The 144,179-nt window shown below is 42.2% G+C and overlaps 2 protein-coding genes and 1 long non-coding RNA gene across 4 annotated transcripts in view; 2 read left to right on the top strand and 1 right to left on the bottom strand.

Moving 5' to 3' along the window:
- VWC2L (von Willebrand factor C domain containing 2 like) overlaps positions 1-16,134 on the top strand; it is a 155,789-nt gene extending 139,655 nt beyond the window's left edge. Inside the window, exon 4 of the mRNA XM_020798997.3 lies at positions 10,425-16,134. Coding sequence (XP_020654656.1) covers positions 10,425-10,573 — 149 coding nt within the window. The 3' untranslated portion in view covers positions 10,574-16,134. The remainder of the gene's footprint in view (positions 1-10,424) is intronic.
- Positions 16,135-64,705: 48,571 nt separating this feature from the next.
- BARD1 (BRCA1 associated RING domain 1) lies at positions 64,706-143,831 on the bottom strand. 2 transcript variants are annotated; one of them, XM_020799036.3, is made up of 11 exons: positions 143,249-143,831; positions 140,778-140,834; positions 133,042-133,187; positions 108,738-109,750; positions 91,498-91,578; positions 90,506-90,678; positions 83,663-83,771; positions 77,657-77,792; positions 75,094-75,186; positions 66,942-67,039; positions 64,706-65,688 (listed from the first exon to the last, which is right to left on the bottom strand). In XM_020799036.3, the coding sequence occupies exons 1-11, from the start codon at positions 143,392-143,394 to the stop codon at positions 65,356-65,358; spliced, it is 2,385 nt and encodes a 794-aa protein (XP_020654695.3). In that variant the 5' UTR covers positions 143,395-143,831; the 3' UTR covers positions 64,706-65,355. The 2 variants fall into 2 exon arrangements, with proteins under 2 accessions (XP_020654695.3, XP_078235247.1); XM_078379121.1 differs by lacking the exon at positions 133,042-133,187 and having other exon boundaries at positions 143,249-143,385.
- On the top strand, positions 66,960-75,015 carry LOC144584024 (uncharacterized). Its single transcript, XR_013538017.1, has 2 exons — positions 66,960-67,149; positions 69,500-75,015. It is a non-coding gene; the product is annotated as an uncharacterized LOC144584024 (long non-coding RNA).
- Positions 143,832-144,179: the final 348 nt, after the last annotated feature.

The raw sequence follows: 144,179 nt of genomic DNA, 5'->3' as shown, positions 1-144,179 counted from the left end.
TAAAACAGCACAGCACTTAAACAAAATGGCTGAAATATTGCTGCATAATTAAGACAAACAGCATATCCTTTAGACACAAACTGCCGTAAGTTAAGAAATTTCCATAGGCAGTCGTTCTTCCATCTGAGTCATGCAACTCAGTATGTCACAGGTAATGTCTATGGAAAGTTCTTAACTTACAGCAACTTTTTCCACAACTCCCAATCTGGCAGACATCCTGCTATGCAAGCAGCTGAATGACTGATTTCACAGTCATTGTGTGACAAGCACATAGAAGCAGAGAGCCCACCAGAGTGGGGTCATGCTCACACAATTGCCCTGCTGCTCCACATTAAAGCAATAGCTTAGTGGCCAGAGCAAATATCTAATCCTGCTCCATCAACTTCAGGCAGAAGCAGCCCTTGGATAAACAGAACTATACTGCATTTATCATCATCACTATGGATTAAAAACAACTGGACAGGATCTTGACAGAGTGTGCTTGTGTGCTTTTGAAAGCTCCATCTTCTAGCCTGGAAAATGTAGGTGACCTGGTACGACATTGTTGTTGTTATTCGTTAAGTTGTGTCTGACTCTTCATGACCCCATGGACCAGAGTACGCCAGGCCCTCCTGTCTTCCACTGCCTCCTGAAGTTGGGTCAAATTCATGTTGGTCACTTCGATGACACTGTCCACCCATCTTGTCCTCTGTTGTCCCCTTCTCCTCTTGCCTTCACACTTTCCCAACATCAGGGTCTTTTCCAGGGAGTCTTCTCTTCTCATGAGATGGCCAAAGTATTGGAGCGTCAGCTTCAGGATCTGTCCTTCCAGTGAGCAATCAGGGTTGATTTCCTTCAGAATGGAATACGGGGTGCTATGATCCTTTAAATCGCCTGGAGCCAAGCCATTGACAGGGTTGGCAGCCTGAATAATCTAGTAGTGACAGAACAGACAGTTTTTAAAAGCTGAAAAGTGTTGAGGATATTTGATATTCCGAATATTTAGGCCAGGCTGTGTGGTGGCTGTGTTCTTGGGGGGCAGCAGGTGCAAGGGGCCTGGCTGAAGTGAAACATCCATGGCTTGTGACATTCTGGTGGCAGCGGGGTGGCATGAATAGATGGTCTGGCCCCAGGGGAGTGGATCCTCATTATGTCCAGCTGTGCGGAGGTATTCGTATATGAATACCCCCATCTCTACTTAATATCAAATGTTTTCAATCTTAGATCCCCAGATGTTCTTAGATTAAAATTCCCAGAAGCTTTAATCACTAGCTGTGCTGACTAGGATTTGTAAGAGTTGTAGTCCAAGAACATCTGGGGACCTAAGATTGGGAAGCGCTGCTTTATATTGTTAACGTTCCTTTTCATTAGGAATATTATATGTTAATTTCATACATTAATTTATATTAATATAGATTGTTCTTTATGATCTAGCACTCATGGAAACACAGTGGGAAGAAAATAAATGAAATGATACATTTTGTTTGAGTGTTTCTCAGAAATCTATATGAGTGCATGCTAAAGCTCTATGCCAAAAACATCTACAGTTATAATTTTAAAAAGAGACTGATGTGAACATGTGCAAAGTACCTTTATCTGGCCACTGAATAAGTGCAAAATGTAATCTGGGATGAGAGGGCTAACTTTCTAGGCTGTCTTGTAGTTCACTACCTTTTAGTTTGCCAGACTGTGGTATTCCCTATGCAGCACCAAATGAATCATGTCACATTGATCTGGGTTTTAAATGTATACCGTATTTTTCACACCATAAGACACACTTTTTTCCCACAAAACAGGGGGGTGGAAAGTCTGTGCGTCTTATGGAGCGAAGAAAACAGATTATATTTTCCTGTTTTCTTCTTTTAAAAAATTGGTGCGTCATATGGAAAGGTGCGTCTTATGGAGCGAAAAATATGGTATATTATGTTTATATCCCACCATTCCTCCCAAGAGTCCAGGCGGCATATAATCCCCCCACCCAAATGCACACACCTTTGATCTTCACAGCAATCATGAAAGGCAACAGCACACCCAAGGGCGCTCGGTGAACTTCATGGCCAAGTGAGGGCTCAAACCAGTGGCTCCCTGGTTTGAAAGGCATTGGAAGGTTTGCAGCCACTTTCCCTCTGAATGGATCTAGCCATTGTTAACGAGCCAAAAGAAACCACGCAGGGAAAAGCCAGACCGGAGGTGTGTGTGTGTGGAGGGACTGCAAAACCTGAGAGAGATTGTAGATGACAGAACAGGATGATGTGCAGGACAACAATGACAAGTAAACAACAAAGAAACAGGACAGATGTGAATAGGAATGCAAGGGGAAGGAGCAGTTGCATAACTCAGTGATTTAGGTCTTTGGCTATGGAGCCAGAGGTTGGGAGTCCAATTCGCCACTATGCCTCCTTGACAGGGGCTGGACTGGATGATCCAGAGGGTCCCTTCCAGCTCTGCAGTTCTGAGATGATGGTGATGATGATATCAAAAACACATGTAATGAGAGGAGATTGTGTGGATGTGTCACTGACCTCCTAGGGGTGTTCTTGGCAGGCTAACAGGCCCAATGGGAAGGCCTCAGGTCATCCTCCTCCCCCGTGCCCAGCTTTATCATTGGTTTCTGTTCCCGAGGAAGCCTAACAAGCAACCGCAGTGTGTAATGGTGCCAAAAGCCCCACTCTTTCCAGATGGTGACAGAAAGTTGGCAGGCCGGCTCCATAGTTTCATCTGGCTCCCCTAACAGCCCATGCTAGAAATGCATCCAGAAGACTCCTTAGGTGGCACCGTGTGCCCCTCCTGCATTTTGCTACAGAGAGGGAGGCAACAGGTGTGTGGGTCCATCTAATGCCAGCATGTGTCACCGAGAGGTTTCCCTCGACTCCTGGTTGCTGAATTTAAAGAGAGAATCTTGCTTCCTCATTTTATCCTTTTTTTGGCATAGTTAAATGGAGGCCACTGCAGCAAATCAAATTTTTAAGTGCCAAGAGAATGCTTCATCTCTGTGTGGGAGTTTTAGCAATATTGAATTTTCCAATAAAATAATTAACAGCCTGCCTGAGGGCAACAGCAGAAAATACAGTCCCCTCCCCACTGCTCCTCCCCCCACACACTTTCCTTCGTCACATGATCTCCAGAGGAATAATTTTGTTCTTAAATTTAATGAAAAGGATTTTTCTCTATGTCCAAGGGAAAAGAAGGCTAGCTAGGTAGCTTTCACTGAGACCCACACAGAACAGCTGGAATCTTACTACAGACTTCCCTTACGAGGCTGGCAGGCAATCAGGATAGATCTCATTAAAGTCACACAGGTAATTGGTTTGGCTGCTCACAGAGTAACTACAAACTGTTATTGCCTTTCCTAGACTATAAGACCAGAGGCATTTAGAAGCAGGCAATAAGTCTGCCTAATCAAAACAGCAGCGGAAGAACATGACAAGGGCTTGATTCTGGTAAACCTGTGCCTGGCCTGCACTACCTCACCTTGCTGATAGGGGTTCGAAAACTGAGTGCTCCTTCGTCAGAGCAGGTGAATCGGTCCCTCTAAATGGAAAGCTGGTATAGCGTACAGAAGAGACCTACCTTAGCTTTCTCCTTGTTGTAGTAGGCTTTGAAGTGCAAAGGGAACTGGGTATAAGGCAGGGCATTTAACCATGACAGTTCCCCCACCCAGTTTAGAAAACTTGCTTCGGAGAAACTACAGCTCCCAGAAGGCCATTCTGGCTGAGGGGTCTGGGAACTATGGTCCCACAACTGAATTTTTCAAACCTCTACCCCCATCTGAGGTGATAACCTGAAAACTACCCATGTCTGAGGTGATATCCTGAAAACTGAATTCCCAGAACTGGGCCAAAGTTTTGGATTACTAGATATCAAGAAACGTAGGGCTGTCTGGATGCACAGCCCACTATTGGGAGTTCAAATCCCCAGTGTGCCTCTCAGGAAAAGAGCCAGCCTGTGTGGCCTTGGGCAAGCTACACAGTCCCACGGCGTCACCAGAAGGGGAAGGGTAAACCACTTCTGAGTACAGTGGGGTCTTGACTTGGGAACTTAATCCGTATTGGAAGGCGGTTCTCAAGTCAAAAAGTCTGTAAGTCAAGTCTCCATTGACCTACAGTTCATTGAAAACCGATTAATCCCGTAACAGGCCGTTTTTGTTCCATGTTGGTTTTTTTCTGGTCTGTAAGTCAAATCTCAGTCTGCAAGTCAAACCTAAATTTTGCGGCCAGAGAAGTCTGTAACTCAAAAAGTCTGTAAGTCAAGGGTCCACTGTACTCTCTACCTGGAAAACTCTGAAAAGGGTCGCCGTACGTCAGAATTGACTTGATGGCGCATGATGTTGATGATGATGGTGAAACAGAGTTACAAGCAGATTTAACAAGATATGCTAATGTGACCTCTTAGTCCAGCTGTTCACTTTTCATAGAATATGGAATAAGTCCACTGCCAGTAATCACAGAAAAGATTACTGGCTGTCAAATCCTGAGGCAGTCAAAGGAGGGCTGTAAGAAAGAAACTACCATATTCAGGCATAGCTAGACATGTAAAATATCATTTAAATTATTGTTTATTTATTTATTATTTATTTAATTAATTTATATGCCGCCCATGCTACCCAAAGGTCTCTAGGTGGCTTTCAACATTTAAAATACAATAAAAATTCAGAACAATTAAAATACAATTAAAAATATATATGAATTGCCATCGGACCCACAGCTAATATTATTTCAATTAAAAGCCTTCTCGATCAGGAAGGTTTTGACCTGGTGCCGTAACAGTGGGAAGCTATCAAAATGTATTGCCTGTTTTGGCTGCAAACCTAAAACCCAGAGATGGAAGGGCCCCCTTATTTTATTCATCTCCATAGGGGTCACATTAGTGAAGACTAGTCCCTGTCTGCAGAATCCCACCCTTAGTGCAACTTCAAAATGGACAATATTATTAGAACTCGCTTCTCAAAAAAATAAACAAGATTATGTGTATAGCTGTGTTGTGCACATGAGGCAGCACTGAAAATCTATTCCTTGAATTAGTTGCTTAGAACTTACTGCATTTATCCTTCCAAGGTCAGTAAAATGAGTACCCAGCTCATGGAGGGCGGGGGTGTGTGTCTTCCTTGCATAATTATGTTGTAAGCTATTCAGAGAGTGCTCTAGCACTATGGGGCAGTATATAGGTCGAATCAAAAGCAACAGACAAAATTGAGTAACACAGTAAAATTGTTGGGATTCTCGTGTTCATTTGTCAGCTGGCAAAGACTGTACAGCATTGGGTTGAGGTTTGAATAATAATACTTCATGGCCAACTCATCTGCCGCAAGTATACACAGAGGACAGAGTGGGAGCTATTGGTAGGCAGGCCACTGGGTGAGCTGCAGGAGATTTGCAAGCAGTGTTGATTCCGGAGTTTTTAGCAAAATCAACAACCAAATTCCTCCCATAGTCCTAAATATCATGCTGAAAAGAAAAATGTTTTGAGGTAAGGAGAGAACTAGCGTGGGTGTATGTGTTTGTTTTTGTTTTGATTAAGGGAGCTGTATGAGCTATGTTCTGTTTTTGTACTGTATTAAAATCAAATTCTTGGGCTCAGTATTCCTTTATTTCAAATTTATATCTTTTGCACACGGCACTGGTTCATGGCTCACGTGGTTCCCTTTTTTAAAAAAAGATCCACAAGCCTGACATTTGCTCAGCTTTGCTCTTCTGCACAAAACTCTGAGGCCATAAATTCTGACTTGCAAATGCAAACCTTGAAAACAGTCGACAGAACAACAGTGCAAAGTGGCCTAAAAAGCTGTCATGAAAATTACCCAAGGATGTCTTATTCACATGGTTTTGTGGTGGGTGGGCTATAAAGCAGATACAAATGGGAACAAAATTTATTGTGCTGCATATAAACAAAGCAGAAGGGATGGCTTTAATGTGAGCCGTATCTAGGAGCTATCTATTATTCTACTTGACAGCAATCTAAATTACACTGAGGTAGTTAAGACTGGCAGCTTCAGACTTAGGACATGTTGTAGTCTCAAAAAAGCTGGGCTCTCTGAGAAGTGTCCTAATAAAGCCCATGGTAATCATAAAGTTAATGAGATTTTGCAGTAAAATGCAATATACCTTTGGTGTGAAAAGCAAGCCAGAGACAGCCTACCCCATTTGCAGGAATACATGAGAGAGGCAAACAAAGGTCAGCAGGTATGGTCAAGTTAGCACGCCTCTAGATCTCTTGTCTCCTTAACAGAATACACCTCTCCATTTAATTTCATTCACCAGTCTAGAGATGGAGCAGAGACCAACCGTTGGCCTGCAATGGATCCCATTTATAGGTTAGCATTCTAAGCAGAATTAAGGAAGACAGTATGGCATTTGTCATCATCTTCTTGGCCTTTGGTTTCACATGCACATAGAAAAAAAAAAGGAGAAATGTAAATAACTTTCCTGGATATAAACTCATTTCCAGCATATAAATGAGATAGGGTTTGATCCTATGCTTCAGTGTTAAATTTCCTCAGAGCTTTGGTCTCTCTCACGCACATAGAAAAAATAAATAAATAAGAAAAGTTACACAATATGGGCAGCAGTGGTGAACATATGAATCTCTATGGTTGCATTTCCAGTGCAGAGCACAGAATATGACTTCTAGCCATGACTTTGAAGAGACATGCAGATGAAGTCCTGCTTTTCTTTCTAAGCTTCAGTACTATGTCAGATATACTAGACACAGATGGTGATGAACTATCTTCAAAGTAACAGTGCTCTCATCCAGCATGGATACTGCTGCCTTGGAGGAGTTATGTTATTTGTGGTACATTGTATTGTTATGTGCTTTGAAGTTGCCTCCGACTCGTGGCAACCCTATGAGTGAATGACCTCTCAAATGCCCTATCATTAACAGCCCTGCTGAGGTCATGAAAACAAGGCTGTGGCTTCCTTTATGGAGTCAGTTCATCTCATATCTGGTATTCCCCTTTTCTTACTGCACTTGTGGTATAAAAAGGTAAAGGTTCCCCTTGACATTTTCAGTCCAGTCGTGTCCGACTTTAGGGGGCGACGCTCATCCCGCTTTTCAAGCCATAGAGCCAGCGCCTGTCCGAAGATAGTCTTCCATTGTCACGTGGCCAGCGTGACTAGGCAATGCCGTTCTACCTTCCCACCGAGATGGTACCTATTTATCTACTCACATTTACATGCTTTTGAACTGTTAGGTTGGTGAGGAGCTGGGACAAAGCAACGGGAGCTCACTCCGTTGCGTGGATTCGATCTTACGACTGCTGGTCTTCTGACCCTGCAGCACAGGCTTCTGCGGTTTAGCCTGCAGCGCCACCACATCCCTCGCAGCGCCACCATAACTAGTACCGAACTGGCCTATAATTGCATTAGATCAGGATTCTCCAAACTACAGCCCATGGGCCACATCCAGCCCACCTTGCTGTTTTATCTGTCCCGTTCCCTTCAGGCTGTGCATGTGCACACGTGGGTGTCCAGTTGGACAGGGGTGCGTGTGAATGTCCATGTGGGCAGGTGTGCAGCTGCGTGTACATGCATACGCACATGTTCCTTTGGACCTCAAAAATGTGGAAAAGATACAATGTGGCCCTCACACTCAAAAGTTTGGAGACCCCTTCATTAGATCATTGGCATGTCCTTTTTTTTAAAGCTCAAATGACAATGATGTTCTCAGATTTAAAGGAGATGTCCATTCCAGAGCAAACCGAGTTCTATTGAATTTGAAGTTTTCTGATGCAAAACAATCTGCTTTGTCACTGATGTATGACCTTCCTTTAACATGCCCAACACTTTCCAGAAATTCTGCTAATCCCAGTGAGATATGAATGTCATACAAGATCTTCCTGATGTCTAGAATAGACAAGAGGAGCGGAGACATAGTGGGACAAATCTTTAAATGGCTTGAGAACAAAAGTTTGATGCACCATCAGGTTTTGGTCACTATTCTCCCAATCATTAAATACAAACCGTTGCAGCAACCCCTGCTTTGTAAGAAATTACCTCTGATTCACCTTGCAGTTTTTGTGGTATCAGTTGAGGCACAACACAATTATGTATATGGGAGTCAGATTAACACTGCATGCATGTATATATCAACATCTAGGTCATTGTTTTTAGTAAGCCCGTCATGAGTGTGAGAGTAAAGCTCCTGCTGACTTAGAAGTAAGTTGGGTCTTGATATTTTCTCATAAACAAGTGGAGGCAAGGGGTGGGGAAAGATAATAAGCAGATTAGAGAAATCCTCTTTATAAAATCAGATCCATAATAAATCTTGTTTGGAGTATGAATAAATCATTTTTGCCATACATAATTCATTGTTCTCAAATAACAAGCTCAGGACCCAAGAAAGCAAGCAGGCTGGAGGCACTTTTAACAGCTTTCTTTTCAGTGCCACTTCTCACTGGTGTTCAGGAAAGCTGTGCCCTTTTATATTAACAAAGAATTTGACCCCCTACTCCTTTTGCTGTAATGACACACCAATATAGGGCAATGAAATAATTATATGGGGTGCTAATCACAATAAATTGCCAGTATATGTCATGCTCATTGGTTGACTCCTAATAACGTGACAAAACAAAGCACTATTATTATTATTATTATTATTATTATTATTATTATTATTATTATTATTATTATTATTATTATTATTATTATTATTATTATTATTATTATTATTATTATTATTATTATTATTATTATTATTATTATTATTATTATTATTATTATTCATACTCAGGAACTCTAGACTTCCTACCCTGTACCGTAAGGAAGAACTTGCCAGCCGTAAAATCAAAATTATGCATTGATGAAGAATAGGAGAATAGAACAGGTTGGGCTTGTTCAGGATGTACTTCTTGTGATTTCCTTCTTCTACAAAGCTGAGTGTGGATGAGACTGCAAAGAATGGAGATTAGTCCACAGCTTGGTCTATCATTTGTAGCTACGTCCTGATTAAAAACAGTCCTATCCAAAGTGAAGAGCTTCGTGTGTTTGCTAGCAACTTCATACAGTACATGATTTTTCAAACATGTTTTGTTTGCTTCCTCTGCAACTGTGAAAGATAGAAAACAGTTAGCTTGAGGTTTGTTTGCCTGTTTGTTTTACACAGCAGTGTTCACAGGATTTGGGAGAAGCTCACTGATTTCCATTAACAGCCCTCTTCCATAGTCCATGTCATGATCTCTCTCAGGGGCATCATCTTCACTTTTACCTTTCTGATTGACCCTAATAGGATGGCCAAATTTTTTTTTTAAAAAAAGATACTCACAGTTTCACTGAAATGAAGACATGGGTCATATAAAAATGCATGTACTTATACATGGAAATGCAGATTTTGACATAATTGATGTAATGTAAATAGATATGCAGTGCATCTCACTATAGTGGAGAAGTCTTTGACCTGTGCACCTACTCTGGCTACAGCCTAGATGTTAGGGAATATCTGCAATTTCATGGCTCCTATTTTATCTTTAAACCAGTCATGGACTGGAAAGCCTTCAAATGTAAAGCAGGAAACATGTGTATAGTAGCCATCTTACCAGCCATGTACTTCATGACTATCATAGATTTAAATAAGAGGTATTGGCCTTGAAGATTTTTATACTCTAAAGTAAGAATTGCTTCATGCTTCATTTTGTAATGAGAAATAGCAAGGGAGGTTAGCAGAAAAAGGGGCACCCCTAGAATCTCCCCAGCTTCCTTCCCACACTGCCTGATTTTATGACATAAATTAGTGATAGAACGCATAGCTGAAAATACACAGGCCAAAGCATTACATGCTAAATTGCATGCCCACCTCAATCCCTGCAGCCAGACAAGGAAGAAGGTAATACAGTAAGGCCCCTTTATCCATGGGGGATCTGTTCCATGCTCTACCACAAATGTCTGAAACTGTGGATAGGAGCAAACTCTATACACAACATACAAGGAGGCAGGACAAAGGCCACTAGCACTCCCCTCTTTGATGTTGTATATAGGGCTGTGGTAAACCACAGATACCTGAACCTGCAGATACTGATACCATGGATAACAGGGTCCTACTGCACTCAATTATTAAGGAAATGCAACCATGACAAAGCGCCTGGTGTCATTCTTTTTCATTTGTGCAGATGTGTATCAAATCTGATATGCACTTTGGAGCCTACTTAGAACTCAGCTCAATTGTCTTCTCATTTCGCACCCAGTTCAAGTTTCTTGCTTATTTGCATCAGCTTTTTATTTGTATATGCTTTTTAAAAATGTGTTGACCTGTTTGTTTAGAAGGCCAAACAGGAAAGAAACGGTAGATAATCAGAATGAGCACTATATATCCTGCATACCTGGCTTAATTCTTGCTCATTTACATTAATGGGACTTAAAAGTGGTTAACTTTAGGTGGATGGAGTCCAGTGTAAACAAGCCCATATTTCCTGCTCAGCTTCACCATTTAATTTATTTATGTGTGTACATTTCCAGGTCCAAACTGCTTTGCAGGAACTACCATCATTCCGGCTGGCATCGAAGTGAAAGTGGATGAGTGTAACATCTGTCACTGTCACAACGGGGACTGGTGGAAGCCTGCTCAGTGTTCCAAACGGGAATGCCAAGGCAAGCCGACGGCATAGGGCAAAATCCCAAGCAACTACAACAAGTGCATATCCAACCTAACAGCTTCTACACTGCACATGTTAAAATCTGCCAGCTGCAATAGGGTCACCAGCAAAATCCTTTAGGGTTAAACAAAAGTGACTATTTCACTGAAGAGTGAGTTCCCCCTCTCTCCTTCTCCCTCTCCCTCTTTCTCCTTCTCTCTCTTTTTTTCTTCCTCCAAGACAACATATATAGATATCTAACCTACTATGGCAAGCAGCACAGATTGATGGCATACGTTAGGAAAGGAACATTGTGCAGAGCTTCTACTTCGGGTGATGCCTCCAGCCTGCCAACTAAGTTTGAGCTTATTTTAGCTCTTCACAATCTATGACATCAATATCATGAATACTTTTGAGAGTTTACACATTTTCTCTCTCTCTTTTTTTCTTTTTCTTTTTTCTTTTTCTCGGAGTCAGGGTATTGAAACATGCAAGTTAAACAAGGAAGGTTGAGAAATAAAATGCACTTTTAAAGATCAGTGGGATCAGGAATATAGAAAAAAGAAAACCCTTCAAGAATATAATGGATGCACAGATATACAGTGGCTAGGCAATCTAGGAGCCATTTGTATATGTTATGCTTTCTCCACTACGTGGGGACAATTGAACAGAAGAGATGTACAGCATAATTACAATAGATATAACCTAAAGTATCAGGCTAACTTATCAGGCAATCATGTAGGTAGATGACTTCAATACTTCCAAAAGAGATGATATGACTCAGGAAGTTCAACACTCAATGACATCCCACAACTTATCCTAAAGCCTCCTCTCACAGCACTTTTTCTTTCCACCCCGCTCCCTCTGCTGTCTATATAGCAAAAAGGGAGTGGATGAACTTTCCATTTTGCTGCTTCCCCCAGCCTCTACGCAACCTTTCAGAAAAAAAGGAAAAGAAAAGCCAACTTCAGCTATACAGCCAGATGCCAGTAATGGTAAACTGCAATCAATCAATCAATCAATCAATCAATCAATCAATCAATCAATCAATCAATCAATCAATCAATCAATCAATCAATCAATCAGTCAGTCAGTCAGTCAGTCAGTCAATCAATCAGTCAATCAATCAATCAATCAATCAATCAATCAATCAATCAATCACCTGCTTTGCCAACCCTCACCTCACCCCTCATGCTCAGAGTAGTCTGATATAGAATGTAGAACTCAACACATATTAGGTGACAATAACTAGAATGGTGTTGGAAGAAACCATTCATGTTCTTTGTCAGTGCAAAGTTTTCTCTGTTAATTTTGGGGGGACAAGGTATCCACACTACATGTACACCACCCTGGTATATCCCTTAGGCATTGGGCTTCCTTGAGATTATATGAAGGATCCATCTGACCTAACTGATATATGGAACCAAGATAGTCCAGTGCTTAATTCCATGTCTCTTGCCTCTAGAGCTCAGATGGTCTTCTTTGTGCAGGTTTCCTGTATTGACCTTATTTCCTCACCAGTTTTGCCTCCAACAAATGGTATTATTTGCCATTTCCTGATCTCACTGAAAGTAACAGCAAGGTTTGGGGATAATTCAATAGACTAGCTTTTGCAGTGTTCAGTGTTGCCTCTTCGGGAGCAGATATGAACAGGCAATAGCTTTGAATACAACCTTTTTAAAAAGGTATTAAAATATTTCATTAAAATGTTACAAGTCCAGAGCCTATCATTCCCAAAACCACATTGGAAACCTTTGATCCAACCAAAAATGTATATATTTGCAGCATCATGGAACAAGCAGGAAATATATCCAAACATTTTTCTTTGGTGTCCGCCATGCGCCTTCGCCTCATGTTCCAAGGAAAGAAGCTTGGGCTTCTCAGAAAGTCACCAAAAATCCAAAGCCAGAATTGGAGACCGTGCAGGCAATCAGATTACCTTGATGGGAGAGTTTTCATTCTAAGGTAGGGTGATCCTCTCTCAGGAAAGTTTTACTATACTCAACATACAATTGTGGGATGAAACGATCCTCTATGTTAGCCTTATGTGGAGCAGTTATCAAGACAAGGAAGAAGATGCTATCCAGTGTTTAAAATATACACAGGCAGTGTTTACTATAACTATACTCATAGGCATAGCAGAGTTTCAAAGAGATCACCAGGCCCCATCTTTGACTGTAAGGTAAAGTCATCCACATCCTGTGCCCTGCCCTCCCTCCAATATTAGCCCAAGCCGTGTTGGGTCACAGTATGTCAAGGCAATGGGAAGGTCCGTAGATTAGTGGTACAACACTCTGTCCAAAAGGATCTCAGGAAGCAGGACTGAGAAAGACTCCTGCCTGGGACCTTTCCTGTGCTCTCCTTTGTCACTCAGAGAAGGGATACAGATAGCTAAGTCTGCTAGTAAATCAAACTCCCAACAGGCCTCCCGCTATTCAAACTCAAAAGTGACTCTACGCTTAGCATGAGTGATTCTGTCAGGTTCCCTCTATGTACCTGTCTGAACTTTAGTTCTGCTTCTTTTGCTTAAAGGACAAACTTTAAAAAGAAATTCAAAGTGGCTGAACCCAAATAAGCAGCCAATACAGTGATCCTGATCATTCAAGGATGTCAGCAAATTATGCTAACAGCTATAGGAAAAGGGGGAAAAAATCAACTACTTCCAGCAAGAAAGGAAGCCCAGTGTGACCCATGGAGCATGGGGGGTGGGGGAGGGAGTCTTTCCCAAACTAGCAGAACTCTCATCCAGACCTCAAGGGTATATAATTAGAAGAGAAAGCTTCCCTCCACATAGTCAAAGACCTGTCAACCCTACAATTCTTACTACACCATCCAAACACCAGTTTATGATTCTTTCCAATCCCTGCATACAGGTGCATAGCACATTTTGTGGTTCTGCCCTAATGCAGATCATTTTATCTACCTTGCAGTGGGTGTGGGCCTGGAGCTCCCATTGCCACCTCATCAACAAAGGCCACTTTACATTTCATGGATTAGGCCAGGCTTCCATGCTATCCTAGGAAAACGTGGAGGAGTCCTTAAAATCTATCCTACCACGCACATAGCACTAGAAAGCAGGAGAAGTACGTCGTCCTGAGAGTACAGTAAGGACAGATTCACTAGGTTTTGGACTGTTTGTTTCTTGAGCCAGAACTAGTGTTTTCCCTCAGCAACCTGCCATCAGGCCAAGCAACCCCTCTGTGATACACCGATTTGCAGCCTGGTTGGCACTTTGCTGTTGTGGCCATTAATTCCTGAATGCTCATTTCTAAATCATTTATAAGTCACTTTTCTCTGTCTGCCCCCCAACCCCGCCTTCCCTCGGCTTTGTGATTTATTCATGCTCACAAAGTGCAGAGGCATTCCACGCTTCCCATTCACTGAGAAATGCCTTTTATCGTTTGTTTGTTGTTTTCTTCCCTCTCCTTCTTCACACAAGTGAGCTAAGAAGACCAATGCCAGGCTGAACATTCTCATTCCCCAGAATAAAAAATAAATGACATACCGAAGCGTTTGAAAGAGTATGAAAACCTTAAGTGGAGCCATGAAGCATAGCTGCCCATCTATTATTAAGCAGCTCCCATGTCCTGTGCAATGGCTGGGGTGGGAGGGGGGAATGCAGTTGGCAGAGATTCAGCAAAGGGCAACGATAGGAAGAGCCGTGCACAAAATTTACTGGGACAGAGAAGCTTGAAGGCACCAAGGCACAACCTTAAGGAAGGAGCTGCTATTGGAGCTGGAGGGTGGCAAGCGTGTCACAGGCAGAGCCTTTGTTCATCCCCACCAAAAAGCGTTTTTGTGGAGCTTAACTGCACGTTGTTTACTTCTAGAGTGACTGTCATACGTTGCCCTTTCTGGTGAAGGAAACATGCCCTGAATAGGAAAAAGGGAGCGCAGATGGTCTTCTCACTATAATTTCCCCTTCTATGCTTCTCTGAGAACAAGTCTGAACATTTTTTAAAAAAAGGAATCACATGAGATGGTTCTCCTGTGAATGCACCACTTCTAAATGCAGGGGAAGGATGGAGACCAAATGGTGAAATGCCTCCCTGCCTTGAGACATGGCTGACAGGAGACAACTACAGTAGCAGGAAGATGAGTTTTATTCTAGGCCTTCTCCATCACGTGGAGTTTTAGATGTACAAGGGGATTTTCTTATGTGGGGCAAGCCCTTCAAGATTCACTTCCCACCTACATTCTGAAGTACAACTGTCTCAGAAAAAAACCCATCAGCTGCTATTTTGGAAGTAATCCATATAGCTATAGAGGAGCCATTTTATATCTCCGTTTGGTAAATTTACCAGTATTTGGTAAAGGTGTCCACATAGACCTTCTTTTATTTCCTGAACCCTTCCTGTGGCACGGGGGTGGGGAGAATATCTTTATAGTTTCCACCTCACATGGCCTCCATTTCTCCCTTAGAGTATTAATGCTGGGCAGATTTCAGTAGCAGTCAGGAGTCCTCTGCTATGCTCTATATTACCCAGGTGCCCTCTCCCAAACAGACTCCATTTCCTTTTCAGGCTGGTCAATCTGGTAAACCTGTGAGAAAGCACTGTGTTTGTTGCACCTCACTTGCCATCCTAATACACTAAAGGCCTCAACCTGCTATACAAGCTGCCATGAGTAAATCCTATATCTTCATACATGGGAAGAACTGCTTTGTGAGCCTGATGAACAACACCTGACTGTCCCCCTCAGATGCTGAGTTTCATCCATTTAGGAAGCTCTGCTGCAATTTAGAGGTGTCAGCCATGGTTATTGATTCTTCTGACAACAGTTACATATTTCATTCATGACCTTCCTTTTTGGCATGACAAGTTTTGAGGTACCAAATGTTCTTCTATCCTGGTACTGACCAATTTTGACCTGCTCAGCATCAGCAAAGATGGTATGCCATGTGCCTTCAGACCATGTCCTTGGTGGTCAGACCTGAGAGGGAGAGAGACTGAGAAAGAGGCAGAAGGAGATGCCATGCAATCATCCCCTGTCTGGCAACTGCAAAAGAATCTCAACTCAGATTAGAGGTTCCTGATCATGACCCTTCCCCACATCCTTCTCCAACCAGGTTCCTCTTTGGACTATATAACACAACAATCCTACATTCAGTCAAGCTGGCTAGGAATCATAGTCTGGTTGGGAGAGTTTGCTGTAGCACCTATTCCGCCTCACAGTTCAGATGCCACAACTGCATCACTCTCCAAGCGTCATGTGGAGCTGGGCACCATTCATGAAGGCAGGGTGGACCCTCAAAAGCATCCAGGTACATCAAACACAAGCCACACTATAGGCCCAGATCATCCATTCAGTGTAAGCGACAATATAGCTATGCCAGATCCTCCCTTCTGGAGGGGTGGCTCCAGTAGTCAACCTGCTACTGAAACGAGATTGTCTAGGTCTTTCTAAAAAGGATAATGGTCAACAAGGATCCTGATTTTTTTAAAAAAAACACCTTTAAACAATAGTGTGCCTGAAAACTAGTGAAAACAAAAACAAACACTCTACTGTAAAAATGGGATTCTAGAAAATACTATTTGAAAAAATATATTATTAAAAAATTATTTTGTTAAATATAAAGTGTGTTATCCAGCAAACTGTGTCTCCAGTGTCCTTCCTCATGTCCATACCTATATGCTTATCCCACTAACGTTCTCATTCTTTATGTTGCTTTTCTGTGTATGGTGAATTACTGTGCTGGGAATTACTCCACAGAAACATCATACAGCTATGATAGAGACAATGTTCTTTGGTAGAGGGCCAAACCAGGAAGTAAGGATCGTATTGTTGTGATTAGGGTCACACTCTTCTAGAAGAAAAATGAGTGGAGTCTGGGGTACACCTCACTCAAGTCCTACCCCATGTTTTAGAAGCCGTTTGGAAGATTTCTCCTCTTGGTGCAATGACCGGGATGCTTGAGATTAGGGAAGCTATCCACTGATGGTGATGATGGCGATGACGACGAACAGTGATGAAACAGCAATAGGACTACACAGTCAAACTCACCAGTTTACCTTTTTAACTATGCCATCCCCACCATGACAAGGGTAAGACCAACAAGCTGATTCTGCTTAATATTGTTATGGGCAGGTAAGCAACAGGAAGAGCAGCAAGCACCACCTGGGCCACTGAAACCCAGCACACATCCAACTATATTTGTTCTGCCACTGGGACTGGCCTTGGTCCATTGCCACATTTGTAGGCTCAGGCAGTAGCAGTAGTTAGGGACACCTTTTACTGGCTTGCTTTGATGTGCCAGTGAATCCACCACCTCCACCTTAGGGAAATTTATCCACAACATACTGTTCCTCAAAGATGATCAGTTGCATAAGGATCCTTCCTTATTCATCCAGATTGTCCACATTACCAGTAGCAAAGCTGATCCAGACAGTAGATACTAGATGGGCTCTCAAAAATATGTGTTAAGTATGTACAAATTTACAGACATTCTGAAAATACACAGATAGAAAAGATCTTTGAATATTGACAGTAGTGGTTCTAGTAAATTATGCTCATGCAATGTCATCTCTTTCACAGACTATACATACAAGAAACAAATCATGCAAATACTTGCAATGAGGTATATCATATAATGCTATAGAGCATTTAACGGGAAATCAGTTAACTCGTGGATGACAAAGAGACCAGTACATGCCAAGTGCAAGAAACAAACACTAAAATACAGTTCCACAAACTGAATTTTATTTCTATCATGGAAAATCACTGAAGTAGACATGTTCAGTCCAAGAAAGGCAGTGGGGTCCGCAGCAAGTTATGGCGTCTTTGATTTTAGTTCTTGGAGGGGATGGTCATTGGGCATAGGCAAATGTGGGGTGCTAGAACTTCTAGAGGAGAAGGGAGTGACACAGAAAAACAGACACGGAATTGAGAGGGAGAGGAAGACAGGAAGACATTCAGGTGGGGAAAGGAAAGGGGGCAGAGAGGGTCATGGTATCCGAAGAGGAAAATGGGCATCCCAGAATTACACTTCAAAAACACTTACATTCAAGATATAGTCCTCCTTAGATTGCTCTCTTTTTTCAAACAGGGAAGTAAATTATGCCAGCTGGAAGTGATTGAGATTATATTCTGTGCCATTTCAATCTCTTTGAAAGGAGTTTGGCAGGATAACAGTGGGCATTGGCTAGAGGAGAAGGCAAGGGGAACTGAACCAATGAAGGGAGTCTGACTGCAGTATTTCCACTGGATTAGCAGGAAAGGTCTATTTTGATTGGCTGGGATACAGCCCACAAGGTGGTTTAAAGACAGCATTAATCTTTTTCTAGACACATCCTCGTTACAGGAAAAAAAAATATAAACAGAGTTGGAGCTTGTAATGGGCCAGGAGAATACCCTCTGAAGGTAGATCAAGGCTTGAGTAGTTGCATTCTCCTGTGATTTTATCAGACGTTTTTGAAAGAGGCTGCATTGTTTCAAAAATCCAGTTTCTGCTGTGCAAAATGAAAAGAAATTGGCCAGGAACCTGACCAAATTAGAAGGAGCAGATTAACAGGTTATTCAGGTGCCAGAATTGGGACTTCGGGGAAGGACAAGCTACAGAGTTCCTCTTGCCAAAGCCCTGGGTTCTATCTCTTGGTAAATTATTTTTGACTCTGGGCTGGGCAAAGAAATGCTGTAGCTTTGCTAATGATTTGATTCTGGTAAAAGATAGCAGTCAAGTTCAGCGCAGCCATTGTTGGGTTTCAGGATCAAAAGCAGCCTGTGTAAAACAAAGAACCTGGATCATAAGTAACACAGAACTTGAGCAATAAGGATAATGAACACCAAGGTCTTTTCCTAGCTTGTCCTGCCATAACTGTATACTTTTCCAGTCTCAAACTATACAACATGCCAGCTTAATACATAGAAGCAGCACATCCTTATGAGGTAATGCGGTTTTAAAAATTCTAGCATGAAGTTTCCACAGCATGGCAACTTGGAAATTAGGTTTCATTTGGTCACTGGCCATCAGGAGGTAAACAGTGGGCTTCATTTGGAAGTTGCCTTTGAAGAAAATGCGACATAAATAAAACAAATCTCTGGAAGGCTAGTGTTTCATCACCTTCTAACTTTGAAGCTGCTCTCTCGTATGGTTTGGCCATTAAGCTTTCAACAAATACAAAGACTAAGGAAGGGAGCTGCCTTGACTATGATAGGAGGAAAGCAGGAAGAATAAAGAATCAGCCTGACTTCATCGATGACAGTCCTCCAACCATTTGACTGAAATAAATCTCACTGGGGCAATTTCTTTATTCACACACCATAGCCAACTGTAGCATGTCCTAATGGAAAAGGCTTCTTGCCTGGGCCTACTCATAGTTCCAGGCTAACAAACCTCCTGATCTTCAGAAGGCACCTCACAGAGAGTGGTGACTACTTGAAGTTATACTTTCTGATCCCAAATAAGAAAACATGACCAATTATGGCCCCAACTCTATCTGTCCTGGCAAGCTAGAGCTGGCATTCCTTTCATGATTCTGATATTTACATGCATCCAGCATGCTTAAAGAAAATGGCACCACTGGATTGTGATTCTGTATGCACAGGAATCTTAAAGGACTTTCACAGCCTCCTCTAACAAATAATGCCAGCCTGACACAAAGCCTGTAAGAGGGTAAGCCTGATTATACACAGTTTTGCTAACGAGGCAACTGGGTAACAGAACTGTTGCATACTTTGATGAGGATCCCTTTGAACTTCTTTGAGGAAAGCATTCGGTGAAGGTGAGCCCCAAAGAGATTCCAAAGACCAAAACAGAGTCAGTTGCTTTTCTCTCTATGTACAGTGTTCATTTTTTTCCCTTCCCAGACCACATTTATAATATTAATGCAGACTAATCAGAGTAATAATTTGCTTCCATGCTGCAGAATGCATTTGATACCTCAGGAGAGAGATGGCGATGTGTCATTAATCATTTAAACTAACTAATGGTTTATAGTAATCACTGAGTAATTACCACAGCTACTATTTATACAGCATTTTATGTGCATAACCATAAATATGGTACAAACATTATTATTACATTACTTGGATGATTTGGGGGCACTTCTAAATAAACATACTAGGCAAAAAGAAAAAAATCAGGATAACTGCCCACATGATGCAGAATTACAGAAGCCTGTGGAGATATTTTATACAGTAATGTATAAAATTGCTATGGTGGTCCTTAGTTGGTGATCAAGTCACACATCTGGGTTCCAGTCTTAACCAAGGCAGCAACACTACCATTCAGAGATGGGGAAGTTTGCTTTTTGGGGGGGCTACATCTCCCAGAATCAGAATGGCAAGGGTTGTGCCAGCTGTGGGATTCTGGGAACTGAAGACGGAAAAAAGAGCAAAGTTTCCAATCCCTGTAAATCGAGGGTAAAAATTAAGCCGTGGATACCCATCTTCACATTTGGGCAGTTCCCAATCCAAAAAAGGCATAAGTCTGCTTCTTGTACATATATTGTGTTGTAATGTTTGTTTGTCTGTTTTTAAATACAATGCACTGCTGGAGAGAGCTGCCATCTGCTTTTGGTACACCAGTCTGGGCTTCTATGCTGTCGAATGCATTTAATATGTCAGGAATGAGATTGGACTCCTTGGGCTGGATAAGTTCTGTCTTGGTTGCCCTGCTTCTCAGGGAATATCTCTACAATTCCAAAATTCCATACTGAAAGTTACAGCAGGTCAATTTCCTGCCATACAAACTAAAGAGGGTTAGAATCGGGTGTAAATGCCCCTCCACCTCTAGAATTCTGCTTAAAAGGGAGTGCTTTTTAAGTACCCTAATTATGCCCACACAAAGCTTCTTGGACAAAGATCTACTGATTTTTGTATTACCACCAATAATAGGCCTCATGACGGGGCAGACTGCAGAATCCGCTGGATCCAAAGTCTCTTGCCTGCACACTTGCTTCAGGCTGTCCTAAGTATTTCCGCCTCACATTAGAACCAACAAAAGGGAACATTTTAAAAAGAGAGACTTGTTTCCAAAAAGGTGGTCCCCCCACCCACCCCACCCCTTTGGCATGGACTAGCAAGGCTTTGGAAATGACAAACCATCTGCTGCCACTTCCCTTCACTTGAGGACTATTTATTGATTAATTTATTTATTGCTGCATATCTACGATAGTCTTCTCAGCAACATGCTATATTTTAATTTTGTCATCTGTTTGTGGTATGTAAATTGAAGGGTGATATAAAAAATATTTATGATAAATGAACCATAAATTCTCCTATGTGCAAGGAGGCTCATTCAAAAATGTAATTTCGGCAGCTGGAAACTGTAGTATTTCAGTAAAAAAATATGGCTTTGTAAGCTTGTCGGGATGTGCATGCCTAATTTTGTGGGGCCAACAAAGTTACAGAAGCTGGTGTCCACTTCTGCAAAGTAATGCTTCCACTCCAGGCTATAGTCCAGACTTTACACTAGCTGTTGTGAACCCTGTTCTAAAAATAAGATCAGCACCTTGAGCAGCTCCTATAAAGTTGAGGCTATACTCAGGAGTGGATTCGTTGTCCCCACAAAATCAGAAATCTCCACTTTGCACTCTGGCTCTTATCATTAAGGAATAAATTTGGGGCATTGCTAAAGTTTTATTACCAACTGTGCAAACTGAGCCACGTTGTCTTGGCACATGAGGCAGAGACCCCACAAGTGTCCCTGCCCATAATTACATTGAAATAAAAGCTGTGTGGCCATTACAAAAGAAGAGGTGATACATTTATAGGCCACTAATTACAAACAAATCATACACAATGCAAACTGAGCTTTACCCACAAATACTCAGCTTGCATAGTGTATGATTTTTTTTTTTAGTTTTTATTAGTGGCCTATAAACATATCATCTATTCTTGCATTTGGCTATAATTAATTAATATAATTATTATTTAATTCTGGAGAGAGGCACTTGTGGGATCTCTGCCTCATGTACTAAGGTAACTTGGCTTTCATTGTCTCCCATGTCCTTTGCCAAGGGCTGAGGGGCCCTATTTGCTGTTCAGTTTCAGCCAGAAATATGTCTTGCATTGGTTTTGCAGCTTCAGAGTTGTTCTGCTGAATCTTCCTTTTGTGGAGGGTGTGATAGCAGTGGGAGACACCCATCTGCACCCTAACAGTTACCACATACCTTTCGGTGTGATGCCAAGGACCTATCTGCAACCCAAAAGCGATGTCTTAATTGTCCAACCACATCCAAACATTGGGACATGCCTTTTTACCTTTAGCCCTACTCAGTTCCCAGCTGAAGCCTTTAACCTTCTCTCAGATTCAAGAACAGATGAACTGTACTCCTCTCACCTCCACTTTCCCCTTTCAGTTTGCCCCCTCCCTCTGGTGACCTCTCTTTTGGATCTTAGTCCAGTGCTGGTCTCCCAGACAACACAAAGTTCATCCCCAATTTCAGTCACCAAGGCAAAGGCAGATCTGTTTCAAATTTAAAAGGTTTTTACAGCCTACTGGCCACTAAGGGATCTGAAAGAAGCTTTCAAAGGCACTCCACAGTCACAAAAGCTTCTGATCTACTCAGAAATCCTGGAGAAGTGTTTCACATTGAAGCCGGAGACCTGCTGAAGTGTCTTTGGGGTATAGCGTTACAGAAAACAACTTATATCTCCAATAAAAAGAAATAAAAGGGGGGGGGGACACAGTTAAGAAACATAAATACTGTACTTCAATGAACAAGAAGTCTATGGAACATGGAAAGAATATACTATGCCAACCAAAAACATATTATGAAAAAAGGCCTTAGAATTTAGTCCCCTATACATAACATTAAAGCACTACTACATTTTTAAAAAGAGGTTAACACAATTTAAAGAATTATTTACAGTGTACAGTATTTTTGTTATTCTTCTTTGTCTGTTGGAGCCATTTTGTTTCCTACATCCAATGCTTGCCTTCCTATTGCTGCCCATTTAAATCTGTGGGCTTAATACATATGCATGCAGAATTCTGCCTCATAACTCTTAGCAGTTTAGGATACCTCCTTGACTTGGGCTGCTTCCATTTGTCTCTTGATCACATCACTGTATATATAGTTAAGGGATACCTTATATATATATATATACATATATATACATATACATATATATATACATATACATATACATATACAGTGTGTGTGTGTGTGTGTGTGTGTGTACACACACACACACTGTATATGTATATGTATATATGTATACTGAATACACACACACACACACACATACACACACACACACACACACACACAGACACACACACACACAAATGGAAGAAAACTACTCTTTTGATAATGAAAAGAGAGGTATCCCTTAACTTGAACAAAGGTTTAATTTCCAACAGGCTCATTTCTTCTTCTCCGCGTTGGGTGATCAGCTGAGCAAATACAAGCCAACTTCTTTAACGAAAAGCATAATAAATGATTATTCATACAGTCCTCAGTCTCAATTCAGAAAGCTATCACTCTGCATAGTAATAGTCAAGACCTCCCCAAAAGCAGAAAGCCACTAGTGGCTGAGACATTCATTACCTAGTTAGGGCTGCCAGCAGCAGGACATGGGAATAAACTGACAATGAGGACGTGCAGCAGCAACAATAGTTGCTGCCGCCACTGCAGTCACTACTGCCATAAACAAGTAGGACACACCTATAGGTTGGTGTAATTCAGAGCTGAAGAGACTGGGCTGGGACGCCTGATGTCCCAAGATCCAGTCAACGAAGCTACTCTGCCTCAGTGTGAGCATAGTAAAACCTGCCTGCCTTATAGGGTCGTTGTTAACAATGTGCTTTCAACACTTGAAAGCCCTATAGAAATAAAACATATTATTAAAAGCTTTGAGAAGGAAACAAGCCATTCAGTGGGTTTTTAATTCCCCAGTTTGTCAAAAGGCCTTTAGAGCTGTCTGTTCTCATAAGAAGATGGAGGCTCCTGCGCAATTCCCACCAGCTAGGAATGAAAGTGGGTGGATTTTCACACAGGCCAAGAAATGTCAAGCTCCTTAGCTTTTCAGGCAGGTTGTTCCTCAGACTCTGTAAGCATGGGTGTGCTTCTGTTTCAAGCTTGCCAAGCATAACAGACGTGCCCTCACACCTGGCAGCCAGAGAAAGCTGCTGGCTTCAAATCATATCCAGATGGAGGGAAAGGACAGGGGCCCACTAAGCAGGTTTCTGTAGATGGCTCAGAGACAGCTCTTCTGGTTCTTGCAGGAACAAATCTTGCCACATTTGTGGTTAAAAAAAAACCCAGTGAGAAAAACTCACTGAGTTTTTAAAAGACATGCCCAGTTTTGGGGGGTGGGGGACCTCCTGGGGCAAAAGGGGGGGCAAAATTGCTGCCGTGCCCTCACAGGGCCTGTAGGAGCTTTTTCACTTACTCATACAGAAATTAAGGGTGGGTATGTTAAGTGTCTGATCACAAGCAACAGGAGTGCATTGTCTTAAGCCAGTCCTTATTCATATACTGTGGGTCAAGCCATTAGTTCAGTCTGAATATATTAGTCACCATTACAAACTGAATTGGGCAGAAGCAAGATCGTCAGTAGTCTGTTCATCAAAGTTTCTGGAAATCTGGCCAGGCAGCAAGGAATAGCAGGCAAGAGATGAAATTCCATGTTAACTTCCAGAAAGTCTCTGTAGGCAGCACGCACAGAATTTATAGGTCCTGGCTACCTTGCACACACCCCTCCCAGGGGCCAGCTGTGTCCCTTTAGCACTCAAAGAGCCTTGAAATGCTGGTTGCATTGTTGCTTTAATCTTTTCAAGCTGCACCTCTTCCTGGGACAAAGGGCCTCACATCTACTGCATTCTCTTCATCCACTGGTATTTCCCTCTCAAGTGTTTCTGAAACAAGACTGAATTGTCTTTCCACTTGGGCCTCCCCCACCTGCATCAGATCTATCTCTTCTTCTGAAACTGATTCAGTGAGATGAGGCATGACAGGTTACAGTGCAGGAGTGCACTGAGGTGGTTGGGGTTTGCCTAACCCTACTTTAGTTTGATTGATTAATGAATCACTGAGGCACATATTAGGTGGTCCTCTTGCTTGATAAAAGACAATATTATAATTTTAACTTCATGCCAATATATATTAAATACTTACATGATACAATATGGGAGAACTTTTATTTTTGGTCAAATTCCAGCATTAATGTTTTAAGTAGCAATACAAGAGCTTATGTCTTAGCAAATATGTATACATGGCTCCATCACAAAGGGAAGGCAATATAATTTTGGTGATTTAGAGTAGAGATGTTGATAACAAGTAAGCACTCCATACCTTTCAATTTCTTCCCTGTTCCAAATCTCCCCTTCGTGAAATGGCTCCCCCTCTAATTCTTAAATGACTTTAGTGTTTATCTGTCTGCAGTCTAATAAATTTTTGAATGAAAGTTATAGTCAACAAACATTTTTCTCTTCACTGCTTCCTGGAGCACTTGCAATTAACTTGCAATTTACATTCCTTTGTGTGTGTGAATTGTCTTAATTTGGGTACTTCCAAAGCTATCCACCCAGATTTCAATCTCTCTTTTTAAAATGTCCTTATCCCCTTTTAATTAATTACAGGACTGGACCAGCCAGCCCATTAACTGCTTTTCAAAGATGCCGTTGGAGATGCAATTTAATTTTTTGACCCATGATCAATAGCAATTAATAGCACCTCTTTAATCTCATTGAAAGGTCTGTCTTTGGCTTCCAAGAGCTGTCATCTCAAGAGAGAAGAGACTGATATGTGGGTTGCTAGATCTAAGAGCTTAGCCATCTCTGCCATTGCATTTTCTTTATTGCCGAACAGTAGATTAACAGACACTGGAGAGACCTCAAAACAGATGGGCATGTCCAATAGCTCTTTCCGCGCTTAAAATCCGGGAGGTTTCTCCACAGAAATCTGGCAGAAGATACATCCCAGGTTGGGGGCCAGCCTATGGCTGCTTTTTTTCCAAATACTAGCTGTAAGATTAAGCACACTTGTTTAAATGCATGAATCACATGGCAATTCTTCCCTGTGTCACTCTCTATGAATGGGCCGATATATTAAACAAGAATGTCAAGGCATAAACACTTCATTTAAATGAGTTGGCTTTTCTCCCTAGACTTGTAAGGTTGCTAAAGTATTTAAATACTAACACAAAAGCACAGCAAAAAATAAACTGAAAATGCACTGCCCCTCATCCCATCTGTAATCTTGACTAGGTTTCCATGGTCGTGCTGCCATTCTAGTAGTTGTAGTCCAAGAAATGTAGCTTTTAACATCCCTTAGAGCAGCTGAACCTATGTTGAACCTATGGCATGCGTGCCACAATTGGCACGCGGAGCCCTTTCTGCTGACACGTGAGCCATAAATCGCCAGATTGCTAGTCCCCCCATCCCCCCACGCAGCCAAACCGCAGGAGGCGGCTGCAGCCGGTGCTGGCAGTTCGGCAGGCGGATCCGGAGCAACTGGTGCTGGCAGCGAGGGGCCTTGAGGCACCTCCGTGCTGGGCCCCCCCTTCCGCCGCGACATCCGGTTCCGCCACTTCCAGTTCTGTACTTCCGGTTCTGAGTCATCTGGGTCCGCGTGGTGGCACACCACCCACTGTTTATTGTGGGTTTTGGGCACGCAAGCCGAAAAAGGTTCGCCACCACTGCCTTAGAGAGTAGGTCTTAAATAGCAACTTCCTGCCCCCTCCCACCACTGAAACCAGAGCCATAGTTCTGAGTTCAAATGACCACTGTTTTTGAGCTCAGGAGTAGCTCTGGAGCCTTAAATCCAGATCAGTTTGAATATGTTCTGTGATCCCTTTATAGGAAGATGGAGATATTCTGAAGCTGCTTTATAAGAGAGGAGGTCACTGGCCCATCCCGTCTGGTGTTCAGTCCTCTGACCAGCCCTGAACATTCTGAGATCTTCCATTTAAGGTGTTATTAACTGAATCTGGGATATCTTCCTGCCTTCAGGTGTGACTAGGTCTTTGTTTCTGGTTAGCAATTCCTGGCTTGGGCACTGGCAAAGAGAAAGGGCAACAGATGGCATTCGGCTCCACTGACCTTTGGAAGTTCAGAACTCTTCAGGTCTCACTGAGAAACTGGGCATTTCCCTCCATCTGCAGGTGGTTGATTTCCAGCGCCTTTCAGGGAGCACCAGGCTGTCGCAGAGCAGCCGCACAATAACACACATTCTCTTTCATCTGACCTTCCTAAGGATCAAATTGTTGAAACTACCAGCAGGGAAGACTTCAGCCACTGCAGCAAATGTGGTGTGACAAAGAACAGGAAAGCAGCAAAAGCATACTAGATATTGAACTCATACAAATGTACTTTGATTCATGCTGTGTGATATTTTAGTGTTACCTCTAATACAGTGCTAGTGGAAAAAGGAAACAGTAATAATAATTTTACTACATATAGTCTTCTGGGTTTTTTAATCCTCCGCTCCCTTCCTTACCACTTCCATAATTAATTACTTCTAATTCATTCTTTTCTCAAGAAAGAACCCGGTAACTAAATCACTTCACAATTGTAACTTATCAGTTTACAGTCCCATTCCTCTTTGTGGTGTAACTGTCCTGTTACAGGGTCCAGGGTCCCAGGACCCTGGACCCTTTTCCCTGGGAAGCTGGGCTGAGGGCAAAGGCCAGGTCTGTTTGCATGGATGCCTTGCTGAGGTTTTTTTCCTGGGCTTTCTTTTTGTCTCCTGACCGCATGGCCTGGGGGTGGGGCCTAGGGGTGGGACTTCCTGCTTTAAAAGAGCGTGTCCCAGGACCCTGGACCCTTTTCCCTAGGAAGCTGGGCTGAGGGCGAAGGTCAGGTCTGTTTGCATGGATGCCTTGCTGAGTTTTTTTTCCTGGGGTTTCTTTTTGTCTCCTGACCGCATGGCCTGGGGGTGGGGCCTAGGGGTGGGACTTCCTGCTTTAAAAGAGCGTGTCCCAGGACCCTGGACCCTTTTCCCTAGGAAGCTGGGCTGAGGGCGAAGGTCAGGTCTGTTTGCATGGATGCCTTGCTGAGTTTTTTTTTCCTGGGGTTTCTTTTTGTCTCCTGACCGCATGGCCTGGGGGTGGGGCCTAGGGGTGGGACTTCCTGCTTTAAAAGAGCGTGTCCCAGGACCCTGGACCCTTTTCCCTAGGAAGCTGGGCTGAGGGCGAAGGTCAGGTCTGTTTGCATGGATGCTTTGCTGAGTTTTTTTTTCCTGGGGTTTCTTTTTGTCTCCTGACCGCATGGCCTGGGGGTGGGGCCTAGGGGTGGGACTTCCTGCTTTAAAAGAGCATGTCCCAGGACCCTGGACCCTTTTCCCTAGGAAGCTGGGCTGAGGGCGAAGGTCAGGTCTGTTTGCATGGATGCCTTGCTGAGTTTTTTTTTCCTGGGGTTTCTTTTTGTCTCCTGACCGCATGGCCTGGGGGGTGGGGCCTAGGGGTGGGACTTCCTGCTTTAAAAGAGCGTGTCCCAGGACCCTGGACCCTTTTCCCTAGGAAGCTGGGCTGAGGGCGAAGGTCAGGTCTGTTTGCATGGATGCCTTGCTGAGTTTTTTTTTCCTGGGCTTTCTTTTTGTCTCCTGACCGCATGGCCTGGGGGTGGGGCCTAGGGGTGGGACTTCCTGATTTAAAAGAGCGTGTCCCAGGACCGCGCGCCTAACGGCACGCGAAATTCTCTAATTTTATATCTGGCCTTAATATGGTAAATAGGAAAGCCAATTAGATTTGCATATGCCGGGGAGTCAGGAAAGTTTTAAGGATCAGATTATACTTTTGCACTATTAAAGAGCAGGCCGGGTAGGTGGGGCTCGTCAGCCATGGAAGGCAGCCCATCTAGGAGAAGGAAAACTCCGATTTCAAACCTCCACTGCCTTGTGGCTATATCCACTCATGGAAAAGGCTTCAGGAGTTAACCTCGAGGCAAAATCCGGAGCTGGAGTCCCGAAGGCAGCATGTGTCATTCTGCCAACTCCTGCGACATTGCTGGAACCAGTTGTATTGGCTCTTGCCTTTCCGTTGGACCATTTCAGCAATGTGGAGAGGGGGGATCTGCTGCTTGGGTAACAGCCTATCCTCCATATTACCTTACCCGGGCTTCATGCTCTGGAGAGGACACTCCTCGATTCAGAGCATGTTACCATAGTCTCTCGAGACTGAAGGATGCCTATGATGTCCTGTTTAGTTGCTTTTATGGTGTGTGGCTTCACTAAATGATAGAGAAGGAATATAATAGGGTTCCAGTGCTGGCTTGTGCTGCTGCCAGTTCCTACTCTGTTGCAGGTGTTAAATTGATGCAAGGGGAAAGATGAGGGTTGGAAGCGTCTGGGTACAATTCAACTGAAAAAGATCCATGTCTTTTTACTTTGAAGAGTAGATAAAGGACCTCCTCAGGTTAACTAGACTGTCTTTTACTTGCTCTGACTCAGGATGACCTTCCTTCAATCGTAGGTGAAATTCTTAGGGTTGCTGATGTCACTTCTTTTTCATAATTTCTTCTTGGCCCTTTGTAGGAGAGGACAAAGATACATCTTGGCTTTACATTCAAGAGGTAAGGGAGCAGTCATGGCTCCCTGCATCTCCATCTGTGAGCAAGAACTCACTTCCTATTGTGTCAAGGCATTTCTTTAATAATCGTTAGCTTTTTTCATGTTTCTGAAATAACTGAATTGTTGTGGATTTGGTGAGTAAACTCCTCCATAAATGAGGCTCCTGTAGGTGGTTGAAATGAGTCTTCTCTAATGGTGACTTACTTTAGTTTTCTGAGTTGCGTGTGTGTGTGTTTGTGTGTAATACATATGTGTATGTTTTATCATCATACACGCACACACAGAGAGAGAGAATGAGAGTGTATACACACACACAATATTAACATTGTTAAATGTTGTGTTGCATGTTTGTACATTATTGATTTTACTGAAGTGCACTCTAGTGTGGAGCGCAATATAATTTTGTGTGGTAGATGAGGCTGAGAAATGAAATTGCCCCAAAGTGAACTCCTGATTTGTTCTGCCAAGTAAGAATTTAAACCAAGGTCTCCTGTATCCTGGCCCACATCCATATCCAGCACTCTAATCACTAGACCTCTTGGTCTCTCTGGTGCATTTTATGTTTATTCACTACTCTCTGTCTTGCAACTGTGGTTGCTCAATTTTGGTTCTTCCACCAAGGGAGTTGCGCCTGTGGTACCGATATATATGAGCCTGGAGTTCTGTGAACATAGCCTTGATATTGCCTCCATTTGAGAAAACAAACCAAAATGTACACTTCTGCATCGCCTAACGACCTCAGTTTATCAGCAATACAGAACTGTGTCATAAGTCTTCACTCCTTTTCATGCTTATCTGGGAGTAAGCTCCCTTTAATTAGTAGTACCTACTTCTCAGTAATCAGTCATGTGATTGGACTGCATGACTACACAGGACACTGTCTAATATCTCACTACTCAGTTGCTGAATGACCTTCATGGAACTGTGTCTTGGGTTTTCGTTGATCTCTGCTGACTGTCACACGGATACAGGTTGTGAGGGTGATCTTTCACCCACTGGGTGTACAATATGAGTGTCTGAATGTGCTCATAACAAGTAGCTGTAGCTAAATGTGACACTGAGAGAAGGAGCAGCTGCATATAAATGACTTTGTCCTACTTGTCTTCCTTTTGTTGTCTGTCAAATACATTAACTAAACAAAACATTAAATACATCTATTTACCTCCCCTGCTGAATTCCATTTACTATAGCGTTTTCAGAGGAAGAATATATAACTCCTCCCATGAGTTAAAGTAATATCAGTCAAGTGTATATCCTTTAAAACTTGATCACTTGCCTTAAATGTGGCTTTCAAGACTTGTTGCAGAAAATTGGACTTTGTGACAAAATATTCTTAGCGGTACCTGGGCTTACTGGAATTTATCTGAGGTTTCAGCACAGTACAGGGTAAGTATTATTGCCTTCATTTTACAGATGGAAAAATAATTATGGTAATACATTACAGATGATGGCTTTATGGATTCTAATGCATCTCACTTCACTCTGAGAGCCATTCTGAATTTTGTTCATTTTAGCCAAATAAAATAATACATAGATGTTGGGGGGGGGCATCCTTTGATGTTCTTTAGGGTGATACATTTCAAGAGAGAAGGTGACAAGTTCATTACCAACAGAAAAGAAAGCTTTTAAAGAAGCTGGCATACAACATTAGGCTAGACCTTGTAGAAATCTGTTTTCTTTCTGTGCATATCTGGGTAGAATAGGAACATAATTTAGCCAAGCAGCTTAGTAATGGTACTAGCAGTATTGACTGAAAAGAGACAGCGCACCTCATCCAGACAATTTGGAACTATTTGAGCCTGTGGGATGATGTAAGGCGTAGTTTTCATTGAGGCAATAAACCCATGCTTGGGATGCATCGTTTAGATTGGTTGGAGGGGAGGCTAAGGTTTACACCCAATAGAATGCTCTTCCCCCTTATTTTCACCTTATGCTTAAACATCATCCATGCCTCAAGTACCTCTGATATCCAGAAGGAGACTTCTATCTCTGTTCACCTAAACATGAGTAGAATTTGCAACACCATTGGGAGCTCTGCTCTGTAAGGGTTCCCAGGCATGCAAAGAATATTTATTTATTTATTTATTTATTTATTTATTTATTTATTTATTTATTTATTTATTTATTTATTTATTTACTTGTTAGTTAGTTAGTTAGTTAGTTAGTTAGTTAGTTAGTTAGTTAGTTAGTTAGTTAGTTAGTTGAACTTGTATATCGCCCCATAGTGCAAAGCACTCTCTGGACAGTTCACAAAACAAACAAAATATAGTGTAATATATAGAGACATATCATCAAACAATAAAATCAATCTACTGTATAAGTAAAACCATGGGACTAGCTAAACCTATCTTTAGATAAATCATCATAGAACCTACTTAACAGGGGAAGTTTAAAGACAGCCTTGCCCATCTTAACACATGGCCATATAAGATGAATAGGATTCATTTTGAGTGTGTGTGTAGGTATGCTTGCTTACATAATCTGTAAGAAAAAACAGGCTGCTATACAGAATGTCCAGAACAGGTAGGATAGTGACAGAAGAGGGCAGGGCCTATAAACTGTGGACTACACACAGTAGACAAGCTTTACTTTCTTGCCACGAGCTACAAAATACATTGTCCTACACTTTCAACTGGTCATACTTTCAAATAAGGATGCCGAGGACTACACTTCCAATCAGAGGCCTCAAGCCATTTTTTGCAGCCCTTAAGAACTCAACAACTATTACTTTTTTTAAAAAAAGGGCACAGCTCCCAGTCATGATTATAGCTTATCTGCAGATATTAATCTTCATTGCTTGCTTCTATCTATTGGTCACATATTGTTTTCAGCTGAAGTCTTTCTGCAAAATTGAAGCTCTTTATCTTAATTGACCAAGTTGATTTAGGAAGTCATCAGTCAGACTATTTCCTTCCCGGTTTCTAGCGGCAAAATTACCTGAAAGGAATCAGTGTGCCTAAAAACTTACTAAAAAAAATTAGAGCCTGATCACACCAACCAAATACACTCCTGTTATACCCCAGTTAAATCACTGCATAAATTTCTGGTCACATGACACACAGCCATGATCAAATCATTTTACTGGCCAGCAGTGTATCTGCGGTTTATTTCCTCCTTACTGGGAAGGTTTTGTTATTTTGTTCCAATGACATATTGGATCATTCCTCACTGGTATTGCCTGTGTGAACATCCCTATCAGTTCCTTTCCAATAACAAGTACCCGGAGAAGGTGGAAGCCATTATTGGCTGCCCTGAAATTAATTTTTATTATTATTTTGTCATAGCCAGTATATCGACATGCATGTAAACATATGTCAAAAGCTTTAGAGATAGAGAAGTCCCCCTACTCTGCCAATTATGCCATGACATTGGTAGGTGTAGCATCACTCCACCTCCTGTTTGGCATGGGGGCACAGGCCAATTGTGTGCAGTGCATTTCTCTAAGAACCACCAGAGTCACAGATAAAATGTTTCCAAACAGGAACCACTTATCGACATATATATAGGAAAGGGCTGGTTCCACTGTGTAGCCAACCATAACGTTTCAAATAAGAAGAAATGGATCGGTAACATTAAAACAAATGGGGATGTTCACCCCACCATATATACCATGTGACCGTGATTCAGAACAACAGAAGTATGGAAAGTATTGTTAGAACTGGGATATATTTGGCTGGTGTAATCAGCCCTTAGTTTTAAAAATTAACCACCACTGCCAAGGACAATATTATACCAATAAATAAGTATATATAGTGGTGCCTCGCATAGCGACGTTAATCCGTTCCGCAGAAATCGCTGCAGAACGAAAACGTTGCTATGCAATATTAAAAAGCCCATAGAAATGCACTGAAACCACTTCCTATGGGCTTAAAACTCACCGTTGCGCCAAGATCCTCCATAGCGCCACCATTTTCGCTGCCTCTAAAGTGAGGAATCCGCTCGAAAACATAGCGGGTGGCCATTTTGTTTACCCAGCGGCCATTTTGAAGCAGCTGATCAGCTGGCTGAAAATGGGGGCTTTGCGATGATCGCTTCTGCGCAATCATCGCAAAGCGAATTTTCCCCATAAGGGCCATCTCAAAGCGATCGCAAAAACAGCATCGCAAAGTGATTTAGCCGTAAAACGGAGCGATCGCTATGTGAGGCACCTGTAATATTAATCAGTTTAAAGGCAGAGCAAAGAATAGGGATGCAGCCTGTGCTATATGGGGTTACACTCCCTCTGAAAACACAGTTGTACACCTTAGGAGTGCTCCTGGGTTCATCTTTCAATCTGGATGCCCAGGTTTTGGCAGTGGCCAGGGGTGCATTTGCACAGTTAAAATTAGTGTGCCAGTTCTGCCCATTCCTTTAGAGGCTGATCTGGCCAACATGATGCATGGCTTAGTTACATCTTAGCTGGATTACTGTAACACACTCTACATGGGGCTGCTTATGGAAAACATCAGGAAACTTCAACAGGTCCAAAACATAGCAGCCAGATAGCTTACTGGGGCTGGTCACAGAGATCACAAAAACTCATGTTACAACAGCTCGACTGGCTCCTGATCTGCTTCTGGGCAGAATTGAAAGTGCTGGTTCTAACCTATAAAGCCCTAAATAATTTGAGCCCAAACTATTTCTAGGCCCACATCTCCCTGTATGAGCCTGCCCAGGCTCATCAGGAGAGATCTTTCTCTAGGCTAGGCTGGCCCCATCTTTACTGTCCTTCCACAAACAGGCAAAAACCTTTCTCTTCAGGCAAGCTTTCCTTCAGTCAATGGCTGCCTAAGTGGGATCTTTAAATGGATTGTTGTACCTTAATGCATTGAATGTGTTTTGGTTTTAGCATGGTATTTGTTTGATTTTTTAAGGTATTTATATACTCACTATTGTTAGCTGTAAATACTGCCTTTTAATTATGTGAACCACCTTGGGTTCTTTTTAAGGAAAAAGACAGGGTTAAAATATTATGAATGAATGAATGAATGAATGAATGAATGAATGAATGAATGAATGAATGAGATTGATTAAATGTAATATAGTTGCAAATTAGCCAGAAAGGTTTTGGGAGCCAGACAGCCAATTTTTCAGCATTTCCCAAACCACTGACAGTGGGTCCACCCACCCTCAGGACCTGTGTCTAGTCCGGGTTCAGCCTCAGCCTGCAGTACAGACCCCAGACAGCGCTGAAGGGACAGAACAGCATCCTCTGTAGTTGGAAAAAAAAGGAGATGTAGAGCTGAGTGTCATCAGCATACTGATGGCACGATGTTCTACACCCCCTGATGACCCCACCCAGTGGCCTCATATAGATGTTAAACAGCATTGGGGAGAGGGTCGAGCCCTGCAGAACTTCACAATTGAGGCTCCACGGGGCTGAGTCCCCCTCCCCAAGCTGGACTCTCTGAAGACGATTCTCCAAGAAGGATCAGAGCCAGTCCAACGCCAGTCCACCAATTCCCAGCTCGGAGAGCCTCCCCAGGAGGATACCATGGTCAATGGTATCAAAGGCAGCTGAGATATTGAGGAGGACCAACTGGGACATTTTCCCTCTGTCGACCTCCCTCAATAGGTCATCTAACAGGGCGACCAATGCCATTTCTGTACCATGGCACAGCCTGAAGCCTGACTGAAATGGATCCAGGGCATTTGTTTCATCCAAATGTGCCTTGTACTCTTACTTTGCAAAAATGAAGAAATAACTAAAATGTACAAGGTACGTATATACATGTAGATACCTTATGTGTGAGTACCATACAAAGACATACTTCTTTTTGATTGCAACCCTAATTTTTAACTCCTCTGAAGTTATTTTTTAACCCCTTCAAAGTTTCCTACGCTTCCCAGCCATCCTCATCAGCCTGATGGATACCCATCTTGGACATGTTTAATTTAACTCAGATGGAGGATGGGAGTAGGGAAGTCTACTTGAAAGCTAGTCCAGGGAGAGCAACAGGACCAAGAGGAAGCATAAGGCCAAGGTTAAAGCATGATAAATGCAAGAGTGTACAATACCCAAAGAACCAATTTTCCATTGTATTGCACATCTTCGGCTATTTTATTGGCATGAGCTGAATCTGAGAGCAATAGGGTTGCACTGGGACCAATTTCAATTGCAGATGTACCATTCCTGGCTTTCAATTTTCCCTAACTTTCACAAGACTCAAGGTTACTGCCTTGGATTATTAAAAGTCCCATAGATTCCAGCTAATTATATATCTAGACAAGTAACAGACTGGCATTGATTTTTTGCCCCTTTGCAGACACTGAACCCGTAAAACACTTTTGAAAGTGAAGCACGTTTCAGTGTCTCAAGACCCTCCCTCAGCCTTCAGAGTGTTTCTAATCTGTCTCCCAAACCACTGCTTACACTCATGATGCTGACGATGAAGTACTTAAGGCTTATTCCTCTTGATGAGAGAAACAGGGATTTATAGGTGGAGTGAGGGGGGGGCGGCAAAGCAAAGTCTGTGCAGTTTTGGAACGCAACAGTAATTTGACAAAGAACAAATTCTATGGAAAATCTGGCCCTTAGTAAATCTACACAGAGAGCCAGCATATTGTAGTACATAGACCAGGAGACCAGTCCCCATTCAGCCATGGAAGCTCACTGGAGGAATGGCAGTGGTGAGCTACTACTTGAACATCTCACCTGCCTCAAAAACCTTATTAGAGTTGTCGTAGGTCAGAAACAAGTGGGCAGCACATAGCACAACAAAGCTTTACAATGACATGAGGAATTGTCAGGTTGCCAGAGAAGTGAGGGGAGGGTTGTTCTCTTCACACAGTCATCCCCCTCCCTCCTCCTCTCCTTCCTTCCACCTCTTACAGAGGGGACTTGTACTTCAGCCAAACAACTTTGCACAAAAGGGCTGAATATCCTATTTCTCAAATCTTAGGAAAACCACCCCTTGGATGTAGGCTAGGTATACACTGCATAGGCACTTTGCATTTATGCAGGAGGATGGCATTCCTAGTCAAGGCTTAATGACAATTCAAGAGGCAGTTGTGATAGATTTGCGACCAATAGAGAAACATGCTTGCCAGTCGGCAGCCTCTCCCTAGACAGCAATTGTTATACAGCGGCTTTTAACAAGGGTAGATTATTCCGTTTCATTAGCTGATACATTTCCTGTCATGTACCAGGATTGATGGGAATTGGTATATGGAGCAAATTCATTCTTTGATTTTTCTTTTGTCACTTCATCACAGATTCATTTAAGCAGATTTCCACCATGGAACGGATTCCCTATGGTATAGCATGTCACGTTTCCTCAAATGGAATGAAAACAAGCCCAGAAATATAATGCATTAGCAGAGATTTTCCATCTTGGTAAGGCACAGGGACATCAAAAAGAGGAAATTGCTTTCTTTCTCTAGCCAAGGCATTCTGTGGGATCAATGGTCAGCAATTTAGGGGCTCTGCTTTAGAGAAACCTGGAGTTATCACAGTCCTTCCGTTATCATTAAAAGCTATTAACTGCTCTGTACTGAGAATGCAAACTCTGGGGAGTTGCATTCAGGAAAAGGAAAAGAAATTGAACATTTTAGAAAACAAGTTGGTATTAAAATGTTCCTTCATATGGCCGCAGGGCCGAGGTAACTAACATAACGGTAGGAAAGCAAATGAGGTTTCTACTTCAGAAAAGATGGGATTTTAGGTGAACATTTTGCTCCTGCTGGAGTCAAATAAAACTGCTCAGCAGAGTCAGAATGGGACATGCAAGAATATCTGAATGAGGTTTTGCTAGCTGTTAAAATTATTTTCTCAGCTTAATAGTTTGCTCCTCCTAAAATTAGTACTATTATTCATCACCACTGCTGCCATCATTATCATCATCATCTTTTCTGAATAGTTTTCCATGCACTTACTTATGTGGGATATGTCTATAGTAAACACACATTCTTCTTTTCTTTAGTAAAAGACTTTGGCTTAGTGATAAGAGTGCACATTTCACAGGCAAAAGGTTTCAGGTAGGATTGAGAAAGACCTCTATCTGGAACCATGGAGAGCTCCTGACAGTCAGTGTAGACCAGAAGTGAGCTGCCATCATGTGCCGCCAAAATTTAGCAGCTTGCAACAACCTGAAGTAGAAAATTTATTTATTTATTTATTTTTTATTTACATACCACCCATCTGGTAGCCAAGGCCACTCTGGGTGGTTTACAACAAGTAACACAAAACAACAAAGTAGCAAAATAACAAATAACGACATCAATACATTAGGGGTGCAAATCAAAAGTCATAAAGTGCAGTGAGGATAAAATTACAATATAATAAATACTATTAAAAGCGTAAAAAAACATAAAAACATGGAGCATGGCCGTATGATGGATGTTATGTTATATAACAGTGCATTGTTGCTGTTGTTATAGAAGTCAGGCATTTGGGAAACAAGTGAATGGCTTTAGAGAACTGCACTTCCTGGAGGCTTTAGGGAGCATGACTGTACCCTAAAACAAGATGGTTGTTCCTTAAGTGTGCATTGCTGCTGCTACATTCTCCAGATGACCACAGCCCTTTCCCTATGTCCCTATGGTATGGCATTTTCTCAGTTTTCACAAGATTTTCCTTCATTCTGAAAGACCGAATTACCTATCCTAAAGTTTAGTGGACAAAATCTAGTTGGTGCAACTTTGCCGTGTAAATGTTGATGATGCCATCACACTATACAGTGGTGCCTCGCAAGAAGAGCGCCCCGTTTAACAACGAAATCGCATTACGCACAAAAGTGATCGCTTTACGATGGTTTCAATGGGGGAATTTCGCTTTGCGATGATCAGTTCCCTGCTTCGGGAACCAATTCTTGCAAAATGACGATTTTTGGAGAGTTGATCAGCGGTTTCAAAATGGGCACCGGGTTTAAAAAAATGGCTCCCCGCTCTTTTCTAGGACGGATTCCTCGCTGCACGGGCAGCGAAAATGGCTGCACTATGGAGGATCTTTGCTGGGCGGTGAGTTTCAAGCCCATAGGAATGCATTCATCAGGTTTTAATGTGTTTCTATGGGCTTTTTAATTTCGCATTACAACATTTTTGTTCTACAGCGATTTCGCTGGAACAAATTAACGTCGTAATGCGAGGCACCACTGCACCTTTATTTTTTTAAAATTAAAACCTTTCCCACTCCAGATTCTGAGACTCCTTAGGGCCCCCTTGTGTCCCTGGGAAGCATTTGGGAGCCTTGGCATGGTACAGGGAGCCTACAAAATTGGAAAATTGTTGCCAGTGGCCCTGCTGGTGGATCAGGACCACCAGTGGCAATCCAGCAGTGATTTTCTTATTTTTAAAATCCCAAATGTTTACACTTGGCTCTTTGGTCCCCACCCCCACTCCTACATGCACCAGCAATGCTGAAAATACATAGTATAACAAAAACAACAACATTTGGGGGTCTGAAGGGGTCAGAGATGCCCCTCCTGCCAACATGGCCAAACTGCCTCCTAGAGTGCAAAAGGGTATTTTCTGAGCCATTTTTTTTCTTTTACACCGTGGGATTTGAGACGCCTGGAGGTCCCCAGACCTCTTGGGGGAGCTTATTGGGGCCCTTCAGGGACTATTATGACACATTCCATCCAAAGAAAGAAAACCAGAGAAGTCAGGCTATTAAAATGTGTGAGGTGCATGTCTCAGAAAGCAAAGAGTGGAAGGCTGCTTAACAGGGTTGTGGGTGTCACTCTGCAAGCTAGCCCGATGCCCTTTGGTGTGATGGATGAAACCATCTCATTGCCTATGCGGAAATAAAGTTAATCTGTCAGTCTGCTAGGCTCCTCTACACGAAAGAGGCAGAGGCACCATCTTGTTTTTCATCTCTAGCAACTAATTTTCCTGGGTCAAGACCTGCCAGGAGTAACTCAAGGCACATCAGCAAAAACCAAACAGACAAAAGCACGCACACACACCACACAAAAACAGATAAAGCCCATGGGGCGCTGGACTCACTGTTTAACTGGGACACTTTGTACAAACAGATTCTTTATTTTTATTTATATTTTCAGAATATATAGAGTACCCTTCAGACTACCTTCCCAGTGGAGTTATATAGAAAGAAAGCAACAGAATAAAAAGTAATCCAAACCATGCCCTTAAAACCTACAATTCAAGTACAATAAAACCAGCATGGCAGTGTGTGTGTGTTTCAGTTTTAAAGCCTGGCACTGAAAGGCTACCAACTTGGGCAGGAGGTACACTTCCCTAGGGAGGGAGTTCAACAAGCAGGGCATCAACCATCAAGAAGTAGCATTTGTGAAAGGAAAGAAATGCCTCTTGTTCTTAGCCTCATGTTCTGCTTGCATAACCTTGCTGATCTATAGCTGAATTGAGTCAGAGTGACTGCATGTACCGTAGCAAGGAGCTCAAAGGAGGGACGGAGAAGGGACACTAGACCCAGTCTAAAGCTTGTGTTGTGAATGATGGCTGGTGGACACAGGTGTTGATAAGATGAAGGAGACATAAGGTTGCCAGGTCAGCAGCACCCCATTCTGTGAGACATTGGGGCAGAGCAACAACTGGTCATTTTGGCACCCAGGACAACGGGCACCATTTCATATCACCTTTTCCTTGAGACATATGCCTCTCCAATGGAAAAAAAAGAGGAGGAAAATGTAATCTTCCCTCAGAAGAAAAGTTTATAGTTTTTTTTTAATTTAAAAAGGAAAAAGAGAAGAGTAAATAGGGTAGGGGGAAACCATTGTTTTCTTTTCTAACACTGGTAGCTTCACTTCTCCCTTTTGACACTGTCTAAATTCTGAAGCCCTGGGGCAAAGCCCCAATTGCTCTGCTATGGTCACGACTAGGGATGTAGAACAGGGGTCTCATACATGCGGCCTGGGGGCCATTTGCAGCCCACTGGATGATAGTTTGTGGCCCCCGACTTGCCTGCCCACCCAAAGTGCCCACGCGTCCTCTGCTGTCAAGAGCACCTGTGGGCCCCCCACCCCATCCTGTTTAATTTTGCAGGTACCGGTGGGGGCTTTTCTCCTTAGGCAAGGAGAATTCTGTGAGGGTTTTTAAAAATATATGTCTTGCCCTCCTCCCCACCGCACTAGGCGGTTGCCAGTGCTCCCTCCCTTCTCCACTTCGTCCTGCTGCTGCTGGTGGTGGTGGTAGTGAAGAAGGAGCTGGAGGGGTTCGTCGCTGGCAACGAGGGTTCGCACACCCCTCCTCCTCCTCGGAGCCCCAGCCGGGCTAATTCAACTCCTGGGCTGCTTCCTCGGGCTCTTGCTCCGCTTGGCGGAAAATCTGATGCGGCCCAGCCTCACCCAGACTCTGCCTCCAGCGGCCCCCAGGTAAATTGAGTTTGAGACCCCTGATGTAGAAGTTCAAAATGTTGAAGTTTTGTTTTAGGTTCTTTTGGGGTGGGTGTGCCTCTTTTGTTCTCATCTTTTCATGCATCCGTCCTTTCCTTTAGCAGCCTCTTTCATTCTCCCCCTTTTGTTAAAACACGGAAGTCCGATCTCTTGTTGTGGTCCTGCATTAGGGCCAAAACCTAAAACCAGAGAACAGATTCTTGTGATGTTCCATGAATGGGACAGGCAAGAGCTGAGTCAAAACCAAGTGCAACAAACACAGAAACGTCTTTGTGCTAAATCAATACGCCTCAGTGCCAGCTGGAAATGGCTACAGATGGATTCACCAGCTTTGAACCTCTGACACGATTCCCATTCCTTCACAGCTGCTCACCCTGAGATTTATCTCCCTATCTAGAGATCCTGAAAAGCACAACCATCTCTGAGACTTTAGATGGCCCCCTGAAATCTAGCAGTGAGGACACAAAACATGTATAATCATCCAGTTTTTCCAAACAGTGGTAGGGGCCTGCTAGGGAGTTCAATCGTTTTACCCATCTGAGCCCACACTTGGATGCAGTGGGACACTATCAAGTATGGTTGCTGACAAGACACTTTGCATTTCCCATAGTGCGGGTGTGTGGGTGTAGAGAGGCATATGAATGGGAAAGCCTCCTAGAAGTGTGGGCGAGCAATATTACTGACAGTAATGGACAATAATGTGTTGGCCTGGTAACTCACAACCTACTTTCCCAAGATGCTTTATGTCATCTGTTCCTTGGTCCTGGTGGCTGAAGGTCAAACTAGTTGTTAAGGGGAATGTGTGTTTCCTTTGGTTAACTCGACATTCATCAAACAGGATTTCCTCAGAGATGAGTTGTCTCAGCAACCAGAGTTGCACATTAGGTTCACGTTTACTTTCCAATGACCATCCCAAATGAAAGCAGGATGAATGCAGAATATGTGGGTGTGGAAAAGTGTAAGCTACGGTAAACAGATATCCTTCACAGTTCAGGAAAATACTTTGTTTAAACATGTTATAAACTTGTCACCAATTTGATCCAAACTGAATTGAGTTTACTGACTGTACTGAGAAGATCCACCATTCAATGAACCTTTTTGTCTAAAGCTCTGCTGGACTCACGTTGGCAGGGCAAATGTAAGAAAAGGGTGGCAGCTATACACTTCCTGCCCCAGTTCTCTCTGTGTTTTAAGAATTCCCGTGTGCTGGTTTAAATATACACCAGCTTAAACACTGGCGTAGATCTAGCAGTGCTTCAGCAAAGTGTCCAGTGGGTCCACATTCTCTCCGTGTATACAGTATTCCCTGGTCTCATTCTCCAGTGCCTCAGTTGTGACATCAAAGATGAAACTGACCTGTGGCATTTTCCGTTTTAGTGGTATTTGTGCTGTGTTTGTGTTTCCATCTCCAAGGTGTTATCTTTCCCTTCTTGGGGAGTGGGGGTGTGTGTGAGACTCACTTATACCTTTGGAGGGGGAAATCTCACATCTCTTGAGGCTGCTGAACAGTAACAACAATATGAAGTTGTGTTAAGACAAGAGATGCCCCTTTTCTTCACATGAAACTCAAAAGTAACATATGTGTCTGAATTGTTGCTGTTAGTTACTGTGAAACCTTATTTAGCTGGAAAACAAGGGAAATTTTTTTAAATATATAGTAACAAAAATGAGAAAAGCTAAGCAATCTATTTATGCTAAATGAAAAGACAGATAGACAAAGATGGGAGAATTATCTCTTCTACATCCATGTGGTGTAGCAAATTTCTTCCCAACATTCATTAACTGGTGCAGGAAATCCAGAATAACCAGACTGCACACAAAACTGGGCTGCTGATGTTATCTGTGACCTAGGAGGAATAAGTCATTCCTGCGGACACCCTCCTCGTCTGGTGTGACCCAAGGATTCATTCAAGGGTCCTCTGTGCTATTCCTGTGTGTGAAAAAACACACTCGCAAGGGAAAGCACAGGGCAGTGTGGATTAGCCCCCTTCCCTTTCTTCCTATCCTGTTTGTGCTTCCGGATGAGGGTGGGAGAGCATTTTCCACACTTCATTATGTACTTAGGCAGAGAGAGTCCCTCCACTGATGTGGGCAGCAGGCAAGCGTTTCTGCCACAAGTGGAAGCAAGAGGGTGTGACCTTGGCACACAACGGTGGCAAAGGCAGTTCAGTGAGAATTGCATGAAATCCCCACAGAAACTAATAGTAACTTAAAGGACCACCAGAGACACTTTAAGTATTACCTGTGAGGGAGGAAGGGCTGCAGGAAAATAGCTTCTTGTTATTCCCCCAAACAGAGCTTAATTATAGCCGTGCTTTGCAAGCTTTCAATATAAAATGTACAAGAGTAACTTACTTAAAAAAATACTTTCAGATTCTGTATAAATGTGTGTGTGTGTGTGTGTGTGCATGTGTGTGTGTGTGTGTGTGTGTGAGAGAGAGAGAGAGAGAGAGAGATCTGTTGTGTACAAACATGTGCATACATACATACATAATCACTTAATAAATGTATGAAAAATGGCATGCCAGAGCTCTACATTATTGTTGTGCAATGATCCTTGGTGACAAAGTGTAAGTGACCAAATCCCTTCTCAGGCCCAATGATATTTTGCTTTAGTAGGCTCATGATATATCTCACAGAGCAAAAATAAACCACTCATGCATAAAATTAATACAGTAAGCTCAGAGGACATAAAAATTTAACCCGGTGATCTATTTTGTGGGGGAAATTACTAGGTGGTATTTTGAGTTCTCCTAATGTCGTACCTACAATCTCAAAAATGATAGAATGATTTCAATACGAGTCCAAGGCAGACCTTTCAACATCACAGTAATCCAAGTTTATGCATCAACCATCGATGCTGAAGAGGCTGAAATTGACCAATTCTATGAAGACTTACAACACCTTCTAGAACTGACACCAAAGAAAGATGTTCTTGTCATTGTAGAGGACTGGAATGCTAAAGCAGGGAGGCAAGAGATAAGAGGAACAAAAGGTAAGTTTGGCCTTGGAGTTCAAAATGAAGCAGGGCAAAGGCTAATAACAAGCTGGTCATCACAAACACTCTTTTCCAACAGCACAAGAGGCAACTCTACACATGGACATCACCAGATGGGCAATACCGAAGTCAGATTGATTATGATCTCTGCAGCCAAAGATGGAGAAGCTCTATACAGTCAGCATAAACAAGACCCAGAGCTGATTGTGGCTCTGATCATCAGCTTCTTATAGCAAAACTCAAGCTTACACTGAAGAAAGTAGGAAAAACCACTGGGGTAGTCAGGTATAATCTAAACCAAATCTCTTATAAATACACAGTGGAAGTAAAGAACAGCTTTAAGGAACTAGATTTAGTGGACAGAGTGCCTGAAGAACTATGGATGTAGGCTCATAACATTGTACAGGAGGCAGCAACAAAAAGCGTCCCAAAGAAAAGGAAATGCAAGAAAGCAAAGTGGCTGTCCAATGAGCCCTTACAAATAGCAGAGAAGAGAAGGGAAACAAAATGCAAGGGAGATAGGGAAAGTTACAGAAAATTGAATGCAGACTTCCAAAGAATAGCAGGGAGAGACAAGAAGGCCTTCTTAAACGAACAATGCAAAGAAATAGAGGAAAATAACAGAAAGGTGAAAACCAAAGATCTGTTCAGGAAAATTGGAGATATTAAAGGAACATTTTGTGCAAAGATGGACATGATAAAGGACAAAAATGGTAGGGACCTAACAGAAGCAGAAGACATCGAGAGGAGGTGGCAAGAATACACAGAGGAATTATACTAAAAAGACCTAAATGTATCGGACAACCCAGATAGTGTGGTTCCTGGCCTTGAGCCAGACATCCTGGAGAGGGAAGTCAAAGCATGGCTAACAACGAGGCCAGTGGAGGTGATGGCATTCCAGTGGAACTATTTAAAATCTTAAAAGATGATGTTGTTAAGGTGTTACATTCAATATGCCAGCAGGTTTGGAAAACTCAGCAGTGGCCAGAGAATTGGAAAAGATCAGGCTACATCCCAATCCCAAAGAAGGGCACTGCCAAAGATTGTGTGGGCCACAGCAAACTATGGCAAGTCCTTAAAGAAATGGGAGTGCATGACCACCTTATCTATCTCCTGAGAAACCTATATGTGGGACAGGAAGCAACAGTTAGAACTGGATATGGAACAACTGATTGGGACAGGAGTATGACAAGGCTGTATGTTGTTTCCCTGCTTATTTAACTTATATGCAGAATACATCATGCGGAAGGCAGGACTGGAAGAATCCCAAGCCGGAATTAAGATTGCTGGAAGAAATATCAACAACCTCCGATATGCAGATGATACCACTCTGATGGCAGAAAGTGAGGAGGAATTAAAGAACCTCTTAATGAGGGAGAAAGAGGAGAGCGCAAAAAATGGTCTGAAGCTAAACAGAAAAGAAAAAAAACCAAGATCATGGCCACTGGCAAATAGAAGGGGAAGATATGGAGGCAGTGACAGATTTTACTTTCTTGGGCTCCATGATCACTGCAGATGGGGACAGCAGAAACGAAATTAAAAGACGCCTGCTTCTTGGGAGGAAAGTGATGACAAACCTAGACTGCATCTTAAAAAGCAGAGACCTCACCTTGCCGACAAAGGTCAGCATAGTCAAAGCTATGGTTTTTCCTGCACCGATGTATAGAAGTGAGAGCTGGACCATAAAGAAGGCTGACCACCGAAGAATTGATGCTTTTGAATTGTGGTGCTGGAGGAGACTCTTGAGAGTCCCCTGAACTGCAAAGAGAACAAACCTATCCATTTTGAAGGAAATCAATCCTGAGTGCTCACTGGAAGGACAGATCCTGAAGCTGAGGCTCCAATATTTTGGCCATCTTATGAGAAGAGAAGACTCTCTGGAAAAGACGCTGATGTTAGGAAAATGTGAAGGCAAGAGGAGAAGGGGACGACAGAGGATGAGATGGTTGGACAGTGTCATCGAAGCTACCAACATGAATTTGACCCAACTCCAGGAGGCAATGAAAGACAGGAGGGCCTGGTGTGCTCTGGTCCATGGGGTCACGAAGAGTCAGACACAATTAATGACTAATCAACAACAATGTCATACCAGGTCACCTACATTTTCCAAGGTAGAACATAGACCTTTCAAAAGCACACAAGGACACTCTGTCAAGATCCTGTCCAGTTGTTTTTAATCCATAGTGGTGATGATAAATGCAGTATAGTTCTGTTTATCTAAGAGCTGCTTCTCCCTGAAGTTGATGGAGCAGGATCAGATCTCTGCTCTGGCCACTAAGCTATTGCTTTAATGTGGAGCAGCAGGGCAATTGTGTGAGCATGACCCCACTCTGGTGGGCTCTCTGCTTCTATGTGCTTGTCACACAATGACTGTGAAATCAGTCATTCAGCTGCTTGCATGGCAAGATGTCTGCCAGATTGGGAGGCAGGTGCCCTTGCCAATTTAGGCACTAAGTTACTGACCAAAACATTTCATCTTACTGGGGAGACATTTCCGTGGTAAATAGACATGCAACACATGTGTGGGGCATAATGTTGCTAAGGTTGTTTGGTAATGCCTTGCTTATGGATCTTCCTAAGATACTTGCTAAGCCACTGCCTGGCAGTCATAGATTCTGGAGATTGATATGGAATATGTTTTTAGAGGAGTAGCTGATTCTCCCTAATCCAAAGAGGATGTCTAAAATACAGACTAGCTGCCATCTTCATCTCAGCTTGCTATGCGAGAAAGCAAAACTGAACTGAATAGGTGCCACTCCCTCTCTCTGGCAACTCACTTAAACCAGGTCAGCATGCATTAGAAATCCAACGCAAGGGCCACATAAGCCACAGATCATAAGTTCTTTCTTTCTCTTTCCCACTTTCTCTCACATGCAACCACCCACACACTTTCTCACACACACCTTCTCTTGTTCACTCTCATACACGCACCTGTTCTTTCTCATGTGCCCCCTCTCTCATTCTTTCCTCTGCCTTCACGTGTTCTACATGTGTGGCAAATCTGCTCACACTCTCATATGTGTGCAAGACCAATCTCTCCTCTCTCTCTCTCTCTCTCTCTCTTTCTCTCTTTCTCATATGTATGCATGGCCACTTGTTCTCTTGCTGTGTGTCTTGCAGGCACTATCCTATTCTCTTGTTCTTTCATGTGTGTTTTCATACTCATCCCTTCTCTTCTTTGTTCTCATGCACATGCCCGCCTATTCTCTTGCTTTTACCCAACCACACCTGCTTTTTTCATCTGCATTTCCAGTTAGTTTGCAGTTTACAAACTGTCTGTGGGCTGGATAGAACTTGCAGTCCCAAAGGCAAACAGGAAAAAAAGGCCATGTTTGAAAACATTGCCAAAATGTTCTTTGGTTAAGTAGGAGGGATGTGTTCAAATAATGTGCACAATTTATTATACATTAATGTGCACATAAGGGGTAGGGAGGAAAAAGGAGTTGATTTTGCCTGGGGGAAAAAGCAAGGAAGGCAGCAAAACTGGACATTGGATATAGAAAAGGGAAGAATTCTGTGGATGTGCCTTTAAGATCTGCACACCACTGACAATGTGACCACATCCTGTTTCTCCTGTGTGATTGCCTTTCCTACCTAGGTCTAAAGCTTCCTGCTCCTAACAAGAGCTCCTTGAAAAACATCCCATTACTGCATCCATGCAGTCCAGCCACCTAGATGTGTCCTTCATTCTCTCACAAATCCCCACCCCAACCACAGCTGAGTGGTAGATCTTTATCTGAATTGTACCATTCAAATAAAAGGTGAGTACTCAAGCGATGGAAGACTTCTGCTTCTGTTCTGGGGGAAATGACATTTACTTGCACAGAAAACAAATGTGTCAGGGAGAAGGTTTGGCCAGAAACCTGACCATTTTTTATTTACAGGGATGATTTTTAGAGGAAGATAACATATTTTTAATTGAAAAGTGAGGAGCAGGCCTGAGGGCCAAACTAGATATCCCAGGTGAGCTATGTGTACATTATCTACATATTTGTCTCCTTGCATATAAAACAGCAGCTAAGCATCTGCATTTTCCAGATAGTTACACATACACACACACACAAAATTGAAAGAATTACTATGAATGCAAATACAATTAATTATGCTATTAGAAATCTATTAAGCAGCCATTATTTAAAGGTACTAAAGAAAATCCCTTAAAAACCTTTTAAAAATACATTACATTTTACACACACACACACACACACACACACACACACACACACACACACACACACACACACACACACACACACACACACACACACACACACACACACACACACACACACACACACACACACACACACACACACACACACACCCCGCTTCTCCATTAAAATATCTTCCAGAACAGCAGTTTACATTTTAAATAATAAGGAAAAAAGGGTCTTTGCCTACCAGTGGAGGGACAGCAGGGAGGTAGTCAGCCTTGTGTTCTGTGGGAAGATGTTCCACAACCTGTGACTGAAAAGGCTGTCTCTTGTGTCCTCACCAAACAAGCCTGAGGCAGTGGTGGAACAGAGGGAAGGCCTCCCACAAATATCTTAAAATCTAGGGAGGCTGATATGAGGAGATACAGTCCTGTAAATAGCCTGGTCCCAAATGGGAGGCCAGTCCTAGAGGTGCCCTAGTTTGTCCATTCTGTAGAACACAAGATGGCTACCCTTGGGTTCTCATGCCATCACTTATCCACTGAGCAGACTCAGAATCAGGAAGCTACAGCCAATGTTTCGGTCTACATCTGACCACTGTTCAGCATTGCCCAAATTAAAGAGGAGTTCACATGTACATTCTCAAGTGCTGAAAGTACATGTGAAAAGGTTACAGGGCTACAGAAGAATGTAAGAGCCATGCTGGATCACACCGAAAGCTTATCTAGTCAACACGGTATTCATGCAGTAGCCAATCAGGTCAATACTAACCAACCCGGCCCATGGATGTAGCAGCCCCACTGTCTGCTGTGTGTAGTGGCAACCTGACAGGCTGACCCAGGAATGAATACATGAGCCCTTCATACCTATGTATTGGTTGGTGCACATGTATAGGTGCTGGTGGGACATGGTTGGTCAGACTTATTAGCAGTAGGCAGAACCAGACTTAAGTGGTATCCCTGCATCCCTTTACATGCTCATTCAGTGTGTAAGGTTTGTGAGACTTATAAATGTTTTGACAACAAGTTTACGTTAAGTGCCCAAGGTGTGGGCGGCACAAGAGCTTCATATACCTTCTAAATGTTGAGAGCAGCAATTAAGAAGAAACTTAACTGAGGCTTTCTATCAGTGGAGAATCTGATGTACCCTTCACACTCTGGGGAACTAGTTTCGACTTCCATCCCTATCTGTCTACACAGGACACAGATGAACCTGCCTTGGTGACCTCTGGGAATTTCAAAAACAACATGGGTCAAATAAGGCTAAGCAAGAGCCTACATTTCACCAGTCTGTTCCTTTCATAATTCATATACACACCAACTGCAGTTTGTCCCTTCTCTCACTAAAGATTTAATAGCTGCCATGAAGCCTCCTATTACTAAGGTTCCATTACTTTGTGAAATACTGCAAGGTATGCCTTCTAGAATGCTAGGAGTTGCACCCATAAATAATTAAAACAATGCCGTGATGGTCAGAGCAAAATGAAGAAATTATATTTGGTGAGGAATAATTCTTGATTGTTAATTATTTATGTGAGAAAAGAAATGTGAAGTTCTTGCTCAGCTTGGGAGTCTATTTTAAAAACTCTGTGCTTAGTTACTGCTCCAGCGATCTGATACGTTTCAGGAGCACACTAAAAACCAGAATGTGAGACCCAACACAACAGAGTATGGATTTGCCCGCACCCAATTTGTTTTGTCGGTCGCTCTGTCTGTCTGCCTGCCTGCCTGCCTTTCTCTCTCTCTCTCTCTCTTGTGTGTAGCTTTTATATTTCTGGACAATTTATATCAGTGATGAATAGGCAGTGTTATCATTGGTAGCTTAGATCAGTGGTTCTTAACCTTTGTTACTCAGGTGTTTTTGAACTGCAACTCCCAGAAACCTCAGCCAGCAGAGCTGATGGTGAAGGCTTCTGGGAGTTGCAGTCCAAAAACATCTGAGTAACAAAGGTTAAGAACCAGTGGCTTAGATCATAGTATAGCAAATGTTAGCCTTTATTTTAAAAATCACCCTGAAGGACCCTGTTATGGGAACTGGCTTCATTCAAAGAGACTGGTGGGAACTGCAGGGAAGCCTTCTCAATGCTGGGTCCCTGGGTTCAGAATGCTCACTATGACATCAGGTCCAAAACACCTCAGGTTCAGTAAAGACGCTACTGCTTTAGGCCCTTCATTGTAACACTACTGCTGATTTTCTTCTTTTATGAATTTGTATTTTTACACACTGTGGCTGCCATTTTTGTTTCCTGTTGCTTACATGTGCCTAAATATTTGTTTAAAAAGATGCCGATATTTCAACATAAAAATGAAAGAAGGCAATAATCACCCTGGGCAGCAATTATACAGAGATACTGTACTTCTTCTTCTGGAGAAGACAGGACACAGTAAGTCCAGGCAACAAACTGAAGTTCCGTGTAGCTGCTGGAATACTTCCCTAAATCTAATTGCATGTTCCAGCAAAAGGAGGCCCATTGAGCCATCCAGCAACTGAGACTAGCAACTGGATTTGTGCCTTTATGTGTCAGAGTGTGCTGAACAGTGGCCGGGGGCGGGGGGGGCAAGAAACAAGGCAGAAGAAGTGGCTAGGAAGGAGAAAGGGAGTAATAAGCTACTCCCTGACTCTTCTGTCTTCCACACACATGAATTTATTTGTATTTTTTTTCTTTTTTACTCACAAGAGTAAAGGGAAGCTATAGATTTAATCCTCTTGCTCAAAATTAAAAAGTCTCCTTTTCCCCTAAAATAAGACCTACCCTGAAAATAAGCTCTAGTATGATTTTTTTTTTTCCAGGATGCTCGTAATATAAGCCCTACCCTGAAAACAAGCCCCAGTTAAGTGAAACCCTGACCTCCACCATTGTGCAGCAACCAGAAGAAGGTGACATGACTATAAAATAAAACATCCCCTGAAAATAAGCCCTAATGTGTTTCTTGGAGCAAAAATTAACATAAGACCCTGTCTTATTTTCGGGGAAACACAGTACCTTCCCTTGGTTCTCCCAGTTTAGCAATTTGAAGTATGCCCCTTCTAGCTATCAGTTTTAGTCAAACTACAATTAAGCTAATCTGAATCTATAGCAGAAGAAAGAGCAGCAGAAGGAATAGGAAAAAAAACAGACGCTGGGGAGGGGGAGATGAAGAGAGACAGCAGATTGTTCCATGTTCCTTCCAGGGAATGCATTACTTAGATAGCGTATGCGTCACAAAGCATCAAAGGCAGCATCAGAACATGACAGGAATTAGACATATGTGATTACATCCTAGATGTCTAATGAGACATAGAGTGCATGTTCTTCTACTTCTCCACTCTCATAAGCACATTTGTCATGAATATTGGAATCATGTTGTGTCACTACCCCTACTCATCTACACCTTAGTGGCAAAAATGATACATTGAAAGACAAGCACCTTGCATAGTTACTGTGTGCTCCAGAAACCATTACCCGGTGTATGACCCTGACCTTCAGTACTTACAATATGGAAAAGACAGAAAATAGGGACTCTGGAGGAAATGAAAAACAAACAAACCTAGCTGCTTTCTAGCATTACTAGTAACATCCTGCTGTTCTGGGTATGTTTTTGTAATCATGTAGCTCTTTAGGGAGATTGTTTTGAAAAAAGGTTATTTTGTTTTGCTAACAGAGATGGCTGGAGCTAGAATTCATACAAACTGGTCAGAAAAAAAAACCAAGATAAGGCTGCATGGTCTTCAAAACAATACAAATGCAGGAACAGGTAATATGTTTATTAGAACATTAAGAAAATAAAACAAAAAATAAAGCTAGCTTTCAATGATAATTCACCTTCGTCAGGCTGTACACCAACTTCTTGTGAGTAGTTCCAAAATGATTTGCTTTTATTAAAGTCCCAAGTCTTATGGCTGATGTAGAAACCAGGTTAGCTTCTTAGATGGATATAGCTGCAGTCTGCCAGAGCCTGTAGTGGATGTCAGGAGCTCGGTGACATGTTATACCCTGTTTTCCCGAAAATAAGACAGGGTCTTATATTAATTTTTGCTCCAAAAAGGCATTAGAGCTTATTTTCAGGGGATTTTTTTTTTCATGTACAACTATCTACATTTATTCAAATACAATCATGTCATCTTCTGGTTGCTGCACAAGGGTAGAGGGCGGGGTTTCACTTAACTGGGGCTCATTTTTGGGGTAGGGTTTAGATTATGAGCATCCTGAAAAATCATACTAGGGCTTATTTTTAGGTTAGGTCTTATTTTAGGGGAAACAGGGTAGAACCCATGCCCCACCCCATTACTAGTTCAGATACATCACGGTCTTTGCTAAGCCCCAGGTAGTTTCACCTCTCACCCTGAGATGAAGTTTGCTTGTTTGTTTTGATCTTTACAAGTTGATCCTATAAACAGTAAAGAAAGGCTGCTTCCACATTTTGTAACTATCGTATGGGTTTGCATAAAACTTGTAAATGGTTCCTTTAACCCCCACAGCCCTCATTACACCTTCAGACTCCTTTGCTTCGGGTGCTTTTGCCAAATAATTCTCAAGATTATACCATGGTGCATCCTTTCTAGACATTTCCTACTTACGTCTTTTGCATTTGAAGCTAGTAACGGGAAACCTAGTACCAAAAGGTTAATGTATATCCATTAGTTCCGTCAAATGTGCTACTAGGAGATAACTGATTTCAGTAAATTCATTAGGCCTGAAAAGGCACAAGAGACACTTGAAATCCTCTCTCTGAAACAGGAGATGCTATTAACACCATCTTGCCTGGATATCATTGATTTTTCAGATATGGAAGGCCTAGTCTGGTGGGGTGGGAAGCCCTGCCAGCAGGATTTTACAGCAACTCTTGCATGTCATTTACCAGATACAGACAATAGAGGTGGCCAGCCCACAGGATAACAAGTTGAGATTTTAATATTTCTGTTCTGTAGGACTATTCTAGATTAGATCCTCACTCCCTCATCTTATCAAAACTTTCTGATTTCAACATTTGGCAGATGAATATTTTATTTGACAAAGACTTTGGGGGGGGGGAATCTCTCAAACCATGCATTCAATAATGATACTATCCAATCAATCATGTGAATTTATTGTCATTTTGTAACACTGGCAGCTTGTTTAAAAAACCATTTGCAACAGTTAAAACTGGGACTTGCCATGTTATGGTAGCATTCAGCACAGTTAATCCCTGCTTTCCTGTAACACCACAAAACACTCAGGCTGGGACAATGTGCCTGTAGAGATGATTAAGGCACGGCAATTAAAAAACTAAGACAAAAACAAAAACCCTAATAGAAGTGCTTTATGCTTTTCAGTGAAGTGGCCCAACCTAGAGAGGGCAGGGTCCAAATACAGTCATTCCTATCAATGGGATGTAAGTCATTACTAACTTAAGCTTGTTTTATTGCAATTGGCCAGTTCTGGACCCAACTCTCAGTCAGGATCATAGCAACCACTGAGGGACTGAACATGTTAGAAAGCCTCTTTGTATATAATCGCTAGATGGTGAAATGCAAAATGAATGGTTAGCACTTCTCCTTTACATAATCATGATCGGAGCTTGGAAGTAACTAGTTAAGAGTTAAATAGTTAACTATAACTATTACCTTCTTTTGTGTGAAGAATCTATCTGATAGTGTTAGAAGCTGTTCAAAAGCAACATAATAGCTGAAATCCAGTTGTATGTTGCAACTGAAGTAGGCCTACTGAATGAATGAAACTTATATAACTATTGAACCATCAAACCTCCATTGATTCAATGGGCCTACTCGACTTGTGACATATAAGATTTCAGTCCGAGGAGGATTGAAGTTACTCTTGTAACAAGTGTCATTTTCTAATTATGTTCCAATGTTATTGCAGACCACTTGAAGGCATTTTAGAGCATTTTGACAAATAATGCTTCTAGTTTTACACTGTTCTTTTATCAATCTGACGGGGTGGAAAAAATAAGAGAAAAATAACATTACAACATAAGCAGGGGGCATGAACTCCTTTTTCAACAATATAAGAAGTAACAAATGGCATAAAAAGTAAGAGGAATTGAATATTCTTAAAAAGTAAATTGCCAGGCTTTGACCATGACACAGCACGATCAGTAAGTGATTGTATTCTGGACACCTTTTATTTGGAGCCGAAACAATGCTGGCTCTGATGAGCCGCGCAGGCGAACAATAATTCAGCCAACGTCACGCTGCCTGAGTGTAGAGGGCAATGTTAACATGGATGGCATTTGTTCTTCTCAATTCTCCCCAGGGGAAGCACTGGTATTTGTCAAGCTTCCGAGGATATTAATTTTTATTAGAAATGAGCTGAGATTGGATCCGGATTCAAGCAAAACATACAACCGCTGCAAACTGTGGGACTCAAACGTCCTTCCAGGCATGCCTTTCATTTTTGCACGTTTGTCCTGTTTCCTTTGCATAATTTTAAGGGATGGTCCACTTTCCACTTTTACCCCACACTCCCACACCCCATTTCCTCCCTCTGGAAAAACTGCACCATGTCTTTGATAATGCTAGGAGCTGTCCATTTATAAGAGCTTTTTCCTTGCGGTTGTGGACTGTGAGAAACAGGGGCTGATTGGGCAATTTGTTTATTTTGTATTTGCACCATTTATACTCGGCTTCCCCTTGAGACAACTGCCCACCAGGATAATTCAAATGGCAATGCAAGAGATTGAATGTAAGAAATGTAATTCATTTGGGGTCCCCAGCAGTAGAGGACAGATATACTCAACCATGGAATATATTTCAGTAGCAATATGTTTTGTGTGCCCTGCAACAAGTCTGGAAGTACAGGATGGCTTCAGGTCTCATTGGAGAGTTCAACCAACTGCCATCCTTGGAATTCCTGTCGTAATGGCCCCTTTTCAAGGGAGTTTGATGTTGGACTAGTTCCACATGACTTTGAGGCCTCTCTAGACAAGAGGCTGATCAAGAAGAAAAGATTATCCATTTATTGCAATATGAGTGTGCCCCAGCCTGCATTTGGCAAATTAGCTTGCTTTTGTTTTTAACTGCTCCGACTGGGAGACAACACAGCTTTGTTTCCTAGTCTGATTGCTGAGTACGAAAATATTTGCTTGCCCAAAGGGACAGTTTTGTAAGTGGAGGGAATCCCTCTGTATTTATATATGTGGGGGGTGGGGGTGGATCAGGGTTGTACAAATCAGAACAGCCCACTATTAGAACTACTGTACATAAGGCCACCACTGCAACCCCTTCCTAGTCAGCCAGGAAAGAGTGGTTGTGGACATCTTTTTTCTGGTTTGGGTGGACAATCTGATTGGGCAATAAAAGGTCGAAACTCTTTGGGCAGATTTCTGGATGCATAGAAAATTGTTTCAAAAAGATGCCCTGGCTCTGCAACTATCTCTAGACATTCTTCCAATTCATGGAAGGGGTTGTGTACAACCTTCTAGAATTAGACGGGATCTTAGAGATCATTTAGTCCAATTGCCCACTCAGGGCAAACTCAGCAGTATAGGATGCAGCCTTGCAGATGACAATACAGCATCTACTGAAATACTGGTGGAAAAACCACCATCATTAACAACAACACCTCTAAACTGTCTGTTTCACTGTCAAATATCTGTTTCCATTAAATATTTCTCCTGCTGATATCTGCTCCCCTGCCATTTTGATCTATTGGTTCTAGTTTCACCTTCAGAGAAGCTAAGAACTCTGCTGTCTCTTCTACATGACAGCCTTGTAGATATTCCCCTATCACTTCTTTCCTTTAGTGACTCAGGATATCATGTTATTTGCACTCCTGTGATCCACCAGATTGATGTATTTGTTTTAAAAAGACAGAGATGAGGCTATTCTAGCATGATTAACCCTATGTTGGCTTCTAGCAAACAGTGCAGTATATTCTAGATGGACATTGACATGCTGCTTTGATGTTATAGTCAAGAGGTGAAGAATCTTTGGCCCTCCAGATATTCAGGCTGCAGCTCTCACCATGCTTTACCATTGGCCAAACTGGGTGGAGCAGGTGTGAATCATGTGTCAAACTTTCTCAGGAGTCAAACTTTGTTCTAGGGTTCCAGCCAGCATAATCAGGATAATGGTCTGAACGTGCCAAGTAATTTAGCAGCATCTCAAGTGCCTAGCCATATTTGTGTCACCTAGTGTGAATCTCATTAGGCTGATATAAAGGTAGGATAGAAATCTGGACTCTGGGTGCATTTCATGATGCTTGAAATGGACAGAATATCAGATGAAGCTGAAGAGGAATCAAGACTGCACATACAGTATGCAATAGCTGTTCTCTTCTGCTTGACTTTGTAGATTAATAAAACTTAATAAAACTTATTATTTCAAAAACTTGCCACAACAAAACTGCTCTTGGAAGAAAAATCCTCATGAACCTTGTCCCATCATTGTCACTATAAATTGCTAAAGCGTACTATTTTTAATTACAATAATAAGTATTGGGGTGTCCTGATAAGAGCTCATAGTTCATTTATGCATTATTAATTATACCCTGAGGTCTAATTATAACAGACTTTTGTGGCTCTGCTCTTGGTACATGTCAGCGAAAGTGATCAAATATTGTAAAATGCAAAAAAAAAAAAAAAAAGAGCGATCTATTTCCCTCCAGGCAATGAAGATAGCTACAATTCAACCTCATAAGTAATTATAATTTTTAGAGGAAAGAATGTGGGCAAAGGAAGAATAAATGTAACTTAATTGGCCACCACAATTCTCTGGGAACTTTACAAGGGCTGCAAATTGTATATGCAGGCAGCAGCATCAAGTAGTGGAATAAACTGCACCACTTCAGACTGGAAGTGAGGGCATCCTTTTTAAAAAGTTCCTTAGTTTAAACAGAGAGTTAACATGATAGAGTAGATAGAATGTTGTACTACACACATTTCAGGAGACCAGTATGCAAATGTCTGACCACTCCCTGAATACCTCACATAACTTAAACACACATATATATAAGGATTGCCATGAGTTGCAAGCAATTTGATGACACCTCACAATGATTTTTTAAAAAATATTAAACCTAAGATCCCAGTGAGAAATATTTCTGTTGAGCCTTCTCCTTATGCAGTGTTCTGGGTGCAGATGTTTATTTATCATATGGTGGTGCTTTCACTAATCTACTTTTAGAGTAGATGCATGGTCACATGCGATGGGATTTGCTCCCCTAATAAAACAGGTAAATTCAAAATATATTTTTAGTGTCTGCATCATGTACAAGGCTAATTTGACTTGGCTAGAGCGGGGAGAAGGAATTCATCTTTTCATCATTGTGTGTTTAGTCCGTGTTGTGTGTAGTGACCTGTTGGAAGAGGAAGACCCTGTTCTATCTGTGTAGGCCAAGAGTGGGCACTTGCAATCTGCAGGATGTACACACTCCTCGAGGTCATTTTGTGGCCCCACAGCCCCAACATTTCAAAAATATTTTGGGGAAAAAATGTTGGCTGAAAAACCTCTCTTGGGGGCCATTGTGGGCAATTCCACCAGGTTTTGAAGAGTCCCAAGCACCCATACCTCCCTTGAAGAAAAAAAAAAGCCCCATGGCAACTACATTTCCCATGCATAGCCTCTAGAGGAAACTTGTCCATGGAAGTCTCTCCCTCCCACCTGCCCCCCTCCCCCCAATCCCTTATGGCGCTCCACAAGCCAAGATGGAGCTCTCAAGCAGGTTGTAGGCTGGGAAAGGAATCAGGCTTAGACATTGCCTTTGGAGACAAATACTGTAGAAGGAAGCCTGTACTGTCCCCAGGTTTGTTTTGATTTCACAGGGATAGCCGGCTCTTCCAGTTCAATTAGTGGATGTAAGATTTGAATAACTGTGCCTTTATCTCCCTAATTGCAGAGATACAGGAACAGATGAATATTCATGATGCTAGCATTGCGCTGAGACTGGCAGCATGAGAAAGGTAGCACTCAGTCTCGGGAACCAACCAAGAAGTGCTCGCCATCAACAGCACTAATGAGACGCCACGCTGACAATGCTGTTGCCCTTCACCTGACTGATGAGGAAATAAAAGCTAAAATAATGGGCTTGCCTTGGCCCTTGGAGACAATTTATCTGAGGGGTTAGAACAACAGTAGATGCAATTTGCAAAATGCAAATAAGATCCTCGCTTTTCATATAGTTAATTTGAGTGGAGCTTTCTCTACCTCATCTCTGCTACAGTGGTTACAACAGCATGAAGCTGCGAGCAGAAGAATATGCTTCAAAATGAGTTAATAGCCTCATTGCTTTCAACTGTATTTACTGCTGCCACCTCTTTCTCCACCCCTTTGAACCCTCCTCAAATTTCCCTCTTGCAATTCCTCTGACTTTAGCTAATTTTCAGTAGGCAAGACCAGAAGAAGTGTTAACTACATGTATAATGTGAGAAAAGAAATAGCCTTCCCTTTAGCTAGACATTGTCAGCTTTGACAGATGATCATGGGTGTGCATAAAAAGAAGGCACCAGGAGTGACCCATCACAAGCCTAGTGATAAATCTAAATTTGAAACAAATGACCCTGGGTGATCCTGCTGCAGAAGAGGGAGCTTGCAGGTGAGGCAGGGGAGGCTACACTTAGCTCCCTGAACAGCACCAGGCCTTGTTGCTGGAAATAGGGAGGTCTTGGAATGGATAAGAACCTCAGGCATTGCATGATCTGATGACTTGGCAAATTTTGGCCAGAAATCTTGTGAGATGGTCGACTAAGGCAAGCAAAGCCTGGGTAAGTATGCCTCACATACTGCCTTGGCCATTTACATTTAACCTTAAATAGGGGCCTTTAGTACTGGTTTCTCCTCTGGCCTGAAAAAGAGCAGGATATATGGCTACCTGACTTTCAGGCAAGTTGACTGAACAGATTTGCTCTATGGAGATCCAGATCAAACTCTGTAAAGCTATGGACAGAAGAATGTTGACTTAGATAGCATCAGATTTACCATATTATGTCCAACATTTGAAACTCTGCAGCATGTTGATGCATTCTCCTAGTCACAGTGTCACCTAAACTGTGCCCAAGCACTAGGTCCTTCTACTGTTTGTGATATCCAATGACAGCCATTCAAATACACCTCCTTCTTTTGGAATAAACATGGTTTTCACCATAAGAGTAATCAACGTTCTGCTGGCTTTGACTGCCGTGTCACTCCCATTTGCATCTTCCCCCATCTACACAGTGGGTAGGGGGTGCAAGGTTTACAAACCAAGCAGCTGCACCCCAATTATAATTATATTTATTCAGGAGTCAGTCCTGTTGAACTAAGTCAGATTCACTTGTGAATGCATGTGTTTAGGATTGCTGCTTGTGCATGCACTACCTTGGAACAGATTTTGGAGGTACATGCGTGCACACGCAAATGCGGCTAGCCCTAAGCAATAATGGACTTAAAATTGGGAATGACCGCCCCCATTGCTTTTCTACAGTGACACCAGCTGTAATGAAGTCAGGGCCTTTTGTTTCTTTCTTTGTTTTGAGAAGGACAAGGTGGATGATTTTTGCAATAAAGTATGATCTCCATAAAACAACTGTCTGAACAGTTAGTGGATACAGAATTGAATCTACTGCTGTCACAACAGAAGTTTGGCTTGTCAGAACTATTAGGGTGGATAAATGACTTGTCTTTTTAAGCAGCCTGAGTCCGACGCAAATTGCATAAAGTTGGTAGAATTAAACATTTGCTTAATTGACAAATAATGGTTTAGTCACTTGAGCATGCATTGTAAAATGTGGTTAATCTTTGGCAGAAGACAGAGTTGCCACTAAGAGGAAAAGTTGGAGGCAGGACATGGAAGCCAAAGAAAGCAGGGCGAAGAGAATTTCTGAGTATAAATACTGTACCAATGCATTCTGATTTAAAATTCTTAAAGCAGAACCTTCTCATCTATAAGCTTTTAAGCAGAAAGTACTTATGCACACAGCCTAAACACTTGCTTTGACAGCTGAAAGTCTCAGCTTTCTATAGCAGCTGTCAGATTGTGTTAAATGACTAGATTTACTATAACACTGAACTGCAGAATCACAGATTTCTCAGCCATGAATAAGTTGCAATCTGAATTTTCAATAAACAGCCGGCAACTTGCACTTGGACTGGCACCTTGAGAGAGTTACAACAGAGCAATGATCCTAGATCATAAAAGCAAGCCACGTTGTTCTGTAATTTAGGGGTCTCCCTACATCTGCATAGAACCTACAAGACTTTTCTATAACCACAAATGCCCATCCCCGCAATGGGAACCACACAGCTCTCCCGACCCTCCTTCCCCCACCCCCACCCCACTTCTCCCAGCAGGTATTGACATTTCTAAGACACATCAAACTTGACTTCCTGCTGGGACTTAGATTGAGACAGAGAAACTGCATCTTCCTCCATGGAATGAGACACTGCACATTTTCTCTCTTTTTTGGGGAAAATGTGGTACTACATGCATCCAAAGCATTTTGTTATTTCTTTAGGTTGAGTTAACACTAGCTAAATTACTGGCAAAATGAAGCATTTGGCTTTACTTCAAGATAACTTGTATTTGAACTTCAGCATTTAAACTGCTTATTTTTACAGCATATCAACAAGAAACACAAAACAAACAAAAGAAAAAAGATGTGGCAAAGACTTGTATTTTAATGTAAACTTTCATGGAATGTGCCCACTTCATCAGACATAAGAGTTGTTAGGCGAGAATCTTACAATAAAGGGCCACCTGTGGGATACAATTTAGACCTATAACTAAAAACTATTACAAGTATTCATTTTTAAGAAAGTTCCTTTATGTTGTGGTTGGTCACTTTAAACAATTATACCAGTGGTAAAATATGGCCGTAAAATGACTTTCTGTCTGATCTATGACTTTTGACCAAGTAGGTGTATGATAGTTTTACTTCAGAAATCTGGGCCACATTTTTCTAGAACTAGCAAATCTCTGCATGAGCTATATCACTAAAATTAGAAGTGCAAGCTCATGTGAAATGTTCCTACAAACAGACTGCCCCCCCCACAAAAAAAAGCTCCAAAACACCTAGCATGTCAGAAAGAAGCATTCTTGTCCTAGAGAAATGCCTTATCCCAGACCATACAAGTTTTCTACTTGTATGAGCAGGACATCTTTTGTATGGTGGTGAGTCATTCCATTATCTTGGTCCCACATTATCAATGGGAATGAGTTCAGCTCAGACACATCTCTGTGAGAATTAGGTTGTTATCAGTAGCCAGCAAACAGTACATGAGTACTACATATTTACGGTGTCATGGATGGATGCTCACTTAGTATCCATTTATTGTTTTATTTATTTAAAACAGTTACAGCCACCTGCTCCATGCTGCAAGATCTCAGGGCTGATTAGAGAGTCATGTAAGACAAATGTTAAAAATACTGTCTTTTAAAGTTTAAACACAAAAATTTAAAATATTGAAACTGTGGCATTAAAACCTGAGCAGGCCAAGACCCTCAAGCCTCAGAGGCTGTAAAAAATCGACATGTTTTGACTTGGCAGTGAAATGATGCCAATACCTATGTCAGTCAAGCTTCCAAGGGAAGGACCTGCCACAGTGGTGATGCCACCACTGAGAAAGCCCTTCCCCACGTCTCCACATAAGGTACACTTCTCAGTGGATGGACATGGAGGAGGACGTTCCCAGCATATCTGGTTTGTATATGGAGAGGTGCTTTGTAGGTCATCATCATCAACACCTTGAAAACTCAGACCAGAAAAATACTGGCAGCCAGTACAAATCCTTCAGAACTGGTGCTACGTGGGTTGTGAAAGACGATCCTGTTAGCAATTAAGCTATTGCATATCAAACTTGCTAAGGCATCTTTGTCATCTTCAAGGGCAGCCCGTGTAGACTGCCTTGAAGTAAACTGAGAGGTCGCCATGAAACTTCGGCCAGATTGTCCCTGTCAATACTGGCAGACCAGTTGAAGCTAGCCCCAGGCCCTCTGAGCAATGGAGCTCACAAGTGTCTAGAGATGATGAATTAGGAATACCTCACGTGTCAGACCAACCAATGAATTTTTAGTGGTTGCCATGGTAACCATGAAATCCTGAGCTAGGACAGCAGTGACATACTAGATGCTGAAGTCCTCCAGAACAAGAGTTCTAGGGTTATCCATCACCTCTTCCAAGACTACATCGGCTAATTCTGTCAGGGAGGCTGCTGGGCAGCAGGATGGATAGTACATCATCAACAGCCTTCTTGTGTCTCGTTGGCCCCGCACAATATATATGCCATCAAAAGTGGTGCCAGGTGGATAGGATCTCCTTCCCTACCCCTTCCTTGAGTCACTCCTGCACATATATAGATAAAGTGGCAAGTGTAAAAATGCAGGTCTATATAACAGCATTTCTCAGCAAGTATCACATCAATTACATGGAAAGCCACTTATAACTGAATGGAGCGTGGACAGGTATATTTAATGGCTTTGGTACCAGCAGCTAGCCAAGCTCTTTAACTCCCAGATATGTTTTCCCTTTGAACCCTGGCTCTGATGGAAGGACTCAGGGGCAAGGAGCAGCCTCCAATATAGTGAACCAGGGTGTGTGTTCCCATTCACTTTATTACACATGGAAAGGCGTCCCTACCCTCTAACTATCAAAAGGGGTGAATGGCAGGCTCTGCCCTCTTTTATCCTCAACCACTCAGGAAGGTGAAGGTCCTGGGGAGGAACAGCTGTTTTTGGTAAGACAGATGTTTGAAGGCTGTTCACTGTTCTGGCACTGTGACCAACTGCCAATATCGAGGTAGGCAGTTTAGTTGGCCCTCTACTCTGAACCTGGTCCTGTTGAACGCCAGGTCTGCAAATCCCAGCTTATTCAAGATCTTATTCTGGAGGAGGATGCAGACCTGGCATGCATAACTGAGACCTGGATGGGTGGGGAAGGAGGGGTACCTCTGACCCTTTCCTGTCCTCTGGGTTATGCAGTCCAGCACCAGGGCAGACTGGAGAAGCGGGGGGGGGGGGGGAGTTGCCATTGTTTAGAGAAAATCTTTAGAGGTTACTAGGAGCTCCTCGGTCGTGAAGCCAGGTTTGGAGGCCCTTCATGTGCAGATTGGGGGCAGGGATGGTACTGGGATCTTGCTGGGTTACTGCGCTCCCCGTGACCCAGCCACCTCCCTACCGGAGCTGGTGGACTTGATTTCCGCGGCACTGTTGGAGTCCCCGAGACTTTTGGTCCTGGGTGACTTCAACATCCATGCGGAGGCGGAGGTATCCGGTCCAGCTCTTGAGTTCTTGGAAAGCATGGCTTCCTTGAACTTATCCCAACATATCAACGGCCCCACAGTATCCTCCTGGGGAGGCTTTCTGAGTTAGGAATTGGTGGCCTGCCACTTGCCTGGCTCCGTTCCTTCTTGGAGGACTGCCCCCAGAGAGTACAGCTTGGAGAGAGTGTCTCGGGCCCGTGGAGCCTCAATTGTGGGGTCCCGCAGGGATCGATAACCTCTCCAATGCTGTTTAACATCTACATGAGGCTGCTGGGTGAGGTCATCAGGGGGTGTGGGGCATTGTGTCACCAGTATGCTGATGACACACAGCTCTACATCTCCTTTTCATCTACCTCAGTGGATGCTGTTCTGTCCCTTCAGTGCTGCCTGGAGACTGTACTGGAATGGATGCAGTCGAATGGGTTGAGGCTGAACCTGGACATGACGGAGGTCTTGAGGGTCGGTGGTCCTTCTATCAGCGGTATAGGTGACTCCCTTTCGTTTGGGGGGATGACTCTTGCCGTAAAGAGTGAGGTCCGCAGCTTGGGGATACACCTGGACCCAGCACTTACCATGGAAACCCAGGTGGCATCCGTGGTCCGCTCCGCCTATTTTCATCTATGGCGGATTGCCCAGCTGCGACCATATCTTGATGGGGGAGCCCTCACTACTCTAGTCCATGCGCTCGTAATCTTGAGATTAGACCACTGTAATGCACTCTACGTGGGGCTGCCTTTGAGGCTGATGCAGAAGCTTCAGATGGTCCAGAATGCGGCAGCCAGGCTTCTTAGTGGGGTGAGAAAACACCAACATATCTCCCCCATTCTGGCTGCTTTGCACTGGTTGCCCATCCGTTTCCACGTTGACTTCAAAGTGCTAATGATTACTTATATAGCCCTAAACGGTTTGGGACCTCAATATTTGACAGATCGTCTTCTCCCACCTAGATCTACCCGAATCACCCGATATAGCCAGCAGGGATGGCTGAGGGGTCTGACGCCGAGGGAGGCCCGGAAGGAAAAACAAGAAAAAGGGCCTTCTCGGCGGTGGCCCCTCGGCTGTGGAACACCCTCCCAACTGAAATACAGCTGGCACCCTCGCTGGGTGTTTTCAAAAGCCAGCTGAAAACTTGGCTATTCAAGCAAGCCTTCCCTCCAGTCAATTAAGTGATTCTTATTTCTTTTTCTTTTGACTCATGCCATCTTGGTAATGTTTGCTTCAAATTAATTGTTACAATTGTAATTTTATGATTTTATATATTTTATATAGTTCTGTTTTTATCTATGTAAGCCGCCCTGAGTAGACATGATCTAGAGGGGCGGGGCAAAAATCTAATCAATCAATCAATCAGACATTCAGTCTTGGATGTCCCCGGGGCAGACGGCACAATCCCAATTCAGCGGGGAGCAGAGACGTCTCTGGGAAAGGAAGCAAGGCAAAAACAATAAAAAAAATTCCATGCCTGCTGACCTGGTTATCAGCACCCACTGTCAGTAAGGGTTAAACGTATGGTTTTCAGGGAAGATGTATGAAAGATGGAGAAGGCCTGAGTATAGAGGGATGGAGAATCTGTAGCTCCTCAGATATTTTAGACGGTAACACCCATTGTTGTGACCATTGCACATGCTGTTTGAGTCTGAAGAGAGTTGTAGTCCACTAAAAGGAAGAACGAGGACTACTGCAGTGTAGTGAGCAGTGTTGAACTCTGAGTCAGGAAAGCTGGATTCAGATTCCTGCTCAGTCATGGAAATGTGAGGGAGTGGTATCATGGTAAACCCCTCCTTGAACATTTCATATACTGTACCTGGAAAACCCTACTCAGATCACCGTACGTTGGAGGCAACTTGATGGCACATAACAAGAACCACCTAGAAGACTAGAGGGTGCATGCCCTCCTCATGACAAACATGTCAAGGTCATCTGCCATAATGGTGGGCCAGCAACTTTGAACAGTAATAACTGAACACCCCAGTAGCATTTGATATGTGAATTAAATTGCTACGCATAGGTGGGTGAGAGACTGGTTAAAGTCAGTATTCACCTATACTGTAATTGGGAAGGACTGTATTGTTGTAAGTATGTTCCCGTTTCCCAATGGGACAGATAAAGATCACATAATGCTTCAAGTTATGATTTATCATTGATAATATAAAATGCATAAAAATTGCAACAGATGGAAACAGAGAAATCAAGATTTTGTTCAAAGAACTGAATACAAACATCAAGAATGCTATACACTATATACAAATAGCAAAAAAAGCTTTAATAATTATTTGAATAGGTTATTTATATTATGGTTGCTTAATAAAGGGATTATAATAGAGCAATATTGATGAAATTTTCAGACACAGATGTTAGACTTCATAAAATGAGTAGGATTTCAGAATATTCCAATAAACAGAAGAGGAGTTACATATACATACACAGGCTAATGCTTTCAAATATGTTACAATCATAAACCGACACCCATGCACTTTTTTAAGCCAGTACTTAAAACACGCAAATAGTTTATAGAAATCAGGATCATACATTACTAAAAGTTAGATGATTCTCACTATTGACACACCAGTTTCCAAACTTAAGATTTTACACATGATAAATGAATCCTGACTACAGTTCTCTCCTGCTGTCTCTAGCCCAAATTTTAAAAAATGCAACTGAAGCAAATCTGATGTTTAATCATTATTTTCAGGTTAAAGCACATGATTTTAATTTGTCTGGAAACCAGGTTTTCACAACTGGTTCTGGTGCTGCAGCACTGGGGACTTCATTGCTTAACAGGTAACAGTTGAAAGGATGTCACACAGTCTATAAGCCACTTAGTTGGCACCTCCCAAACTTTTCCTTGACGAATTTTTTCTGGCTTGTAGCTAGAAGATCCATCATAGATTATATACACAGTACAGAAACTCTGGTCAGAAGTGATCTCAGCATGATAGGCTACTGTATTGATTGTCTGTGTCACATCATTATCTGATTTAGGTTTCCTCATGAGAATCTGTCCACCGCCGGCTTTCACCAATTCTTTGAGGTCATCTTTGTTGTGCTCCTTAAACATTCCCAGAAAATAGAAGTAACAGCCATCAAACAACTTTGGTAACTGAAATAAAGAAAAGAATGCTCAATAAGGTGGAAAAAATGTTTGTGACAAAGCCATGCTTCACTTCCTCAGAATACATTGTGATTTCTAGAACCCTTTCAATGGACTCTTCTGTCATACAGTAGGTCCAAATAGTTCTATATTTTGCCCACCTGTCAGCTATTAATCTTCCTAGCCATTGGGTGACATGTTTAGATGTGAAGATATGTTCCAAAAAAAAAAAGGAAAATGTCAGCAACAGAAAATGGACAAATAGTGCAATATTTATTTGGAAAGTAGAACATCCATTTGATGTGGGGGAAAAATTCCCAATTCCAGAAAACAAAGACTATGCTGTTGAAAGGAAGTGGGAGCAGGCAGGAAAAAATAGCTCAAAGGTAGCAGGAAGGTGAAAAACAGGACAAGAAAATGAGTAGGAAAAGAAGCCCTCTGAATATACAAAATAGCTAACAAAGAACCTAGAAGCAGGATCGCTGAGAACCAAGGACACAAATCAGTATGAACTTCAATATGACAAGGGGCAAAGACAAGGACATATTGGCTGTGGGGAATATGGAAGTGAAGCAGACGAAGAGAGCAAGGCAGCCTACAAAAAGCCCCACACAGTGCCTCTAGTAACTGGAAGAATGGTGTTGTGCTGCAGAACAGGAGCAAATATAAACAAGGTTTGAAACAGTAATAGCTCTTCGTGGAAATGTGTGGGGAAGTGAGAGTGGCTGTGTTTTATACATTGATTCACAACATACCAAGTTTGTGTCTGTATTCCTCTAGTCATAATAAAAAAAAACACAAAATGGTTAAAAAATAATCTTACATGGCCCAATTACGTTGGGGGGGGGGGGGGGAGAGAAAGATTCAGTAGTAAATTTAAACTGTTGTCCAAGTCCAGATACGACTGTTTCTTCACTAGGAAATGAAAGCTGCTACTTCACCAACCCGTCTGGTAGTTGGAGTACAAAGGGTTAACAAAGGGCAAAACCATCTACCTTGTGTTTCAGATAACATCCTGAATAAATGTTTCCAAGACATATGAGAAAAGCACTGAAAAGATTTAGCAGCATATATGACAACAGAAATCCATTAACAGTTTGAAATTGCTTTTGGAAGTTAGCAGTTGTCTATCACATCTCAAAAGCAAGGCCTGAAATGAAGCACACACTTACACCTTCCTTATTCTGCAGAGGTGGCAAGGGGTAAAAAGTCACAACATATGGATCCAAAGGCAATTTAAAGACCAACAAGCAAGTCCTCACCAGCTGTTCTTTGTTCCGCCGGCCTCGTTGTGGACCACCATTTACTTCGTACTTCTCTTCTTGCTCCCTAGCTCCACTCTGAAGACAGGCTTCGACCCCTGGAAATACAGTATCGCTTACGTGTCAACATTAAGACAGCATTCTGAAGACCAACAATACCTTCAGTTCTCAAAATACTGCTAGCTTGAGGGGAGAACTAGACATCTAGGTAACACAGGATTCTCACTAAGAAATGTAAATGGTTGTTGTTAGATGTTACACTCACGAGAACACCACAACAAATATTATTTGCCATTCTGAACACAAGAGAAAAGTAAGCAAGGCGTCGACAGCTAAGTAGCTGAAGACTACTGAAGAAGCTTAATTTATGCTTCTTCTAATTCCTTTTCAACCAAAGACTGGATTTCAATCGCAGCTGTCTTCAGTTTAGTTGTGCCAGCTTTAAACAATGATACTGGTTAAAGTCCTCTTGCTTAGTATAACAAATTGCACTCTATCAAAGAGAGTCAACTCCTCCATGAGTTCCACTAATTCAAATGCATTTACTCTAACTGCAACTTATTTTACAGGTAACAGTTAGAGTAGACCCATTAAACCAGTGGAACTTAGGGTGCAGTTAACTTATTAAATCTCCAGTGACTCAGTGGGCCTATTCCAATGCAATTTACTATGCTAAGCAACAGAATTTTGGCCACCATGCTGCATCCAAACTACTCTGTAATGATTTTTTTTAAAAATCAAACACAACTTTCTTCTTCCTCTTTGTTTTCCTTTTCCAATTTATTTTAATTGGAGTGATCAGTGGTAACAATCTGCACTCCCCCCCCACTCCTACATGACCGAAATGCTCGAGCCATCTGCATTTTGTATATTTAATGATATATTGGACCTTTTACCCATTCATTTTTGTACTTCTCTTTGGCCACCTCTCAGTCCAATAAATCATTAGCATACTGCAATAAATCTGTATTTCAAACACTTCTATCCTTTTATAGTTCCCTGTGTTAAAGTGCCATAAAATGTACATTCTCAAATCCAATTTTAAGTTTTTGTTGCATATTACATTCTTCATCTTAAGAAAGCTACTCCAGACCACCTCTAAGAATTTTACTGCTTGGCCCTGAGTGATAGTTGCTTCAACCAAATCCCAAGACACACATATTTGTCAGCGCACTTCATACTTCCATTTGGAATCTTGAACTGCGTATTGGGAGCTACCATGAACTCACATTTTTTTTACATTCAGATTCCTGTTTCTTACTTACTTCCCTACCTTCATTAAGCAACCCCCCAAGGGGGGGTCACAAAGTGTTTTCTGGGGGCCTTTCAGAGTGGTATATTAAAGTTAGTGTGTGTGTGCATGTATGAGAAACAGGCCCTTTGGGGGAGAAAGAAGCCTCTACTTGAGAAGAGATGACTTTACCCTATTAAAATGCCTTTTTATGCAAACATGGTGAGGGGTGGGGGTAGTGTCCACGGGTTACTTTTGAGTTGTGGCCCCTTATAAAGGGGGCCACAACTCAAAACATGCTGGGAACCACTAATCTAAACTGTCAGCTGGTAATACTGTATCATCTGATGCTGATGACTGATCCATCAATGATACCATCATCTGAATCCATGATTATTTCTTTAAAGATGTTCTGAGATGTTCTGTTGGCGAAAGTAAACACATTTATTATGATACTCCTCTTTGTATCTCTATGTCTATTATCTGATTTTTCACTGTAACCATCTGTAGCCAGTACACGCTGTAATTATACAACTATTTCTTTAACCTTTCTATAAACCTTTCTTTAATGAACCACTTAAACAAAAAACATGCCATGTACAAATAACCTTGGATTCTACCCTCTCCAATTTTTATTTGCAAGAGTGAAGGTTAGAAATGCATAACTTTCAAACAGCAATGAATCCTAACAATAGTGAAGACTTTCACAAAAAATCAGTATTTTGTATGATAGCCTATGAAAATATATTTTCCCAGTAAAACTCGTGCAGACATGAAAACAGATGCCTTACAGAGAAAAATTAAAAGTATATACTGGGAATGGAAATTGACCATTATACTGCTAATGTAAGCAGGTGGTCTCTTGAGTAAGTCAATATTAGTCCCACAAACATCATTTGGTGTTTATGATTAATGAGATAGTATCTGATAAATGAGATAATTTAAAAAAATGTTACACATATTTAGAAGGCAGCTTGGGCACGGTACATATTTTTAACTATTTTGTTAAAATACTCTCTCCCAGATGAAAGACCACACACAGTAAAATTTTCACCTCAGGGCCTGTTCCAGGTATCTTTCATATTGGAACAGCTTGGCATTTATCTTGAGTAGGGCCTTTAAAAAAAAGTGTCATGGGAGTTGGTTTCCCTCCAGAGTCCACAGACTATCTCTTTGTTGGTGTTCTGGGGAGCAGATGAAGGCCTTTCTCTCCCAGCAAGGTTTTTATTAGATTTGATCGATGTTGGCTTTTTTATTGCAGCTGTTTTAAGATGTAATTTTGCTTTTTTTTCCTGGAATCTACCTCGTGTGCCTGGTGGTGGCAAAGCCTGCTGATGAAAATAGAAGAAAAATAAAAATACCACCTTCTGGTAAACTACGGTGGAATCCAGACTGCGAAGTATGTAAATAAAGTACTCTCATAAGTAGCAAGCTAAGTGTTTATTACACCTTCTAGTTGAAGCCCTTACAAAATAAGCTTTTAAAAATGAAAACAACTGAAATGGAAGATTGACTCTCAGAGTTTAAGATCTCCATGAAATTCTGCTTCCCTTCCCCTAAACCCTGCTCAAGCATTTTGTTAGCTGGTATAATATACTTAATATTTAAGTAATGAAAATATTTAACTAAACTGGTCTTCAGGGATAATCCTGGAGACATAGAAGTTATTTTTAAATCATATACATTTATTTTCAGGAAAAAAAAATATTTAAAACACACAGCACCTTAGGAATTTGTAAGGAGCATTCTTAGCTCTCACTAAACTAGCAGTCTTTCTAACTTTCTACCTGTACAGGGTTTGTGTATCAGCCTCTATACCAGGGAACGACTCTGCATTAGCAAGGATTCTGAAACATTTTGTAGATTCCCCTCTAATCCACGGCCCAAGCCTGCTGTGTCTATCCCTTGGGTGCTCCTTAGAAAATACTATAGTCTCAACTCCTCTATTGCTGAATTTATAGAGGGATCAGTATAGCTGACAATGTTTTCCAAAGACGCTTCTCTGCAGTGATAGATTAGAGATATTCTGAAGGTTGAACTTTATATTTCAGATAACTTGTCACCAGAACAGAGAACTCCTTAAACACCGATTAGGTGGAATGGTCACAGCAATAGCTTTTTTTTCTTCTCACAAACTGCAAATTAATTTATTTTCACTGAAATCCAGCACTAAGTTGCAACTAGAGGAGGCCAATGAATCCATGAAATTTATGGAGGAGTGGACTGATTCAATGGGCCTATTCCAGCTGCACCTTTACTGGATTTCAGCCGTTGTCTCCACATCAGTTGGATGTAAGTAATTTCCAGGAAGACTAGAAATCAAAGAAAATTGAAAGCACAGACATGAATCCTACTGATAACAGAACTTGGATCAAGTTCTGCTTACTAAAAGAAAGCACCAATTTCATAAACTGGGCCTCATCACTGTACTGCCAGAAAGATCTACAACCTTCAGAAGTTGTTTTTGGGAGAGCAGCAGCCCGTAAGGAAGTTGGAAGGCAGGAAAGTGGTGCACTGAATTATTGCACTGTGATTTTTTTATTTCATACTTTGCTCTTAATAGACTCTGGCACAATAATAAATACTTTCAAACTTAGAAACATGTCAAGTGAGGATGGCTTAATTAATTGACAACAGTAGAATGAACACCAATAACTTGAAACAACAAATCATACAAATGGCCCAACTTTTTAATTCTTACTCATTTCTAGATAAACGATATCAGAGACGTAACTTCTAAAAGGTGCATAAAATTCATTTGCAGCAGTGTTCTCTGCCTCGGTTGCCTTGGGCTATATCTTCCATTTCTTTCCATTATTTCATTGCCTTTGTCATTTTTGTGATTGTAATGAAGGTAGGCAATAGCAAACCTTATTTTGTTACATGTGGGCTGAGATTAAGTTTTACATATGCAGAGTTTTTACTGAAAACGGAGACTGTCAGGAACACACATTAATGATAAGTGCAGACTTCTTTGGTGCTCTTGATGGAAGTAAAGCTTTTTCTTCCTAAGGAATGCAGAAGTAACTGCACTTTAACTCTGAAATTTTAGAGAGCACTAGTTGTACACTTCCATTATCTAGTAATCTATATATTAAATAAAATCAGTTATAATAATTGGATTGATTTAGAAAGTATCCCAAAATGTCAGTTAAGAAACTCTCCTATAATATCTGAAGTACATAGCAATGGCTTGCAGCGTCAACAAAGTCAGATACCAGCAATCAAAGCAGGTTTGTGAAAAACAGTTTGGCATAATATCAGAACTGACAAATCACATGTATGGCCATTGTTTTGTCTCTGAAGGGCACGCCATCTATACACTGGAGTCCTAACCAGACAGAAAACACAAACAACTCATTGCTGTGAACCATGGGAATGTGCCTACAACACATCTGAAAGCAGAAACTATGGTTGAATTTTGTGTAGTATAAATCTGGCATGATACCTGAACTAAATTACAGCATGGCCTAGGACAAGAGGGGAAGCTGGTCAATCTCTTGGAGAAGTATAATTCTTAAAGCAAATTGGCAACCCACTAGGTAACCAGCATGAAGTTCTGAGGCATCTTCCAATCCATGGCTTAGGGACCACAAACAGCTTTCCAAGACTAATTATAATTTTCATTCTCTGCTTGTTAGTTACTTTCTGATAGAAGAGTGATAGCAGCTATGCCAATTCCCAGATCATTAAATCTGGTGTTTAACATGGGTATTCAAAGTACAGATAGCTGAAACTACTGCTAGGGCAGTGTTCCGTCTTACATACTCCTGTCTACTACTGATGACTAACGGCTGTCCAGAGTGTTAGGCAGAGATCTCTCCCAGCCCTGCTGCATTACATCCTTTTATCTGGAGTTATCAGGGTTTTTCAAAATACTGTCATGGTTGGAATTCATTTACCAGAATCCAGTTCATTGCTATGTAATGTAAAGTTACACAGGTGTAATTTTCCCAGGTGTTCTGCCCATGCAATGCAGATTGGATAATTCAATTGTGCAACTGATCACATGGTACCCATTCATGACCAAATTTGCAATGCACTGGTAGAAGTGCTTCAGGGATGGCACTTCTACCTTAGAATCATGAAGTTGGAAGGGGTCTATAAGGCCATCAAGTCCAAGCCCCTGCTCAATGAAGGAATACAAATCAAACGATATATGCCAGGCGGTTGTTTACACTTCTCTTGAATGCCTCCAGTGTTGGAGCCCTCACCACATCTCACAGTAACTGATTTCACTGCTGTAATGTTCTGACAGTAAGGACGTTTTTCCTGATATTCAAACAGGAATATGGGCTTCCTGTAACTTGAGCCCATCGTTGTGTCCTGCACTCTGGCCTGCTCAAGAACAGATCCTGCCTTTTCTCTCTCTGACAGCTGTTCAAGTATTTGAAAAGTGCTATCATACCCCTCGCTTCACAGATTGCTGCCTTGTTGTGGTGAAGGGGCTTGAGTAATTTGGAGAATCTATGGGCTAGCCATGCAGGGACACCCAAGATGGACAGGTCATAGTGGAGAGTTCTGACTAAATGCGATCCACCTGGAGCAGGAACTGGCAAGTATCCTTGCCAAGAAAACTTCATGGATAGAAAGAAAAGGCTAAAAGATATGATGCTGGAAGATGGGCCCCTCAAGTTGAAAGGCGTCCAACATGCTACTGAGGAGAACAAGTACAAGTAGCTCCAGAGCTAACGAAGTGGTTGGGCCAAAGCTGAAAGGATGTTCAGCTGAGGATGCGCCTGGAAGTGAAAGGAAACTCCGATGCTGCAAAGAAAGATATTGCATAGGAACCTGGAATGTAAGATCTATGAACGTTGGGAAGCTGGAGGTGGTCAAACAGGAGATGGCAAGAATAAACATTGACATCCTGGGCGTCTGTGAACTAAAATGGATGGGAATGTATTAGGAATATAATACTAGCTGGGATCACATGCTGGACTTCTGGGCTCCTTCTCTCATCCTTTACAAGCTGGTTCCAGCATTCCAACTCTGATGTGTTTAAATGTGAGCTCTCCCCATTTAAATGAGAATCAAACCAATATTGAACACTTCTCCCTTTGCCAGGCTGGCATAATGTCATATTTGGGAATGCAGAGGCCAGTGAGACTGAGGAACAGTCTCACTAAACATTAAGCTGCAGATGAAACAAAACAACAACAACCCACCGCTGCTTAAGCAGTGGTCTCAAAGAAACCTAGCCAAGAACCTCTCCAGGTGGCACCCACCATGTCCTCTCCAACGGCTGTTATTCTGCTGAAACAGCAACTCTCAAGACTAGGCTATAAAATATTATGTGTATGCTCTGCTGAGATTTATTCCTCAGTTATTTGGCAATTGCCAAACAGAAGGTATGATAAATAAGCAAGAGAGGGGAAAGACCTCTTTTCCTATACAAATGTTTCATCAGCAGGAGTCCAATTATTTGTTATAACAATCTTTAACATGTAATGACTCTGAAGAAGACTAATAACCAAGACTGGTGGGAACAGATGGAGTCATGGTGTTAATTACAGGCCCTTAGCTGCATCAGACCCTATGAGTTATTCCTAGCATTTCCCACCAGGGAAGAGACTCACTGGCTTTTTTTAAAAAAAGTATGTTGCTTACTAAGCTGGGGATGTTATGAACTAAGACTATACTGATAAGTGAATTCGTAATTTACTGAATGAAGATAAGGGATAGCTAAAGTATTCACCAAAAAAAAAAAAAAAAAAAAAAGATTGGTTTTCAATGTCACTGTGCTACATTCAGCTTTGTGTGTGAAATTCCACATACACAATGGAACTTTCCTGTTGCCCTGCAGCCCACACCCAAGTCAGCTCCAGAAGGTTCCTCTATGCTCCTTATCTGTGGGAAGGACAAAACACAGTTTCAAACTGTTTTCCAAGCTTCCATGCATGTGAGAGTTCCTCCTCTTCAGAAAGTTGCCCTCCACATGCAGAAAAGAAAAGAAAAATGCAAGCAGGGCCATAGGGCTAATGCAGTATTTCCCAACCTTGGGTAACTCAGGTGTTCTTGGACTACAACTCCCAGAAGTCTTCACCACCATGTGTCCTGGCCACGTTTTTTGGGGGCTGCAGTCCAAGAACACCTGGGTTATCCAACACTGGGAACCACTGGGCTAGTGTGTTCCCCTTCCATGTTAAACCCATGTGAAAAGGGCACAGAAAAGACTGGTGAAACACAGAACTGGGTTCAAAAATCATATAATTTTCCCAGTCTCTAAAGAGGCACATGAAGTCTTCCTGGACAGATAAGTGATAGGAACAAGCTTCAAAACATACAGTAATGGGAGGAATGACCCTTGAATGCGCCACAGCAAGGACAAAAATAAGGCCCTGGAGAGCATAAAACAAATAGGCTATAACTTCTAAACTGGGCTAGTAATCTATGATAGAATTACTTATTTTATTTTAGAAGATGAGTGCTTCAGTTCTTTCCCATGCTAGTCGTTACACTCTTCAGTTGCATGCCACATTTATTCTTATGGTACTGCTGAACTATACTGCCAAAACCAAAGACAGCGAAGTGAACATTTTTTAAAAACTCTTTATGTAAGTTAAGAGGACTTGATCACCATACAATTCTTGCTGAGACCATCAAGAGATGTATTATTTTCAGACTGCAATGCCGAAGTGGTCCAATATTTAATAAGTAAGGCTGTTAACAGCTGCGTATCCTTCTAACAAGCAAAAGCTCTTATTAACTCAGTGGCATCTCATTAATACAAAGCACTACAAATTTTGAACAGATGGAGTAATATTTAGCACTGAATTCTTGTCATCCACCTAACAAAGAACCAGGGCTTTTTTTTTTCCTGACAGGAATCTGAGAAAAGAAAAATTACAGCACATTTGTTTAGTCTATAGTCCTTATGCCAAAAAAGGTACTTTTGTGCCACACGGCCACCTCCTTACTTACACTTGAATGTCAAGATCCAGGAACCAGCCAGGACTGCCAGCAGGCACTTCATAGTACTCCGCAGAGGAGGGTCAGGGATTATAATGTGTGTCACTAGAAGAGAAAACAGCTTGCCTGAAATTTAGTACTACTGCCTTTACATTGTGCAGCATGTAAAAAACAATAAGGTGCAAAGCTAGTTTGTCCCCACTTGAAGAAATCATCTTGACTCCTTTACTTCCCTAGGGCAATATGGTCTCATGATCAAAACCTTGTGCATGAGCAGACACATCTTCCACATACAGATGGCAGAGTAATAGTTTTTTTCTGCTTGCACTTTATGGGGAGTCATTCTGAGGGATCCTTGCTCCTGATGGTATGGGGAGAGCTATGTCTGGTAGGGGAGCCTTGTAAAGATGCCATACAGGTGCAGATCACCATACATGCCCATGTGGAACTCTGCCATGATTTTAAAGATCTCTTTTGAGACCCAGGGTTAAATTACTAGACAACTTTCTAGTTGCTTCTGAATGTAAGAACAGCAATCATTTAAAAACAGGAGGAAATTAATGATGTATACCAGTTCTGAAGGCACCCTTCCCACATCTTATTTTGTTTCAGTTCTATTAAAAGCATCATTATTCACACTTGGAGAAAACCGTGTACGGGCTAAGCATACTTACTAGGAAAGTAAGTGCCTCTTAAGTGCAATTACTGTCTGCAATCATTTTCTGAGAAACAGTTACTGTAGGTAAGTTGTATCTTAGAACTACAAGGCATTAGCCACAATTCAGACATTCATATAATTAATTCCATGTATTTTCTGTGGAAGTTCTCTGGGTTGGGAGTGGGGTTCCTTTTCATCAAGGTCCCCCCCTCCGCCACATACACTGCTTTTTGTATTAAAACTCATGGAAGTCTCAAGAGCATGTTGCATAGGAGAGGTCCAACTGGAAGGCGCAAAAAAGCTCCCAAAAGCCACTAGGCATACACAAAGCAAGGGTTTTTTTGGCTTTACAGTGTAATCAGTGCCTCCTGCTGGATTTAGGGTTGCAAACTTAATATTGTTAAGACAGAAAATATTGCAAATAAACACATGGACCAAAAATATACCCTGTACTCCTTTAATGTCACCAAATCCATGTCTAAATAAAAAGCCATACACAGGTCAGGATCCAACTTTGCCAAAGGGGGGAGCCTTCTGGATGGGTGCACAACAGGAGGGAATATTTCTTACAACAACAGTTCAGTGCACCTTGTGGCATACATCCTCCAAACTTTATTCCAGTCATTTCTGCCCAGGAGTTGGGAAGGGGGAGCGGAAAAGCCCACAAGGGTGAAAGACATGTCCACTATTTGGATCGCATCTACAGTGGTGCCTCACAAGACGACATTAATCCGTTCCACAGTTAATGCGGCCCAGTGAAAATGTCATCTTGCAAGGCACGGTTTTCCATAGGAATGCACTGAAATTTAATTAATGCGTTCCTATGGGAAAAAAGTCCAAAATATATATAATAAATCACTTACCTCAGAACAGCAGGAAAAAGAGTGCCAAACAGCTCAGAGCCAGCACCCAGCAGGGAGCCTGCAGCCATTTTCTGCTCTTCTCTGCTCCAGCCCTCCCCCTCCCTGCCTCACAGCTGATCAACGCTGGGTTTTAGAAGCTTCATCAGGCTTGCCCAGCAGGTAAACAGGCAGTGGAAATGCACCGGGGAAGCCTCTGAAAGCTGCACTTTGCTGGAGTGGGTGGGTGGGTGGGTGGAAGGGGCAGGTCCACCCCCCCCATGGCAAAGCACTGCTTTCAGAAGCCTCCCAGGTGCTTTTCCAGTGCTGAACAAGCCCTGGGAGGCTTCTGAAAGTGGCACTTTGCCGTGGGGTGGGGGTGGGGTGGGGGGTTGGGCCTGCCCCACCCATCCCTACCCTGGCAAAGCACCGCTTCAGAGGCTTCCCCGGTGCATTTCCACTGCCTGTTTACCTGCTGGTAAAGCACAGAGAAGCCTCTGACACCCTGGGCCGATCAGCTGTGAGGCGGGGAGGGGGGCGGGAGTGAAGAAGAGCACACACACCCCGCCCCCCACCAGCAAAGCACCACTTTCAGAAGACTCCCATGGCTTCTCCTTGCAAAACAGGGCCATAGTTAAAATCGTCTTGTGAGGCACCAAAATCCTCGCTGGACCCAATCGTCCCGCGAGGCAATCACCTTGCGGGGCACCACTGTATATTTGCCCAATAATGGAATATCTGAAGCTTGAGAGAATGCCTCTCTGCCTGTCCTCAATGGTTTAGGGAGAGTGATCAGAATGAAACATGGAGAAGGCGTTTCTCAGAGACATGGAAGGTAACTGTCACATAGAGCTACCATTCACCACAGCCACAAACATCAAAGAAATATAGGCCAAATCAGGGTTGTACAAGTCACATAATGAACCTTACAAGATGGTGCATGGGAAACTGTTTCCGGTCTGCGCCATATGGCCCCCATTGAGAACGGTTGATCGAAATATTATTTTAAAAATAAGCTTTTAAGTCTATGTACAACCTACATTTGGGGGGAAAACTAAAGAAAGATAGGAATACTCACCTGTGCTGTTAAACTCTGTACATAGTCTAGCTTTCAGAACCACAGCCAGTTTGCTCAATAACTGTTGCTTAACTGGATCAAGACCACTTCCAAGGAGAACAACAGGCCCATCTCTAGGGTTATTTAAGTTTATGTGCTTTGCAGGGACAAAAAGAGGAAATTGTTAAGTGCTACAAAAAGCTGTTTTTTAAAACATTTTTAAAGGACCAACTAATCTTTGCTTGACGTTTCTATTAAATAAGAAACAACTATTTTGACATGAACACAATTCATAGTGGTATTGCAGGACACAAACAGATTTCATCAGCATTCCTATTTCTATCTAATACAACAGAACTAAAGGGACAAAAAAGGCTTTATGGCCTTCAGAATAGTTTCTAGTTGCTTAAGAAATTCTGCATAGTTGATCTATCAGCTGACCAATAATTTTCATAGGATTTTTTTTGAAAACATCCTTCCAAAATAGCAGACAGCTATGAGGCAACAGAGTAAACCAGGGGTGTCAGACTGGGTGCCTCCAAAGCAATTTTGACTGCAGTTTAAACAGAAGGTCAAGACCCACAGTCAATTGCTGTCTTTCAGAAGACTGCGTGACATGAGCCACTATCCCCATATTGAGATCTGTGAGAAATGGTAGCTCTATCCAAACACTCCAGATCCATCAAGAGAAATCACCATGTGCCAAGGGACCTGCAGTACCTCACCTCTGCTTCTTTTTCACTGTCCTCTATGCACAGAGGGCTTCTAACCATAAAGGCTGGCAGAGGTCTGAAGTAACTCTCACAAGTACCGTATTTTTTGCTCCATAAGGTGCACTTTTCCCCCCAAAATGTCTTATGGAGCGAAGGCAGCAATTTCGTCCCCGCTGGCCCTGTGGAGGGGAGCCTCGCAAGATGAGCCTTCCAGGACCCTTGCCATGCTCCCCCCACCCCCCACGGGGCCAGCACGGGCGAAATTCCAGGTTATTATTATTATTATTATTATTATTATTATTATTATTATTATTATTATTATTATTATTATTATTATTATTATTATTATTATTATTATTATTATTATTACTATTACTATTGTTGTTGTTGTTGTTGTTAGTAGTAGTAGTAGTAGTAGTAGTAGTAGTATTCATACATAGAAAACATACACGACAGAAAACTAAGACCTAACAAAAATAACACCAATAACAAAAACAGCAAAGCTAAACATCCATACTACAAATATAGATCAGAGATTTCGCCATCGTCTGGTCATCTAAATATCATCAAAGGATTTTAGAGAGCACTGATTCGCCATAACTATTTCTTCCCCCACGTTCCTGTCCTTTCCTGGACCCAATTATATATCCACTTCCAGCTTTCCTTTACAAAGCATCTCAGTTGATCCCATAGTGCCTCTGAAAGCATATCTAGTTTTGCAATGTCTAATAGCTTCTTTAATAGCTCATCTATCGTTTGTATCTCTCCATTCTTCCATTTTCAGGCCCAGAGTAACCTAGCTGCAGTGTATATATACAGTAGACTATATTTTGTTTTCTTATCAATAATCTCTGGCATTATATTCAATAATAACAATTCAGGTTTAAAACTTAATTTCTGCTGAACAATTTCTTGTGACATTTCCTTTCAAACCTGTAACCAATTTTTGTTTGCTTTTTCGCATGACTACCATACATGATAATAAGTCCCTGGATTTTATTTTATTTTTACATTTCCAGCAAACATTACCGATCCCTTCTGACATTTTTGCCAATCTTACCGGAGTAAAGTGCCATCTGTGAAACATTTTAAGGATGTTTTCTCTAACTAAGATTAACTGGTATAATCAGCTTATAATTATCTTTCCACATTTTTGTCCAGTCATCAATATAAATATTATAACCAAAGTTTTGTGCTCATTTGACGATCACTTCCTTCACCCTTTCATCTTCTAGATCAGTGGTTCTTAACCTGGGCAATATCACCTCCCAGGGGGCGATTTCATTTTTCAGGGGGGCAATGGAACGAAAAGGGGCGACATGGGGAACAGAAGGGAGTGATAGGGGTGATGGAGCCAGCGCACCGCTGCCGTTGAGGAAGTTATCATCGCCCCCCCTCTCCTCGACTACCATGCCACCAGATCCAGAACAGCTGGTGCTGGCAGCAGATGTGGTGCCACCAGCGCTGCTGCCGCCATTGAGAAAGTTATTATCGCCTCCTCCCCGTGGCACCGCCTTGGTGACGCCACACTGCCGCGGGGCGATGATAACTTCCTCAATGGCTCAAGGGGGTGTTTCTTTCAAAAAGGTTAAGAGCCATTGTTCTAGTTCATAGGTAAAGGTAAAGGTTCCCCTTGACATTTAGTCCAGTCGTGTCTGACTCTAGGGCGCAGTGCTCATCCCTGTGTCCAAGCCGTAGAGCCAGCGTTTGTCCGTAGACAGTTTCCGTGGTCACATGGCCAGCGTGACTAGACATAGAACACCGTTACCTTCCCACCGAGGTGGTACCTATTTATCTACTTACATTTACATGCTTTCTAACTGCTAGGTTGGCGGGAGCTGGGACAAGTGATGAGAGCTCACTCCGTCGTGTGGATTTGATCTTACGACTGCTGGTCTTCTGACCTCTTGAGGCTTCTGCGGTTTACTGCAGTGCCACCACATCTAGATCATACTCTAATACAGTGGTTCTTAATCTTTGTTACTCGGATGTTTTGAACTGCAGTTCCCAGAAACCCCAGTCAGCACAGCTGGTGGTGAAGGCTTCTGGGAGTTGCAGTCCAAAATTCCTGAGTAACTCAAGGTTAAGAACCAGTGCTCTAATAGATATGAATACTTTTTTAATTATTATTTTCTCCTTTGTGTAAATCCATAGTTGATCCACATGAACTTTCCCCTCAAAAAGCCCATCTTTTTATCCTTTTTAAAACTTGATTCTAATTTCAGCATTGACCACCAATCTGTTGCTAGACCCAGTTTCTCTAAGTCTTGTTTATCTTTCATAGTTTGATCTTTAGTTAACAAATCTTTATACACGAGTAAAACTCCCTTCTGATTCAATACCTTCAATGTAAATGTCTCTATTGGTGCCACCCATATTGGGATTTTCTTATAAGTTTGCATTTAGAATTTTTGCCATACTAGACATAACGCTTTCCTCACAGTATATATGTTCTGAGAAATGTGTCTGTTCTTTGAATTTTCAGTACCACACATATGCATGCCAGACCATTTTTCAATCATAACCTTCCAATTTCAACAGTCTTTGATTTTCTAATGTTATCCATTCTTTTATCCAAACCATACTACAGGCCTTGTAATATAATAGCCAATTCGGCAGTCCTAGACCTCCTCTCTCTTTTAAATCTTGCAATGTTCTAAGTTTTATTCTTGGTTTTTTGGTCTTCCATACAAATTTCAAGATCAGGCTGTTCAGGTCCTTGAAGTATTCATAATTTAATAGAATTGATAAGTTTTGAAACAAAAATAACAATTTTGGTAAAAGAATCATCTTTATTATCGAGATTCGTCCCATCACTGAGATCTGTAGCTTATTCCAATCCTCTAAGCCTCTCTGTATTTCTTCCTGAATTGTAAAATAATTTTCTTTCATCAAATTACTTGGGTTTTTTGTGATAGTAACTCCTAAATATTTCACCTTTTGTACCTACTCAAAGCTAGTTTTCATTATCAATTATTTGACATCCTCTTTATTCATGTTTTTAGTCAGGAATTTCATTTTTTGGTGATTTAAGACCTGCGATCGCTCCACACTCTTCTATAGTTCCTAATAATTCTTCCATAATATCCAGGGATTTTTTTAAATATCAGTACTAAATCTTCAGCATATGCTTGTAACTTAAATTCTTCTCCCCTGATTCTAAGTCCTGTAATTCCATTATTTCCTCTTATTTGTCTATTCAAAATCTCTAATGTTAGAATAAATAGTAACAGAGAAAGGGGGCAACCCTGCCTCGTGCCTTGTTCGATTTGGACATCTTCAGTTGTTTGGCCATTGACTTTGATTTTCACATATATTGCTTTAATTGTTTGTTAAAAAGTTCCTTCTGCTCCCATCTTCTTAAATTGCAATAACTTAAACTCCCAGTTCACATTATCAAAGGCCTTTTCTGCATCAAGGAAGATCAGCATCACTTGTTTTTCTGGATGTGTTTCAAAATATTCCAAAATGTCTATTATTGACCTCATATTTGACATTAGTTTCCACTTGGGGATGAAGCCTCTCTGGTCTTTCTGTATAATTTCCATAAGCATATTCTTTAATCTAGTTGCCCAGATGATCACATATATCTTGTAATCAACATTCAAAAGAGAGATTGGTCTATGGTTTTTAATTTGTTTCTTCTCCGTCTCTGCTTTAAGAAAACCTGTTTTCTGACTGTTTCTGTGACCTTTCGTTATTCCACAGCTTTCCCTGCCCATGAAGCTGGAACAATATAACTACTTTGCAAAGCTCTAGCTGGTAAGCCATTCACGCTCTGTTTATACCAAAGTCATTGTTTTTCCCCTTTGAAAGACCTTTGTTTGAGGATCTATATTTCAACACCTGCAGCTTGGATCATTTCCAAATTAAAGAAAAACGACTCAAGGGTCAATCAACACAAATGTGCCCTGAAAACCAGGGTGGGCTTGAATTAAACCAGGTCCATTTAAATCACTAGCACGGTAGATAAAAAAATCAATTAAAATAAAATAAAATCCAATTTAAATTTTAAAAATCCAATTCAAATTAAAATTTAAATAAAAAATTTGGCTAAAATTTAAAAATCTGATTTAAAAAAAAGATTTTTATCCAGTGACTAGTGATTTAAATTATGATCTAATTCAATCTGATTCAATTCAAATCTATCCTGCTAGGAACATACAAATTGCATGAGAATGACAAAAGTGACCCTGTGAATGCTGACAAATATACAGTAACAGTGAACATTATGAGCAAATGGTAAATTCATGCATGGTTTCTGTTGTTGCTGAAAGCACTAATCCTTCTCTCAATATATAAGAGAACCTAATCCATGTAGGCTATTACTGTGATTTGCCCTGAACATTATATTTATTTTTCCATGCTTGAGGAACTGAGATTCTGTCAAGATTTTAGTGAAAAAGCCAAGCTTCACTATAGTAAATCTTTAGATGACATGTGATTTTTCAAGTGCTTAACTCCAGGTGAGCACCGCAGCATCACTGCAAATAGTTAAAGAACAGCTATTCTCCTCTACTGCTCTCCTACTTGCTTGCTCTACTCCGAAGAACTGCTTTATTTTGTCAGAGCGGAGGAGCACTTGTGGTGTTTATTTTTCTCTGACAAAGAAAAAAGCAGTTGTCCAAATAATGATCTTTCCTTTCTCCGGCATAAAGAAAGAACACAACAGCACAACCTCTGAGCCACCAAGAATGCTCTCAATCCCTTGGCAATGTCCGGTAGTGCAGGGAGGAGCAGACAAAAGAGGCTCATAAAGGAACATTTGTCTACTCCCCTGGGGTGAACTAAGGTAGACAATATCCAGGTGAATAGACATGCACCTCCCCCCTCCCCCAAGTGGAACCCTAGGGACGTTCAGGCTACAGGTTTGTAAATGGACTAGTGCATCTGGCTATTTCTCTGACACCTTTAGTGGAAAGAAATTTTGTAGGTGCTGGATAATATTTAATAGCACAGCTATTTCATTTTATTGAGGCACTCAAGTGTGCTGTTGCCTTTACTATGGAACTTTTTGCCTACTGACACTGTGTAGATCTTTTTAACTTTTTAAACTATTTTATTGATTGGTTACTCATTTAAATTGGGGTTCTTATTGAGACTGCTATTCAAATTTAGGTTATATTACTTTTAATTTTTATTGACTTTATTGTTAAAACAGCCTTGGGTCCTCGGACACAGAGGCAACAAATGTGAGAAAGAAGAACTTTTAATATTCTTGTATTATCCATAATCGGCAAAGCTAAATCTAGGTTACTGAACATCATACCCATGTGCAACTTATAAAATGAAATAAAAATGTTTTAATACTTACTTCTGCACACTGAGTAAGTGTAGAAGATTCATTATTTACTGATAGCATCAGAAGTGACTTCATCTTTTCCGTTTCAGCATAATCCACAGGCTTGTGACCAAATATATTGCTAGTTAAAATAAGGACAGATGGGTTTTACATAAATAAATGGGTGTGACTAGACTCTTAACTACTTGGATGCAATTGTAATGCAGATTTTCTACCTTCTCAGTATGCAATATCGAGGAAAATTGAATGAAAACTCAATTAAATCACTACATATACTGTAAGAGAGATGGATACAGAACAGCAGCTACACTCAGTATAAAACCAAGCTTATGTTAATTTCCACTCAGGCTGCATAATGTGGCTAAGTGTAATTGTAGATCACTAGCAAGGACCAACTGAAGCTCTATTCTAGCATTAAGCCTGAACCCATGTAGGGCTGCGTGTTTGGGTGAAAGGGGGCCGGCATGTAGGCCCCATCCCTTAGGTCCCTTATATTGCCCAGAAATCTTTCAAACTTTAACATTTTAAAATCAAAATCTTGCAGTGGAGGCTTACAGCACAAGCTTCTGATCACAAAGGTACTCCACATATGTCCAGCTGAAGCACTTACTACTTCTCCTGCAGATCTTTAAAGTTAAACCTGCAAATCTGCAACAGACTGAGAATCGTCCAGATTGCAGGAATGGACACTGAAGGTGTGGCTTCCATCACCTCTATCATCCACTGAGCACTATACAGATCCAGGCTTAATGCTTAAACAAGGCTTCAATCAGTATTTAAAAGTGAACATTGCATGTTCAAGTTGGTCTGATAAAAACTTTTAATATGATGAGGGTTCAAGCTTTCTAATTCAGATCATGGGAAGCAAAACATTTCTGAAACAACACAAGAACACTTTCCACAAGAATGCTGCTCTCATTCCTCGTGGCACAGTGGTTAAACTGCTGTACTGCAGCCAAAACTGTGCTCACAACCTGGGGTTCAAATCCCAGGTAGCCGGCTCAAGGTTGACTCAGCCTTCTATCCTTCCGGGGTCGGTAAAATGAGTACCCATCTCACTGGGGGGGGGGGGAATGTGTAGCCTGCATAATTAAATTGTAAACCGCCCAGAGAGTGCTTGAAGCGCTATGGGGAGGTATATAAGCAGGATGCTTTGCTTTGCTTTTGTTTGCCTGTCCTACCACGATTTGGGGCAGTTTGTCTATTCACAATGAGGGTAGGGTTTTCCAGACACTGCTGAATTGCAGAATCCATCAGCTCGGCCAGCAAAGTGATGTTGGGATAGGATGGAGTTTGCAGTCCAGCAGCATCTGGAGGACCATGTCTTCCCCTTCCCTGCCATTTGCTGTTGTCTGGCTGCACTATCACCTCTGTGCTTCCTTCTTCCTGTTGGTCTCTTACATAATCAATAGCCCATGAACTCTGTTGCTGCATAGCAAGTTTATGTGCTGCCAGTCTGCAGGGACACCAGTCAACTGAAGGCCACTGTGACATTCCACCCAGTGTTCCCAGTTTGTTTTCCCGAAACCCAGGTTCACTCTTTGGATGTGTTTACTCTTTCTTCCGCTACCACCAGTGGATCTCTCATCCACACTGCACCATATATACATCAGACACGTGCTGCCAATATAACTTGTTTATTTATCTTTTGGTTTTTAAATCACAGATGTTCCTTTATTATTGTTTAGGATCACTCATTAAACTTTTTATATTTGATTACACGTTTGCTTATTCAGGTGATGGATTCACATATTCACATTAACCAACTCATTAATATTCTCTGACTATCTATTTAGCTTTACTATCCAATTTATCTCCTTCACATTCTATCTAACTCTCCAACTTTCCAATTCTCTCCCCTGAACTCTCCAATTCTCCTCTCTCTTAATTCTCCCTCTGTCTCACTGTCCCTTTGACTCCGCCCCTCCTGTCTTCTCATAGGCTCCTGCACTTGAGCTTCAGCTATGATAGACAGGAGTGACGTGGACATTCTGCCACAGCCACATACTACAAAATGCCAGATGAGGAGAGAAATGTTAAATCCCATTTTGAATCCTGGGAGTTTCAAACCAATAAGGACCATCACATTGCCTTGACTGAAGCGCATATCCCTTGGGCAGGCATGTGGCCTCATCCTATTAATTGAGGGTTATATTTAAAGCCAACTGCTGTAACAGACCTCAAGCATCACAGCCAGTACAGAAAGCAAATATTAGCTTGTGCATAAAACCACTGGCTTTCCACCATAACAGATGGCATGATGTAGTGTGTTGCTTTTACAGAGTTTTAACGTACAATGACAGAATCTTTTATTTAAGAAAAGAAGATGGGGGAAAAAGAGAAACACGCAAAGTCTCCTTTCCAGCCATAAAAGAATGGGCAACTAGCTTTACAGGAGTACAAATGTGTGGTGGGCAGAAGGGCCGGGGTTCAGCCCCTGGCATTTCTGTTAAAAGATCTTTAGCAGAAGATGTAGGGCAGACCCCTCTAGGAAACTCAGGGAAGCTGTTTTCAATGAGAGAGCAGACAACACTGGGCTGACCATGGGTGGCACAGCTTCATATGTTGCAAAAATACAGATGTTTTAGAGTGAATAACTGAAGAGACCTGTATGGTGCCATCCATATCCACCATAACTTGCTTCATGAGATTATCTGAGAGGACAAAATGGAGGAAGAGCCAGCATGAATGTTGTCCTGAACTCACAGCATGAAGTGGCTGGGGTGGCACAAAAATGTAATACAATAAAAACATTTACCATCGATAACTGCTTCCAAAAGCTAGCCCACAGAAACAATATATACGCCATAGCTCTAAATAGCATGGTGGGACAAAATGAGAGCAATGAAAACACTGGCATTGTTTAGGCAACAGAACATAATGTTACGAGAATTTCAAGCACAGAAATAGAGAAAAACTATAGTTCTGAATGTTTCCTGTCAAAATAATTTTGGCACTAGTCATTATCAGAAAAAGTCTCTTGAAGAAAGAGAATTTATGGAATTAGATTTTTGTACTATAAGGTCAGAGATAATTAGGAGGTGCATTCTTGAATTGAGTTGTAATATAGAAGCCAACAAAACGGTAATGGAAACAACGCACTTGCCATGATTAAAAGATTGAATGTGCATAAAAACAACTTTTAAGAGATACAAAAACAAATGCACAAATGCACTGGACCACTTTATTCATTTTGTTAAACAAGAAACACCATTCCATGTCCCAGGGCATTGCATTTTCCAAGTGATCTATGAATGGATATTGAGCAGATTAAATGATCTTATAAAACTAATGAAAGAGACTCAGAAAGATTTTTTTTCCCCTGAAAAACTGTGAAAACTCTGATCTGTATGTGAACATACAGTGGTGCCTCGCACAGTGAGGTTAATCCGTTCCGGATTAACCCTCGCTGTGTGAAAGCATCGTTGAACGGGGCAGGAAAAGCTATTGGAACGCATTAAACATGGTTTAATGCGTTCCAATTGGGCCGAATACTCACCGTTCAGCGATGCTTCCCTATGGCTGGCAGCCATTTTTGCGCCCTCCCCTTGCTTAACGAGGGCGCAAAAACGCTGCGCGCGGCCATTTTGGGGCTTCCGGCGGCCATTTTGTAGCCGCCAAGCAGCTGATTGGCGGTTTGCAAAGCGAAGGTCGGTAAGCGAACCGCTTACCGCCCTTCGTTCTGCGATTTTCGCCCTATGCAGGCACCGTTTTGCAATCGCATTTGCGATTGCAAAACCGGCCTCGTAGAGTGAATTCATCGCTCTACGAGGCGCCCATTGTGCGAGGCACCACTGTAATTCCAATACAGGTACAGTACATTCCACTATGTCTTCTAGGACCTGCATTTTCTACCAGTGGCAGCTCCCAAAGTGACTCTACGAGTGCAAAGGCATCCAGAACCTGGGCATCCTGGATCGAGTTCAATTCCAGGAATGCACTCAAGCTGCAAGCCTAACCTTTCAAGGGGAATATAACCTCATTCAACACAGGCTGAATCTGGTCTGCTGTTCAACTGACCAGAAGACTCTATATCTTGTCTGTATTAAATTTCAATTTGTTTGCCACAATCCACTTCATTACTGATGTTAGACTACCATTAAGAACTGAAACAACTTCCTTGGAGATAGACTGTCAATGCAATGTATGCCACACTTTGCTCATTGCTCTACCTAGTCCTAAAACAAATGTTCCCATACCTCACCTATATTCAGACTCAAGACACAGGATGAAGCCTTTTATTCTCTGCTATGAAATAAGGGAGGAGGACAGTTTTTAGTAATGTAAAACATATTGTGGATGGGGAAAAACTGGCAGGAGAGTCCGCCAGAGTGGAAGCCTTTATGAACAACTGAAATTGCAAATGCAAATAGCTAATTTTTCACGTCACTTGGTTGGCCGTGAAGCAAAACAGGCAAGAAATCCAAGAGAGCAAACATGGGGGAAAACCAGCTATAAAATATAAATTAGTTATGTGCAGGGGATTAACTTTAAAAAAATTAACTAGGCCAACAGGGCAATTAATAGGTCCACTGGTCCACATAATATTTTCCATTTGTAGCTTCACTTCTTTGCTAGTCAGAGAAAAGGTTGAAAAAGTAGGACTGCAACCACTAAATCTTGCAGATTCTCACAGAAATAGACATTTCCTACCTTCAGAATAAAACTTCCTGAATTTTCTTCCATATGAAAGAGAAGATGTTCATCATTGTTTCGGTAACATCTAAAATTACACTTTTGTTTTTTCCACAGAAGACATTTTGTTCAGAAGAAAGGGAAATAATTGAACATTTATCAAAAGGATTATACTTGCTGAAAGCTTATAATGGGGATGGAGAACAGTTTGGAAGCAGGAGCTAGATGATATCAAGGGACATAATAGCTATTCCCCCTGATGTCACTGGATTCCTGGCAGAAGACCAACCTTTGTTCCTCCCTCCTCCCCCTCCCTCGGTTCCACAGCCAGGAAGGAAGGAGGAACGGCATGTGGCCAGTGGGTGCTTCTAAGAGATGATTTTTTTCCTCAGCCAGTGCTTCCAAGAGCTGCTTGGACTCTGAGAGGACTGACCAAATGACTGGCCGGCTTAATGCACTAGTCACCCTCCTGATTTAATGTTTATAGGGAATGGTGACAGGGTGAAGATTTCAACTAGAAGAATCCAGTCACTGGGCAAGGAACAAAGGACCCACCTCTAGCATATATAGTATGTGACAATAATATGTTACATATAATGGAGAAGAATCTAAGGAACTACTTCCACTGCATTGAATAGTTTGGATTTTAACATAATTTTTGATACTTCACGTCTGAACAGTAGATCCACACACCTTCTGCATCACAAACTGCTCCCCTCAGTTTGACTACTATGGCCAGCAAAGTGGACTTGGTTACATGGAATTTGCTTCCGTTGGCCCCAACCATTACTGTGATGTTATAACAATTTCTAGACTTAATTCTGTATTCTCAGAATAATTCTAAGATATCAAACACGCCTGAACATATGGGGACGTAGACAAATGCACAAAGGTTCAACACATATGTCTCTCTCCTGTCAGTATATCCACAATCAACAAACAGATGCTGACTGCAAGGGGCAGCCAGTTTTCTTATCTCCATAAGGCAATTAGAAGCCACTGGCATTACAGATATTTCCCAGCCTGTATTAAGAAGTAGAGAGTATTAAGTAGAGAAGTATTAAGAAGAGAGAGCAAGAGAGAGTGTGTGTGCATGTGCGTGCATACACACTGTCACCAAATGAAAACTAAGGCAATTATTGAAGTGTCTTTTATGTCACAATGATGCTTGAAGGAGCACACCACTGAAATAACAAAAAACTGCATAGAAATAGCCACATAAAAAAAATCAATGCAAGGACATTTTTTGAGATTAGGAGGCCAGATTGCTGTTTGAGGAAACTAGTTTTCAGACACTTGCAAATGCTGGGAGGCCTAAAAGCTTCAAGGGGACTGGACAGCAATATATACCCCTAAGATAAAAAAAACCTTCATATTCTCCTAAGCATTTTGGGCATTCTAGGTTAAATGTTATCAGTTTATTTTAAAGTTTTAAGGATTGCCTTTTAGGATAACCCCCCACCCCGAGCCATAAAACATGTAAAATCAACACAAAACTATGGCTGAAATCCTGTTATGTAGTTATGCAAAAGGCATAACTTTTAGCAGTCAGTTGTTGCAAGTTAAGAAATCTCAGTAGCCATTACCTGGTGGATACCAAATCATGGAACTTTCAGGCAACATATAGTGCCTATGTAGATTTCTTAACTTATAGCAATTCACCACTACAAGTTATACCAACACCACTAAAAGTTAACTGCACAACAGAATTCTGGCCCATGTGCCTTAAGGGTACAAGTCTTCCTATGTGGATCATTATCATGGAGAAAAGAAGTTGCACCAAAAAAGAAAATGAAATGTCATGGTGTACTGTTTTATCTTCTCTTCCTTGTGTATAAAATCTTATTACTAGAGAAAATTCCTCCTTGTGGAATGTCAGGGTACAACCCAGACATAGGCCTACCTCTGCAGATGACAAGGCCTGAGAAAAAGCTGATCTGCAACGGGCTTCCCAGACAGCTTTATGATTAAGTAGATTTGAAATTGTATTTCCCTAGTCCATCATTACTTGTTGTCTACTGGCATTTTAATGGTTCTCTGTGCTTTCTGTAGTTTTAAAAGAAAGATGCCTGGTTAGATTAATTTGGGTAGATTTTGCTTTTTTTTTTTTTTTGTATTTGTGATAGAACGACAGTCTTTGGTCTCAGTGTTTTCTGAGCAAGCCAAGCTATATCTCAGTTCGTTTGAAAAGAGAAATGAACAGCTTTCCACTCTACTTACACAGCATCTCGAGAAGCTCCATGCAAAAGCAACAGTTCAACAACACTTGTATGCCCATTCTTGACAGCATCATGAAGCGGCAAATCATTCTGATACCCAGGTGCATTCAGTAGTGCCCCGTGTTGCAGCAATAACTCTGCTACCTCCTTATGTCCATGATTGCAAGCTTCATGCTAGAGGTTGAAATGGAGAACAGCAAAGTAACAATTTGCACAATTAAAAAATGAGTCTTGTAACAAAATGATATATGCGAAGAAATTACACATTTTATTGATTACAGTTCTAGCACTGTTTCCAGCCAAGAACAATTCCCAAAGCAGCTTACCACTGAAATCCATCAGTTCCAAGGATCTTTGCGATGACTGATAGGAAAAGCAGGTGCATATGCTCACTCTTGCAGTAAAAAATGAAGTCATTCTAATACAGTATCCATCATAAATGGATTTTCACAGCTAGAAATAACAAAAGGACTACTTCTAAACTCTGTTTTCCTTGTATTTGGAAATGCAGTATATGGAACATTGGCAGGCGCAGACATTAGCTTCATTCAGATATAAAAATAAAGTTCATTCTGACATAAACAGGAACAAGTAACAGAAAAGCAAGAAAGAGACAGGTTGTCAAAAGTAACAAAGTAAATTACAGCAAATATAGGGTTCTTTTTTTCCTTCTTGAGGACAATCAAAGAGAGATAAAGAAGAAAGTGTCCATGTCTGGACTTTTTGGCTCTAGATCATTCTTCAGGTTACATCTCGTACATTCATTTATATCCTATTATTCTCCTGAAAAATGGTGCTCTGTCTGCTTACTAAGATAAAATCAAATAATACCAATATAGTTAAAACATAAAACACGTTAAACATGTATCAAAAGAACATTGTCTGCCCAGTTAAAAGGTGTTCCCTATTTAGTGAACAACAGATGAAGCAAGAAAACAGAACTGGGGAGGAATAAAAAACAAGGAATAACATTTAAGAAAAAGTAAGGTTTACCAATGGTGTCCACCCAGCATAATCTTGAACATTGGGGTCTGCTCCACTTTTCAGCAAGTGCTCAACAGTAGAAAGATTCCCCTAGGAAAGAAGAGGAAAAACACACCAGGACATTTACAATTCTTAAGGAAATGCAACACAAACATTAGGAAAACATTAGGAAGCATCACCCAGGATATTAATAAAATAAAATAAAATAAAAATTCTATCAGAAATGGCTTAATACAGAAAATATATAGATAGCAAGATAAAATTCTGTAACTGTGCCCTGACAATTGATAAAAATTCTACCAGAGAACATGAAAAATAAGAGATCAACATTGGTGAAATGTTTGACTTAACCTTCTCTGCCTTGAGGAACCATAGACAGACCATATGATTACTTCTAAATTGTTCCCCATGTCCCCATTGTCCATTTCATGATTTGTTTACATAACAGCTGGATGCAGGCACTTTCCCTCCTTGTTTGTTTTCTCTCTCAAACAACCAGAGAATGAACTTAAGATTCACGAAACTACACTGGTCGCCCTGTTTGATGACCTATTAGGGAGGCTGACAGGGGCAAAACGTCTCTGTTGGTCCTCCTCTATATCTCAGCCACCTTTGATACCCGTCGACCACGGTATCCTCCTGGGGAGGCTCTCTGAGTTGGAAATCGGTGGCCTGGCGCTTGCCTGGTTCCGATCCTTTTCAGAGGACTGTCCTCAGAGAGTATAGCTTGGGGAGAGTGTTTCAACCCCATGGAGTCTCAATTGTGGGATTCCGCAGGGCTCGATTATCTCCCCAATGCTGTTTAATATCTATATGAGGCCACTGGGTGGGGTCATCAGGGGGTGTGGGGCTTTGTGTCATTAGTACGCTGATAACACCCAGCTCTACATTTCCTTTTCTCCAACCACAGTGGAAGCCGTTCCGTCCCTTCAGCGCTGCCTGAAGGCTGTACTACAATGGATGTAGGATGGAGTGAGGCTGCGTCCAGACAAGATGGAGGTCTTGAGGGTGGGTGGCCCCTCCATTGGTGGTTTGGGAAACTCCCTCTCTTTTGGGGGAGTGACTCTCACCATGAAGAGTGAGGTTCGCAGCCTGGGGGTCCATCTGGATCTGGTGCTCACCATGGAAACCCAAGTAGCGTCAGTGGTCCGCTCCGCCTATTTCCGTCTCTGGCGGATTGCCCAGATGCATCCCTATCTTGATGATGGGGCACTCACCACTCTAATCCATGCACTTGTAGTCTCAAGATTACTGTAATGTGCTCTACGTTGGGCTACCTTTGAGATTGATGTGGAAGCTTCAAACGATGCAGAATGTGGCAACCAGACTTCTCACTGGGGTGAGAAAATATCAGCATGTTTCCCCTACTCTGGTGCCTTGCATTGGCCCCCTGTTCATTTCCACATTGATTTTAAAGTGTTAATGATGACATATAAAGCCCTAAACCAGGCTTGTCCAACCTTGGCCCTCCAGATGTTCTTGGACTTCAACTCCCAGAAATCCTGGCTGGCAGAGGTGGTGCTGGCCAGCAGAGGTGGTGCTGAAGGCTTCTGGGAGTTGAAGTCCAAGAAAATCTGGAGGGCTGAGGTTGGACAAGCCTGCAACAGTATAGAACCTCAAAATCTAGTGGAACACCTCCTCCCACCTAGATCTACCTGAATCACTCGTTCTAGCCAAGAAGAGCGGCTGAGAGGCCTAATGCTGAAGGAAGCCCGGCGAGAAAGAACAAAAAAACAGGCCTTCTTGGCAGTGGCCCCCTTCCCTCTGGAACAGTCTGCTCATAGAGATCTGCCTGGCTCTCTCACTGGGTGTTTTTAAGAGCAAACTTAAGACCTGGCTCTTTAGGCAGGCTTTTCCTCCTGTCATCACCTGATTATTTTCCCCATCTTGAACTATATTATTACTGATGTTTTTATTTTATCATATTGTTTTTACTTTTATCTATTATTGTTAGCCACCTAGAGTAGACTTCAGTCTAGATGGGTGGGGTAGAAAATTAATTAATTAATTAATTAATTAATTAATTAATTAATTAATTAATTAATTAAAAACTCCACATGTGTTTGACACACAAAACCTCCTGCCCATAGAAGCAAACAGGATGCACCAGTAGACCTCACATAGATACTAACACAGGCTTCCTGTACATAGACCTCTGGCTTATCCTGCTGCACAGTTGTGCCGCCTAGAGTGGTCCCGAGTTGACTAGATAGGCGGGATATAAATAAAATAAATAAATACTCTCATACCCCTAAAACAGTGGTTCCCAATCTTGGGTCCCCAGATGTTTTTGGACTACAACCCTTAGATATCCTTGGCAGCATAGGAAGTGGTAAAGGCTTCTGGGAGTTTTAGTCCAAGAACATCTGGGGACCCAAGGTTGGGAGCCACTGCTTTAAATTGATTTCACTTTTATCAGTACTACATGGCATTTGGTATCTTTACTGATGGGGAAAATGTTACCTGGTGAAGGAGTACAGGACGGAAAAGGGACCACTATATGACACAGATGCCCAACCTGCTAGACAAATACGATGCATGATTCTAATCACTGGTGATTTCCAACATGTCTGGGCTAAATCCCAGGCCTGACCAAGACAGGTTATGCTCCTGACTGAGCCTCTGGTGCTACTCAGGAAGCAACGCATAGAATCAGAGAAGCTCTACTCAAAGGCACCTCCATGGCCAAGAGGACTGCATGAGGTACTGCAATGTTCACTAAAATTAGCAGCTAAGCATTTCATAATACTTCAAAATGGACTTGCTGCCCATATTCCAAAACGACTGGTCACTGCCAGTGCAGAAATCTGTTATTAACCCCCTTCGGGAACAAGTGGCCAAACCAAACCAACCCCCCAAACACTTGTAACACAAGGGAGAGCACCTATAACAAGGACTGTTATTAACAGGTGACTGAAAGACAAACTGTGGTCTTGTCAAAGGGAATAGAGAGGAAAACAGCAAGTGAACACTTAGCTTGGGAAAGTTAAACACAGCCAGGCCACAAGGTACTCATGGAACTCAGCTAGGGTCCTGGAAGCTGACTAGCCTTCACTTCTAATATTTCTGAAACTTAAGTAGAAGCCCCAAGCTAACAATCGGAAGTCACAGGATGAGACCTGATGCAGTCCCTGTCCCATGACGTAACAGAGGAATCTCCACCTTCAACTCTATAAGGTAAAAAACATTGTGCAGCTTGCCACCTCTGTATTCCAGACCTATCACTGCCATCACCTATGAGAGAAATAACTCTTATTTATTGATTAATAATTGTGAATCAGGACACAATGGCATCATAGATTAAGGTTTAGGTGCCTGCAGGACAGAATCCTTTTCCAGAGGTAAAAAGGTCAGCATGTCTGCCAGACGTCCAGTTGGGAGTGAGGTGAACCTTAAAGTGAGTTGGGAGAATGAAAATCAATATCAATTTTCAGCTGCGTATATGTATATACAGTGGTGCCTCGCTTAGCGACATTAGTCCATGGAGCAAAAATCGCTGCTAAGCGATTTTGTCGCTAAGCGATTTTTAAAAGCCCATAGAAATGCACTGAAACCCCTTCAATGCTTTCCTATGAGCTCCAAAACTCACCTTAAGCAAAAATCCTCCATTGCGGCAGCCATTTTCGGTGCCTCTAAAGCGAGGCAAAACAGCGGGCAGCCATTTTGGAACCGCCAATCAGCTGTGCGAAAGTGGGGGCTTTGCGATGATCGCTTCCCCGCGATCACTGCAAAGCCCCGCCGATCAGCTGGCCGAAAATGGGGGCTTTGCGATGATCGCTTCCCTGCGATCATCGCAAAGCGAATTTTCCCCATAGGAGCCATCGCAAAGCGATTGCTGTTGCGATCGCAAAAGCAGCGTCGCAAAGCAATTTCTTCACTATGCGGAGCAATCGCTATGCGAGGCACCACTGTAAAATCAAGAACAATGCAAACAGGAATTCAGAAATGCTCGATTGCTTTTAAAGCAAAACACAGAACTGACAGTCAATTGAACACAAAACAACCACTGATATTTTCCTGTGTAGATCTCTCAGAGATGGATTAGAAGTTCAAACTGCTCCAATAGCCTGAAGTGACCTTGACCATGTCTCCCCTCTGATGATTCCTGTATATCCCTATTAAAATAAGGTTGATGGATGGGAAGGGATTTGGAGCAGCGAGAGAGGCAGCCCTGAATGTGTAATAATGCAGATTTTGCTGCCTAGAGCTGCTGGGCATGTTCTTTGTTCATAGATATTTCCAGAAAGGCAGGGGTAAAGAGAGAATGCATTCATCTCACACGGGAATAGAAGCTTGCAAATAAAGCTTTTTAGAAAAGCTGAAAGTTGAAAAGCTGGGAATGCAGCACAGTCTACATTTTACTATTTGAACTGCAAGTCAAATCTGTAAAAGTTTGAAATGTCATTGAGCCACATTTTATGCATCACTCCAAAAATCAATCTGAAAATTCTAATAATTCAGAATTCCAACTGGACAGGCTAGTACAGATCAACAAGATTAAAATTTACCATCATGTTGGTGAATGATTTCCCTAAAAGCAAGTACTCTTCCAAGTATTTTTGCCCATAACCAACTCAGATGCCAACAGAAACATTTCCACACACTAAGCAATGAGTTGAATCCTGTGACTAAAATACTGGAAGAAGAGACAAGATTATATAAAGTCCCTGCTTAATATTTCAGTGACTACCTGCACTGAGATGCATGTATTGCTTATCTTACTGGCAGTTACTTTAACCAAATAAATTCATTTCTATCCTGTGATAACAGAACAAAATATTTTCAGGATAAGTGGAAGCTCAGAGTAAAAAACCAAGGGACGGAAATAACTATATTCTCAAGAGATTGTTATACTTAACCTATTTAAAACACATTAGTATTCCCCAGTCTAGTCCATTAGAGATGGGCATGAAGTATTTCGTGCTGAGTTGTCTTAAGTTGTCGGTGTGGCACAACGGGTGCCATGGGTTCCTTCCCCCCCCCACCAGCTCCCCCATTCACAAGCTGGTGCATGCTGCTCGTTCCCTCCCCATCACACGATCTTCCAGTCCCAGCAGGAGCACAGATTTCCCTTTTCTGCCTCCTCCAGCAGCTGCCCACTCACAAGCAGCGCTGCAGGAATCCCTGCCCTGCCTCCTTGTCTGAGAGGGCAGCTGCTGGAGGAGGTGAGGAAGGGAAGTCCATGCTCCTGCCAGGAATGGAAGATTGCACCACAGGCAGGGAAGGAACAGCACATACTGGCTGGTGACTGGGAGAGCCGGGGGGGGGGGCACACACACACACAACAATGACATAGCATAACCTGGCATGAAGCGCTTCATGCTCATCTCTATTCAATATCTATCAATATTCAAACTGCCCATATAACTTTTGGTAGCAAGAGATTAAATTAAAATCAGTTAGTGAAAACTTCTGAAAATGATGTCTGTTTAATTTTTCAAATACTAGTAATTCTTACAAGTCTGCAGTGACGAATGTAAAAGCTCTCTGGTCCAAAATTTTATCTCAGCTATTAACTCTGTCGAGGCCTCACTGACAAAGCCCAGCTCACTTCTCTGAAAGATGGGACAATGAAGCTCCTCCAAAGAATAAATCTCTCCCCTTCCTTTGTCCTTTGGCACTGCACTTATATGAATTTGAACTTGAAGACAGGGGCAGCCCTAACTTTTTAGTGGCTTATTTTTTAATACTTGGTGCACGACTTACACAACTCTAGGTGTTTCATAACTAAGTAATAAAATGATAGTGTTTCTTATACAAAGGGTTACTGAAATACATGAAAATACAGTGCAGTGTAAAGTAATAAATGCAGCCTGTGGATATAATTAGGAGGGGAAAAAAGAATCATGGGCGAGTTCCAAATAGATGCTGGCTGGTGAGCAAGAGCCTTGTCATGTAAAATGCTGAGTTTCTAGCGACACAGAACACAGAAAAGCATTCATCCTGGCTCTTCATCACAGTTCTCTTAAGAAGAGCCTGGAAGAATTCCAAGAAACTGTGAATTAACTGGGTGAGCTAAAGCAAAGAAAAAAAGCATAAAGCAATCTCTGGGCAGTTTACAATTGAATTATGCAGGCTACACATTGCCCCCAAGGGGGATCTCAATTGATCAGTCTCAGGAGGATGGAAGGCTGAGTCAACCTTGAGCTGGCTACCTTAGCCTATCAAGATCAAAGTCAGGTCGCAAGCAGTATTGACTGCAGTAATGCAGTTTAACCACAAGGCTCCTGAGCCAAGACAGCCAACTATTCTCCAACCTTCATAAGTTATAAAAATGAACATTAGAAAATCATAATGAATTACTATGATGGCTTCAGACCACATATCCCTTTATGAGCCCGCCTGGGCTTTAAGATCATCAGGGGGAGGCCATTCTCTTGGCCCCACCACCTTCACAGGTACATTTGGTGAGAACACAGGAGAGGGCCTTCTCTGTCGCTGCTCCAAAATTCTGGAATTTCCTCATACAGGAAATCAGGCTTGCCCTGTCTTTGCTGCCTTTCTAAAAGCCTTTTATTTTGCCTAAAGAGGGTGACTGTATAAGAAGAGGTTCAAAAAGGGTGAGGAGGAACTGGAATTTCTAATGCTGTTATTGTTTTTAATGTCTTTCAAATGTCTTTTTACTACTGTTTTTAATCTACTAATCTTAATGTATTTGTTTAAATCTTTTTAAATATTGCAACAATTTATTATTTTAGCTTTTAATATTTTTTCTTTTAATACTGTAAGCTGCCTTGGATCCTATTTCGCAGAAAGGCAGCATATAAATAAATATCTTAAATAAATAAATGGCTTGCCTTTTCAGTAAAAAATGTAAGAAGAACCATACCCAATCACAGCAAAATCCTATCTAGCTGGGGCAGTTTCTCAGTAAGAATGCATAAAATGCTGTTCTACTGTGACTGAGCCTCAAAATGGAATTTCCCCCTTCTACCACAACTACACCATGTGTGGATATTTTAATTAAGCTACCCATCATGTCCCCAGATTCCCTGTCTTTCCACTTGGCTTATATGATCTTCCCCTCTCCCATAGCCAGGGTGATGAATTTTAAAGCCTCTAGACCCACTTTTGATTAATTGAAGTTTACGTATAAACTCCCCACTTTGAGCAAACTGCATAATCCCAGGGCACCCCAGAAGAACGGTAAATGGTAAACCCCTTCTGAATACTCTATAGCTAAGAAAAGTCTGGCAGGGATTACTATAAATCAGAATCAGCTTGATGGCACCATACAAATGGGTAGCTCAAACAACGGAAACAATGCTCAGCTTAAAATTAGAGGTGGGCAACATGCAGCTCCCCAGCACCTCCACACCCCGTTTTTTTAAATTTAAAAAGTCCCCTCTAAAGGGTAGAGAATAGTGCCATGTTTTGAAAGGGGCCTGTTACCCTTTCATTCTCACACCCCCAAATTAAAAAAAAAATAACAATTCCTGGCCATTAGTGGGTAGAAGGGAGGTCTTTATTAAAGGAAAACCATTTTGTAAGAAATATATTTCAGGGGTGAGGGTCATGGGAGTGGGCTCAGCCTTCCAAGGTCCTGGTATGAGTGCGTCCAGAACTGAACCTCTGACAATCACCTACCTCTACAGTGGTTTAAACTAGTTGTAGTTAAGATTAACACCTCAAGGTTGATGCAACATAACAAGTCACTGTTATTAAAAGCAAATGCTTCCAAACTTTTCCCATTTGTGCAGGTGAAGAAACTCTAAAACACTATTTGCACTTAAAGAAAAAAGAGCATTTATTGCTACAGATATTGGCATAATTTTTTTAGACACTATTCAGTTTCAGCCACCATTTTCATGTAGTATTACCAGACCTCTTGATGGCTCAGTTAGGTCCCTCACCATTTTTTTATATACACACTCCAAATTCATGTGCATAAATACTCTATTTTCATTTTTATTCAAGTAAAAACATTGACCAGATGATCAAAACATCTTTAAAGATGCAGAAGTTCAGGCAAATATTTCTAGTACAAATGAAAAAATAAGCAGCTCTCAATCTATGATAGAAATTTTTTAAAAAATTACTTTTAAAAAAAACATCATCTGTCATCTAACCTGTAAATGTGGCTAGGGCTACAACCCATTAAAAGAAAAGCAGTGTTCAAAATACAAAGAACAGGTCCATCATGCCCATTGATTGGAATTACAGAATAGCCTAGAAATACTTGTTTGAAACCTTATGTTTGAACACTATAACGCAGCCAGAAATTCTATTTTAAATTAAGGGTTACTTTGGCTGTTCAGCAGAAGTGTAAGAACAATTTCCATCTCAGAATATGTGTGTGTGTCAGTTTTCTGTTTCTCTCTCAGGAGGGAGAGTATACAAGGGTGAGCCATTTATCCTTTCACTGCTGCGTTCAGAAAATGTCACACCTGACCAAAACAAGGAGAACGAAAAGCTTTGGAACACATTAACGTCCACGAAAGCCCTTCCTTTTTAACTCTCTACACTTTCAACAGGTTTTATTTACAGAATATTTATTTATTTATTTATTTATTTATTTATTTATTTATTTATTTATTTGATTTATATCCCACCCATCTGGTATATTCTACCACTCTGGGCGGCTACCAACATATGCTAAATATATGTAGGATAAAAATATATTATGCACCTAAAACAGAAGATCAAGGGGGATGTGCAAATCAGGTCTTTCCTGCTCCTCTTTTTTATGTTCTCTTCCAATTCTCTCAGCATAGAGAGTGAAAAACAAAGAACTAGGAAACATGGTTATCTAGCGGCCACCCTACAAGCTCCCAGAAAGACCACAACAAACTACCTGACAACATGTTACAATAAAAGAGGCCTGGTCTGGGTAGACCAAGATACGGAGGTGGTTATGGAAGCAGACCAGGCAACAACCCATCCTCAGGGCAGGCTTGATTTTAATGAACTTTTGGCTGCCCCAGAAGAAGGAATGGGAAACCCCTTCTGAGTACTCTCTATTTCAAAAAAAACTCTTAAAAGGGCTGCCATTTGTTAGAATGGACTTGACAGCACATGATTATCATTAAATATATGATGTACTGTATTGTATTACAGTTTTATGTTGTCCAATGCGCTCAGGGCTTTGGTGGTAAAAATCAGGATATTTCATCACTAGATAAATAAATTGTATGTTGGAAAGACAAGAGACCATCAAACCCTGCAAAGGAGTTTTCCCAGGGTGCCTGAGTTCTCAGTATGGACACTAAGTCCCCTTAAGACCCCCACTTCCCAAAGCCTCTGCTGCGCTGCTTGAACTGTAGCCACTGCAGTTGTCAGTGGTCCCCAACCTTTTTCTTGGACTACAACTCCCAGAAGCCTTCACCACCGCCTCTGCTGGCCAGGATTTCTGGGAGCTGAAGTCCAAGAACATCTGGAGGGCCAAGGTTGGGGACCACTGGTCTACATGACACAAAGGGATGGAAGTCTTACTCCAGGCCACCACTGCAAGGTAGGTTGTGTGGGGCTGCTATAGAAAAGAGCTCAGGGGAGCATCGGGGCCTTATCATACTCCTGAATGCAAGCATGCTGGTATCAGTATTTAGGAAGAGCATCAGAGGAAAAAAAGTTATTTTCTAATGAAGAGATAGGAAAACAAAGAAAACAATATGAATTGCCCAACCTGTGAGTACATCTCATTTTAAAATGATGTACTGTATATGAATACAGCAGAAGAAAATAGCATTCTGTCCTTAGTTTCAATTCCCAGTCTCAGAAAAAGTAGAAAAATCATTTATGACAGATTCAAAGCTGATTTAAAACGTCTGAGAAAGCAGTAAGCCCATCTCAAATGAAAGCAGCAATTGGGAGAAAAACGCATAAAATGATGGGAAGTAAGCACTGGTATTTGGGAATTGAATGCTACATTTTTAGGTCTTCCATTCCTAAATTCCTTCTGTATTTTTATAGATACGATAAGACAGTTCCTGGATGCCGCTTTGATCCAAAAATGACTAAAATTATAACTCACAAACCTGTTTTATCTCAGCACAACCTAAAAATGACAATATCCACTTAATGGCACTCAGCTTTCAAATACAATTGGTCTTGTCTGAAAAGAGGAAAGCAAAATTGGGGAAGCAAGGAGATTTTCTGGAGGCTTCCGCTATTTTTCTACTGAATTTCATGACCTGCCATTAGCCAGGAGCTACTGTTATCGCCCAGAGGATTTAACTTTTTACAGAAGACAACTGATTGCATAAACTGTTTGCAAAACAAGGTGAAATTAGCCTGATGAAAAAAGGAGAGCTTTCCAGTTTTCTGCAGCACTTTTAACACAGCTCACTTAAGGAACAGCTGTAGCTTTGTAGCTACAGTACCACTTCCATGTGGGGAATCTCCCCTAGCTGCTGCATACACAGGCCACGGATCTGAGTCCTCTAGCCACATATCTGACACAATGTGGATTCTCTGCCTCGGTCTCCCTTCCTCCGACCTGGGTACCCAAACAAGTAGGCAAAACTCATGTGATTATTCCAGAAGCATAGATGTTATCTTTATTCCACAGCCACATGGAAAGAAAGGAGGAGAGTGATCCTATACAGTTGTAGCTACTTACAGCAGGGCAGAAAATCTCATTATTGAACTATGATATGAGGTGGGAAGTTTTTTTCTAGCATTTAACTTTTCCATGGAAATTTTTGTATTTCTTTAAAAAAATCATTTCATAAAATCCATTAGTAACAATGAATCCTAACAGCCTAACTGTTTCAATCTGAAACTGAATTTAGTAGGGCATGTAATTTTAAGGACAGTGGTAGTGAAACTGGAGTTGCCCTAATGACTTCAGTGGAAAAAGTTGGAAACACATACATAGACAACAGCAGGTTTGTGCAGTTTGTAGAGTATGCTCAAGCCACTGTGTCAACAATTTTCAGTGCCTTTTCTCCTTAAATTTAAACGAAAATTGTAAAGGAAGTGCATGTTTTAGTAAAAACATAAAGCAGTCTAATAAAAATAAAGTAGAACATAATATTTAATCAACACATTTTATTTTCCCCAAATCGAATATTTCAGTTCAAATTCATATGGGCTGTTGGGATATTATACAGGTGAAACAGACATGCTAAATCAGACCAGGTTTTGTGGCATTAGAAAGTTTTCCAATTCAGGGGTTCAGAAAAATCAACAAAAACTGTGATTCATCAGAAAAGATCAAGGGAGGAAAACAGTGCTCCGGGTGTATCAGATGGTGCATTTGTCTCCCAGCTTAGGAAACTGCAATTGGGTAAGATGACTGGCAACGTTCTGAAGTAAACCAAGGTGTTTCAGAACTTGAAAGTGGAGACAATTAGTGCTTTTAATAAGATATTCACACAGTTATGCACAGTAGGTGGCATTTCAATACAAATGAGCAAGAACCTTCCAAAGCAATGAGATACTTCCCCCTCAGAAGATTAAAAGCACACACACTCACACAAAAATTTAAAAGCTACTCTCTAAGTAAGATGATTAATGATCATGCCAGAACACTGAGGAAAATGAGAAGCCACACAGATTGTGATAAGAGGCACAAAAGCAGAGAGGGAAGTGATAGAGGTGTCACTTTTAGCATTCCTAAATAAAAGGTTATGGGCAAGTTGCATGCCACTGACTACAAGGCACTCTCATTCCCCTTGGAACAGGGACGGAGAAGCAAGAAAAGCAGAGGCATCTACACTTTTTACTGCTTCTTGTACTTTGCAGATCAACTCTGCGGCTAGTTTAGGATGTTATTTTGTCAGAAACAGCATGAGCTCATGTGCCTACTTTTCAGCATTACTCTGTTTAAGAAGACAGTCCTAGGGCAGGACTCAGGCAACAACAGCCCAGCAAATCTTACCCAGAAGCTTCTCTGGACAGTGTGTGTAACTGTCCGTTCCCCAAAAGAAGAATTACCTTAAAACAAACTAACTAACATCTAGTAATAGTAGCTGTAGTAGTGGCACAGCCAGCATGTACGTAGTAATAGGGACAAAGGGCTTGCAAAAATTCAATTGCACAAACATAAGTACAGTTTTTATGAAGGGTGTTTATAGACTTAACTTTGTACTTAACATCAAATATATATTTTTTTCTGGTTACAGATATAACTACAGCATTAAGAGAATTATGGAACAATACACCCACTTAAAAGCGGAGGAGACTGTGACTCCTCTCCAAGAGGACAATGGGTTTTTATTTATATTTTAACTGCTTTTCTCTTTCACCTTTAATGAATATGGTTGATAATAAAAAGCAGGGATTCCAGTTTACTAAGAAAATGGCTACATTTGCTTCTATTTATTAATGCAGTTCAGATGTAAACTCATCTAACTCTAGAATCCTTTTTCACAGCCAGTGTACTTTTAAGATGTTTATTATGAGTGTCAAAGTAGTAAAATGGGAAAGACCTTCTTGCAATTCCAGTTTAGATTGATCTGGAACAACAAAACACATTTAATTTTAAATGCCTAGTGTTGTTAATCCTCTTTTTAAGAGTCCAAAACGTACAACTCATTTAACTTTCATTAAGTTTGGTGTATTAAGCCCTACAAACTAATGAAAATAATATGGATTTATTTGATAATTAATGAAGTCCCAGAAGAATTAAGTGTAATTCTCATCTACACTCCTGCAAGATTGTTTCCATTACACTGACAAATCGACAAACATAATTGGAGAAGAAATTCAGAAAACTTTAATGGGGAAACTAATAGGGGGAAACAAAAATACTTTTTTTGCTGAGGATCCGAACCAGCACCTGGGTTAAATCTTCAGTGAATTTTAATGCTCAAAAACCAGTTATTTTATTTCAGCAGAAAAACAAGAGATAAAGGTAAATAGTATTTAACCCTGTCAGGGTAATATTGCCTAGCTATTTAACACTGTGTAGCTGGCTGGAGGCCAGAGGATGGAGAATCGGACTGCAGGACCTGAATGCCGTCCCAGGCCTCCCAGGAGAAGAGTCAGGCTGCGTGGCCTTGTGCTGGCTCCACAGTCCCAGGGCACCATGAGAAGAAGGGACTGGTGAACAAACCCGGAGTGCCCAATACCTACAATGCATTGAAAACGGTTGCTGTAAATTGGAATTGACGTGGTAGCATATAATTATTTAATGCAGTGGTCCCCAACCTTGGGCCTCCAGATGTTCTTGGACTTCAACTCCCAGAATTCCTGGGAGTTGTAGCCCAAGAATGTCTGGAGGCCCAAGGTTGGGGACCACCAATTTAATGGACTTCTAGCTTGACGCTGGGACGATACGGAGTTCTGTGCCCTGGGCTGAATTCCGACCTGTTTGGGAAGCCTGTTGATCACTGGGGGGTGGGTGAGTATGGCGGTTATCACAGTTTGATCCGGGAAATTCCTCAAACAACTAGGGGGCGGAATCAAGCAGCTGGAAAGCTTGCTTGCAAGTCGTCAGCAGCTGGCAATTGAGAAGCGATAAACCAGCTTAATTAAAATCATCTGTTGTCATTGGGTGAGAAATATTTTATAACTATATGGCTTTATGACTATCCCTGGACAAAACAATTCCCTATAACAGAAATAGCGTCTCTCAGCTTCAACATTCACGGAGCAACGGTGGATCTGGAAGGAGGAAGAAACGCAAAGAAAATAAATTGGACACCAATTAGAGATTTAATTATACTTCAAGGAAAGACGTTGGGTATTTTTTGGAGTTAGAAACGTAAGAAATCTTTCTCTTATTAGCTAACAACCCTGGAGTTATATGGGTTATGTTTTGACTACAACTATCTACAGCATTGGCAAAAATCCCAGAACTGGTGAGCAAGTGACCTTCAGCCTTCCAGGAGGGGAAATCCTCCAGGTCTGAGACTGGATTTTAAGTTTAACCCTAAAGATGACCAATCTACTTAAATGGACCTATGGAAGCAAGCACTGTATTCATGGAATTGGACTGATAACTACTAAGCAACTGGACAATGTTTACTTGGAATACAATTGTTTGATATCTGGGATATAATGCTACAACAAGAGAATTTTTGGGACGAAACAAAATCCACCCTTCAAGCAATCATAGAAACACTGAGAGCCCACAATGAAGGGATGAAATTATTCAACCAGCAACTAAAGAAGGACTATAGTCAACAAGAGACAGGGAATAATGGACAAGGAAATGAGAGGGTGGTGGATGATGTATGCCAATCAAAGGAGGGGCTGGAGGGAACTAGAGTAGAACTTTTAGGATATCTAATTTCAACCATGGAGCTGAGGAGAATTTTAGGTGTGCTAAGGGAAGATATGGAGAGACAACCAGCAGATTTAATTAAAAATAACCTGGAAGATCTATTGGTTATATATCAAGTGCAAAAAATGAACACAGATGGTACTAGGGATGGCAGAATCTTTAGAGAGCTAGGAATGAGAATTGGGAAAAGACAAATAAGGGAAGGAGTCGCTTAGAAAAATGCAAAGGGAAAAAAAAACATTAAGATGGTCTTCAATATTGAAATATGTATACACCTAACCTCTGGAACTGTAAGGAGACACATCTTACAAGAAAAGGGAATCAAACTGAAATAAGAGATCACTAATCAGTGTCATAACATGGTGGCTTTTAAGGTAAATTGAAGCTAGATATAAGAAGAGGTAAAACAAATAGTACTCAATTAACATAGATATGATATCTAATATATTTTAATTATAGATATAAGAAGAGGTAAAACAAAGAGTACTTAATTAACATATATTAGATATGAAAGACAGGAGGGCCTGGCGTGCTCTGGTCCATGGGGTCACGAAGAGTCAGACATGACTTAACAACTGAACAACAGCAACAAGATATGATATTGGTATAGACATAGCAGAAAATGTGGAGATAGAAATGACTAAAATCATTTATTATGTTTAGGAATCTATTTAGTTATCACTAATAAAAAAATACAAAGTTGGTTGGTTAAATTGCCACGAAATTATATAGATTTGAAACCAGAATTGCTTTTATGAGGTATCTTATTAGAAGATTTTGAGAAACACTGTATAAGAAAGAGAGCAATATTATGATAGTACCAATATTGTACACTAAAATACATATATGATTGGTTCAAATGTTTTAAAAATGTAAAGATTTTGAAGGAACAACTAAGACACCAAGATGCAAAAAAACCCCAAATAATTAAAAGCAACCCATGTGACATGATGTTTAATAAGCATGAACTGAATGTAGATAGAATGAAAAACCAATAACATGTTTTTAAAAAATAAAAATAATTAATTATACACTGTATGTGACATCCTAGAGAGGTCTCTAATCTGCAGTTGTTTATACTATGCGCCATACAGAGCAGTAGCCTAGCTACTTGTTGGGCGGGATAGAAATGTAAATTAATTGATCATTAAAGGGCTGGAAGGTCATGCATGACCTCTGGTCTTGCATACTTCTGCTTCCGGTTGCCAGACTACTTCCATTTTGCCCCTCTACCACTTCCTTTTCTGTTTCTCACTGCCACCCTGACAAAGAACAGAAGCTTGCTAAGACAGGGCTAGAGCATAAGGACCACCATGGCCTGAAATAATGCCCATCTCTCCTTCCCATTTTCTGTTTGACAGTGGCCTGTTTGCTATGATGTCTAATTTAGAAAACAATGGTTCACACTTCCCCTCCAAACTTACTTAAGTTTAGAAGATTTTTGAAGCTCCCTATCTGCAAAAGAGTCATTGATTCTCACCAATGGTTTGTAAACCACTGTGTCAGTCCTCCGTTACTAAAGGCCACAGAAAACAGGGCTGACAAAGACCTGCCCACAGTTCACTCCTCAGAAATACCCTTGCATGTGGAGGAGTACAATGACGCACATTACTTTCCCATACCATGCATTCAGAGCAATCTCTAAACAGTCCTAGACAGAAAGGACTTCTTTTGCTATTATAGATTAGGAGACTAAATAGGAAATGATGCATCCCAAATCACGCAGAAAAAGCTATTAACAGAAACAATGCAATACTAATTTGTCCACTTGTTTAATGTAAATTCTCCCTGACCAAAGGCTGAATATTAGAACAATAATAGGAATATTCTCGTTTCTCATTCCCATCAGAATTACAGTACTTCATTCTTTGAAATGTAGAAACATATTGCAAACCTCAAGGAAAGGGACTCTCATTAGGAGAAAACTGCAAAGGTAAGTGAGTTTTTCAGTATAACCTCGCTTAACAGCTTCCTTTACAAATATCTCTGTGGAAAGAGACCAGGGATAGTTTGCACACGGTATTTTAATGAAGAAAATGCTGATTTCAATGAACTGAAGGAACAGCAATTCCCTCCAAGCAGAAGCACTCTCATCAATACAATTTCCCCCCCGAATGACTAATTAAATATAAGTGATTTTAGATAGGGAATTTGTATGCAATAACGTGCAGCTTCTACGTCCATTAAAATAGAAACTTATTTCAGCAAGAATAACTGTATAGGGGATATAGATACTTAGATCAAAATTCAACTACAGAAAGCAAGTTACACCAAATTCATTCAGACAGATCTTATGAAGACAGATGGGGTTTCAGGAAAAGGAATGTATGTGAGTACAATATGAAAGTCTATTTTCCTTCATGAGCTGCAGCAATTTCACTCGCCCTTTCTACCAACCACCAAGCTGGGTTACAAATCCTCAAACATTTATACAAACCAAACTTGGACATCCAAAGAAGAAAAACATATAGTTATTCAATGCCTTTGATGCAAATAGCATTCTAACCACCCGATCAAAGTATCCAACAATCAGATGGAGACAAGGATTTTTTCCATGATAAAATGACTGACAGTTTTTTGACGGGGAGCTGGGAAAACTGCTGAGGGAGAGAACATGCAGAAGTGATTATTTACAGCAAAACCTTCTGCAACAGTAGTTACTTCTATAGGTAGGATTTTAAAGTAATTATTTATTCTCTTGTTATTCAAATGTACCCAAATAGTTACTTTTTCAGAAGTACCATCAGCTGTTGGTCAGTTATACAAAACACACCCTGTAATTATTGAAGCAGATTCTTAAAAGCTCCGAAATCCAGTTACAGTTGCACTACAAAAGGAGTAAAGCTACAGTATCCCTTCTTATGTAACAACTGTAATGTAACATACTAGTTATTGTAAAAAAACAAAAATCTACAAGTGACTTGTTATTTATAATGAGTTACTTCCAAATTTTGGGAGGATAAAATGTGCATCATTGCTACTGATCCTTGCAGTATATAAACCATATCCATACGTATGTTGTCCACAGCATGACAAGCACTTTGACATTCTGTTACAGAAAGAAAGAGATGCAGCCTACCTCAATGGAAGCAATGTGGAGTAGTGTCTCTCCTTTATGATTTCTCTTGGCTGATAAATTATTGGGAGATTTTTTGGAGAAAAGTTGGACTCCCTGTATTGCTCTTTGAGTAGGATTATTGGTCCAAGGTGGTGTTTCTGGAACTACTTTGTTACTTCCACTGTAATTTCCAGCGCTTCTCAGTGTGAAGATGGTGCTAACAGTTGGTGTAGACTTTACACAGTCAAAGGTAGGAGAGGTTTTACCAAGGACATGTTCAGATGACTGCCGTGGAGACCCTTTTACCAATGACATTCTCCTGCAAGAGCTCTGCTCCTTCCTTCTGAGACGTTTTGAGAAAGAAGTGGGAGATCCAGTCAGTAGCCTGCTCCGTTTCAGCCAGGGTGTTTCCCATTCAGAGGGGAGGCACTGTTCAGAAGTCAGGCTCTCCACATCAGCACCACATGTGCCAGACAAGTTATCGCTGCTCTTCCTCCCTGTGTATTTCACAGATGTACTGCTACCACCTGTACTGGGTTCGTTTGCATTTTGCACATCACCTTCTCCCATTATAGGCTTGTGCATTGGTGGGCTTTGGGGGTCAGGACTGGGGATGACCACTGTTTGACTGCAAAATGACACTGATGTTTCCTTGGTTTCATTCGGGCTGCTCTTTCCACGTCTACTGATGTTCTTCTGTCTCCCCTCAAGCAAACCCCATTGTTGGTTAATGTCTCTTAAAGTTCTTTTCTTCAGTTTCCTCTTACATTTCGGCAGAGCTTTTCGACCCTCTTTGAAAGGACCTTGAGAAGGAGGAGAGGAAACAAAGTCATACACTGAAGATGGGTCATGAGGCTGGCTGTCCTTGTTTGTCACCACCTTGGGTGTCACAGGCTGTTCTGCCCTCTCCGACTTCTTCTTCAGAGTAAATCTCATCTTCCTACTACGAGGACTGAACCACATTTTTATTTCCTTCTTCACAATTCCTGATTCACAAGTTACTTCTTGCGGAGCACAAAGATTATCACCAGAACCTGACAAGGAAAATTGAATGAATTAATTACAACAATGCATGGACTGTTTATGGTCCAAGTAATCTTTAACACTAAGTAGTTCTTAGTGAGATAATAATCCTATGTCTGACCTGTCCTATTGTGGACTGCATGTGGGAGGTTAAATGACAGAATGTTGCACCACACACAAACAAAACCTTTGGTAGGAAATTTTCTGTAAATTTTCTGTACAGTTTTTCCTTCTGATTTGCCAGCCAATCCCAGAGGGTAGTACAGTGGTGCCCCACTTGACAACGATAATCCTTTCCAGGAAAATCGCTGTTAAGCGAAATAGTCGTCAACCGAAAAAAAACCACATTAGAATGCATTGAAAACCGATTAATGCATTCCAATGGGGGAAATACCTGCTGGTGCAACGAAGATCCTCCATAGGGCGGCCATTTTGCAATCCCTGTCTTGCGGAAATAGCTCCGGAAAACAGCGGGGAGCCATTAACCAACAATCAGCTGTTTTTAATCGTCTTGCGAGCAATCGGTTCGCGAAACAGGGACCTAATCATCGTAAAGTGAAAAAAAACCATAGGAAGATCGTTTTGCGATCGCTATAGCAATCGCAAACAACCTCATCGTCAAGCGATTTCGTCGTCAAGCCCGGGTTGTCATCAAGTGGGGCACCACTGTATGTTATTTCAGACAATCAGGCCCAGTTGCCATTACTCCTCCTTAGCTACATACAGACAGTCTATTACAGTCAGAAATACAGTGGTGCCTCGTATAACGAGTGCCCCGTTTAACGATGAATTCGCATAGCGATGGCATTTTTGCCATCGCTTTTGCGATCGTATAACGATGTTGCCTATGGGGAAAAATCGCTTTGCGATGTTTTCCCCATAGGCACCATTTTCCCCCAGCTGAGCGGCGGGAGCCTCCGAAGGAGTGCTCCCGCAGCTCAGCTGGGGGAAAATGCCTGCGGTGGCCTCGGAAGGACCCTTCCGAAGGGTCCTTCCGAGGCCACCGCTGGGATTCCCCTTCCCCGCGGCTGGCTTCCCCGGCCATGGTCGGACTTTCAGGAGTCCGACCATGCATGGGGTAGCCTGCCGCGGGTGGGATCCAAGCCGCGGGGAGAGGGTGGGGGGATCCGGATGGATCCCACCACCCTCCCCCCACGGCCTGAGGAGGGTGGGAGGCATGGCCGGACTCCTCGCCAGGCACCGCGGCTCCGATCCGATCTGAGCCGCGGTGCCTGCCAAGGAGTCCGGCTATGCTTCCCACCCCACCCCCACCTCCTGCGGCTTGAGAAGGGTGGGAGGCATGGCCGGACTCCTCGCCAGGCACCGCGGCTCCGATCCGATCTGAGCCGCGGTGCCTGCCAAGGAGTCCGGCTATGCTTCCCACCCCCACCCCCACCTCCTGCGGCTTGAGAAGGGGGAGGCATGGCCGGACTCCTCGCCAGGCACCACGGCTCCGATCCGATCTGAGCCGCGGTGCCTGCCGAGGAGTCCGGCTATGCCTCCCACCCCCACCTCCTTCGGCTTGAGAAGGGTGGGAGGCATGGCCGGACTCCTCGCCAGGCACCGCGGCTCCGATCCGATCTGAGCCGCGGTGCCTGCCAAGGAGACCGGCCATGCCTCCCACCCACCCCCACCTCCTGCGGCTTGAGAAGGGGGAGGCATGGCCGGACTCCTCGCCAGGCACCGCGGCTCAGATCGGATCGGAGCCGCGGTGCCTGCCAAGGAGTCCGGCTATGCTTCCCACCCCCACCCCCACCTCCTTCGGCTTGAGAGGGGTGGGAGGCATGGCCGGACTCCTCGCCAGGCACCGCGGCTCCGATCCGATCGGAGCCGCGGTGCCTGCCAAGGAGTCCGGCTATGCTTCCCACCCCCACCCCCACCTCCTTCGGCTTGAGAAGGGGGAGGCATGGCCGGACTCCTTGGCAGGCACCGCGGCTCAGATCGGATCGGAGCCGCGGTGCCTGGCGAGGAGTCCAGCCATGCCTCCCACCCCTCTCAAGCCGAAGGAGGTGGGGGTGGGGGTGGGAAGCATAGCCGGACTCCTTGGCAGGCACCCCGGCTCAGATCGGATCGGAGCCGCGGTGCCTGGCGAGGAGTCCGGCCATGCCTCCCCCTTCTCAAGCCGCAGGAGGTGGGGGTGGGGGTGGGAAGCATAGCCGGACTCCTCGGCAGGCACCGCGGCTCAGATCGGATCGGAGCCGCGGTGCCTGGCGAGGAGTCCGGCTATGCCTCCCACCCACCACCCACCTCCTGCGGCTTGAGAAGGGTGGGAGGCATGGCCGACTGTGCTTGCAGCAGCGGAAGAGGTGCCCTGTGGAGGAGAAGGCAGGAGCCGATCTGTCATTTCTCCTCCACCGGGCACCTCTTCTGCTGCTGCAAGCACAGTCGGGGCAGTCCTTTGGGAGAAGCCGGGCTGCTCCGAAGAAAGGCAGAAGCCCATCCGATCTCCCCCCCCCTCCACACCGGGCAGCTTCTCCCGCTGCTCCCGATGGTTGGGAGGGGAGATCGGATGGGCTTCTGCCTTTCTTCGGAGCAGCCCGGCTTCTCCCAAAGGACTGCCCCGACTGTGCTTGCAGCAGCAGAAGAGGTGCCCGGTGGAGGAGAAATGACAGATCGGCTCCTGCCTTCTCCTCCACCGGGCACCTCTTCCGCTGCTGCAAGCACAGTCGGGGCAGCCCTTTGGGAGAAGCCAGGTGGTGGGGGAGAAGGCAGGAGCCGATGCCGTCTTCCCCCCCTCCCCCGAGGCTTCTCCCAAAGGGCTGCGCCCGATAGTGGGGGAGAAAACCGCATAATCCATTCCTATTGGAACGGATTATCCGGTTTTCAATGCATCTCTATGGGAAAACACGTTTCACTTAACGATGTTTTCCCATAGCGATGTTTTTTTTGGAACCAATTAACCTCGCTATGCGAGGCACCACTGTACTCCACTCGACCACCTATAATGCAGGGCTAATTCACCAGCCGTGTCGAACTACAGCTCAGCACTCTGGGAAGAAGCCTTCAGTGGGAGGTCACATACTTGATATGCTAAAAGCATCCATTTCAAGACGTGGCATCTCCAGGTAGCATTAGTAGAAATCCCCATTTGTCAGTTTGCTTTGCTCTAAATTTCTAGTTTGGAGGGCAATCACACTTTACAGTTTGCTGGCTCAAACTAATTATTAAGTATGTTTTGCTGCAAAACAGGATTAACCCACTCAGACTGTGCCAACAGCAGAGGAGGAGAGAACACATGGGCACAGGGCTCGTTCCCTCAATGATGGATTATGGTTTGTTTATTCATTTTTAACATGCTACCTCTCTTCCAGAACCGACACAGCTTACAATGCAGTTTTTAAAAGCAACAACAACAATAAGATAATGAAACCCATTGTACTATTATAGCACAATTAAAACACTTTAGAACAGCTCTGTTAAAAGGGAAGTCACAGATCACATAAAAAATTCAAGAAACTCAGCATCCCTGGTCCCTTAACAATACAATCATAGAACAAGTAAGATGGAAGGCACTATAAGGCCATTGAGTTCAACCCTCTGCTCAAGGCAGCAATCCAAATCAAAGGGTATCTGGCGGATGGTGGCCCAATGTTCTCCTGAATGCTTCCAGTGTTGGAGTGCTCACCAACTCCCAAGGTAATAGGTTCCATTGTCATACTGCTCTTAATAGTTAAGAAGTTTTTCCTGATATTCAGCCTAAATCTGGCTTCCTGCAGCTTGAGCCCATTATTAAATGTCCTGCAGTCTGGAATGTTTAAGAACAGATCTTGCCCCTCCTCTGCATGGCTACCTTTTCCAAGGATTTGAAAAGTGTTATCATATTTCCCCTCAGTCTTCTTTTCTCAAGGCTATACATGCCCAGGTTTTTTCAGTATTTCCTCACAGATCTTGGTTTCCAATCCCCTGATCATCCTTGCTGCCCTCCTCTGAACTTGCTGCAGTTTGTCAGCACCTTTCTTAAAGTGTGATGTCCAGAACTGGACACAGTACTAAAGATGAGGCCTAAGTAGTACCAAATAGAGGGGGTCTGGCACTTCACAGGATTTGACTACTCTACTTCTGTTAATGCAGCCTAAAATAGATTTATTTATTTATTTATTTATTTATTTATTTATTTATTTATTTATTTATTTATTTATTTTGGCAGACATTGCACTGTTGGCTCACATTCAGCTTGTGGTCTACAATTCCAAGATCTTCTCACTTGTAGTATTAGGGAACCAGGTATCTCCCATCTTGTAACTGTGCATCTGTGTAGCACCGAGCTAGATGAATCATTGGTCTCACTCAGTATAAGACTGATTCATATTATCAGCACATGAGCAAATGCCACAGTATCTCTAATACCAAGCCCCATTTTGGCATTATATCTGAGTCTGGCCATTAGTTTCCTCTGTTCCACAAATGTTCCAAAATCCAGGTAACAAGGCAGATACAAAAATGGGAGGACTTAGCATCTGTGAGAGGTTTGCAACTATATACAGTGCTATAGAAAACCCCTGCTGCTTACATCATATTTTAAGAAGCCAGCCAGCACATAAACAACTCTCCTAATAATAATAATTTTTTAAAAAAACTGAAGAAGAGAAAAAGAAAGATATTGGCACATTATGTTAAGGAAGATTTTAGGAAGATCTTAGCTGCTTAACATTCTGAAAACAGGGGCGTGCAAATCAAAATGTGTAATACAGTACTTGAAAATAAAGGCAGTCTTTTGAGACTAAATGTAGTTAACATTACTTCTACCTCACTGGATTAACATTTCAGCTATAATTTTCTTTTCTAAAAGACATAATAGATTTTTAAAAATCTTTTTACACAACTAGAGGAGTACACTGTGCACGTTATCCAGCAAAGTGAAAGACAAAATCTGTACTATCAAAATAAAAATGAAATCTTGTAGAAAAATCCATAGAGCACAAGGCATCGCAACCTTCCCAAGTTCCTACATGAATTTTAATCTGGACGATGGGAAGCTAGTCTCACTCTTCTTCAACTACTGCATTAGTTATGAAGAAGTTGTACCAGTATGTTTTCGACTAACTACTGAATAAAATAGCCTTAAATGACAATAAACTGAGCCTTAAATGACAATAAACTGAGAAATACAACTACAGTACTCTTGTGGTATGGGCAGTTTGCTTACTTGTAACTGTAGCTCTTTTGAATAGTCTTTTGTGAACTCACACATATGAATTTCACACCTGTGTAGAAGCATGTCCAGAATCTTCTAGAGCTCAGTAGTTTCTGAAGAAACACCACTGCACATGCACAACATATGATGATCTACCCAGAGAGTGGCAACACTAATGAGGCAGTATGGAAATGGAAATGAATGAATACTTCAACTCTAGCCCTTCGGTTCCTGTTGGATGCCAAGAGGAAGGAGGAGACAGGAAAGAGAGAAAGCTGATGTCAGTTCACAGATGATTACTTAAAAACCAGCTACAGGCAAACAACCTGTCTGCCATCTTCATGGTTTCTTCAACTCACACATATGGGAGACATGAGGGATATAAAAGCAAGGATGGCAGGTAGAACCACTCAGACAAAAAAGGCATCAGCACATAATAATGCTGAATGAAGGTTGATGGCTAGGACCATGTAGCTGCCCCCCCCCCCACAGGCTTCTGCCAGGTATATAACTCAGAGGTCAGCAGTCAATATGGCCACTGACCTACTGGAGTTGTTCTTGAGGTGAGGAGACATAGGCAGGTAAACCATTTAAGGTTACCATTTAGAGTAAACGATTATACCAAGATGATGGAATCAACCATCCAAAACACAAAGGGCTCAAACGTTACTGTGGAAATTTCATAATGCACAAAGAATTGGGAGAAATGTAGACATGAAATAATTCTTGTAACATAAAAGGGGAATTCCCTAGAAATATCCAGAGAGAGCAGAAAAAGTTCTAAAGAAAAGAAAGGATTCTGCAAAAAAGTAGACAAGGTGATGCCCTGATCAAGGTGGAAACGGGATAACACTTTAGGAAGAAACGTTATGTCAGGCAAGAGAACTGCCCTCATTCTGTGGACGGCAAGGGAGAGGAAGTCAGCACAAAGTGCACAAACCCCAATGGCCAGACCGTTCAGCTGAGGTCAACACTAGAATGGCAAGAGCAAGCATTTCAGAGCGCTTGCTAAACACCTTATGTTTAGCCTTTTTTTTTTTTCATCACAGCCTTGGTGTTCTTCTGTGCTGGTATGGATAACAACCCAGACATCAAGGAATTTGAAATCACCAGTCATGATGTCACTGTAGAGGAAGGGGATGATGATGAGGAGATGATGGATCCAAAGGTAAAATTTGGAAAAGTAATAGCTTCTCATAAATTCGGACAAAAACAGTGCAAATTGGCCAGTTAAGACTGGCATTGCCAGCAGCTTTTAGGACTTCCCTCAAAGGAAAGCACACAATTTAGGTTGCTGACGCTTGAGGCCCTGCTTTGCAGATCAGTTTTGAAAGATGGTTCTCTCAAAGACTGTATATATATATGGCTGTCTCTATGGATTTTCTTTCCTGCACGGGCAATACACTTTTCAAAGAAGGCCTTAGAAGTAATTAGAAATGGGCAAAAAATCCAATTAAAATGAAAAAAAGAAAAACATGATGGAACAGAACTGAGGTAGCACATTTACAGTGAGAGGGGAGGGAGGACTCCTCACAGAAACCTACTCAGTTCCAGAATATTCCAGCATGGCTCTGAGTGGGCATAAGACTATGAGGTGTGGGTTACAAGGACCATGAAGAAAAAATTGAGGCTTACCCACAGTTCCCACTCAGCTTTCTCAGAACCAGAGGGCAGAAGGGAATGCCGCACTAGAAACAAATGGTTCCATTTCCAATAAGCCTGCCTTCCAAATATAATCTTAGATCTAATTTTAGTCTAACAATAGCATCTAGAAAGCATGATTGCCAACAGATTGAGGAAGAAAACACTCTGCAGATGATATTTACTCACGCCTTCTTCTCTGTTTACACTTTGACAAGACTAATTGCAAAATATTTACCTTGATATAAATATTCACATCCATGAAGCATAAGAGGCTAAAACTAGCTCAGGGAAGGGGGAAAATGTTTTCAGATGAATACTCATTCAGCTTTGTTTCTATTTGTCTGAAATGTTATAAATAAGTCTTGAGATTGAACATTTCCACACATGAAAAAGTCTGCAGAGAACCTGGGTACTAGTCAGAGAATGCGGGAAACATCTTCTGCATGTGTTAATTTTATTTCAAAGGAATTTCAAGCTCTTATTGTCAGCATACTGGCATGATGCTGTGGTTTGATTAAAACTTATCTGTGGATTTTGACAGCAGACAAATTGGGAAATGTATGCTGTCAGCTGGCAAGCTAGAATTTAAAAGGGAAAAAAAGAGGATTTGTGATATCTATAGTTTGTCTTGAGTTCTCACTTTAGCAAACCAAGTTATATTGCTCTGTCTTGTAAGTATAAAGCAACAGAGTCTGAACTATCATATTTTTGGACCACATGTCATAGAGCCCACCAAAATTCTCTCAGTCAGAATTCTGATATATGTAGCCAAAAAATCCAAGCCATTAGAGGTGTTTCACACCCCTCTGGAGCAATGGCCATTTGCCTGAAGAAAAAGGAAATGAGTGGCAGTGGCTAAGCTCCATGGGAGCTGCAAAGAATTAGGGGACAGAAAGCCACTACTCTTATTAGGCTCTGTAAGGGTACCTATCACAAAACTATCAATCCCATAAATAATGTACCTCCCATACAGCTAGCCACTTCCACCGATTTTCTTCTTCAGGTAAATGGCAAGAAGGACTTGCTAAGGCACCTCTAAGGACTTAGATTTTTTTTGACCACAGATACCAAAATTCTGGCTGAGGGAAATTCCTGGCAAATTCTGAGACATGTAGTGAAAGAAATATGAAAGTCGCATGCTTAGTTATTTGTAACTGTATAAGAAACTGGTTGGTTATGGTGTCTACTGATTTCCACCATGACAAGTGAGACCAGTAACAAGATGCTGTAATTACTCAGGATTCCAGCTTGCCAACCACTCTCTAGGGGATTTCATTCAATTTCCCATTTCCATGCTTTTCCTTCCTCCACTCCAGCTATAATAATAGTCACTATTCCAGGTTTAGTGAGATTGCTCAGTTCTTTTTAGAAGCATTATCAAATCTTCCCCAGCAGGGGAATTAATAGTCTTTCTGGGAGAACAAATGCGGGGGGGGGGGGGGGAAGCCCAGCAGCCATGCAGGAGTGCTCAACACCTCCAAGCATCCCTTTAGCACATTAAACTGCAGTCTCTACTATCTAATTTAGATGCCAGATGAAATACATCTGAAGAAGACATAAGATTATTGCCATCATGTTTGATGGTAGTAATATCTTAAAATAGTGCAAAACATTTTTACAATTGGCAAAGAATACTCAACTGCAGGAAACATCTGCACTGTATTTTATTTATTTATTTATTTATTATTTATTTAATTTATATGCCGCCCACTCTACCCAAAGGTCTCTGGGCGGCTTAAATGCATTTTAAATGCAGATATAATATCCTCTTGCACAGGAAGATCCTAGAATCTGTTGGAGCTTTATTTACAACCTCACATGCTGCCTGTAGCTTGAATGACTGAGAAGGACATTTCTGAGCTGGGGTGATTTTCTATCTTATCTATGAGGCTCTAACCAATTGTTCCTTCCAGGTTTTGAAATTCTAAGAGAGCCCCAACACTCTGCTGAGTGTTCTATCCCTTTCTTTCAATGGTTGGCGGCAGCTGTTCGTTGCTATTGATCTGCTGTTAGTTGCTAGTACAGTGGTGCCTCGCTTAACGAGTGCACCGTTTAACGAAAAATCCGTATAGCGATCCCTTTTTGGGGATCGCTATACGGATCAGCCCCAATCGCCGCACTCGCTTTGCGACGATTGGGGCTCCGGCGGCCATTTTGGAGCCGCCGATCAGCTGATCAGCGGCTCCAAAATGGCCGCCGCATGACCCGAAATGGCCCCTATCAGCGTTTTCGCGCCCTCTCCTTGCTTACGGAGGTCGCGAAAACGCTGCGTGGGGGGGCATTTCGGGCCATCCGCGGCCGCCGGACGCGAAAACATCGCTGGAGGGGTAAGTTTGCACACTTATTGGAACGCATTAAACTAAGTTTAATGCGTTCCAATAGGTTTTACTTACCCGCACAGCGATGTTTTCGTATAGCGAAGGTTAATCCGGAACGGATTAACCTCACTATATGGGGCACCACTGTATATGTATAGTAAAGAAAGTAATATACACACGTGTGCAATTTCAAGCAACTACTGTACAAGTACAGAAACATTTTTTATTAGTTCTCCTATAAATGTCTGAGTGAATTATTGACTTTTTAAAAAAGTGCCAGTTAATGAGAAAGGGATGAAATGTGGGGAACTGATAGCTATTCTCCTCTGTGCTCTACTGTACAGTATAGCAAAAAAGAGAATTTTATCAGAAATTCACAACTCTGCAACAGAATCAGCTCTACCCAAACTAAAGAGGATTTGCTTTTTACAGAAGAAAAAAAGTTTCTTACAACTGACATTTGAGACAATACTTGATATTAAAAATACCTCGGAGAAGCCCAAAATTGAGACCTAGAAAGATTGATAGTACAGGCACTGCTTATGTACGATCTTCCTGTAGTGCATCAACAAGCCATAGAGGAAAAAAGCAGCATTTAGAAAATGTGGTTTAACTATCATTAATCTGTATCAAAAGAACATAATGATGCACATTGTGCAGGGCTGAAATTACCCTCTATTATGGGTTTCCAGAACAGAAGTTGAGAAATCTCTTTGAGAAACTAGTCTCTTATCAAAACCCAAAGGGAAGTGCTTTGATACCATCTGTGCAACATTAGCGTCTTCACCAAAGAATGATTAGTTTGTATCTTAAGCATTCAGCACTGGGGGAATAAAAATTAAGAGAAATTTCCAGCTATTCAAACACTTGTTTTGAGCTATTATGAACACTCTTATCATACACATAAGAAGCTGCATGAGCCACAATAGAAAAGGGATCCCTGCAATGTCTAGTTTGTCGCCCTGTCCACCTGACCACCAAGTGTTTAATACGATGCAGCCGGCACCTGTAAAGCCATTCTTGTTTTCTGTGCAGAAATAAAAGTATCTCCTGGTTCTTCATTGAAGTGAAACTCTGTTATGAAGAATAAGGTAGAATTATAAGCAGTTGTAACTTGTCAGGAATGTTTGCAAGAGACAATTGCTTCTCTTTAAGTTTAAAGTATACTAAACCAAAAGTAAAAAAGAAGAGCTAAATGGTTGGGAAGCTCAATTTGAAACAGAAAAAAATACTGCAAATCAGAGTTCTTTATCTCCAGCATGCCACATATTATGTCCCTCAATTTAACAAGTTTCTTTTCCCTAATTACCCACCTTAATTACAATAATTATATACTTTGGGTAAATGTAGGTAATAAGGTTCACTCCAAAAGGATACTGTCAAAGGCAGTACAAGCAAAAGCACTGCAGCATACAAAAATGACAAAGTCAATAATGACATTAAATTAAGAGCACTCTTTACCTTTCCTGGAGGATCGGGGAGGGGGGGCAGAGGAATTTGGCAAAGTCAAAAAAGAGGGGAGAAGGCAAGAGTCAAAAGAGAATGGCTACCCATAAAAGCAGCTCACGGAAAACAAAAAGGAGAAAACTGAATGAGCAAAGTATCAGTAACAGGCCTTTAAAACTGGTTGAACTACTCCTAAGTCTGTTGAATCACTCACATCCTGATTTTTCTTTGGAATCAAGGTTAAAACTGCAAGCAAAGCAAGAGACCTCTGAATAATCAGGGTTGCTTAAGACTCAACACATCTTGGATTACCACAGTATTGTGGCCTCTCAATTATCCATCCATCCATCCAATTAACTAACTAGTGGCACAGCCACTACTCTTTGCGGCAGACAAATCACAATAATGCAAATACAAACAACCACATACACAGCAAGCAAGGAACATACTCTGTTTCCCTGAAAATAAGCCCTAACCTGAAAATAAGCCCTAATATGATTTTTCAGGATGCTCGTAATATAAGCCCTACCCCAAAAATAAGCCCCACTTAAGGGAAATCTTGCCCTCCACCATTATGCAGCAACCAGAAGATGATATGACTGTATTTGAATAAATCTAGTTTGTTGTACATGGGGAAAAAAACATCCCCTGAAAATAAGTCCTAATGCATTTTGGGGGGAAAAATTGATATAAGATCCTGTCTTATTTTGGGGGGAACACGTTAATATCTGAAAATAATTAGATATCAAGAATTCTCTAATCTATTAGAGAATTCTCTAATTAAGAATACTATAAAATGATTATAAATATTGAATACAATAATATTAGGCTGCAAAAACTGGACAAGCTCATAAGCACACACACGCACACAAAAGCCCAATCAGTAGGGCTTAAAAACTAACCAAATTAATGGCTTACACTTTTGAGAATTTTGGTAGTACCAAGGTTCATGAAAACGCATCCAGACATGGCAGGTATGGATACAGATAAGTGCAGAAAGGAAAATAAGTGTAAAAAATACAGATATAAATTGCAAAGGAAAGGAAAAAAATGAAACAACCTTCTGCAACATATCCACTAAGGCCTAGGTATTAAGAACACTTAACAAGAGTTCCAGCCATACACAGAAGCAGTATATGGCAGACTGCTTTAGTAGTACTACTGAGGCGGAATCACAGAATTGTATACAGTAGTTGGAAGGGACCCTGAGCTTCACCAAATTCAACTGCTTCGCAAAGCAGGAAATCTACAGCTAAAGCATCTTTCATAGATGACCTACCAATTTCTCAGGTAGTTCATTCCCCTGTTAAACAGCTCTTACTGTCAGGAAGTTCTTAATGTTTAATCCATTTTGGTCCAACTCTCTGAAACACTCATAGCAGAAAACAAGCTGATTCCATCATCCACGTGGCACTTCTGCATGTTTAAAGATGGCTATATCTTCAGTCAGCCTTCTCTTTTCCAGGGTAAACATACCCAAATCACCTACTCAACCATTCTCTCCATGCAGCAGACCTACCACTGCTTTGGTCTTTCTCTTGCATCCTTCTTGATTATCAAAAAACCAACTTTACAAGCCTTTTTGTCACTTTTAACCACTCCTGCAAGTCTGAGCTCAGCTCCAGAATAACTGATCCTCTCCTGTTGTTTCTTCCATCTTCTTGAAGATGAAATCAGCAAGGGAAGTGTAAATGTACTAGATTTGTACTAGAGGAAATGTACTAGAATCTTACATTTTTGGCAAAGCTGAACTTCCAACAAATATTAGGTTAACTGAAGTCTCCCATTACTATCTCTCTCTGCTCCTTTGAATTTCTGTTAAGCTGATCTAAAAGGGGACTATCCAAATTTTCAGTCCAGTTAGCTAGTGTCAAATGTATCACTGTTGCTTCTCTCTAATTTTTTTACCCAAATACTGTCGACCAGCATTCCCTGCTCCAAAGTATGGATCTTCTTGCCACAATGCACATCCCATACATACAGTCCTAATTAGTACAGTGGTACCTCGTATAACGAGTGCCCCGTTTAACGACAAATTCGCATAGCGATGGCAAAAATGCCATCGCTTTTGCGATCGTATAACGAAGGTGCCTATGGGGAAAAATCGCTTTGCGATGTTTTCCCCATAGGCACCATTTCCCCCCAGCTGAGCGGCGGGAACCTCCAAAGGAGCGCTCCCGCCACTCAGCTGGGGGAAAATGCCTGCGGTGGCCTTCGAAGGACCCTTCCGAAGGGTCCTTCTGAGGCCACCATGGGGGGAGGGTGGGGGGATCCAATGCCTGTCAGGCATCCTGGGCTCGGATCCCACCCGCCGCCGGTTACCCAGCCTTGGGTAACCGGTGGCGGGTGGGATCCGAGCCCGGGATGCCTGAAAGGCATCCGGATCCCCCCGCTCTCCCACTCTCCCCCGCGGCTTGGATCGGACCCGCGGGGGCTAGCCCTGCCATGGCTGGACTCTTGGGAGTCCAGCCATGGCAGGGCTAGCCCCCGCGGGTCCGATCCAAGCCGCGGGGGGAAGGTGGGGAGATCGGATGCCTGTCAGGCATCCTAGGTTCGGATCCCACCCGCCGCCGGTTATCCAGCCTTGGCGGTGGGTGGGATCTGAGCCCGGGATGCCTGAAAGGTATCCGGATCCCACCGCTCTCCCACCCTCCCCCCGCGGCTTCTAATTGCTAGCGTGCTACGAAGAGTCGGATCCAAGCCGCGGGGGGAAGGTGGGGAGACCTGATGCCTGTCAGGCATCCTGGGCTCGGCAGGGACAGGGTGGAGGGGTCCCAAAGGTTTCCAGGCTTTTGCCTGGAAGCCTTCGGGATCCCCCTCCACCCTCTCCCCTTCGCTGGCAGCCACCCCCCGCTGCTTTCCCCAGCCTGGATCGGGCTCCTGGGAGTCCGATCTTGGCTAGGGAAGGCAGCGCGGGGCGGCGGGAACAGGGAGGAGGGGTCCCGAAGGCTTTGGGATCCCTCCCACCCTGTCCCCTTCGCTGGCAGCCACCCCCCGCTGCTTTCCCCAGCCTGGATCGGGCTCCTGGTAGTCCGATCTCAGCTAGGGAAGGCAGCGCGGGGCGGCGGGGACAGGGAGGAGGGGTCCCGAAGGCTTTGGGATCCCTCCCACCCTGTCCCCTTCGCTGGCAGCCACCCCTCGCTGCTTTCCCCAGCCTGGATCGGGCTCCTGGGAGTCCGATCTCGGCTAGGGAAGGCAGCGCAGGGCGGGGGGGACAGGGAGGACGGGTCCCGAATGCTTCCAAGCTTTTGCCTGGAAGCCTTCGGGATCCCCCACCCACCCTGTCCCTGCCAGTTTTTAGTCCATTGGAACGCATTAACCGGGTTTTAATGCGTTTCAATGGGCTTTTAAATTTGGCTTTACGATGTTTCCGTATAGCGACGTTAATCCTGGAACGGATTAACGTCGCTATACGAGGCACCACTGTACAGTGGTGCCTCGCTTAGCGAGTGCTTCGCTATGCGATGAATTCGCATAGCGAGGGGGTCCGGGCCATCGCTGGAGCGTTCGCTCAGCGATGGCCCCTATGGCGATTTTTCGCTTTGCGATGATCGCTAAGCGATTCGCTTAGCGATCTTCGTATAACGAAGCGGGGCAGAACAGCTGATCGGCGGTTCCAAAATGGCCGCCGGAAGGTCCGCGCCGCATTTTCGCGCCCTGCCCTCGCTTACCGAGGGCGCGAAAATGGCGGCGCTATGGAGAAACATCGCTTAACGCTGAGTTTTCAAGCCATAGGAACGCATTGAACAAAGTTCAATGCGTTTCTATGGCTTTTTTATACCCGTTTAGCGATGTTTTCACATAGCGAAGGTTAATCCGGAACGGATTAACCTTGCTATGCGAGGCACCACTGTATATTCCTTTTGAATAGTAATAAATACCTGCACTGCATTGTATGCCATCAAGTCAATTGACTTACAGCAACCCTTTCCAAGGTTTTCCAGGTACAAAGTACTGAGAAGAGTAGAAGTTTGCCATTCTACTCTTCTGAGGGCATCCTGAGACTGTGGAGCTTGCCCAAGGCTACAGAGGCTGGCTCTTTTGGCAGGTATAGCGAGGAGGAGTACATTAGGAATCCATTAAGATGATTAAAGCCAGAGATGAGAGAACCTATCTTCTTGATAAGTTGTAATTCAGCAATTTCATGCAGCAGCCTCTCTGTGCCATTGCTTAGTTCAAGAATAGTCCTCTCTTTTTCTTATTCAGGAGATCTAGTAGTTTTAAACAGTACAAGAAAAGAAGGCTCAGATCCTCTCTTTCAAGGTGCTGCTGTTCTAATCAAAATGTGATACTGTTTGTTGTTATAAGCCATCAAGTTAGAATTGACTTAAAGTGATCCTAATAGAGCTTTCAAGGTAAGTGAATATTTAAGGAATGGCTTTACCAGTTCCACACTCCCAGTCAGTTTCCATGGCAGAAAAATTCAAACACAGGCCTCCTGAATCTTAGTCCATCACTCTATCCACTGTACTACACTAGGTATTATACCCCATAGCCGCTCTAAAGTGAGAAATATTAGGGAAGTCTAAATGTAAGAGTGGTTGATATATTTTATTCGACTACTAAAGTAATCAAACAAATTGCAAGCTTTCATGAAAAAAAATTGACTTCTTCAGGCTTAGCAGAACCTCTTCAAGGATAGTGCAGAAAAATTGTAGACAAGAATCCAAAGATCAATGGTATATGTCTGTGAGAATTCATGTCAGTTCTCTTGAGGCTGCAGTCTCAAGCCTCTCTGCTTCTACCTTTCCATATCACTAACAATAATAACTTTGTGCCATCCAGTTGATTCTGATTTATGGTGATTCACCAACCTGGTTTGCACATCATACTGAAATCGTGGCTTTAAAAATCAAGATCTTTTTTCTGGAAAGCAGCAGAACAAGTTGAGATTCAGCATTTAAACATAGTTCAATATACAAAGAGGAAACTGAATGCTTCCAAACAAATTAAACATGAAGCTACATTTAAGTGCTGAATCCTGGTCTGTCTTCCCACCTACCTGAAGGGTGGCGCTAAATGAGAACAAGATGATTGCATGCATTGGGCAGCATATTCTGTGCAAATATGGCCAAAGTTACAGGATTTTCATGAGTCACTGCATTTCTAAGATAGGGTCTTTTATTCAAGAAGAAAGAACGATTTTGCCAAAACACAGCTTTATTTGTTAAAGCAACAGCATTGTAATTTAATACTAACTAATCAGAGAAGATATTTAAGTCTTTTCTTTTTTTGACTTTAATTAAATGTAGATTAAAAGGAACCTTCCTGTTCTAATTAGTTAATTAACATATTGTGATTGTCACCTAAAATTAGTTTTCTACACTTTCCAACTTTCATTTTCAAGATACATAGCAATTATCTTTTAAAGGTAAAATCTAAATTCAAGCACATGAACCTGTTAAGCTGAATGAACATTGCTACAAGTTAGATTTAATACTGGAATCTTCACAATAGCAAGCTATTAATATTTTTTAAAAAACTCTGCTGGGGGGGGGAGTCCTAATAAAGGGGTCATGAAACATTTATTCTGATAATGAAAAGTATGGAGGCAAGGGTTGAATTCAGTCACAGCTTTTCTTCAAACACAGGCCAATCAAGTAAACTTTGAAAAGTATTTGAGACTGCCTGGCTCTAATTTATATGCATAATGGAATCAAAAACAATTTTAAAACAAAACCAAAAGGTCTGGAATCAACTTAAACTGTAGATAGAAGTCCTCTTGTGGCATAGGCAAAAGGCATGCAACCATACAGGGTCTAAACTCACAGAAACAAATGGGAAACAGCATCCACAAAAGTGCTAAGAGATGGGGCTTACAAATTAAATGTTATTTTACACACACACCTGCCCCAAACAGAAAAAAAATGCCTACAAACCAGACCGCAGCCTCTGAAAAGGCTATCTTAGGCGTCTATCAGGTCTGGAGATGAGGCTGAAATAGCTTTCCACTGGCAAATTGTACCCTTGCAGCTTCGGTAGAGCATTATTTGCTGCAAAGCCATGCAAGAGGTAGTCTTGAACTAATCAATTAAAGTTCAAGCATTATGTTAAATAAGTACAGTGGCCACTCACAACAACAGAAATTAGCATTCCTAAATGAATTAACATCTGTTGTAGGCCAGGAAGCCATAGTTCCCTGTTCAACTGGATGGCTATTTGAATCCAGGCATTTTGTGCTGGAACTTCCCTTTGTAATCCTTCTGTTGGGAGAACTGCAGCTCTCAGATAAGTAGCAGAATGTCTATGGAGAAAAAAAGCATTCAAAGACTGCTCTGTATATGTCAGATTGGTAACCACTTATTCTGCATGGAGGCTTATCCATTTTCCTTGGAACAAAGAAGATCGCTGTGATAGTAGGCAATAGGATATCTCACTGGATGATGAACAGGCAAAAAAAAAGCCTCTGTGGTTGATGTTATTAAGCCCTCTCCTCAAGTTCATGTTGGTGATCTGGTTGGAGAACTGAATATGAGCCAACAAGATAGGGTGGGGGTAACACGTCCGGTGTCTGATGAAAAAGGCAGCTTCTGCCTTTAATAAATGGGTTTGTCTCGAAGGTGCCACAAGACTGTTGTTTGTAACAAGCAACAGAGCAATAGAGTAACCTCTCTGGATACTTGAAGTAGTAGAAAAGCCTCAGGCAATGCAGAAGTGGGATTGTTTACATTTCTACATACAGTTTTCAAGGTAAGAAACACTCAGAAGTAGTTTACCATTGCCTTATTCTGTGCGGTATTAACAAAAGTTAGCTTGAGGGCCACACTGCTACTGTCTGTGAAAGATCCTCTACCACTGTCATTTCCCACTATTGCGGCTGCTTACCAGTTTCCCTTCAGGGGTTTCTCTGCCTCCATCACTACTGGAATTATCAGTTCTCTTCTGCTGTGTTAATTCCTGAAGAGTGTGTTCACTATTGCACCATGGCTGATCCTGCTAGGAATCCACACTCGTGGCAAGAGTTTATCTTCCTGACAGCATTGCTTTCAGCTTTTCTAACACATTCTGATCCCCTCACCCGTTAAGGTTTGCATCCAAGAATAAGCTCATCTTGGGGCACGTCATGAGAAGACAAGACTCAATGGAAAAAGATATGAGTAGTAATACCATGAAATGCTGAAGGCAATAGGAAAAGAAGAAGAAATAAATAAGCAGGAAATTGGAAATATTTTTTCCCTCTTTATCAAGAGAAAAAGTGCTGCCACTGGAGAGAGAGAGCCAATGCAGGAGGTGAACAAGGGAGTCATGTCCATGCATTCAAAGCGATGACCGTTTTCTCTCTGCCAGAGCCCAGGAAGGAGGGGAAATGGGAATGAACTTTCCACAGAGGTTCAGGTGGAGACCAGCCTTTCATCTTACTGAGTCAGTAACTGAGTAAAAGGGGGGGGGGAATGAGGAATCCCATAGTGTGTTGTGTGTCTATGCATGCGCACATATCAAAAATATAACATCATGAAGAAAGTTTCCTTTTGATAGTTTCCTCCACACACAAAACTGGCAAGACAGAGAATCATAAAAGGATTTGATGACAGAGGAAGAAATGATGAGCACAGGTGGAACCAGCCGAAAGAAAGAAGGGATTATGGGGGCTGGAATGCAACTTGCATCGCATCCAGTGCAAACGGTGACATCCCAAAACATTCCACAGCCGTGTGAGCACTGATTCCAATTTAAAACATAATACAGGGCTCGAATCAAGTCAAAGCCAAGCTGAATTGTTCTGATTCAGCATTCTAGTATAGTTGCACTCCTCTAATTCCATAAAGGAAGCCACAGCCTTGAGTTTGCAAGAGCTGATCAGGGATCTTAATGATAAATGTTTTGAAGATCACAAGTTTAAAAAGTTGGTGTCAGTCAGAAACAACTTAATTTTATGTAACAGCAACAGCACTTGTTTTAAAGTACTGGGAGTGAAAAGAAGGTTTAGCAGGGTTAAAAACTTTGCGGAGACAGCCGTTTACTTTCAGTTATTCAGAACAAGAGGGCAGCAAAGGATATATATATATATGCAGCAAAGTTTTTTTGCTAAACACCCTTCCATGGGTGACAGAGGAAGAAATGATGAGCACACGTGGGACCAGGTGAAGGAAGGAAGGAAGGAAGGAAGGAAGGAAGGAAGGAAGGAAGGAAGGAAGGAAGGAAGGAAGGAAGGAAGGAAGGAAGGAAGGAAGGAAGGTGTGGGCTGGAATGCAATTTGCCCTGCATCCAGTGCGTTACCATGTTTTCCCAAAAACAAGACAGGGTCTTATATTAATTTTTGTTCCAAAAACACATTAGGGCTTATTTTCAGGGGATGCTTTATTTTTTTCATGTTCAACAATCTACATTTATTCAAATACGGTCATGCCATCTTCTACTGGTTGCTGCACAGTGGTGGAGGTCAGGGTTTCACTTAACTAGTGCTTATTTTTGGGGTAGGGCTTATATTACGAACATCCTGAAAAATCATACTAGGGCTTATTTTCAGGTTAGGTCTTATTTTCAGGGAAACAGGGTAGTTATAAACAAAAATAATCTACATTCAAAGACACATGGAAGTCCAGGGAGTGTAAACCAACAATGACTTTCCACCAGTACAAGCAGCTTATCTCTATTTATTCCCCACCCCCACGTGTGCCCTTGCATCTCCTAAAACTACTCTTGAGGGTTGAAAGACCATGTGAAAAAGAGGTGGGCAACATGTGGTTGTACCGGAGTACAACTGACACCAGCTTTCACACTGACTGTGCTCAGGGCTTGAAAAATTTTAGAATGTCTCACCAGTCAGTCAAAAATTTCACCAGTCAGCATGACTGGGATTGGGAATCACTGATTTATAGCCTTTCAATTTATTGGGATTGGGAATCACTGATTTATAGCCTTTCAATTTATTGGGATTGGGAATCACTGATTTATATCCCCAGACACTGGTTGCTTTATTACCTGCATGCCTGTGGGGCCATGAAGCTTGTATTTTGAGTGCTTTTCTTTGGAATGTCTCCAGCAAAAATAAAACTGAAAGCCAAAGTGCCAGGCCTCCTAAGGAGACACGGTTCCCTCCCACCCCAGGATGTGTCCTCATTCGGTTGAAACCGGGAGCAGGGAATCTCCATATTCTCCAGCATGGGACTGCTCTACATTCTCCCACATAGCTATATTTCTATGTACCACTCAAACTTGCTTCTCATGAGAAGTGGGCAGTTTTCCTTTTGCAATGGGAGGCGGGAGAGGAGGACTGTACAGAGAGAGAGAGAGAGAGAGAGAGAGGCGGGGGGAAGGAGACGGGCAGGAAGGGAGCTGTGACTCATTGAGCAACATTTTTCACTCATCACAGATGAGTGCATTTTTCAAGCCCTGACTATGCTGATTAGGGCTTATGCATGTGCTTCCTGCTAATGCAAAATCATCATGAGATGCAACTCCACTAGGGCAGCTGCAGCAACGGCCCAAGGTGACACATCTATACAGCAGGTGTGCTTTTTGTCAGCATTGCCCCTGTTCTCTAGAAGCCAGAGCCATTGCTGCACAGCCACAGTACAACAATTTGTGTCATCTGACTTCAGTAAGTTGCCAACGGGGACTACTTCAGAAGGTTCTTGTTACAGTTTAGGGAGCGGTAATAAATGTTCAGGCACCAATCGGCAGCTAATGATTCGGTATCAGTCAACAAAATACCTGTCCTTCTCTATGTCCTTCCCCACTCATAGCACAATGCTGGTTCAGACATCAGTTCAGCAGATGGTCTTGTTATGTGATTAAGGGTGCAACTGCCTTGCAGGAACAGAGCAAGCTCAAGAAAGGCGACTTCTCTAAAATGTTTTAGCTCCTCTTCTATGATTAGACAAAAGACACATCGACACTAATGCTTCCTATGTTCTTTTGCTCCCATGCAAATGCTGGGAATTTATTTGAAAGGCAGAACCCCACGATCTGATGTCCAATGAGGAACACTGTACAAGTGGCAACTCCTTAACTAACAGTAATTCACCGCTGTGATTTATACCATTGCACTTACACTTGTGTAAACAGACTAAAGGATTCACTGTGATAAAGTGAGTGGTATAAATATACCAGATGGGCGGGATATAAATCAAATAAATAAATAAATAAATAAACAAACACAATGAGTGTGACCTAGAGAATGCTCAGTTGCATTCTCAGTGAACTAGCATAGTGAACTAGCATAGTGCCTAAAAAACCTGGTACATATCCAGGTAGAAAAAGCAATCCTTAAAGAATATGTACCTAATAAACCATACTGACAATCTAAAAAAAAAAAAAAAAAAGAGAGAGAGAGAGAGAGAGGCAGCTGCAAACTCTTGGTTTGCCATTGATTTTTGCTGGGGAGGCATGCCACTGATTTTCAACAGCAGATCCTGCCTACAATTTTCAGCTGTTGTGTTTTTTAAATAAACATTTCTTGGCAGTCACACAAACACATTGGACACTGCACGAGCCATACCACTGCCTTATAGGCTTGTTATCAGGCTGCAGGATTTTGCATTGCCCCTCCTCCACATTGGACATGACCAGAAGTCCAAAACAGAGAGCAGCCACAGGTCGCATGCTGCACAAACCTATAGAAAGTCTCATGTGATAAAAGAATTTCCTTCAAACACTCAAAAGTAGAAGACTGTAATTTTAATACTGAACTACTGAAAATATTATTAGAAAAACATTTTAGTATGTAATCCATATGATTTACAGTTTTATATGCCATTCTTCCCCAAACAGACTCAGAGCAAATTAGATGAGATTATTTTGTCCTCCCAACCATGGCTTGAAACAGAGAAGATGACTTAGGGTGCAACTGACAAATATGAGAAATGCTCCAGGATTGAGTCAGTTAGATTCACATTATTTTCCACTAATTGCAGAATGCAGCATACACAGACACACACACACATCTGTGGGGCTTCTCCTGCTGGGGCTTCTCCTTTTTTTGAAAGCAAATACATTTGCATCAGTTCAAGTAGTGTCATAGCTTGAGCCAATGCAGAGGAGTTTGTACCCATTGAATCTGAAGCCATTCCACCTAGCTATGCAGCAGTGAGAGAGGCAGAGCAGCAGGGAAACGGGCTAACATTTGAATCTCTTCCTCTAATGTCCAGGTCTGTTCTCTTCTCCTCTTCCCTTCTCATTCTGTTTCTTTGTCTTATTCCTTATTTTTTTAGTTTTAGGGCTTGCTAATTTAGTGCTAGGTCAGCTAGGTGATTAAAAAAATAGCAAAGATCCAGCAGAGGAAGTTATAAATCAGTCTTGTTTCCAGCTTAGGATAGCTTTGCTCTAATCATGCTTCCTTCAAATTTGGAAGGCCAGAGCAAAGGTACCTTCACTAGCTGCAAACAAGGCTTTTGAATGCCAATTTCTTCCCCTCTCTCTACTGACTCCTGTACGGTGAGCTGAAGCAAATAAACTGACTTTCTGGGTGTGACTTCACAGTGGACACATCCACATCTTTCCTTCTGTGTAGTCACACCCTAAAGTTACCAGTGAGCTTCCTGACCAATGGGGAGGGGTGGGGTGGGACTATTAATGAGTAGAGATATCACTATTAAGTTACAAGATGTAGCATATCTCTCAAGGTTATATAAAAAAAGTTTCTAACTACACTCTTTATATCAGCTTCCCCACCACTAACTCAGTAAACAGATGTTCTACCTGACATGGTCTGAGGTCAATTGTAATGGGGTACCTGGAGAAAGTGCATATACTCTAGTACGAAATATGCTTAGGTGTACTGCATCCCAACTTCTGCAGCAAATCTTTTCTATGAACTGAATTTATACAGTCTGGAATCTAATTATCATGTATCTTTTTTAGGGTATCCAGACAGGATAATAATGAAAGTTACTTTGTGTCTGGAAATCATGAGATATAGGTGTCTAATACAGTGGTGCCTCGCTTAACGATGTTAATTCGTTCCAGCGAAATCGCTGTAGAGCGAAAACATCGTAAAGCGAAAATAAAAAACCCATTAAAACCCGGTTAATGCGTTCCAAAGGGCTAAAAACTCACTTCCAAAGGCGGCCATTTTCAGTGCCTGTCTAGCGAGGAATCCGTCCTAGAAAACAGCGGGGGGCCATTTTCTTCAGCCGGTGCCATTTTGGAACCCGAAGATCAGCTGTTCGTTGATCGTCATAATGCAAAAAATCAGTTCCCGAAGCAGGGAACCGATCATCGCACAGCGGATTTTGCCCATAGGAAGCACTGTTTTGCGATCGCTTTTGCGATAGCAAAAAAGGCATTGTTAAGTGGATTCATCGTTATACGGAGCAATCGTAAAGCGAGGCACAACTGTATACTCATTTGCCTATGAAACGTGTCCCTTGACATCCTACTCCCAACATCTACAACATAAAGGTCTGTTGAAAGCACATCTTACTTAACCATAGGACTGACATGGGCACACAGAGAGGTAACTTGCAGCAAACATATGCAGTAAACATAATGAGAAAACTAACCCTCAGAGCCTTAACTTTGAACAGGAACAAAGATAATATGTTATTTTGAAGAATTTTGTCAGGCAACAATCCAACAGGAGCTTTCAAATGGTAACATTTTCATCTAAATTCAGTAGAGATTCAGGTAAATTCCAAATATAGTTGTTCAAATGTACTCTTCCCCCTCTATTTTAAGGAAGATCCCCAGTGGATTTCAGAAGGTATGTTCTACAGTAAAACTTCCAGGTCTTTTTTTTTGTGCGCACACGTAGACACACGCATGCACACACACACACATACACAGACTTGGTCCAAAAAGAGGCATTCATTCTGCTTACCTGAGAAATCCCTGCCCTGCAGACTTTGCAATTTGCTGTAGATTTTGATAATGTTGTCCAGTTGTCTGTTTACCTTCAGGTCTTGTACCATGGCCGGCATATGACATACTGGGCAGGCTGTGCCAATGCAGTCACCTATGCAAGTTCTGAAAATCAAATATATGCACTGAGGACCAGAAGCCTGTGACACATTTCTTAAGAGTAGGGTGGGTCAGAGCAATTTTGGTTCCTCAAAAAGACATAGGGAGCTCATATATCATGTAACAGAAGAGAATTGTGCCTCCCTGGGGCTTCCGGAGACACAATTTCTTTCCCCCCCCCCTCTCTTTTGCCAATCCCTCTCTTTCTTGGCAATAGGGGCTCGTGTGTGTTTGTCTTGAACACAGAATCTTATACTATACAGGCCTGTGGCTTGATCCAACACAGTTTCTCTCAGGTTCCTGAACACAACAGCGGACTCCTCATTAAGCCTATTCATTCAATTTTATACCTTTATTTTAAAAGACTCTCAGTAGTTTTTTTTTTCTCTCCTTGAGTGAATATGGCTGACTCCAAAGGTTCAAGTAAACATTTACTGCCTCAACTTGTCTTCTGACAATAAATGACATATTTTTGCTATCCACAGCTGTTTGGGATTTTCAGCAACACTTTGTCCAGCTAGAGGAAGTCTAAATGAGGTCTTAACCTCCATTAGATCCTCCTGGCATGACTACAGTGATTTTAAAACCAAGCATTCAACAACATACTTAAGTGTCAGAATATGCTTGATATCATGAGATATGCCATCTCTACTAATTACAAACAGCTTTCAGAAGTTGCTACCAAACTGCGTTGCTTGGGAATCCAGTCTCACCCAAGCTTTGGTAAAGCTGCCCCATTGATTACTGAGCCCCTATGGCTCAGTTACTGCTGTTGCACTGGTTCCACATACTTCCCTTTAGATTATCAGCACCATCTCGCACTTTCCTGCCCTCTCCCAGCTCATTAGCGGTTCACTCCACGCTACTATTTTGGTCTGACCTGCCGCTGACCTGGTTTGGAAGTTAACTGCAGCTGACTGAAGAACCCTAAGCAATATTCAGAGTGTGCTGCTGTGGGGGGAAAAAAAACAGCCATCATTTCTAAACCACTACATTTACCAACAAGGGCAACAGACATAAGAGAGCTCGACTTTTCAGACCAAGAGGACTCTTGTTGTTAGAAGGACTGCTTTCTATTCAAGGGTGTCTACTAATGGACACACTAGAGGACAGGTGCGCTAGGATCTCTTCCTCTAGACATCAAGGGAAGCAAAAACACTCTGCTAAAAGCGAGCCTTCACAAGGGGTTTTAATCTGCTGATTCAGAACACACTTGCAAGGTCAGTTGGGCACTCTCCCCACCCCACCTACCCACCAGCCACTAGCTTCTCTCTCTGAAGGCTGATAAACCATGTGCTGAGAAATTTATCTTCAGAAAGCTGAAACCACAGCTCTAGCTTTTCTGTAAGAATGGCTTTTATGCAGGACAAATAAAGAATCTCCACCACCACTTTGCGAGACTGGCCAGTACCTCTGCATGGAAAGACGGCCACCTTTTTTTTTTTATAGCAAGTATCACAGCTTGTTGGCCATTCAGACTTTTTTTAGAATTAGGATGTCAGTAAAACAAGATCACTTACTGTCACTCCACACAAGCATAGAATGATAAAACAATGGAGCTGGAAGAGGCCTACACTGCGATCAAGTCTACCCCCTGCTCTATTGGTTAGAATCAAATCCAGGATAGCTAAAACTCTAGTTCCCAGTTTTTGTAGGAGAATATTATTAGCAACAAAAGCCAGGAATTTCTTGGAAGGGCCATATTTTTCAGAATTTGCCTCCCAACAGGGATCAGGATCACTGAAATCTCCCACTGCTACTGTATTGTGTCTCTCTGAAATTCGGTTTCATTCTCATCCTCTCCTTAAACTGGATGATCAGTAGTAAACCCCAACCACCAAATTCCTTTTCTTTTTCACTCAATTATATTAATTCAGATGCTCTTGATAGGCCAACCAAGCTTATTCTCCTATATTTCTACGCAGGGATATGTATTTTGACATATACTGCAGTTCCACCTCCCTTCCTATTTTTTCTGTTCTTTCTGAACAGTTTATTTCCAATTGCTGTATTCTTGCCATAGGAATCATTCCATCAAGTTTCAGTTATCCCCATCAAATTGTATTTACTCTCCTGAACTAAGTTTTCCAGTGGTGCCTCACTTAACAATGTTAATTGGTTCCCAAAAAAAACATCGCTATGGCAAAACATCGCTAAGCGAAACACCATTTCCCATAGGAATGCATTGAAAACCAGATAATCCGTTCCAATGGGAACGGATTACCGTCCTTAAGCGAAAATCACCATAGGAAGCATCACTAAGCGAAACACAGTTCCCCCATTGGAATGCATTGAATAGGTTTCAATGCATTTCAATGGTTTTGACAGGTCTGTTTCCGCTATTTTAAAGGGTCTTAAAATGTTCAAAAACTGTTTAAAATGCTTGGAATCGTTAGTGCACCCTGTAAAACCTTTGCAAACTTAATGTGGCTTTGTTCCGAGTCTTCGTTAATTTTTGGTGAATTTTTTCTCCCATTGAAATGCATTGAACTGTAAGTTTGACAGCTGTCAATGCACTCCAATGGGGGGGGGGGGAAATTCACCAAAAATTAATGAAGACTCAGAACAAAGCCATATTAAGTTTGCAAAGGTTTTACAGGGAGCACTAACGATTCCAAGCATTTTAAACAGTTTTTGAACATTTTAAGACACTTTAAAAATAGCGAAAACGAACATCGCTAAGCGAAACAGGGGGACCCAAACTGTCATTGCTATGCGAGGCATGGTCCCGAACATCGCTATGCAAAATTCCCCCATTGGAAACATCACTAAACGGAGCGCAAGATTGCTCCTAAAACCTCATCACTAAGCGAATACATCGTTAAATGAAGCAATCGTTAAGGAAGCACCACTGTAGTCCATCTTTCAGAAGGCGATAAATGAGGCCCATGGTCCCAAAATCTGAATTTCACACATCAGCACCACCTTTGTAGCCAGTTTTTCACCTAGAATATTTTCTTTTCCTTCCCTGTTCCTGAGTATGAAAAAGAGAATGAAAAAAGAGAATGAAAAAGACTATGTGGACTACAGAATCCTTGAGTTTCCTTTCCAGAGTTTCAAAGTCTGATGGGATTTTTTCATGGTTCCTGTTGGCTGGGTCATTTGTTCCAACATGGATGAGAGGAAAGTGTCAAAGTATTGTAAATTTTATAGGCCTGAACAGGTCCAGACTGTAGTATTGATGAACTGCCATAATGAGCACCTGTGTAAACTGCTGAGTCACAGTGACTAAGAAGATGATGCAACATCTGGGGATGATGCAACACCCATGTAAAGGAAGATGATGCAACCATTTAAGTGATTGGACAGAAGCATCAGTTCAACTGTATATAAGGAAACATTGTGAACATGAATGTATCTCCTTCTTTCTATCCTCTATGTACTTTGCCTCTATTTTTGCTGCCACGCCGAAGGTCTGCTGCTTTGTATATTTGTATATATTTGTATATATTTTGTTAATACACGTGTCTTTTTGTAGAAGAAGAGCGTGTGTGTTTTTCTTCAATCAGAGAATTCTGCACATTAAACAGCAAGAAGCTAACAGAAAGGGAAAGTGCCCTGGGAGTGTGCAGCTTTCCTCTTTTTCTTTTTGTAGCGTGTGGGTTCAGTGACTTTGCTTGGCTTAGCTTCAGCTTCTCTAATTGTCTCATGGGCTCTCTCTCATGCTGCCTGGCAGATATCTCTTCAAGAATCTGAAAACAGGTTTGCAGTTCCACTGCTGAAGAGCATCATCTCTTTGTTTTTCTTCCTACTGTGACTCTTTTCCATGGTGCTTCCTCCACTACATTTGCTCTCTCCTTAGCAATCGCCTCCTCTGCCTAGTCTTGCTGTTTCTTCCACTTAAAGTGCCTCCCTTCTCAGCTCCTGCAGCTTGAGAGTTCTATGTACTGGTTGGTCATCTTCTCTTATAGCCTCAAGCGTGGCTACTCACTCCTCTAGTTTTCACTTTGTCCTCCAAAAGTGTAACCAGTTTGCACTTGCCACATGTGCACACTATGTTGTTCTGAGGCATGAAGATAAACATTCTGTAGACTTTGCATGTCACCACCAGGGAAGTGTCTCTCTTTTTTTTAAATTTAATTTATATGCCGCCCACACTACCCAAAGGTCTCTGGGCGGCTTACAACATTTAAAATACAATAAAAATACATGCTCCATGTGACCTTTTTACTTCCTTCTGTTTGTCTATGAATACCCTCTGCTTTGTCTTCTCAGCCTTGAAGGATGTGGGGAGAAGGGGTTTCCACGAATACGTAACTCTCTCTCTTTGTCTCCTTTTGTTTTGCTTCTTCCTCCACTAGACTCTTTCTTACCACTTCTCTCGCATCAAACACCTGGTTGCTCTCCCTATTTGCTCAGTTCCTGGGGTCTGTCTCAGTTTTATTCCTCTGTTGTGCTCTCGTTGTTTGATTGCGCCCTTCCATTCCTCAAGCACAAGAATTTCTTTGAGAAAGTAACACTTCACCATTTACAGCACACTCTCTCACAGAAAAGAGAGAATTCCTTGCTCTCCTGGTGGAGCACACAATCTGTATGGAGAAAGTCCCCGATTCAATTGTCTTGGCAAGGCAGAGTGGGGGGGATGGGAAGGGTGGAAAAGGCCACTGTCTAAATCCCTGTAAGTCAACAAAGATACTTTACTTTTTAAACTTTTAATTGATTTTTACCCCGCCCCCCTAGACAAAGTCTACTCAGGCCAGCTTACACACATGGTAAAAACATAACAATGTAACAAACATCATAAAATCATCCAAAACATCATCAAGATCAGGGGGGGGGGCAAAGTGTGGCCCTTCAGACATGGGTGGTCTACAATAGCTATTAGCCTTAGCCAGCATAACCCATAGTGAAGAATAACAAGACTTGCAGCCCTATAACACCTGGACAGCTGCACATCCTTTTGCCCTAGGAAATCACTGGGAGCTTCAGGACATATAGTACTGGTAATGCGTGAATGTGTTTCACCAAAAAACGTTCTCACCTTTGAAAAGAGCAGGGTGAAGTCAACCCTGAGCAGTGCTTGTGCTAAAGCAGCAGTGCAAAGGAGAACACGGGTTATGAGGATGAGCTGGTGACAATCTGAGGGAGGAAAACCCATTCCAAAGTTTGTGAGGTGGAACACAAAGGTAGAACACCACGTGGTTATATGAGCACCACAACAACATCTTACAAGAGGCAGGTTCTGCCCCAGAACCAACAACTCCCTTTCAAAATCACAACTACAAGCCAGCTATAGACCCTAAAACAGAAATCAGGTTTGCAGGAATGACTGTTAGGAAGTAACCAAAAGAACACTAATTTAACTGTCTAAAAACCAAAGAAAAGAAAAACTCAAGTCTATTTCTGTGTCACTTTCACATGAACTCAATCCTATGCCTCATTCTGTTCAATTTCTGTAATATTCTGCAGTTTTCAAAAAAAAAAAAAGAGGCACAAAACATCACATGTACTTTTGTACACAGGAGTTTTCTCTAATATTTTTGTATACCACTTCTACACTGAAAACTACATCACACAATCTGGAGTTGTACACAACCTGAAGGAAAGCCGTGTTCTAATCCACACAGTCAACTAAGAAAAGCAAATCAAACAAAGATGTCTCCCATCCCTAGTCAAGGCTAGCCTCAGATACAATAGGGAATACTTAGTAACAATTTCCAAAAACAGGACAAAACAATTATAAATGAATTACAGAGAAAGGCCAGATCTCTGTAGCAGATAACCTGTTTCGCCCCAGATTCAGCCCCAAGATACACCTGTTAAAGAGAATATTGTGTTGCATGACAAAGAATTTAGTTGGAGGCCTTCAAAAGCCAGAAGTAAACAGTACCATGTTAGGTGAATCAATGATATATTTGCCTTAAGATAGTTGTGCCTCTTCATACAAGTTTTTATGTGCGTTAAAGCAGTGGTCCCCAACCTTTTCCCACTGCGCACTGGTTTAGCATGCGTGCAGGGGGCACCCATGCATGCGTGCGGGCATCCATCCATCCGTGCATGGATGGGGCATCCATCCGTGCATGGGTAGGAGGGACATCCGTGTGTGCATGTGGGAGGGCCATGCATGTGTCCATGTGTGGGCAGGACGTATGTGCATCAGTGTGCGTATGTGGGGGGCCATACGTGCATGGGGGGGCAGGAGATCAGTCTCCACTGCCCAGTACCGGGTCAGGGTTTGGGGACCCCGGCTTTAAAGGCCTAGCGTCTTCCAATAGTGGTGGTGTAATGGGACATCATACCGCAAAAATACAGAAGTATTGCACCAGTTCAAACCCTTAGCCCACCTAGTTCAGCAACTCTTAACTAGCAAACATTCTCCAGGATTTCAGGCAAGATTCTTTTCTTAGCTTTATCTAGAGATTCCTGGTAGTCCCTGGCATTCTCCAGTTCAAGTACTGACAAAGCCCAATGTTGCTTCACCCCTGCCATCACATGAGGGCACACCTATTCAGGGTAGCACGGCAGCGTTAAAAGACTACAAAGCATACCTGGGTTTCAGTACTCTCGTCAGGAAGGGCTGCAGTTCCACCATCCTGGCGAATAATATCCCCTGCCCCTACACCTTACTGAGTGCATGGTATCAAGAACTCTTAACCATTAATTAGGTTTCTTTGGAAAAAGTGCCAAGGTATTCCAAGCTGCTTATGAGAGCTCCCTCCGGAAAACTTACCCAAAAACCAGCACTGAAGATTATAAAACCACACTGGTTCTAAAGATGCAACAGAGGCACTTCTCTCTATCAATAAGGCCAAAAAGCAAGAGCAGCATCTGGAGTCACTTTGGAACCTTTCCAAACAAGGAATGTTGATGAATGTTGCCAGGTGTCTTAAAGACAGCGTTTAATTGCTACTTTTTAGTTAAGCAGGTTTCAAAGCTCTTCTCCTGCCTGTTCCTTACATGCATCTTAACGGTGCTTTTTGGAGCACTTCCAAAGCGATACTTTCCTTTTAATCGGGTTCAATACCTGGGATAGAGAGAAAAGTCATAGTGCTATATAGGAGACTGAATATACCGAACCAGAGAGTTGATAATATCTGCTATTGGATCAGCATATTTTGATTTATTAAAGGATGCCTGTTGATTCAAACTAGAGCATGTCTTGATGTAAATATTTTAATTGCTCTGGATTGACAATAACCTGAATCAATAAATAACCACAAGTGCATGTAATTCATTAGCTAGCAGGTATCCACTAAAATGATCAAAGCAATCAAAAACACAATTTAAACAACTCAATATTGCATCTAGCAGAGCCCCACATTGTACTAAAAATCTGCTAAGGGAAATTACAGATGAGGATATCATTATAAACATGATCACCTTTTCCCCCTTTTTTTAGTATAGAAATACAGAAAGGTATTTTGCTTTATTTACTGTACGGTTCATAATCAAACACAAAAGAAAGAAAGAAAGAAAGCATAGAAGTAGAGTACAGTATTTAAAGACCTATAGGTTGAAAGCAAATGCACAGGAAACGAAAATAATAAAGTGACAACCTTGAAGCAGAAAGGGCTTAAGGAAGGATCTTGTGCATCAATCAGGTTGGGGAAGGTAAGGAAGACATTTTGCATGGCAGCTTAATATATAAAGACTTACAAGCAGAAGACATGTTCGCAGCCTCCTATGTTCACAGGTTTCTTCAGAATGTCACTGCTGTCAAGAAAAAATAGATAGGAAAAATGACTGAAGGGAAAAGTATGCCTGAATTATCAGAAACATTTGTGGCACAAAGCCAATAGCAAACATTACTTCCATTATCTTTTCATGTATTTCTGTTATCAAGAGAAATTTTAATTCTCAGTTGTCATTTCCCACTAAACATATAATGCTCAAGGTGAGTGATTAGCGCTAGTATTCTTACATGCAGCTGGTGGTGATAGGATAGTTTGCAGGTAGAACAGGGTTTGCCTGCAAACCTTCATACGGTCCTTTACATGCCTAAACACAGTTGCATTCACAGTGAATTTGCCTAAGAAAGAGAGACATCCCTTAGAGCAGGCAGCTGTCTTCTTGGCTATCAAGGTAGCAAACCTGGATTACTTCAATCAAGTCAGAAGGCAGTAACTACCTGCTCTACTACTATCAGCTCACTTGGGCATCATTTAGAACCTTCCTAGTGTTACATTTAATGGTGCAGCAAAACTATACACCATTAAGAACATCCTTAGAAATTTATGGAGGGGATTGGTTCTTTAGACACACTAAAAGAATATTCACACGCTTGGTTTCTAGTATGATTTTCAAGAACAAGGAAACTGAAAAACAGCTTTGTTATGAGCATGACACATCCAGAAGTCACACTCTCTGTTTCTGTAGCTGTAGTATGCTGGTTTGCATACTACAGCTACATAACGTAACAAGAACACATCTTAGTGTCTCAGATATATTCAGAACAGCACTTGGAGTCATCTTTTTCAGTGGCACACTGTCTTACATATAAGAAACAAAAAGCCAATACATTATCATACATGCACATATATCATGTGGGAAGCTTCCCAAACTTTGCCATGTAGCCACAATACCCAAACAACCTTTATTCTAAAGAGGGTCTTTATTTAAAAGAGCTCAACATCACAACACATTATTTGAATGCAAAAGATCCCAGGTTCCATTTCTGGTGTCTCCCATTAACAATATTTCAGCCAGCAGGACTGGCCAATACCTTTGTTTTAAGAAACCCAAGCACAGTTACCAATCAGTAGACCAGAGAGGGCCGTGACCCTCCCGATATTATTGGACTGCAATTACCAGCATTCCTCACCACTGGCTATACTGGCTAGGGTTGATGGGACCTGCAGGCCAATAGCATCTGGTGGTCCACATTTTGCCCAGACCTGCAGTAGCAACAAAAGGCTAGATTGACAATTAGTCATTCAGATTATACAGCAATTTCATGTACTTAGCAGGCTTATTATATGTTCAAGGCAAGAACCAAATTAACTGGATTTTCAATGTGTATTTATTTACCTACATAATACTATATACTTATATGACAAATATATTTTCAAAGAACAGGTCCCAGCCTCAAGGGTCTAAACAGACACAAGGAAACACAAGAGAAAAAGGAAGGGCCTAGAGACAGAGAAAAAAAATGGGGAATCATTTCAATTGTGTACACTATGGCTTTGTTTCAATAGGCTACTGAACTGAAAAATGCCATGTGAATGTGATTTTTGAGATGAGAGCCAAAGGGATCGAGGGACATTGTCTTGCAGAAGCATAAAGGAACCTGCTGAAAAGAAGAAACAGAAATTATTCTGGCATAGTTTGGCTGGATAACTCATTGAGCTGGGAGTGCCTGGCTGCAGGGCCTGAAATTGAAAGTTCAATTCCTCACTGTGTCTCCCAGGAGAATATCCAGTCTGCGTGCCCTCAGACAAGCTGCACACTCCCAGGGCACTTACATATAGTGTGGGTATTGTACACAAATACATTTATTATTTTATTTATTTATTTAAAATATTTTTCTCCTCAAAAGGATGCACCACAGAAAGCCTGCCTTACACTTCATCCATCTGGTTCAGTAGTTGATCCCAGCTTGCAGCAGCACTACTGGGTACATGAAGTCACACCTGTCACAATCTAACACCAAGGACTTTGGCCTGTCACACCCCATCACCCTGTTCCTGCCAAGATTAGCTTAAATCCACAGGCATTTCCCAGGAACAATATACAGAACTGCTGCAAGGGATCCTTTTTGTACAGGTACTGCGAAGTGTTTGCTGGAGGTTTGCTCTTGAATTAAGCAACCAAAGGCCATTACCCTTGCAAAAGACGTGGCTCTTCCTTTGCTGGTACCAGCTGCTGGCTCTATTGCAACTCTCTTACCGGTCCCCGGCTATGGCAACCATCCTAATAGGCGCCTGCACCTTCAGATTCACACGTCCAAGGCTACACGCGGCAGAACGGCCCCCGTTTTAAAGCGTTTGGCTAATCGGACCTAGACCCTGACGGGGTGCCAGGGGGAACCGACTTCTTACCCCATCGATCATCTGTTCAAAACACGCGCGCGTCCACAAGGTCCCGTCCCCCCCCCCCCAAATCCCACGCTTGGTCCAACGCGTTACCATCGGGAGCAGCTCAGGCTCTCCGCCAGCCGCCCCAGCGCCGCCCGCGTCTCCTGCCACGGCGCTCCGGCCTCCGGCGGGTTCCGCTGCGCCATCTTCCCGGCGGGCTCGTTCCCGGAGCGATGGCGGAGCGCAGCGGGGCGCATGGCTCTCGCTTTTTCCTCCACGCTCAGCTCCAAAGGGGCAAAGCGGCCGGATGGCTCCGAGCGCCGCCAGAGCCGTTCAAATTCTGCCGCCTTCCACCCCCGTGGTCGCGTCTGCGCTGAGGACGCCAATGGGAAGCAACGCTCCCGCCCGCCCGCTGCAAGCCGGGCTCGGCGAAAACTCCCCGCCTTTTCGCTTAGCTTCTTTGTTATGGCCTGTTTCCGTAGCAGCGAAAACTCGGGGTTCCTCCTCTCCGCCTAAGGAGAGGGGGGGAAAAAGGTGCCAAGGCACTAGGAAGCTTTCGCCCTTTTTACATTTCCACACTTCAGAAGCGAACAGGCCGAAAAAGGGAAGCCGCTTCCGGGCATAGCCTGCCTGGGCTTCCCAGTCGGCCCCTGAGCGGGAAACCGACGGGGCGGGCTTTTCCCCCGGCAGAGAAGGTGGCGCTTAGTAGGTGGTGCTTGGCGCCGTGCAGACTTCGTGTGGAGGCTTCTGTGCTCCGAAAGCAGTACTTTTGATGACGCCCACCCACACGCCCCGATCTTGTGTTGCCCTGAGCCTGGGCCTGTTTACTCCTCAGAAAGTGCTCCTCAGCTGTTGCGGCTTTGGGGGGGGGGGGTGCGCGAAGTCCTCACGTCCCGCTCAGAGTAGTGGCTCGCCGCTAGACGGGCGGGATATAAAGCAAAGCGTGTATCCCAATAAATAAATAAAATACGTGCTGGCCAGTCGCTTCCGATTTAGGGCAACCCTGTGAATTAGTGACCTGTGAAAAAGGCCAGTCGTCAGC

The sequence above is a fragment of the Pogona vitticeps genome, chromosome 1 (assembly GCF_051106095.1).
Source record: "Pogona vitticeps strain Pit_001003342236 chromosome 1, PviZW2.1, whole genome shotgun sequence".
Classification (NCBI taxonomy): Eukaryota; Metazoa; Chordata; class Lepidosauria; order Squamata; family Agamidae; genus Pogona; species Pogona vitticeps.
The sequence above is the reverse complement of the archived record's forward strand: the minus strand, read 5'-3'. Positions and strand labels throughout refer to the sequence as shown.

What these genes read in the sequence shown, in the direction of transcription:
- BARD1 (XM_020799036.3), bottom strand. Translation starts at nt 143,394, where the DNA reads ATGCGCCCCGCTGCGCTCCGCCATCGCTCCGGGAACGAGCCCGCCGGG. An exon ending in TGCGAACATGTCTTCTGCTT is followed by an intron (nt 133,188 to 140,777) that starts GTAAGTCTTTAT and finishes TTTGATTTTCAG; the next exon opens with AACTTGCATAGGTGACTGCA. An exon ending in TACAGAGTTTAACAGCACAG is followed by an intron (nt 75,187 to 77,656) that starts GTGAGTATTCCT and finishes TTTCTCTTCTAG; the next exon opens with TGACACACATTATAATCCCT.